This window comes from Triturus cristatus, chromosome 3_1 (assembly GCF_964204655.1).
Source record: "Triturus cristatus chromosome 3_1, aTriCri1.1, whole genome shotgun sequence".
Classification (NCBI taxonomy): Eukaryota; Metazoa; Chordata; class Amphibia; order Caudata; family Salamandridae; genus Triturus; species Triturus cristatus.
The window spans coordinates 660,243,352-660,387,530 of record NC_140583.1 but is presented as its reverse complement, the minus strand read 5'-3'; the positions used below and the strand labels follow the sequence as shown (position 1 = coordinate 660,387,530).

The 144,179-nt window shown below is 47.4% G+C and overlaps 1 long non-coding RNA gene across 1 annotated transcript; it reads right to left on the bottom strand.

Annotated features, from left to right (window-relative positions):
- Nucleotides 1–39,843: 39,843 nt before the first annotated feature.
- LOC146860763 (uncharacterized) lies at nucleotides 39,844–116,979 on the bottom strand. Its single transcript, XR_014979200.1, has 4 exons — nucleotides 116,753–116,979; nucleotides 109,640–109,827; nucleotides 109,443–109,552; nucleotides 39,844–40,322 (listed from the first exon to the last, which is right to left on the bottom strand). It is a non-coding gene; the product is annotated as an uncharacterized LOC146860763 (long non-coding RNA).
- Nucleotides 116,980–144,179: the final 27,200 nt, after the last annotated feature.

The following is a 144,179-nucleotide window of genomic DNA, read 5'->3' as shown; positions in this document are numbered from 1 at the left end:
GGCTGCACACACCCAGCGCGACCTGGACGAAAATAATTTTTTTAAAAAATGCTTTTTTTAGGCCTCCCCTGCGCAGGCCTGGGGGGTGAGGGTGTTTTGTAATGTTTCTCTTACTTTTATCCCTCTCCCTCGGTCTGAGGCACAAGATGGCTGCCAACACGTCCTGGTTTGAAGTGTTGGCAGCCAATCAGAGGCAAGCTCGTGCTCTGGAGGGCTCAGCCAATCAGATCTCACAATTCTCAAATATGGATATCTGTAAATCTTTAAATAGCTCAAAAACTACTGAACGGAATGACACCATTTAAGAAAAAAGCGTGCTTTCTGTACCATGGTATTCAACCCTCTGTGCTCATCGTATTCCACCCTCTGCACCACCCTATTCCACCATCTGCATCCATTCTATTCCACTCTTTGCACCATCCTTTTCCACCCTCTGCGCGAATGGTATTCCACCCTCTGCACCATGATCTGCATCCATTCTATTCCACTCTCTGCACCCATCTTATGCCACCCTCAGCACCCATCATACTCCACCATTTGCATCTGTCATAGTCATTTTCCTGCACCCACCATACTTCCCCCTGGACCCTTCAACTCTGCCCTCTTCACCCATCCTACCTCACTTTGCGCACCCATTATATTTCACCCTCTCCACCCATCATATTCAACCCTCCGCATCCATTATACTCCACCCTCTGCACCCATTGTACTCCACCATCTACACTCACCTTACTCCACCCCCTGCATCCATGATATTCCACCATCTATACTCATCATATTTCAACCTTTTTACTCACCACACGCTGCCTCTTGCACCCATGGAAACCCATTCTCAGCGTCCATTGCATTCCAACCTGTACACCCATCACATTCAAGGGAATCCATGCCAGTGATATAGATCCTGTTTATGTTTTCTTAATACCTAAGAGTGCTAGCTACTTCCTGGATGAAGTTTTTCTTTTTTCTATGTAGCATATTACACTTATATAGCTTTTATCTTAAACAGCTAATCATCATTGGTTTTAGGTGTATGTTAGTTGTTGTGTTAAATATCTGGATGCAACAACACAAAGCGCATAACGGAAACAAAATAACGGTTGGGTGGAACACTATGGGAATCACAGAAATGTAGTTTACATGGTCAAGCCACCCCCTTAATTAGATAGGGGGCGGCCCCTTTAAAAAAAAAACTCCCACACACACACACACACTTTTCATCCCACTTACAACCGTGGTCGGTCTGCACCCATTGTTCTTCAACAACTGTTGCTTTTAATCTTTACCTTCTGCATCCATCTTCGCCCTCTTCCTGGGCCCATTGTACCTCCTCCTCTGTGGCTGTCACTCTTCGCCCTCAGTGCTCATCTTCACAGATGTGCATGAGATCACGAGAGGCCCTCAGTAGCCGCCCCTCAGAGAGCCATATATACCAGGATGCTAATTTCGTCCCCTCTGTCGTGGTATGTGCACCTGCCTGGGCTTCCGATGTTGTTATGGTGCTAAGGGTACCCAACATGGTAGGTCAAAACCGCCTTGCCCCAGGGTTGTATCTGCTCCAGAGGGCACTGTCTGATTATGAGAGGGGCAGGGGCGTAGCTTGGTCAGTAAGATTGGAGGGGGTGCGACTTTCAGATTTTCCAAGAATCTCACTGGCACATAATGTTAAAATTAATTACACGACAAACAGGGCACATTAAAAGGCCTTAAAAGGCAGTGGAATGGGAGAGGAATAATGATTTGCAGGGGTACTAAGTATGAAAAAAACACATTAATGTGTGAAATAATATTTTTGAAGTCTTTCCAGAGAGAGGGAGATAGTGTTTGTGCCTTTTTATCTGTGTGTATATAAATTCCTGGTGAAATCCGACAGACACCTCGCCATATCCGGCTGAAAGCACATGCCCCCAACTATTTATCACTAAACTCATTTATTAAGGGGACGTAACACTTCAAACACCCCTCATGAAGCTACAGCCTCGGAGAGGGGTCAGAGCAGTCTTCAAAGGGACCCCTATGTGGACCATCACAAAGCCCCACCGAGGCCCTCTACAATTACCACTGCTCATGGGTGACAACCCTGTCTGGCGTGTCCCATAACGGCATTTCACTTACATTGATTGGGTATGGCATGCACATTAGTGATTGATCATTTTTAATATATTTGCCTTTACAGGAGAGGCCTGCCTATGTCACATCAAAGTGCACAGTCTGTTCACACAGCAATATGTGACATATTACACTAATCTTCTTTAACTCTGGTTGAGAGTGGCATAGCTGCCAAGGTTTCTGCAATAATGAGTGTCATTTCAACAAATATGAATGACACTTTATCACAAGCAAAACCAAACAATGAAGACAAAGGAAACATATAAATATCAGAAATTACTCCCATTTGGGCAACTAGAAACTCTAAGAAGATCTTATAACTGCTGCAAAGCACCAGAATTGAAAGGACACTTAGAAAGTGGGAATGAAGCAATTGACCTCTCTGGTGGAAAGGCTGAGCAGCCTGGACAATTCACATGACCTAGAGTGCCTGCTTCTAAGCACTACCATCAGACACAAACGAAAGACCAGAGACTGCAGCCCACCCATGTAGAGGAGAGGGAAATAAAAAGCGTGTGTGGGTATGGAGGGGAAGCTTGGATTCTTGTACCCCTTGATGACATGGGGTGGGGGGAATGAGAAAAAGAGGGCTGGCTGGCAAACTATGGAGTTTTGTGGCTGTTTCCAGTGACAGGTTAGATCTGCTTGTCTCCAGGCACTGGAGAGATTTGTGTGCTCTGAGATGTGTAGACAGATGAATGTGATCCCAGGCCCCCACGAGTCCGGATTCCTAGAAGTATAAAGCAACTCCGGGCTGTTTGAAGAGTTGAAGACAGTGATTTCTGCTGAGCACCTGCCACCGAGTGCTGCGAGCATTAAATGAAATGGGGCCATGAATGCGTTTAACTGCTTGCAAACCATGACCCTTCAGAACTCGATATTTTGCACTTTATAATACCAACATTTCCATTTTTGCACGGTAAACACTGAAGCTCCTTCACAGCCACACCCACAGTTGTGCCCCGCACCCTGCTCCTTTCGGCTCTCTTTACCCTTAAAGTGATCACAGCAGACAGTGGAGGTGTCTGGCAAGGCCGGGGGGGGCAGCTGGCGCGTGGTAGATCTGGGAGGATGGAGACAAGAGGGGCTACTTGGACAGAGGCATGCCTGAAAGGCCGATCGGCTGCGCTGTGACGAGGGGCCCTGAACGCTTGCATGCGACTGTGAAGGCGGGGTCCAGGTGAATACCGAAAGGGTCGCTGCCCCCCTGTGGACTACGGCTGTTGGCAGAGCAGAGGAGGACAGCAGGCGCGCTGAAGGACGAGGCTGCTCTAAAAAGGCACAGGCCTTAAAGGTGGTCTGTGCAGTAGTGGGCTGATGCTGGTGTTCCCTGGGCGCTGAAGTGAAGGCAAAGGAGCCTTGACCCACCCTGGTGCCACTGTGTCTGAGCATGAAGGTGACACCTAGGGGGCAGTAGAGGGGAGCGCTTCTGCATAGCCTGCAAGGGTGCAATGAGGTGGAGCAACCGGTGAGGGGTTGTTGGTGCCCTTGCCCCTTAAACCAGCAAGAAGGCATGTTTAAGTCTGGACATACAGGAGAAAAAAGTCCTTTGCTGTACACATTGTGAGTGCGGCCCGCGTTGGCGTTGTGTGCACAGCATGCAGATGTGGAACTTAGCATTTACATTACCCTGTAACCCCGCGGCAATGGGCAACTGAATGATTTATGCCCCTCACTTCCGGGCTAAGCCCCTAGTTGCAATTATTTTTTTGTTGCAGCGAGAGCATCTGCGTGTCTTTTACTGCCAGACTTGCATCTCATAAGCAAGGACTATTAGTACAAAGTGCGTGTTTACGCACAGCTTGTAGGTTTTCAAAACACATAAATAAAAGGCTTTGCCATTTACAGTGCCAATATCTCAAACTCTCGAAAATGAGACCTATTGCATTGCAAATGATTGTTTATTATCGTCACCTTCTCGCACTCTGGGGCTCTAGTAATTCCAATTTTCTTTGTCAGTTAAGGTCCTTTTGGTGAACATAACCTGGCTTAGTGTTTTGCGCATGCAGGAGAGCATTTCTTGCTGAATAATTTATTTGACCTCCTCACCATTTAGATTAGGGGTAGGTGCATCCGTGTCATCATACTTTACATCAGACATGATGTCAACCTTGTTAGGGCTTATGAGCTTTATAATACAGATAATACCTCCCTGTAGATTTACTACAACTTACTCCAGGTTTGTGTCACTTTTTTTATGCAAATCCAGTGCAAGGTGTTGTTTTGGGATTAACTTCCAGCGCAAATCCTGAATTGCTTTTTAAAGTATCCCAAAAGTAACATGAAGTAGCACTGTGCTCTATTTTACGCTACTTTGCATCAATGGGACATACCTGGGGTAGTACATGGACGTTCCCATGCAACCACCCAAAGATTGTGATGTTAATTCCTATCTACTGTCATTGGCAGATAGGGATTCGCGTAGAAAAATGACACGTAGGAGTTACTGTTCGGCACAAATACAAAGCTGAAAAGCGTTAAACCTTGTCAACGTATATGATTTTGTACTGGAGGGGTACCACTCCAGTACAAGACAGAAGGGTACCCATCCAGTACAAAGCCTATGCTTGGCATCACATATGCCAGCGCTAAGGGAAAGAGCAACAGTGTCATATCTCAGTAGAGATGGTACTCCTTTTCACACAATACAGCACAGAAAATTTTATTATACCGCTGTGTTGCATGAAAACATAATAAATCTGTCCATCTGTTTTTCCAGATGAAGCAGGCAATACGTATAATGCTTACACATTATGGGTGACATGTGGCTCTTAGACCTTGTGACCCTCATTGTCTTATGTAATATTTCATATGCACTGATTTAAACATTCATTCATTACCTCTGTATGATGTACTTGTGTGATGTAAAGCGCTCTGACACTTTGCATTGGTATGAGTAGTGAAGCAAAAGAAATTAAATAAATGTGAGCGAGGGGTTGAGGAGAGCTCAGGGCACCCTTGGTGGGTTGTAGCAAGGGATTTTGTGAAGAAAGATGTCACCGGAGCATGGGGGACGCTAAGAATGATTGTCACACTGAGCGCCACCAACGCTAAATCCGTCCCTGGTCAGGTCATGGCAGCCTGTTGCGGGAACCAAAAGTGGAAACCACCTTCCTGGACGGCCCTTCTCTCCTCAACCAGCATTCCCGTCATCACCTCAGAAGTTTCTTCTTTGATACTGAGATTGATACCAAGGAGGAGCTAGCCTCTTCGCCTCTGTTGGGGCCATTCACTATTTTTCTCATCACATCTTTCTGAAATCGTCCATATGCACATCCCATAGTGCATCTCCTTCCTCTTCAGCACAATTTATTCACTCTCTTCTGCATGAATTAACAGCGCCAGGTACACACCATAATGCCTCACAAAGGGGCCCTGCCCTCCTCGAAAAGAGTACAACCCGCATCTGCTGCAGTTTACGTACAAAAATCACTGACAATATAGCCAGGTACAGCAGAGTCCCCCTCCTCCCTTAACTCCCGCCCTTAAGGGTGGCCACAATTCCTGGTGCCCAAGCTGCTCACCGCCCATCTTCCCCCAAGGCAAACAACTTCACACATACCAATTTTGGATTAAGGGCGTAAACCCCAGCCATATTTATTACATAACAATAATCAAACATTAATATATTTACATTATATACACAATAAGCAGAAAGTCCGTTCCGTTACATTGATAGGTACAGTATGTCATTTGGCTAACCTTAACATGTTTCTAATACATAGCCATTCCTATCCTAAACTAATCATCCAATAACATAACATTATCTTTCTGCGTATCCCTATTTGAGCCTATGGCAAGGTCAATGACTGGCCCCAGATCCTGATCAAGCTATGTCCCAAACTCCTACCAGAGTCACCTTGCGCAGGGGGCCCTGTTCACTGGAAGGATACCTCACACCCCGGGCACCCCCTACACCCTGTGGACTATCTCCATAAGGGGCCCATGCAGTTATGCGCAGATTACTTGTCCCCTTGAGCGCGTGCGGGGAGGCCAACCAGCCTACCGGAAGCGTAACTCCTCTCCCCCACACCCTTTCAGCCTACCGGCTGTAACTACCCCTGGAATTCCATGAGAGACCATCTGTCCCCCCATCGGGCGTCCCCATTTTACAATGGCAACGCCCGCTAAGAACCGTAAAACTATGTTCACCAATCATGAACTTACCGCTGACCAAGGAATAGCATCTCTAAATAAAACAAATTTAACTCCTAAAATAAAAACCTGTTAATGACAAATATTATCAAACAAAAAAGATATAACAAAACATTCTTCAACAACTGCTGCTTATGGGGATGGTGGGTGGGTGAATTTGTTGGGACCTCCGACGAGGTCCGGTTGTGCAATCAGCTGGGGAGCGGCGAGGAAAGAGAATGTCCTGCCGCTCCACAGCCTTTTTAAATCCCCCAGCGCCGGCAGCCGGTTCTAACCAGCTTTGCCAGCATAGGGACGACGCGCGACCCGGAAGCAATTACTAACCCTTCCAGGTCGTGCACCACCCGCCAATCAGGGAAGGGCAAGGGAGGCGAGAGGTGCAGCGTCACTGCTGTGCTAGGCGCAGGCCCGCCTCCCTGCCGGCTGCAGGGCACCGGCGCAACCGCCATAAGTGTGTCATGTCCGAGTCCGTCCCCGCCTTTGGCAGGAGCTGTGCTTTGGTGAGATGCTATTCTCCTGTTCAGGCGCACAATACATTTGCAGAATCCCCTTATCGAGGAGGGTTGTGTCTAGTGAGGCTCAGTCCTCCTGAGCAAAGAACAGCCTGGATCCTCAGACTTATGGCACAACTGTCTTTCCCAAGAGCACTGAGGCATCCTTCATAGTACACACAATACAAGAGTAATATGCTGCAGAAAAATAAAAACCTACAGGAAAAAGCACATTCTTAAAAAAGTTAAGATCATGTAAAATGTGAAACTTGAACAAGGACTGTGACACTCCCATTAAGTGTCTTCTTGTTTTGTTATATATTGTTAATAAATCGGTCAGTGTTTTTCAGCCGTAAAGTTAAGGAAGTGGAGATTAAACCCGTTTAAAGCTCCAAATTTAAATTACTGGCGGGTCTGTGACCCGGGGGCAGCCGGCCTTCTTAAGCTCAGAGGAGGTCTGTGTTGTGCACAACTCCCGTTAGGCTGTTAGTCCTTAATTACAATTACAGTTGATGGGTGCACATGTGTCAAGGGTGGACATCACACTTGCGTCTCAGTCCCAGGTTTGGTTCCTGAGAAAATACCGGGCCTGGATCTGCCGGAACAGCATGAGTAGCACTCAAGTGAGAGCACTTTTATGATTGGTTGATTGCATCTCATTTAGCATCTAATTACGAACCAAATCGCTTATCAGCAGAGATACTGACTTCTGCTAGATCGAAGGTCATGGACTACATTTATAAGACATCACCTAACTTAAAGGACTCCAAATATCCTACTTCTTACCCCACCCCTGAGTGCAGAAAATCCTAGGGCATGGAGGGACATCCCTCCCAGGGCCCAACACAAGACTGCCCTGGGACCACATCACCATGCACACAGAGCCTACAAGGATGGGGCGCAGTGCTCACACCCTGTGTCTGGACGGGGCAGGCTGCATTGGCCTCCACCTCCTTGCCCATGCTCCTCGCCAACAGGGTCACTGTTTTATTCTTGTCATGGGCAAGAGCCAAGAAGACAGCCTACAGCTGCCAATGGGAGCACAAAGTAAAGATTGCTAGGTCCTGCATAGAGCCCATAACCCCCCAAATAAAACGAGTCTCTCTGTTGTCGATTCCGGTGAGTATTTCAAATTGTACCATTGGGGTAGCCGTCAAAGGCATGCCTGGCTGGATTGTACGGAGGAAGGAGGCAGCTTTGATTATTCATGTGTAAGGCCATCGGAAGGGGAAAAGGGTTGGGAAACTCCATATCTACGAATGCCGCAAACAGAATCAACAGGTTGCCGTGTACATGTGGGTTTGTGGACCGACCCTCAACTGCTGAGAATAGAATTGCTGGGCTCTAAATTCCCTTCTGAAGCTTAGGTGCAGTAGCGAATGGATCTGTTTGCTGTGTCCTTTCAGCAGGAGGTAAATATTCTCCTAGTTAACATCTATGACTTACTGTCCTTGAACTGCTCCTTCACAGTGTTTTGTCCATGTGCATCTCCCTTTGTCTACGCCAGCAGTGTTCAGTGCACTAGCAGTGGCGCTGGGGAGGAGGAGACTGAGCAGTGAGAACTGAGGATCCTCCTCACATGCACGTGCGGATCACTCCTATTACAGACACTAAGCTGATAAAGTCTCCTTATCAGGACCAGGCGGAAATCGACCTCCATTCCCCCACCCAACTGCGTTGCCTGACTACAATAAATAAACCCTGGGTGGCATAATAACAGATATACGGTATAAAAGTAACTAGCGCACACATGCGCCAACAGACCATAGCAGCATATTTTACATAAAACCAAACAAAATATACAATAAACACTTTTACACAATAAAAAAAGTCACGCACAAGGCCAGCAAAATAAAATACGACTACATTACAAAATAAAACCCATGTATTCTCATATCTGGTGAATGCGTTTTGTAGCCAAAGCGCTATCAGGCAAAAACAAACAAAAAGAACATTTATGCACTCAAGCAATGTGCGCGTCCCTGCTCATTTCTGTGGCAATACTCCATGAGAGTTAACTTGCAGGGAAAGGTGGGACATGCACCAAACATCAGCCAATAAGCACACTTTCATTTTTAAATGACACACAAAAGCAAATCAAAGCCTATCCTAAGCAAAGGAGGTGTCAGACCCCACAAAGTAGATACAACAGATCGCTTAACAGCGCAAGCGCTCTTTAGGCTCGACCTAAAAATGGCAAAAGCACAAAAACCTCCAAGGTGCCAGGTCTCAGGTTTAGGACAGTTCCTGCAGGGTTGAAGTTTGGGATAGAGATAAGATTAGGACTGGAGCAGAGGTGGAGCTGGTAGGACTGAAGCAGGGGTGCGCCTGTCAGGACTGGGGCTAAGGTTAAGCAGGCAGCTCTGGAGCAGAGCTGCAGCATGTATTGTTGGTGCAGAAGCTGAAGCAAGGCAGGAGCTGAAGAAGAGCAGGAGCTGTATTAGAGTAGGAACTGAAGCAGAGCAGAAGCTGAAGCAGAATAGGAAGGAAACTTCAACAGCAAGAGCAAGCCAGAGGAGGTGTGAAGCACTGGCACACTGATTAGAAGCTCCTTATATCCTGGTACAACAGGAAGGGGCTGGTCTCAGAAAGAAATGTACTGGAGTGGTGTTGATGGTTGGTGGCCATCTTGGAACGGAGTGCATGTTTGATGAACATCTTGAAGGAAGTCTAACTAAATGAGAGTTTAATTCTAGTTTCCTGCTTGCAGCTGTGCTTGTTGCTGGTCCAGAACCATACCAGTAAACCCACCTTTCAGAGCTCTGAGTTTTCTGGTATTGATGAGAATCATGGAATATAGGAACTGGGTGTAAGTAGATTGGATCAGATGGCAACCTGTATTGATTCTTTCCTACCAAGATATTGACACACAAATGGGCTTCCAGAAACACAAGAGATTACTGGGCAATAAACTGTGGTTTTGTTTCTGTCCCAGAGTTCGGGGGTTCAGGTCCTTTGGGGTTGGTCAGTAAACTTTGTAGGTGGTTGTTTACTTCTTACAGAGTTTCCCATAGATAGGCTATTGGTTTTTGAACTGGCCTCAGCTTCTGCATCCAACTCTGTGGAATCAGAAAGGGCATCAGAGAAATATTCAGATGGCAGCCTGTGTACAGTCCAATATTGAGCTTTTATCTGGTATTTTCACACAACCATTCTATCTACAGTGTAGTAAGATCCCGCTTTCCTTAGTCACCTTCAGTGCTCCTAAGTGAAATACTGGAAAAACACTTGTTGAAGGCTTTGCCTTCTGGGGTATCATGTTATGTAGTTGATTGTGATTAAGAGTGCTGTGAGCTGAAGTAGACCTCCTACTTTTAACTATCACAGCGGCTTAGCTCAACCTCTTTTTCTTTAGAATATCCAAGCGGGTACCAATAAACAGATGAATGCCTAGAGTGGTTATGACAGAAGGTGTAACTGACAATTATTGTCCTGAAGACGCAATTAATAAATGGATTGTTGCATACCAAGGCATTCCAACAATTACAGGAGTACTCGGCATGGTAATGACATCAAAAATAATTATTTTGTTGCAGTCAAGGTACACCTAAGGAATTTATTTGGATATTTATGAGACGGTGAAACCCCATCAGTGTATCTTCCACTCCCTGTCCTAAGCCTGTTATTTTCTGTCCATTAGTGGGAATGGACTGTTATTTCACCCATGCCCGACTGATATACATGCCAGAAGCTCCTGGGTCCAGAAGTGCTGGTACTTGCAGCTACTCCCCTTTATCTACTTGAGTAGACACATTAAGAAGAAATAGAGTAGCATCCCTAATTTTTCTTGAAGATGTCTTCTGAGAAAAGTTGTCTGGTCCTTACAACTCAAATGGTCTCTGTGGTTATTTGCTTGATACACAAAATGTTGGAGCATCCATAATGCCTTGCTGAAGATCAGAGTGCTTTTTCTGTAGAAGCCTCTGTATCTAAGCAAACAAACATGTCTTTAAATATTATCAAGAACGTGGTACGGAGATTATTCACCCTCGGGCTGGTTCAACTTGCTGGAGATCAGTGTCATGTCCTTTAGGTTAGTCCCAGCATGTACATACCGATTACATTAATTTTGTCCCATCCACACGACATAATGGTCTTACACAGGTGACCTTTCACCTAGTAGCTTACTTCTGTCGCTCCATCATCAGGCTCTAGGTACCATATCTTAATCCCTGTACCTGACGTACATAAACATGTCCCCAGGCACAGTAGATTTATTATGTACAAGGGGCACCACTTTATTTCATCCATGGCCAACAGCAAGCTGTGCATGATCATGTTTGTTTAGAAAAGGATTAACAGAGGATTAGCAAATGTTTTCAAAATATATTGTTTCTGGAAAAACCCTGGAGTGACCACTTTAGTATAAAAGACCCTCACTTCCCCTTAGACAGACAGAGGAGAATTCCTTCCGAGCTAGACTGAGACTCTGCAATCTGATCCTTCGACAGGCAGAGACCTGACATTCTTTGCGGGGTGCCATCCTCGACGCATAGACGGGGTCCTCATTCAGAACCATCAGGTGAGGGGTTAGTACTTCACCCGGGAATTCTTGGCTCCATTAGGTCCCATTAGGACCTATACTAGCACTTACACATACATGCTTCACCTACACATCTAGGCTAGGCATAGTTAGGTAGGCCATGCATCGTAGGAGCACTCCAATGCTATTGTTTTATATCATACGCTTATATCCATCTTATTAGCACTATGGTAGAAATGTATCTGCTATTTAAGATACTGGTACTAGCGATTACATTTGTCTGCTCCTGTCTTTTTATTGTCACAGCTAACATGTTTCATACTAGACTGATGCTTGACCAATAAATAATTATTGAAATTGTTCCAATCGTCATTCTATGTATTCTGAGAAAAAGCAAGCATGAGCGACTGAGTGAAAGATACCGTATTGTTTCCATGATACCTGAGGAATCAGGGTTGTCATGTTCAGTGGTTGCCAGAAACTACATACACCACTGTAGAATACAGTGGGGTGGTAGTGGCACCATGGAGCTAGCTGGTCTAACGGCTGACTCATCCTGTGGGGGTGTCCAGAGTCTGTGTGCACACCAAGCCCTCAGTTTAGGTCATCCAAAACGCACAGGTCCTGGTGGTCCTAGGAACTACACGACATCAGTTGGGACAGGTAGACATAATGTTAGCCCAGTGTAGAGCTGCCCTGGGAGCAGAAACGTTATGCCTATTGAAAGAGGACATGATTCATGAAAGTTCATGATTCCAGGCCATGGCTCTTCATCTGACAAAAAACAACCAAAGATGCTGTCTTATTTGTAAGTGACTTTGTTCTGCCTAATCCAATATGGCCACTTTTGTCATATGACGTGATCTAATTTCCTGTTTTTCTCTTTCTTTCGTATATAAAGGGAGCAGCAGTACATACAGCTGCATCACAATGCAGTCAAAGTATTTTTCGATGGGTTCAATGTCCTCTAGTAAGCCGAAAATACATATTCAGAGGATCTATGTGTAGATTTTATTGAAATGTAATTTTTATTTAATCATTTTTGTATCTTATTTTCCATAGAATATCCGACATGTTACCTGACATTCTGATCATTTCTTAAGGGCTGTACAAAGAAAGTGAGAGTAAACCAACATCTAAAAACACACTTATCTATATCTTATTTGAACCAAGACTACGTTGTATGATTTTTGACTAGTGAAACTGAACATATATCCTTCATAATGGATCATATAGTAGTACGGAACGAAAAAACTCTTATTTCACATCAGCCCTTTGCATAGTTCAGTAGTGAATACTATACAAATGATATTTCATTGACTAAAACGAGCCATATTACATACCTTTTAACAAGTAAAAAAAGATTCATAGGTCCCCCATTGTGAAACATATAGTCGTAAATGAAAAAATATTATCCATTAAATGCCATATGAATTCACTCTTCATTATTAACAAATGAGTGAAATTTCTGCCTTTTGTTCATTATAGTTATTAAGGAGCTAATTTAGGGAACAGAGTAAGGTATTTTCTCTGTCAGGGTGACAGAGAAATATACTCCATCGCACTGACAAGACACCTGTACTCAGTATTTAGGGCTGTCCGCTGGTCCTGCGAACAACTTTAGACTTGACAGGAATTCCCATAAAGGTGGGTCCTGTCACTGAATTAAAAGTTTGATGGACGGCTCCATCAAACATGATGGCAGCATGTCAAACTTTTGAAACAAAAACTAATGACCCCCCACACAATGGTGTTGAGGTCATTTAATGTTTATACTGCCCCTTACTGCCAGGTTTTTCGCAGCAGTAAGGCATAGTAAAAACTGGCCATTCCACCACCCACTTTAAATCAGATGGGCAGTCGAATGGCCAAACTTCTGACAGCCCTTATTCTGCCGAGCCATCGGAGGAGTACATCAGCAACGGATCGGGAGTAGGCTGCGTCGCGATATACTTAAAGTGCGCTTGACTGTATATCAGGTGGACTGGCCTTCAGTTTGGTGGCGAGGGTACACTGTCACCACTGCAACGGAGTACCCTCTCCTCCAAACTCGAAATTAGCCCCTATGATGTTTTATGGTGGGTTATTACAAAATCATCACAAAAGTATGTTCTTCCTTACCACTAAAGTAATCTTTCTTTTTTATATTTCGTGAGTTAATGTTCATAAGTTTTTATTTTTGTCCCATTTTGCACCCTAAAGTGTGAGTATCTTTTCAGGCCTGCCACTTTTCAGTGATGAATTGTGTTCATTAGTGTAGAAATGCTCTTTTTATCCTTTCTCTTATAATGTTCAGTTCTTCCTGGACTCAAGAGGCTTATTTCTACCTTCAGGCTTTTCCTCCAGCACTCTGACCCTTCTCTCAGGCACCTGCTGCGCACATGCTACTATAGCTACTGTAGCTACCGGAAGAGTACCCCTACAGCTGAATCTCTAGAAAGGGGGGAGTAAATATAAAGTGTGGTGGGGAAGGCTGCAGGAAACAAAGTCTTTTTGAGAAGAATCTTTTGGAGGGTATCGGTAGGTCATATTTTTTATACTTTTCCCAATATTGCTGTGCCCCTGTGTTGATGTTCAAGGCAGGGACAGATTATGTGGGAGGCATACATAACGTAACATTATAGACGGGTAAAAAGTGAATAATTTTGATGATTTTTACCTTGGAGTCTGAGTGACATCGTAGACAACTCAAGCTTCACTCTAGTGGTTCATTTGATGCTGCACAGAGCCCATTGCTGACAAACATCCCTGTTACACACTGTTACCCATCAGTCATTCTATCTGTTGTTTATTAGGTTAGTTATAGGCCATTACAACATATAGAAGTGAGGATTTTTTGTACATTGGTCACATTAAACCCAATTACTGAAATGTGCTTTTATATCTAACAGTCAAGGAACAGTAGGCACAATGAAGTTAAATGATTTGTGAAAGATCACACAATTTGCTCAAGTGGATATCACAAGATTTGAACCCAAGTTTCCTGGTTCCTCCATGAGCAATTATGCCTCTGATCAATCCCCCCTTCTCATTCCAGTTTAATAAATAACATCTACTGTTTGTATTTAATTGCTTCCAAGAGCTAAGCTAGTACACTATGTAGAACAGATGTGACTTTCCAAATGCACAAATAGGGGCATATTCTCAAGAATGTGTGATAACTACCGCAAAATTAGCTTAACGTAACTCTTCACATCGCAGTCTATCGCGGGAAAATAACGCTGTGTTAATGTGGTATTCCCAACACAGCGGTACCATGCGATAGTCCCACGATAACACGTCAAATGAACGCGTTAAAATCAACACGACGCCGCAACAACGCAAAACACAAACGCGAAAATAGTAGCGATGATGCCAATCGCGATACAAAAATCAGCGAAAACCAACCACAGACCTGCAATTCCCACATTTCATTTGGGAATATGCACTATAAAAGTAGAAAAAAACCATACAAACAAAATCGAAACAACAGCGAAGCACAATGGAGGCAGCCGGAGCAAGAACAGAGGACAACCAGAACCCCACAAGTCCCCCGGAGGACCAGCCTGGGACCTCAGGGTCAGGGAAGAGCAAGGACAAGAAGAGTAGGAAGAAGTGGTTCAGTCCGCAGGAAAACAGGGTCCTGATAACGGAGGTGGTGGAACACCATCAACTACTGTTCGTCACCTCCACTGTGTCACTGGCAACTAAAAATGGAATATGGCAGTCCATCGTGGACAAGGTGAATGCAGTCGGAGTACTGAAGAGGACAATGGAAGAGGTCGAGAGGCGCTGGAATGATGCGAAGCGCAAAACCAAGCAGAAACTCGCAAACAACCGGAAGGCAGCAATGCAGAATGGAGGTGGGAGTCCAGCGCCACAGGAGGAGCTGGACGAGATGGAGGAAGTGGTGTCCACAGTCATCAGTGGGGAGACGGTGGCAGGAGTTGGGGGACTGGACACTGCTCAACATGACTGGACACAACAGCAAGAGGATGAGTAACGACAAGGGAGAGTGGGGACGGGGGTAGATGGGCACAATGTCACACATGCACAATTAAGCATAGCACATCTGCGTACAAACCATGCCCCAGAACCCCAACTCCCACCAAGAGACCAATGCACCCACGTGTGCAACATCTCATCACTGTATAAGCACCTAAGCCAGAGGCACGCTGCATTTAAGGGATAAGGGGCAGCTAAATCAGAGCTGCAGGGGCGACTCCCCCAAAATGCGGCACACACACATTACATGCAGAGCACATCAACATTGACAACGATGTGGTACAAACCGCAACACGTCCACAACAGAACAGAGGACACAACTGTTGCCGCATGTGCGTAGAAACTGGCCAATCACATTTGGCATTGCAGGAAAATGTGAGTTGACAATGTACAAGTACAAACACACATCTGTGATGTTGTAGGAATGTCCACTGTCCCGCATCAAATAGGCAGCTCCCCCAAAACAGTCACAATGTACACTGTCATGCAGTCTGAATGTAAACATGTACAATGCGTCAACATACATGTGAACACAATGTTAAACTGCATCTCCCCTTCACATTGCAGGGGGAAATCCAACACCTCCTGCAGAGCAGGCCGAACCTCTCTTCTCTGATGAAGAAGAGGACCACCACACCTTCGGCTCCAACGCCCTCCAACAGCTCGTGGAGAGCCTCCGCAGCCCACTTACAAGAGCAGAGCAGCCGAGCTGCTACGAGGAGAAAACACCCCCTGCACAGAACACACAGCAGGCAGCACCCACCACCACGGCTGCCTCCCAGGACCCCCATGACGAACACATGGCCTTCCAACACCGTGTGTTGGGGTGCCAGGAGAAGCTGGCTGAACAGGTGCAGGTGGGGTTTAACCGCATGGCATCCAAACTAGATGCCATACGTGGGTGTCTAAGTCCCATCAGGGACCGCTCACCGCCCCTAACGGACACCCACAGTCCGCTCCATGCTCTCCAAGGAACCATGGCTGACATCGCTAGAGTCCTGACTTTGCGACAAGAATGACTGTCTAGTCAGAGTGCCTCCAGCGATCTCGCACAGGAGTTGGGACACATGCGGAGGATCATGGAGAACATGGAGCGGACGCAGGCAGAAAGAACGGCTGCCACGACTGCACACCAGCGAGAGGTAGCTGGGTCCTTCAATGCCCTAAAGACCCTCCTCATGGCATTGCTGCCACAAGGCCTGGTGCTGATGCATGCTGCTGCTACCACTCCATCCACATCTCCAGCCCCTGATGTGTCAGTGCCACACAGTGCGGCAGACATTCCACCTCTGGCACCTGAGGTGTCACTGCCACACAGTGCTGGAGACAGAACACCACCACCCACATGTGAGGCACATACAACAGCAGAGGACGAAGATGCGGATGAAACTGCCTTCGTGTTCAGAAGGACGCAGTAGCATTCATCTCCGCCATGTGGCCTGTTTCTGCTTGGTTCTGCCCTCTGCATCATCACCTTCCACGGTCCTCCGATGCACTCTGCGACACTCACCTTGGACCTCGACATGGGCTGCCATATGTAAGGTGGGGTTTGCATGGCCCAGTACTGCTCCAGCTGCAACACTCCACTGAATGTGCAATAAACATTCATATTCACACAGATGTGTCATGTCTATGATCTTTTAAGTGTGGAAGTATGGATGAATGTAGGTTCAGTGATTCCCCCTTACGTCCATGTTGCTCATGTTGTAGGACTTGGGTCACAAGGTGACACATTGCCAATTGCGGTCCGGGTGACTCCAACACTACTACGGAGACACACGCATTTGTTACTTCTTGTCCAGCCCAGGACGGAACCACGCCCATAGCCCCGGGGTCATTGTTCACAACCTTACGCTGGACTGGCATACGCCAGGACAGCCCACTCCACTTACGCTCACAGGGGGGGACAACAACGCTACATGTCCCAGGTCTTCCCTGTTGGGATCAGCGGATCACAGGTCTAGTTGTCAGCATGCCACAGCCACTCCCTCGTGTCTGGTTTACACCCGTACCACACACATCCAGCACAGGTGTCACAGGACATGTGACCCTGCTAATAAAATGGGCCTGGTGCACGTGCTGGATGCCATTTCCACTCTCTAACTGGGTGTCTCTGTGTGGTTATCATTTATGCATGAGGGTCTAGGGCCCTGCCACCTCACATTGCCCAGTCTCAGGGGTGACATGATGGCATCCGCACCACAAGACTCAATCATAAAGGGTCCCTGGCTAGAGGTGCACAGACTTGGTGGCACCGGATACACTGCGGCAGGCACATCGCCACGGGACGGTGTCTTGCAGTGCACTGAGGTAGGGGCACCTAAAGTCCTAATCGGGTGTGCAGCCTGCGATGATGCACCATCCTGGCAGTCTGGGCTGTTAAGGATTAGTGTGAGCCCTGCTGGACCGCAGTGTAGGCCTGAGCCAGCGGGCAGTGCGGGCCTCCATCCACGTGGCGTTGCCTCGTGGTTCACAGAGTTAGTGGCACCTCAAGAGCTGAGCGGGTGTGCAGCCTGTGATGATGCCGTGTGCATTGATATGGTCTCTGCCATTGCAAAATCAAGACCCAGAATCAAGTGTGTGACCTGGTGGCCCACGGCGCGGGGCTGCATGATGTGGAGGGTGCTATGGTCACGGGCCCCGGGCTTGGAACTCCCACCGGCATGTGGTGGGCCCTCTTGGAGACATGCCGGTGGCGGAAGGTGAGCAGTGAAGCCTGGTTGCGCAGAGGCGGGCAATCACCGCTGGGCGGCGGGAGGGGCTGGGGTGCCGCAGCCTATGTGTGCAGAGGCGGGCAAGCGATGATGGTGTGTGCAACTGTATGGACTCTGCCATTCATGTCCCTGGAAACTGTTTCATATAAGGGACCTGGGGGACTGTAATGTATACCGGCACGTAGTTGGAGACACACCGGTGGCAGCAGGTGAGCAGTGAGGCCTGGGTCCGCAGTGTTGGCACTCTCTCTCCCTCTCTCTCTTTCCCTCTCACTCTCTCTCTCTCTTTCTCTCTCTCTCTCTCTCTCTCTTTCTCTTTCCCTCTCTCCCTCTCTCCCTCTCTCTCTCTCTCTCTCTCTCGCTCTCTCTCTCTCTTTCTCTCTCCCTCTCCCTCTCTCTCTCTCTCCCTCTCTTTCTTTCTCTCTCCCTCTCTTTCTCTCTCCCTCTCTTTCTCTCTCCCTCTCTCAATCTCCCTCTCTCTTTCTCTCTCACTCTCTCCCTCTCTCTCTCTCACTCTCCTTCTCTCTTTATCTCAGTCGCTCTCTCTCTCTCTCTGTACTTTGATGAGCGCATGACACACCTTCTTATCTACATTTCTGTCTTGCAGGCTGTGACTTACAGAATCTCCTGAGAAGACCCGTCATGACTCTTTGGCTTTATTCTGTAATAAATGTAATATTTGGATATTATGAGATGAATGTATGATTTCCCTTTTTCTGACCACACATGTATGTTAGGTGTTATGATTGTGCGACTTCAGGCGAATTGTTTGCTTCATGATTGCGTAGAGTTGATGTGCAATATCTTTGTCCAAAGCGCGGGGGCCCGGGTAGGACCACAGGGGGAGCGGGAGGGGGGTTCCTGGGGATGGTGGCGGTGGGAGTTGTTGCCCTATTGGGGCTCCGGGCTGTATGACCAGTTGCTCCAGGGCATCTGTTGCTCTTCATGTGTGGCTATGGGCTGTGCATCCTTGTCTGGTGCCGGTTGTCGTCCGACTTACACCAGGTAAGAGCCGATATTAAAATCCTGCTGCTAACGTGCCTTATCGCATGTTTTGTGATCTTATCGCCGATCTGGCTGGTCGTTGAGAATGTTGTGGACTGATGTTGTTGCGGTTTTTTGCACGGGAACGCCTACTCTGCATATCATTAGCGTTAGTTGCCGGGGTCATCTGTGGCGATGTTTTTTGTGACTGCTATCGCAGGTAAATTGGTGATATGGGCTGTTAGCACCAGCTTGTGAATGGGGCAATACATTTATCTCGACTTTGACTGCGATAAAGTGCTGATAACTTGGCGATAGATCCTTGAGAATAAGCCCCATAGGGCCTTATTCACAAATGTAAACTTTCACTTTTGGTGTAAGTTTACTCTTTTCTTGTTGTACAAAATCTAGGAGTTAAGTGTAGTATTTTTATGACTGCATAGACTAACCTATCTTTTAATGTTACTGAGTTCTCCACAGTCATAAAGATGCTACACATAAAACTACACTTGTAGCTTGTTAACAGCAAAAAAAAAATAAACTTACACAAAAAGTGTAAGTTTACCTTTGTGAATAAGGCTCATCGTCTTAAAATTATTCTGATACTGTATCAGAAAGTTTTCTAGAAAAAGTTACTGTGATTTATTAGTTTAAGAGGGGCAAAGCAAAAAAAAAAAGATATTTGGAACATTTTCAGCATTCAACACAATAAATCGTTAAAAATGCATCTATGCTCTTCTCTGTAGTGCAAAACTTAAGAAAGTCAGATCATTCCTTTTTTTATAACAACATTGAAGCACAGGGAGATAGGACAATGGCCATGGCTCCTTGGGATATAAATTGCATGTTCTTTGAGCCTTGTGCTCTACCGTACATGCACTTTGAGTCTTAGGGTATACAAGACAATCGTGCTGTACCCACTGAATATGCAAGACACAACAACGTTCGGGAGTGGCTCCGACACACACACCTTGAACCTGGTAAATATGTGATACATGGGCATAAAAGACATCTGAAAGGCAGCTTTACTGTTTTAATTTGTAACACTGAACTTACAGCTTATATGTAGAACCTGTAAGTACATCCTGTGAGTTTTTTACTCTGTTTAATTGACTTTATTGGCGGCGCTGAGCCACTCATCTAATAATCTTGTTTGTTTACTTGGGAGAGACTAATGATTGCATGCCCATAAGGACTTAAATGTTGCCTATCCCACTTGACACCATCTCCCATAACATTTTAGAACAACGGCTTTGGGAGATAGGTGTCAGAGGAAACGCACTTAAATGGTTCAACATCTACCTATGTGAATGTGTAACAACTGTCCAGATAGGAAACGGCATTTCATGTGACAGACCGGTCGAGATGGGAGTTCTGCAGGGCTCTATTTTGACCCCAACGCTTTTTAATTTGTACATGACCCCACTGGCTAAGGTGATCAGAACCTACGGTTTTGATGTCATATCCTATGCTGATGACACTCAGATCCTGATCACCTTAGACCTGGACCCCACTGAAACCAAGCAGCGTTTCAAAAACTGTGGGGCATATTATCAAGACAGGTGATAAAATTATCGCTGCTTTAGTGGTAGAAAACTGCCGCAAAAACGGCGATAATGGGCTTGATAATATTCTCTATGGAATTCCAATTGAAGCCCATGTTAGATGTGAAGGACATCTAACCTGAGCTTCAATTGGAATTCCATAGAGCATATTATCAAGCTCATTATCGCTGTTTTAGCTGCATGTTTTTGCCACTAAAGCAGCGATCCTTTTATCGCCTGTCTTGATAATATGCCCCTGTATAACTCATGTTGGCAAGTGGATGAGGGCTAACCATCTCCAACTAAATGGTAGTAAGCCAGAGATCATGCTCTTTGGTAAGGCTACGGAACATTGGGCACATGATTCGTGGCCACCCAATCTAGGCCCTTGCCCAACCCCCAAGGAAATGGTTCGCAATCTTGGTTTTCACATGGACACTCAATTGTCCATGAAAAACCAAATAAACCATGTCATTGGCACCTGTTTTGGCGTAATGCACAGTCTGCGGAAGGTCTTTACATGGATCCCCATTGAGGCGTGGAAGCCATTAATACAGGGATTATTTATAAATAGAATGGACTATGGTAATGCCCTACTGCTCTCAATAAATGAAAACCTTTTAAATAGGCTCCAGGTCCTGCAGAACACCGCAGCCAGGCTAGTCCTTGACCTTCTGCAAAGATCTTCTTCTGCCTCCTGTTTAAAAACTCTCCACTGGCTTCCAGTGAAAAAGCGAATCCTTTTTAAAATTCTGTGCTTGATTCATAAGCATATGTATGGAAACGGTCCAGAATATTGGTCACAAAAGCTACGCTGGTATCAGCCACGCAGAATGCTCAGATCCAGCAATGAGGCATTGCTTACTGCCCTTAGAATCCATACTGCCAGGAAAGGGGGTCGATCTTTCTCCTTTCTGGCACCGGCATCCTGGAACAAAATGCCCTCACATCTGCGTAGCATTTCCGAACATAGCTGTTCCCGCAAGAAGTTGAAGACATGGCTTTTTGAAAACTAAGCCATCATCCCTTTTTCAGAGCCGTCTGCAAGCGCCATGAGACTCTTGGAAGTGATATGTGTGCGATAAAAATGTCCCTGACCTTGACATGACTTGACTTGGTAACAGAATATTGGGGTGAGACTATGGTATGCCATAAATATTGTGTCCTATATAGCTTTTACAAAGATACTTCCACATTGGTGTTGATAATAGAAAATCTACAACCAATAGGACAATATTGTTAAAATGTGTATTTATGTTGTCTCATAAAAAGTTTTTGTACACAATATTGTGACATGCCACTGTTGTGGTCTTTGGTTCCTGTGTACATTTTTCTCTATATTGTGAATGCCTTTTATAATGTTTTATAACTTTGAAACTGTTAAAACCTAAACATTTTCTAATTCTGTATCATCTCGCAGTCTTCTAATCTGTTGTTGTAAGCCAAACCTCCCTTTACCTGACTGTTTGGTTGAGAGAAAGTGTAAAAAATTCATGTTTCTGATTTTCAGCATTGTTCGTTCAAAACTTGGTCATTTCCTCTACTCTCCTTCTTGCAGGAACATATCCCTGCGAAGACCAGACCCACACAGGCGTTTTTATGGGTTCCATGAGTGGGGCCAGTGAGGGGATGGTTACAAGATAACTATCGATTTTTCAGTGGGGTTGGAGTGCCCACAGGCAATAAACAAAGAATAGTGCTTTTGGAAACTTTTTAAGACCGCTGAATGTGAAATGCTAGTTTTAGGTACTAGTCTTTTGGTTGCATATATCACATCACCTTTGGATTGTACAAAAACCTACAGAAAAGAATTCTGTAGGTGACACTGCATTCTCAGTACAAGCCGCCAAGCTCTGGAACTCCCCTCCAGCAGCATTAGAAACACCCAGAATAACACACACTTTCAAAGACACTTGAAAATATGGCAATTTCCTAGATAGCTGCTCCACCCGCATCTTGGCAAAAGAGCACAAAAAACATTTGTATTCTCAAGGGGAATCACACAACCCACAAATTTGCAAACAACTCAACCAGCAATCTACTTTCAATATGTAGGTAAGCTTAGAAGGGCTGGCCTATAGTTTTGCCTTGGCATTATATTGTTATGTACTTCCATATTTAACAGTCAAGGTCCACAATAATACCAAAATCTTAACAAGCAACAGTCAGCGACAAATTGTAACTTATACCTCTTTAATTCACATAAGATATATCTACCATGAGTGCTGTCCATCACCAGCACTGTACAGCCAAAAACACAGCCATCATCAAATGAACAGGCATGGAATAATTGATGAGTTCTCTCACACAATGCAGAATAATTTGGAGGACTTTAATTGTGTCCACCGCTGCAGGTCCCAAATTTATATTCAATCTGACCTCTTATTTACATCTCAGAAAGACACTCAGATACGGGAGGATAATGCAAATGCCCATCCAAACAGATCCCTCCACTTCTCTCTCCCTCCAACCATAATAATAATAATAATAATCCACATTTGTAAAGCACGAACAATCACCCGTAAGGGTTTCTAGGCGCTGGGGACCGTCAGGAAGATTAAGCGAGCTATTGCCCAGAGTCATATGGTGCTGGGCTAATCTGCCGCCGGCGATCGAACCGTGATCCCCAGATTCTGGCGTCAGTCGCCCTGGCCGCGGCGCCTCAACTCTTCCTTGCCATGACAGCTCAGGGAAACAAATATACACAAAATATCATACTGAACCACCCAGTGCAGGCACCAGTGAAGCAGATTATGTCATAAGAAATAAAATAAAGTAACGTGTAGGGTTTTTCAAAGCTACCCGCATATTAAAAAAACATAAAACTGTGTCTGTCTCTCACACTTCATCATCCAACACACTGCTACTCTCAGCGTCCCAGAACACGATAACCGCACCGTGGTGGTTGTCACACATGACATGGAAACACTTCCAACATAGGATCAAAACAAGGACAACATCCTTCCAACCACACACTCTACACAGTGTAGCGTGCTACCCATGTAGACAAGCACTTCAGCAACCCTCACAGGGGTACACATGAGCTTCCATCTTTAAAATGAAGAAAATCCAGTTTTATTCACAGCCACAGTAACTGTGCCACATTTGGTGGATATCTGCAAAATGTTGAAAAAGAGGCGTGCTTTTATCATTCAGAGTAGCAGGAAGTGCAGATTTGAGCTCTTAGAAAGCTCGCAGGCGCCTATCCTTCTCATGCGGCGTTCTCCGCCGTGTTTTGACAGGCCATTTTATTTCAAGCATTTCTGTGTGACAGTTCGAGGTGCCCTTTTGTTCAAATCCAGGGCACGGCTTATCAGCTTTCATTTATTGTTGAATTATTGAGTTCTTTGCCTGGCGCATTTCATGCGAAATAGTGAGATAAGTGAACTGAAAGGTGCAGATCTGGAGAAAGCTGTGCGCATGCGAGCGAGATGGATGGGGGAGAGAATGAGAAGCAGAGAGTGTGGAGGAGGATGAATGATAGAATGAGGAACAAGGAGCTACTCAGAAACCACAATGGGTAAATGGAAAGACAAAGAGAAGAAGGATTAAATGAAGACTAAAATTCCTGAGGGGGAGAGAAGGAGAAAGGGTGTTTATTCTCCGGTCAAGAGGCTAGGAGGTATCTTACTGGCTTTATGCACTAGTTTAATCACAAGAGCACCTACCAGAGCCTCATATTGTCCTCCTTGTGCCAGTCCTTACCCTATGAGGCATCTCTGCCTCTGACAGAGAGTTCATCACCCCCCCAGATAGGAGATCTGCGTTGCTCATGGGTTTTTTCTGTTCATTAGATAGACATAAAGCTTCCCGGTTAAACTCCTCAGTCTTGGCATGGTTGGCGTCAAAGATAATATTTCTTGTAGCAGACACATCGGCTTGGAGATTGGACAACTTGTCCTCTTTGGTAATATCTTTACTTAAGGTTTTTTTCTGGACCATTCGCTCTTTCATTTTGCTCAGGAAATCATACTTCCAGTTCTCTAGTCAGAGGGTGATTCACAAGTCCTGTCTGCCTTAGAAGTGAGTAGATCCTTGTCAATCTACTTGGAGCGTACTTGGGATTTCAGATCTTCCAATATACTATATGTTTCTTATGGTTCTGCGAACAAGGGAAAGAAGGTGGCAACTCAGTCCATAAGTAGTTGGGTTTGTAAGGCAATTCCCCAGTCATATAAATGCATAGGGAAACCAGTTCCTTCTAATATTAAGGATTCACCATTAGAGCAGTATGCACTTGATCTGTGTGGACTTCCCTGCGAGATATGTAGGGCGGCTGCTTGGTCATTCCATCGCACATTTGCAAGATTCTGTTCAGTGTAACTTTGCTTCTACTTATTTATATCATGAATGACTTAATTGGCGACAGCAATAATTATAATTTCCTCATTACTGAGTGTCGGAGGAAAATGTTACCGCTAGTTACATCCTCACAAGAGAAGGACTGGGACGAGGAGGACAAGATTAAGGAGCAATGTTTCAATTACCAGTAATCTTCATTACCCTGATTTGTAGTCCATCTCTTCTCAGTCCACATCCTTCCCTCCCTCCCCTGTTGCACCTCCAATAAGTTGGGCTTGGTGCATACAGGAGGAGGAGGTGGGGGTGTATATGTATCTAGTGAACATAAAAAACCACACACAAGCAACTTGGATCTCCAATCCCGGGGAGTGGTGTACTCTGTTGGAGACAGAGTCGCCTCACAAGATAAGGACTGGGACGAGGAGGACTACGAATTGGGGTATTGAAGATGACAGTAAGTAACTGAAACATGCACAATGGTAACAACAAGCATTGGGAAAGCTAATTTTTCTTTCCTTTGCAAGAGCTTTTGGCTTTGTCAATGTCTTTTATCCATGTTGTACAGCGTGCGGTTGCTGTGCAGCATGCCTGAAAATTCTGAAAAAAGTGCTATGATGTGGCCAGTGCTGATTGCGTCATAGCTACTTTTCCTGGTTGGAGGGTGGGGTAAGCAACACAATGTGGGAGGCGGTGGGAAGGAATGGGGTAAGCGAGACGAAGTGGGGGGTGCGGCAAGCAACACAACATTGGATGGGGACAGGGGGAAACCTCCATTACAAAGCTGTCATTACATCGCAATGCCTTTACAACGCAACTTTTAAAATGCAAGTGCCTTTACATTGCATGCCATTACAACGCATGCCATTAAAATGCATATCATTACAACGCATGCTATTACAACGCATGCCATTACAACGCATTATAAGGCAAGTAATGGGTTTTGGGGTAGTTGGGAATAGTAATTTTTACCCCTCCGCTATCCAACACTTTCCCTACTGTTCAACTCACTGCAGTGGGAATAGTAATATTTACCCCTACGCTATCCATCACTTTCCCTACTGTTGCACTCACTGGAGTGGGTAATTTTTACCCCTACGCTATCCAACACTTTCCCTACTGTTGCACTCACTGGAGTGGAAATAGTAATTTTTACCCCTACGCTATCCAACACTTCCCCTACTGTTGCACTCACTGGAGTGGGAACAGTAATTTTTACTCTGACCCTAGCCAACACTTTCCCCTACTGTTGCACTCACTGGAGATGGAATAGTAATTTTTACCCCTACGCTATCCAACACTACTACGCTACTGTTGCACTTAAAGCATTATGCATTGTTATGCTATGCGTTATAATGGTATGCGTTGTAATGGAATGCGTTCGATTGGTAGTTTTAAAAAATGCGTTGTAATGGTATGCGTTGTAAAATCATGCGACATAATGGTAATTGCGAAGTAAAAACCGAGTTGTAAAAGAATGCGTTGTAATTGTTTGCGTTGTAACGTCATATATTCAGGGACATGGCAAGTAGCATAATGCGTGAGGAAGTGAGGTACATGCGGCAAGCAACACAATGCAGGAAGGAGCCAGGAGGGTAGGGCAAACAGCACAACATAGAGGAAGGGGGCTAGCAGCATAACCCAGGAGGGGCAGGGTTAACACGGAATGTGGGAGGATGGCAGGAGGAGAGCAGGAGGGCAGGGCCAAGAAACGTGAGGGACAACAGGATGAGGGCGGGAGGGGGCAAGGAACACAATGGACAGAGGGTGAAGGAAAGGAGGGAGTAAGTAACAAGATGGGCAGCAAAATGACGGATAGTGGAAGGATGGTAGTAGGAACCAAACATTACGAAGGATAGTGGGAGAAGGAACCAAGATACATGCGCTCTTATGAAGTGCTTCCCCATTAATAAAACAGAAGCTCCGAAAGTGCAAGCAGTGAAAGGACATTGGGCACGGAAACAGTGCTTGGGCCATGCAAAGGGGAGGGCCAAACAAGGGGATGAAGTCAAGTCTGCACGCGCTTACCCAAAGAGGAGCAACCAAATGAGTGACAATGAGTGACAATGAGCTAACCAATGGTACGCAATGGGCTGGCTGTAAGCTCCCTCTAAGTGAGCAAAATGGCTTGCAAGGGATAGCGTATGCACTGCCTCAAGTGAGATCTAAAAATGGAAAGTTACAGAAGTCTGTGCATACTTCAGCACCCTTATTTAAAGTTTTTTTAGATAGTTGAAAAAAATCACCTGAAATTTGGAGAGTGGTTTTCAGTACATTTAACAGCATTTTTGTATTTTATTGAAAAGTGGCATTATTGCTGCAGAAAGTGTGGTAATATCACTTATGTGAATAGAAAATCTATGTCATTTAGCACAAGAAGAACTATTTCTAATTTGACACTTTTACACTGGGGAAAAAAGATCCAGGAAAACAATTTCTGAATGGTGTTGCCCATTTCAATTTCAATTGCCATAATCGAGAATTACAGCTTGAGCCCAATTTTTCCGGTTGTAAAGACACACAGAATTAGCCATTCAGCAGGTGGTAAATCTATGCCCAGGCTTGTGGTATGAGAGGGAGGTAATGGAGGGGGTGGCAGGAGGATGGGAGGGAATGGGAAGCTTTTCTCTTGCAGGGTGGAGCACAGTATACTCTCCTCGGTAAAATCAACTAATAATCATATAGACAGCTGCGGCCCATGCAGGTTAAAGCGGTTGGGGCGGTGGTGTTGGGTGGGGGGTTTTGACAGAATGAGCAAAAAATAAATAAATAATTAATTTTACCTTTGTTGTGTTGTCTGTCGGAATCCCCACCCACCCGGCCCCACCGCCCCACCGCTCTTAACTGCGCGGGCCGCAGCTGCGTATAGAGGAAAATGAATTTATAAACAATGCGTTCATTTCTTTCTGTCTAACTTTTAATGAGGGCCATGTTTTCAAGAAGGCTACACTTTAATGCACCCTTACTTTAACGGGGACCCTGAGATCCATTATGCCCATCCTCAAGAGCCGTTTATTTCCTTTTCAAACAAGAGTCACTGCCAGGTGGTGCAGGTTCTGCAGGTTCACCTGCAACCCCCCTTTTGTGCATGTGCTTTGGTAAACCCATCTATGCATGGGTCAACGAGGATTTCCTGATGTGCAGGGGCCATATACTCCAACCAGATGAGAGAATGGTCTTCTTTAAATCCGTGCGAGCTGGAGAGTCTGTTAGGATTCCGTAACTTGCATTACAGTAGAGGTTTCCTAACCTGTTCTGTAATAAGAAACTGCAGGGCGCCAAGAAATACGAGCAGAAGGCCATTTGTGTTAGGTTATACTTTTGTGTATGTATTCCCTGAGGTGTAAAACTACAGGGGCCTCATTTACAAGGCCATTGAGCCGCCTGTAAATCCCTTTTTTTGAGGTATCAGCGGCATAGTGCGCCTGCCCATATCTACATGGCTATATAGATTTGGGCCCCTTTCACACATTACTCTGCATGAAAGGGGCATTCCATGGGTGTTCCTGCGGGTGTTCCCACACAACATCCATGGAACCTGACACATTTCCAGCTATACAATCATTGATGGTATTTTCCTCTTTCTATGTGTGCTGCAGAATGCAGAACAATCAGAAAAAGGAAAAGTAGGAGAAGTAAAGGTATTTCTTCTCGTTGCACCTCCTTATGCCTCCCCTTGGGAGGTGTAGGAATATGACACATTTCCAGGTTTACAAAACTTTGTAAATCTATGAATGCATCAGGTTCCATGGATGTTGCATGGGAACCCCCAGAGCAACACCCATGGAACGCTCCTTTCACGCAGAGTTATGCGTGAAAGGGGGCCATATTTACAAGGCCACGAAAAGAGCAAGGCAGGGTGGCTTTATGTGGCCTTGTAAATATTGGCAGACACACTGCGCTGGATCACAAAAAAGTGACGCACTTGGGGTGCAATGGGCTTGTAAAAAGCCCCTTACTGTGCACAGATGACTTGATGAATCGCAGAAAGAAGGACAAGCATAGTGCAACACTAACAATATGCAACGCTGCCTACACCTAGACTTAGTGCTTGATTATGAGTTTGGTGGTCTGATGGACCATGAAAACCCACGGTGGTGGTACCGCAACTGCCGCACTGGAGGTTAGCTCACTGTCCTCCTTTTCATGGTGGTGAGCCCGCCTCGAAAAGGATGGCAGTGAGGAAACTAAAGGGGCCGTACAGCGACCCCTAGTGCTTGATGTACAGTGGTGCATGCAGGGGGGCACATGGTGTGCCCCCCTGCTTTTCTGCACCCCAGTTCCTGCATGTCATGGACTTTACTGTCCATGCCGTGCTGGAACGCACTGTGGCGGTCCCACGGCACTGCCTTTCTAAGGTTCTCCTATGAGCCTTTGAAAGGCAGCAACGTGGGCCGACTGCCGCAGGACAGCCCGTCTGATTGCAATTTATAATCCAGCAGGCGAGCAGCGGTGGAGTTTGGCCATGTGGGAGCGGGGTGGTGACTTGCCGCCCCGCTCCCACACCCCATACTCATAATCAGGCCTGAGTATGTGTGGATGGCCAAAAGTCATAAAAATGTGGAATTGCACGTTTTCAAAAGTAAAATCAAAGTTAACCTCGCCACTGAAACGTTGGGAACAATTTGTAACTTCACAGAGAATTAAAAGTAACAGGTTAACCATCATGATTCCAGGACTTATGCAGGACTTATGCATGGTCGCCAGAAGATCGTGACTATTGGCAGCGCAGGCCCGGCACATGGGGGATGGGAAGGCTGGTAGGAGAAGGGCGAAGACGGAGCTATTTCGGTACAGAATCACCTGTTTTGAATATTAGGATGTCGAAACATTGCATCTCCACCGATTTGAAAATATATGCTATATTATCAATAAGTATGCTTGACCCCATGCTGCGAAAGGAAACGGCAGTCTCACCCCTCTCCCCCGGTGCTGTTGTTTATCCCTGCACGGCCTCAGCATCTGCCAATCGCTGGAGGGGTGTCTGACTCCGTGGTGCTGTGTCACGCTTCTTTCAGCAATTCCTCACAGCAATGCTCAGAAAAGTGGGTCAACAGATAAATTACTCAGACACGCAGGGAGAGTTTTAGATTATGAAAGAAGGCTTCTGTGCAGCAGCAAACTCCCCCAACGTGGTACGCGTCACAGATGGAATTTACACCAATCCATCCTCCAACTGAGACTCAGCATGTGTGGAGAAATGGAAAGGGCTAGCATTCCATCAACGGGCAAGATGCATCAGACCCCCAAAGTGTCAACTTAGAAGCTAAAATATTTCCCCCGGACTGCCCATTATTCATGTAATGGCAGCCTCCATGACAGGTAACCAATCAATGGTGACCTAGGATAGGTGCAAAAACATACATAAAATGCATTTAATGTGACAAAACGACCTGAAAAGGCAAATGAAAAGTTTGGAATACCTTGAATAAAACGATTTAATGGAATTAATTGTGGCATAATTTTTGCGATGCAACAGCAGTGCTTCCGGTATGGGAGCGAAAACTCGTTCCCAAATTATTAGACCTAGGATAGGTCTCATTCTGTGCAAGCCAAGGGGCATATCAACAACAACTGGCGATAATTATCTCTAAGCGCACTTAGCGCTAGGATAATTATCGCCGGCTAGCGTGAATTTTTATCGCTGAGATAGCGTGCTATTAGCAACGCTTATCTCAATAGCGATAAAAATCCTCACGCTAACAGGCTAAAGTGAGATTATCGCTGGAAACCCAGCGATAATCTCACGTTACCTTGTTGATAGGGACAGGCAAACTTAGCCATGATATCCTCCTCCCATAGGATATCATGGCTAAGTCAGAAAAATACCAGACGTAAAAAAGCAGCGTTAACCGCGGTTAGCGCTGCTTTTTTTGTCTCTAACAGGGTTAGCGATATTCTTGATAATAGGAGAAATTTCGCTTAGCGACATTTCTCCTATTATTTTACTCTGGAACGCCCCCTTTGCATCTAATTAGAGTTGCAATTGGAAGCGTAGAGTAAAAGGGTGCTAACATGCGAATTTGCATGTTAGCACCCTGTTGTTAATAGGGTGCTAGTTTTATCTCTGCTTTTTTGGCTTTTAAAGCCAAAAAAGCAGAGAAAAAGCCCTTGTTGATATGCCCCTAAGTTACCTTGAGACAGGACATAGCTGTTGTGTGTTTTTCTATGGGTGGAGGCCACAGTAGCCCAGCAGCGCATACTCTTCCCAAGACGTTACTAGAATCTCTTTGGTTTTCCCATTCTGTGGCAAAGTCACATTAGGAGTCACAGTAGAATCCACGGCCAAGGGCGGAAGGGCATCGCCCCATGGCTCAGAGCCAGCGGCTAAAAAATGAAACGATATTTCAATATTGTTTTATTTTTAAGCCGCTGGCTCTGCCATCGTGTACAGGGAGGGGCGGGACCGAGGCATGGGAGGGGAAGGAGGAGCGCTAGGTGCACTCCCTAAGTGCTCATGTGTGTTTGGCCGGCCGTCTTAGGCTGACCAAAACTGACATGTGGACTTCTGTTTCTCCAGCCCGGCTGCATTGAGCAGCGGGGCTGGAGAAACCCCACAGATTCCTGCTCTGAGCAGGGCGTCTTTTTAGCCTGCTGAGGCTAATCCTGGCACTGCAGAGTAGCGCGGGGATTGTACAGGGATTCTGTGACGTAGCCACAGTATGTCTGCTGGGACAAGGAAGTCCCAACACCGAGGCACGAGGGGGAGGCAGCCGGCAACAGGTAAGCTTAACTTTTTAGTATTATTTTAAACACCCCCCCCCCCCCTTCTCCCCCTCCTGCGCACCCCCCGGTGTTTCCTCTACCCCGCTTCCTCTCCCCCAAGCCCCCTCCCCTCCTTGTTGTAAATGGCAGCCACCACTGTCCACGGCTGCTATGATCTTTACTCAGCACACTTTGCCTCCATTCTAACTTGCTGTGCACCTCGAATCACATTTATGTATGAAAACTCTTTTCAGTTATTTTGTCCTTGTGCATGAAAGATCCTTATCAAACATAAAATTGGTGGAGCTTTTCCATCAAGATAGTTATTTCTGATTTTGTTATTTTAAAATTGCAATTGTATCGCACACGCTCAACTTCTGCCTTCCATCTGTGGTGAAATTCCACTTGCAGCCTGGGCACTGACTGTGTGGTATTGTGTGGAATTTCAAAAGAAATAAACCAAGTTTGGCAACAAAAGAGGCCGTCACTAGGTCCGTAAATAAGAAAACATGTTTTATAGAATAATTACTGTTTATTTCTGTTGAGTTGTAGGCAGTGGCAAAGGCAGGTTTTGTTGCCAAAGGGAGAAGAAGATAAACTTGTTCCCTAAAGTGAGTATTACTCGCGACCCGCCCTGAACAGTCGTGTCATCACTGACATTATTTAGAATGTTGCAGTGATGTTATCAATTATGTCATAGAACATGTCCCTGCACAGAATGGTGCACCACCATGAATTAAAATATATTTAAATTATCTCCTTTTTAATTATTATTTTTGTGTGTGACCTGGTCCCACCTGAGCCACCCACAGCTTTCTTTTTGTTGCAGGCTGCAGGGTGCGCTCATGGACCCCTGCAACCCCTACCAACTCCCTGGCCAGCACCCATTGTGTGGTTGCTCGTGAGAGCCAGCCACTCTTCGGCTTTGGTTGGCACCCCAGCGCTCACCTAGGACACCCACATCTTTAAACGACATTGAGGGGCCCAGGAGGAGCCTCAAGGAAGAGGTGTGGCACCGCGGCCAGGGCAACTGACTCCGGAATCTGGGGATCACGGTTCGATCCCCGGCACCGGCGGCAGATTAGCCCAGCACCATGTGACTCTGGGCAATAGCTTGCTTAATCTTCCCGACGGACCCCAGCGCCTAGAGACCCTTACGGGTGATTGTTCGCGCTTTACAAATGTGGATTATTATTATTATTTTGGATTATTATTATGGGCTCTGCCAGCTTCCCAGACAGCACCCATTATGGGTGCTGGCAAGAGCCAGCCACTTCGTGCCCCATTGCCCACCTGGGGCACTCACATTTTTAAAATACGTAGAGGGCTGCATGGGGATCCACAAACACCCCGCAGTCCCTGCTGGCTCCCCAGCCAGCACCCATCCTGGCAGCTGCCAGAAGCCAGCAACAAATATGCTCCTGCCCTGTGGGAGCAGATTTTACTTCTGCTCCCGCAGCAGGAGCAAAAATGGTTGCCCTGCTCACATTGGCGGGCAGGGAAAGAAGGAAATACTTGCTTCTGGCCGGCAGGAGCATTATTGCTCCCACCAGAGATGGGAGCCTACAACAAGCCCCAAGGGATAGGGTCCCCTGGGGCCATACTATGACTCAGGCAGGGGGGGTCCCACGCCCACCTACCCCAAAAAATAAATTGGTTCTGGGTGATGGAGACCATGGGGCCTCCAGGAGGCCTGGGGAGATAAGCCACATTTCCTGCTCCATTAAAATTTGCATCAGCCCCAGGAGATGGGGTCCCGGTGGCGTAGAAATGGCTCTTGGAGGGGAGCTTAATTCCCCCTCCCCATAAAAGTTAAAGTGTGCCTCAGGGATGTTATGTTATGTTACTGGGTATTTGTAGAGCGCACGGCTACTCCCAGGAGTGTCCCGGCGCTAGGGCACAAAGGGCCAGAAAATGTGTGCCCTTCCCCTCTCCAAAACAATTACTTTCGCTGACCCCCCCCCCCCCTAGGCCCTGCCTGGGCTCTTGCCCACCTCAGAGGCTTAAAATAGAAAAGGGCGGGAGCCCGATATTTTTTGGGGGTTTTACCACAGGTCCGTGGTACTGTTATAAAAAAATTATGGGCCTTATTTATGAAGATCATACACTGCCTTTGGGTCACTTTTCAGTGACGCTGCAGCGGCGTAATCAATGCGCCATAGTGCACCCTATTTACAAAGTGACACATCTAGGCAGAGTTGCCACTTTGTAAATGCCTGCTCTACATTATACCTTGAACCTTGAACCTTCATTTCTCAAAAACTAATGAACAAACAGAGACCAAATCACAAAAAGCAGGCTTTGTTGACCAATATCAATAGACTTGGGCATAGACATCACCACACTTTGACATAGCGTGTCTTTTAAGGATTTAGCCTTACGGTTTGTCACCTGTATATGCCCTCAAATGCCCATGCAACAAATACTACATAGGCTGTACATTCTGTGTCCTTGACACTATCCCTTTGAGAGAGAGAGGTGGTAACAGAGTCCTTGAACTGAGACGGTTAGAGTCAAGGATGATGAGAGAATATCAGACAGTACAGCCTCTGGGGCATAACATTGACGAAGAACTCTCTGTTCACTTGGGTTAACTACAATGTAGGTGACCCTCTGATCTCTTTCGATGCACGGTTGATTATTAATGTTATTTTTGGTCGCCGTTTTTTCCTCATCTGTTGTTTGTATCTTTGTGATTTTTAACATCATAGTATATGAGTCAATTTGTGACATTGTTTTTTTTATGTGTATTTTTTCAGATCTATCACCTTGTGAGCATTGACCAATGAGTTGGAACAACCTAGACAAGAACAATGACCATCAGCGGCTCTTTTTATAATTAGATGCGGACACTATTCTAGTTTGCCATCAGTTATTTATGTTAAAATGACTCTTTTCTCGATTATAAAGATTCGTGTAAAAGGAACACCTGTTACTATTTGCCCACTGTGGCTAGATTTAGAATGTGATATTGGTATTTTCATCGTATCCTAATGGGCCCCTGCACACTAGTGCAAAACACTATTTAGCCAGTTAAACATTTTTCTGGACTAATACGCGTAAACGTCCCTGACGCTGCTGAAACGTTTAATCACTGTCAGTATGGTGCAACAAACATACGATCGAGGTATGGAGTCCTGAATGATTAGCGAGGTAAGCCAAAACACTTACACACACTTGTGTTTAAGATTATCACTGACATAAGAGATTGAGAACAATAAAGTTCTCTCAATGTAACATCGAGGACATAATACAAAAAATACGTAGACCCCCTATTTTTGTTCCGAATGTATTGAATGTGTTTAAATGTCTCCAACAATGTAATTTGTTTATACGATTGACACGCAATATGAGGTAATATTATGTTGTCAAAATGTATTTTTTTCACAATTGGTGAAGTCTGTTTTCACGTTCTTTGCACTGAAGTCACAGGTCACGTGACAGGTATTTAACGGTTTGTTTCACAATACCTCGGCACTCGTGAACAAGGAAACTGGTTTTCCGAAACGCGTAGAGTCGTGTTTGTTACCTGAAAAGAAAAATCTGCCTTAAAGCATTTGGGTGCCTTGAAGCATTGTTTTCCTGATGAGACTTACAATGGATTGTTGGATGGTTGGGTTTCACTAATCTGTCACGACCCGTCGTCGCTTTGCGGCTCGAGTTGAAGCAAACTTTTGTTTGGTGGATACATATATATATATTCCCTGAAAAAACCATAGGTTTCAGGCACGTTATAGTTAGAAATTAGCATTTAAAAAACCATAGAAATTTCACTCGTACAAAAACATAGAAATTCCGGCGTTATACTTAGTTCAGCTAACTATAACTCGCGCCCCCGCAATGCACTGCTGATGACGTCACATATTACATCATTCATGTGTATACATGTGAAAATGTGTTGGTCCACCTGTTTACCTCGGTGCCATGGAAAAAATTGGTGGAACTGACGTCAGCACGCCGACGAGGTCCTCTTATGGCTCCTATGACGTCATACGGTGTCGCGAGCATAGCCGTGCTATTATGACATCGTCATCGACGTGGGAGAGCTAGGAAAGAATTTCCGTGGAATGCTAGTGCAGGGGATATTCACCTAAGTGTTCAGGCTAGGCCTTTGGGATAAACTGTTCATGTTACCACTCCAGAAACCAAAACCAGTGATCCGAGGGCAGAGGCCCTGCAGATGGCACACGAGGTGGGGAGCCCAGTCTTGTGCACCGGCGGGACAGCGAAGTGACAAGCACCACTACCCACAGAAAAGGTATCGAGGGCACTGAATAACACAGGATCTTCTCTTTGTATCTGGCAGGACAACAAGGTTAAAATGCCCTAGTTCCAAAATGTAGAATTAGTGCTACAACGGTCTTAAAGAGGACCTGCGATGGATGCCGCTTCTGCCTTCCGTACACTGGAGGCGGCACATGGGTCACGCGGTACGGTCATACTGCTGTGGGACGCACACTCGTTGACCTCTCATGGCACTGCTCCACACTTTGGGTACAATGCTTTCCATTCGCAGTGTTTTCTGATGACGTGTCGCGCCGGCCCCGTCCAACAGCAGAACCCCTTTAGATCCAAACAGACTCTTCCACTCTCTCACCGGAAGTGAAACTAGGCCACGCGGACACTTTCACAATACAACAACCGGGAATGCACTTTTTGGTAAAAAAACCACATTCCTTCCTCCTAATTTATAAAAAAAAAGGACTCACTGAAGAACAGGGGCCAGCTTCGATCGGTGAACAGCCGTTACAACAAATTTTTTACTTCGCGATACCATTACAATGCATGCATTAGCACACATGCGTTGTACATCGCAAAGTCATTACTACGCATTTTTTTAGAATGCATGGTCATTTACCATGCATGCCTTTACAACGAATTTTGTTGTAAAGGTATGTATGGTAAATGACCATGAGTTCTAAAAAAATGTAGACGATCCACGTCGTTGTAAGGAAACACAGGCTGTTCCGTTTCCTCACAACGATGTGCACCACCCCTCAGAGACGACATAAAGCAGGAACCATGAGGAGAGAGGAACTACGAGGAGTGAGAGGTAAGGGGGATTGGGCTTGGGGTGGTGATTACTTTTCTAGGGTAAAGGGTAGTGCAGTGGTGTTTGAGTAGTGTAGGGGGTCGTGCTGAGGGTAGTGTTTTAGGGTGTAGGGTAGTGCAGTGGTGTTTGTGTGGTATAGGGGGTCATGCTGGTGGTAGTGTTTTAGGGTTTAGGGTAGTGCAGTGGTGTTTGTGTAGTGTAGGGGCTCATGCTTGGGGTAGATTTAGGGTTTAGGGTTGTGCAGTGGTGTTTGTGTAGTGTAGGAGGTCGTGCTGGGAGTAGTGTTTTGGGGTAGTGCAGTGGTGTTTGGGTAGTGTAGGGGGTCGTGCTGGGGTAGTGTTTTACGGTTTAGGGCAGTGCAGTGGTGTTTGGGCAGTGTAGGGGGTCTTGCTGGGGGTGGTGTTTCAGGGTTTAGGGCAGTGCAGTGGTGTTCGGGCAGTGTAGGGGGTCATGCTGGGACTAGTGTTTCAGGGTTTAGGGCAGTGGTGTTGGGGCAGTGTAGGGGGTCATGCTGGGGCTGGTGTTTCAGGGTTTAGTGCAGGGCAGTGGTGTTGGGGCAGTGTAGGGGTCATGCTGGGGCTGGTGTTTCAGGGTTTAGGGCAGTGCAGTGGTGTTGGGGCAGTGTAGGGGGTCGTGCGGGAGCTGGTGTTTCAGGGTTTAGGGCAGTGCAGTGGTGATGGGGCAGTGTAGGAAGTCGTGCGGGGGCTGGTGTTTCAGGGTTTAGGGCAGTGCAGTGGTTTTGGGGCAGTGTAGGGGGTCGTGTGGGGGCTGGTGTTTCAGGGTTTAGGGCAGTGCAGTGGTGTTGGGGCAGTGTAGGGGGTCGTGCGGGGGTTGGTGTTTCAGGGTTTAGGGCAGTGCAGTGGTGTTCGGGCAGTGTAGGGGGTCGTGTTGGGGTGGTGTTTCAGGGTTTAGGGCAGTGCAGTGGTGTTCGGGCAGTGTAGGGGGTTGTGCAGGGGGTGGTGTTTCAGGGTTTAGGGCAGTGCAGTGGTGTTCGGGCAGTGTAGGGGGCCGTGCTGGGGCTGGTGTTTCAGGGTTTAGGGCAGTGCAGTGGTGTTCGGTCAGTGCAGGGGGTCGTGCTGGGGCTGGTGTTTGAGTGTTTAGGACGGTGTAGTGGTGTTCGGGCAGTGTAGGGGGTCATGCTGGGGCTGGTGTTTCAGGGTTTAGGGCAGTGCAGTGGTGTTCGGGCAGTGATGGGGGTCGTGCTGGGGCTGGTGTTTCAGGGTTTAGGGCAGAGCAGTGGTGTTCGGGCAGTGTAGGGGGTCGTGCTGGGGCTGGTGTTTCAGGGTTTTGGGCAGAGCAGTGGTGTTTGGGCAGTGTAGAGGGTCGTGCTGGGGGTGGTGTTTCAGAGTTTAGGGCAGTGCAGTGGTGTTCGGGCAGTGTAGGGGGTCTTGCTGGGGTGGTGTGTCAGGGTTTAGGGCAGTGGTGTTCGGGCAGTGTAGGGGGTCTTCCCGGAGGTGATGTTTCAGGGGTTAGGTAGTGCAGTAGTGTTCGGGCAGTGTAGGGGGTCTTGCTGGGGGTAGTGTTTCATGGTTTAGGGCAGTGCAGTGGTGTTCGGTCAGTGTAGGGGGTCATGCTGGGGGTGGTGTTTCAGGGTTTAGGGCAGTGCAGTGGTGTTCGGGCAGTGTAGGAGGTCGTGCTGGGGGTAGTGTTTCAGGTTTTAGGACAGTACAGTGGTGTTCGGGCAGTGTAGGGGGTCATGCTGGGGGTGGTGTTTCAGGGTTTAGGGCAGTGCAGTGGTGTTCGGGCAGTGTAGGAGGTTGTGCTGGGGGTAGTGTTTCAGGTTTTAGGACAGTACAGTGGTGTTCGGGCAGTGTAGGGGATCGTGCTGGGGTGGTGTTTCAGGGTTTAGGGCAGTGCAGCGGTGTTCGGGCATTGGTGGGGGTCATGCTGGGGTAGTATTTCAGGGTTTAGGGCACTGCTGTGGTGTTCGGGCAGTGTAGGGAGTTGTGCTGGGGTAGTGTTTCAGGGTTTAGGGCAGTGCAGTGGTGTTCATGCAGTGTAGGGGGTCGTGCTGGCTGGTGTTTCAGGGTTTAGGGCAATGCAGTGGTGTTCGGGCAGTGTAGGGGGTCGTGCTGGGGTGGTGTTTCAGGGTTTAGGGCAGAGCAGTGGTGTTCGGGCAGTGTAGTGGGTCGTGCTGGGGTAGTGTTTCTGGGTTTACGGCAATGCAGTGGTGTTCGTGCAGTGTAGGGGCTCGTGCAGGGTAGTGTTTTAGGGTTTAGGGCAGTGCAGTTGTGTCTGTGTAGTGTGCAGCGCATGCGCTGCGTCGCTAGTCGAGACCTAAAAAGCATTGCACCAAGATGGCTGCCAACACTTCCTCTATTGAAGTGTTGACAGCCAATTAGAGTCAAGCTTGTGCGTGTGTAGTTAGGTCCCGCCCAGCTATATAAAGATTTTTTTCCTTTAATATCTCAAATACTACTGAACGGATTTACACCATTTTATAAAAAGGTCTCTTTATGATCCAACAGTTTCAGCTGTAACCGTGTCTGAAGTCTCCTATGGGAAATTGATTTTTTGACCTCTATTTTTTTAATTTCTCAGGAACTACTGAACGGATTTACACCATTTAAAAAAAAGGTCTCTTTCTGAGCCAAGGGCTACCTTTTTGCCAAATTTGGTGTAATTCAGTTCAGCAGTTCGGGCTGTAGTCGTGTCTAAAGTTTCCTATGGGAAATAACATGGAGAAAACGCGTTTTGGGACCCCCCTTTTTTCTCAGCCCCCGCTTGGTGAAGCACCCCGAAACTTTCAGGATAGGAGCTGACCGGAGCGGGACCAACGTTTTGAAAATTTCGCAAAGATTCGTCAACCGGCACCAAAGTTATTGGGAAAAGAAAAAACGCTTTTTGAATAGAAACAAGGTCCTAACTATACCTACTGGTGACTGCCAGTAGGTAGTATATATATATATATATATATATATATGTATATATATATGATAGCCAAAATCCTGGAACAATCCTTGATACGATCCAAAAGCAGGTACGGACCACAACGTGGAAAGAGATTCTTTATTTTACTGCAGATTTAAAAGTGCAAGTGCATGATTATATCAAGCGAGTGCCCAGCCTGACGCGTTTCGACTGCCGAACGGCAGTCTTGATCACATGACGCGCTTGACCAATCAGTGCATATATATAAGGTGACTAATCAAAGACAAGCACAGAATACCAACTCTATTGCGGTTCAAACATCAACATAGGACTGTGAGTTTGTACAAGTCAAATTTTCTTAGTGATTTCTGCATAAAATGTACATATATAGATATACTGGTTTAAATAAAAAAAATTCCTTATATATATTTTTTTCCTCTTTTTTTCTTTCTTTACTCATAATATTTTACATTTCATTTTGAATACTTCGTTACTAATTAATACTTATGTAAAACAAGAAGTCAATAAGAACCTAGTGTTCCTTTAAGGTAATTCACAACCAGAGATAGTCCAAATATGCAAAATCAGCTTATAGTATATCTCTAACTAGAAATTCTTGCACAGTGCTACTAGTTGAGATATGCTAACTACACTATATTGTATAAGAGTTAGCCAAATTGACATAACATATTACACATTTCCATTGAACCATTTGACGCAAATTGCGGTAATTCTGAAAATTGTGCAAAATAGTGCAAAAAAAGTGCTAACAATACAGTGCATAGTCATATATAACTTATACATATATAAACAATAAATTACATAGCAGCTTATAGTAGACGTCTTATATGGTTTTCAATGTTTCAATTATTTGTAGGTATGGTGTTCGTATATACACGTCCCAATCTCCAAAATTGTTCTGGTTTATAGCATCTAATGAGACAAAACATATTTTGTATGTGTTTTATAATGATATTAAAACAGACCTCAGATGTTATACTCCTACTGCATCTCATAATAGAAGTTGAGCCTTAATAAAACCCTATGTTTTAGCAGCCAAAGGATCAAAATTGCACATATTTGATAAAATAATATCTATGAAGTTAGTAAAATCCCAGAACTTAAAACCGGCAACATACTCCACTAAAACCAGATAAAACCTAGAAAAACCAGATAAAACCTAGCCAAAGTAGGGATAAAAAGCCAGCTTAAAAGCAACCTGAGACTTCACCAACATCAACATCCCCAACAATATTAGTTATAAAAAGTTGAGCAAATCATCATTGTTGTTAAGACCATTTGGCATTTTGGTGTTGAGTAACATAATATATTCCGATTCCACTTGTCTCAATCTTTTTTCTCTGTTATCTCCTCTGATGTTTTTGGGTATTGTGCTAATAACATAATAGTTGAGGTAGTTGAGGTTATTATTGTGTACTAATTTCAGATGTCGCGCTACAGGATAGGTGGGATCTGAATTCACCACCGCTCTAAGATGTTGTAAAATCCTGTTAAAAACTTGCAGTTTAATGCTGCCAACGTATAATAACTGGCAAGTGCACTCTAAAACATAAATTGCATATTCAGTTCTGCAAGTATAGTGTCCTTTTATTTTAACTGGATTGGGGCTGAAAGCTGTAACATATTCAGATACATTTTTTCCCAAATTTACACGCGCGACAAGAACTACACTTAAAAAAACCTTGTCTAGCTGTTAGCCATGTATTGGAAGTGTTCACCTCAGGACTGTTTCTTACTAGAGCATCCCTCATTGAGGGCGCCCTTCTGAATGTTAGCAAAGAGAGTTCTGCCAAAATTTGTGACATAGTAATGTCTGACCGAATTATTGGCCAATTTTTGTATAAAATTTTGCGAATCTGTCTCTCCTGTTTACAGTAGTTGGTTATCAATCTGATGTTATCGATAGATTCAGAGATAATGGTGTCAGTATCAATGTTGCTCTGCCTTAATGGTTTATTGATCTCGTAAGTAATAAGCTGCTGGGCATCTATATCGATGCTATTAGCCTTGTCTCTGGCTATTTTCAAATCAGTGGCTGCATAACCCCTGTTCAAAGATCTTTCAAATGTTTCATTCTGGCATGTTTTAAGATCATCTTCATGGCTACAGATCTGTTTTATTCTGAGAAATTCCCCATAGGGGATACTACGAATAAGGTGGTGAGGATGTGAACTCTTTGCATGAAGCACAGAATTCCCAGCTGTTACTTTTCTGTGCAATTTAGTATGCATAGTATCTTCCCTTATGAAAATTTCAACATCCAAGAATTGTACTTTTGTATCACTTATGTCTGATGTAAATTTAAGATTCAATGTATTTTTGTTGATATCTTCTACAAAGTTATTGGCTGACTCAATGGTGCCCTTCCAAATTAAAAACCAAAGGAAATGATGGATGGAGTGTTGAACATTGCAAGCACTCACCCCCAGTCAACTGATCTGGGTTTAATCCATCACCGTTCTTTAGCCCACTCTGCCACCCCAGTTCAGACATGGCCATATGCAAATCCGTCTGACCCTGTGCCTCATGGGAACAGTCCAGCCCGAACTGCCAAGCCATGTCTTCCCTGGACCGGAAACAAGCTTCCTAGGACCGGTTTCTGGCATTTCAGCCGTCTTCAGCCAGGCTTGCTTGAATCCAGTGGCAAAGTGAGCAAGGGACTCATGTCTGAGCATACCCTGCCAACTTATGGCGAACAAAGCAAAAACCAAAGGAAATGATGGACGGAGTGTTGAACATTGCAAGCACTCACCCCCAGTCAACTGATCTGGGTTTAATCCATCACCGTTCTTTAGTCCACTCCGCCACCCCAGTTCAGACATGGCCATATGCAAATCAGTCTGACCCTGTGCCTCTGGGGGTGAGTGCTTGCAATGTTCAAATGTAAACATGCCCTGTGGCCGTTTTTTAAGTTGGGAGATTAAGTACCCTTGTATCCTGAGGATCCCTAGGGGCAAAATAGCCCACTAGGTACGTCCAGTAAGCGCCATTGCAGAGAGGTGTAAAAAGGGGCACGGCCTGCACCACCTCTCTGCAACGCAGAACAGTGGCACTTACTGGAAGCACCTGGTGGGCTAGTTGGCCCCCAGGGTCCCTCAGAATTGAAAGGGAATTATTTCCCCAACTTAAAACGCGCCACAGGGTGTGTTTGCTCACGTCACCTCAGGCCCCGTCCCCTCCCTTCACCACTGTGTAAACGCGCCCTGTGGCCGTTCTAAGTTGAGAGATTAAGTCCCCTTGAATCCTAAGGGTCCCTAGGGTCAAACTAACCCACTAGGTACCTCCAGTAAGCGCCACAGAGCTGCGTTGGATAGAGGTGTAAAAAGGGGCGTGGCCTCAGAACACCTGTCTGCAACGCAGCTCCCTGGCGCACACTGGAGATACCTGTTGGGCTAGTTGGCCCTCAGGGACCCTCAGTATTGAAGGGGAATTAATTCCCCAACTTACAACTGGCCAGGGGGCGCGTTTGCAGAGTTCTGCAAGGAAGGGGCGTGGCCTCCAGCGCGATGCCGGTCTTTTATTTATTTTATTTTTTTAAGAAGGAGGGCTGTGTGGCCCCCCTTCTTTTTCTAATTTACTGGCCCTGGGGACCCCATCCCCCAGGGCCTGCACCCTAAATGTTTTGTGCTTTTTGGTTGAAAACAATAAATTTGGCCCTCCCAAGGCCTTAATCGGCCCCGGGGACCCCAACCCCCGGGTCATGGCCTTTTTTTAATTTAAATTCTTTAGGAGGGGGCTGCGTTGCCCCCCTCCTCAGGCCACTTATGGCTCCGGGGACCCATCCCCCGGGGCCGGCCTTTGTCTTTTAATATTTTAAATATATATATATTTATAGAAACACCTAGGACATGCTGGACAAACCGTATGTACCTATCACCATGACAATTTGCGTGATATTCATTAAAAGGCGACTATGCATAGAATGAATCCACATGGAATGTATTTACACCGCTAGTGAAGCTCTGACGTGTCTGACGCCCTACTGTGCCTAATCCCGGCGCCCCCACCGGTGGGTACTCTCCAAGTAGACACCCTTGTCGTTTATTTATACAAACATGGGTAGCTATTGACGGGCACATTTAATATACACGCACACCAAGCCATTCAAAGGGGATTCGACAAAATTTCGACCAAACTATGCAAGAAACCCCCCTCACGGTTAATAAAAAACACATCCACCGCCGGATGTGTAATACTTTTTATTTTACTCTCTGGAAAGGAGACGAACCTCACTTGAGAGTCACAGCGTGCTCCTGGCTGAGCCCAATGCTGTGTTACACCCACCAGTGCCCGCCGATTGCCTCCCACCTCTGTGTTGTATTCCACCAGCTAGTGCGTATGCTATGACACTCTCTAGCCCATGTGCACTGTAACACCACCCCATGAATATGTCATGCAACACTTGCCTTCGCACGGGTTATATTGCACCATCTAACGTGCCTTCCTCGATGTGTATGTTATAACGCACAGCGCTATGCCATACATATTACAATCTGGGACCCATATCTTTGTCACAGTGCATATGCAACGTTACACTCCCCAGCACATATTTTATATTACAACTTTAGAGACTAGTTATGTTACACAACACTGCCCTGTGCATATTACACTCCAAGGCGCATATCGCATAGCACACGCTAGTGCCTGTGCCATCTCGCGCTGTGCAATGAATCTGTCATTGCGCACAATGTATTGCATATTAGATTTCACGCCCCGGTTCATCCTATATCACACTTTTTGGTGCATAGTTTATACCATATACTACATCTAGTTTTCATTTTCAATCGTGCTCTCAGGACTATGTTCTATATCACACTGCGTCCACCTACCCTTTTCACGGGCATTACATTTTGCGATGGGGGTGGAGGGTCAGGGGGTGTTTCTGCCAAGTGAGCCCGGAGTCACAGTCACAAACGTCCTCTTCTTCCTGAATAAAAGTGAGATTATGCTGCGTACTTGTTCATATTTTAAGTAGTTCGCACAGACACACATTTTAAAAACAATAAACTTCCTAATACCCACCTTCTCTGAACAGTTAGCTTGCTGCCCCATCCACTTCCTCCCTATCCTCTGTTGTCTGAATCCATGGACTAGCCTCCTCCCTCCTGCCATGCATGGTCTGATGTGCTGCCACTGCCCTCCATTTAGCATGATGTACCAGTCCACTCCTCCTGCCCTCCATTGCCCAATTCTATGGCCCATCATTGACCTCCTGCTTAGCCTCTGTGCTTAGCTTGCTGCCCCTATTCTCCTTCCCCCTGCCCTCCGATGTCTTTGTGCATGCCCCTGCTCCATCCTTTTTGCCCACTATGTTCCATGGACCTGCCACTCCTATCTACTCTGAGTGTTCTGTTGAGCTGCCACTCCCCTCCCACCTGCCTAGCATTGTCAGATGACTGTAACCTATCCCTGCCACCTCCACCCTGCCTGTCCACATGCCATGCCCCTATCCCCTTCCTCCCGTCCTCCATGGTCCATTTTACTGCCACACCCTTCTGCCCTCCCTGATCTGTTGTGCTGCAACTGCTCCTCCTGCCTGCCCCGCGCGGTCTGTTGTGAGGTCCCTTCCCCTGAACTCTCTTGTCTGTGCTCAGGTCCTGACCTTCCCTTCTATCCTCCATGGTCCTTTGTGCATGCCCCTGCACCCTCCTTCTTGCCCACCATAGCCATTGTGCTGCCAGTAACCCTCCCGCTTGCCATGCATGGTCTTCTGTGCTGCCATGGCCCCTCCCACCTTCACTGTGTGGTCAGCTAGCTGCCCCTGACCCCCTCCCACCTTCCCTCCATGGTCTGTGTGTATGCCACCATAGTCTCATTGTTGCTCTCCATGGTGTGTCTTGTTTCTAGTGCCCATCCTGCCTGACCTCCATGGTCATCTTGCTGCTCCTGCCCTGCCACCTTGCCCCCAGCCCTCTGTTTCCATGTGCAGACCCCCTATTCCCTCCCTCCTGGCTTGTCTGTTCCATTGTAATGCCCCTGATCCGTCCCTCCTGCCCTTTATGGTCTGTTATGCTGCAGCTTTCTCTCCTGTCTGTCCATTATGGTCAGCTAGCTACCATTGCCTCTTTCCCCGTCTGTTCTCTGTTGTCCATGTGCATGGTCCTGTCCCTTCCCTATTGCTTGCTATGGATTGTTGTGCTGCACTCCCGTCCCGCATGCGCTGTGTGGTGTATTGTGCTGCTGCAAACCCCGATGCTCGCTCTGTAGGGTCAGTTTGGTGCACCTCTCCATGTCCCTCCTGTCCTCTGTTATCCAAGTCCATGTCCCTACCCCAATTCCTCCTGCCTACCATGATTCAATGTACCATACTTGCGAACATTTTGAGCTTGGTAAGAGGGAGATTTTGAAAAAAAACTGGGGTATTGATTTTCCCCTTTGAGTTACATTGAAAAAGAGGAGATTGTAGACAGGAGACAGATCAAATAAAGCCCATTTGAGCTTAAAAACATTGGATGTTATTTAGAACACTCTGGGAAGCTGCCGTAGAACACAAAGGAATCAACTGACAGTCTCTGCCCTTGTTGAATGTACATGTTTTACTGAGAATGTCAGACTTCATTCTCACATGACTGAGAAAGATAATGTGAATTTACAGAAAATATGCTCTCAGTTAGCTTATAGAGCACCTTCCAAACCTCTGTGGGAAAAGCATGAGAAAAAATAGTTTTCTCTCAAACATGATTCATGATATCACAGCAGAAGGCTTTTTCACATAGTTAAAATCACCTTAGAATACACCACAATTCCTAAAATGAGTATGGTACCATCAACAATATATTATATATATTATCTACTGGCGGTCGCCAGTAGATAGTTATAGTTAGGACCGAGTTCCCATAGGAAATCTGAAAATTCTATTTTGAATAACTTTGGCGCCGGTTGACTTTTCTTCCTGAAATTTTCCAAACTAATGGGGCGCTCCGCTCAGCTCCTACCCTGAAAGTCTCGGGGTGATTCGTCAAGCGGGGGCTGAGAAAAAAGGGGGGTCCCAAAACGCGTTTTCCCCATGCATTTTCCCATAGGACCTTTAGTCGAAGGTACAGCCCGAACGGCTGAACAGAATTACTTGAAATTTGGCAAAGAGGTAGTCCTCAGGTCAGGCATGTGCCTTTAGCTTAAATGGTGTAAATCCGTTCAGTAGTTCCTGAGAAGATCAAAAGTAAAATAACATATATATCTGGGCGGAGCCTAACCACACATCTCATCGTGAGATCTGATTGGCTGTCAGCACTTCATCCAAGAAGTGTTGGCAGCCATCTTGGGACCAATATACATGATAGCACCTCATTAAAAAGCATTCCAGTTAATAGAAGGTTTTAAGACTTTAGTTACATTATAAATCATTTGTTGATGGTACCATACTCATTTTGGGAATTGTGGTGTGTTCTAAGGTGATTTTACCATGTGAAAAAGCCTTCTGCTGTGATATCATGAATCATGTTTGAGAGAAAACTATTTTCTCATGCTTTTCCCACAGAGGTTTGGAAGGTGATCTATAAGCTAACTGAGAGCATATTTTCTGTAAATTCACATTATCTTTCTCAGTCATGTGAGAATGAAGTCTGACATTCTCAGTAAAACATGTACATCCAACAAGGTCAGTTGATTCCTTTGTGTTCTACTGCAGCTTCCCAGAGTGTTCTAAAGAACAACTAGAGCGCTAACAGTCCTACGTATGACAAACTTGGTTGGGTTAAAGTGGTAATTCTTAAAACATTTCATTTAAAAAGGAACAAAATGAGGGGGTTCATTTTGCCATAGAAAGTATGATTAGTGCTGCAGAAAGAAAAATTAGGGCACATTTTGAGTGACTTCTCAAATCCTCTTCTATTTCATAAAAAAATTCTGACATGCAGACTGAAACATGCACTTTCAATACCAGCAGCAGACTTCCCTGGTGAGCAGTAGCTTTACTACAGTGATCTAATAAGCAACTAGAGTGCTAACATTCTGAATTTATGGCAAATTTGTGACACATCTGAATGCCTTCTTGATGGAATCAAAGTAAAAAACTGAAAGTATTTCCTACTGAGGAGACTGTAGTAAATGAGGAAATTAGGAAACATCATAACAAATAAGTCTCCCAAAATGGCCACCAGAGACAAAAGAGCCCAAATGTAGCCCAAATATCACCCAGATGTAGCCCAAGTATAGCCCAATGACAGAATGTCCCAGAGTGTTCTAACGAACAACTAGAGCGCTAACAGTCTTACTTATGACAAAAGTATGGCACACCTGAAGCCATCTTGAATGGAATAAAGTGGTAACACTTAAAACATTTAATTTACAAAGGAACAAAATGAGGGGGTTCATTTTGCCATAGAAATTATGATTAGTTCTGCAGAAAGAAAAATTAGGGCACATTGTTACTTCTCAAATCCTCTTCTATTTCATAAACAAATTCTGACATGCAGACTGAAACATGCACTTTGAATACCAGCAGCAGACTTCCCTGGTGAGCAGTAGTTTTACTACAATGATCTAATGAGCAACTAGAGTGCTAACATTCAGAATTTATGGCAAGTGTGTGACACATCTGAATGCCTTCTTGATGGAACCAAAATAAAAAACTGAAAGTATTACCACTGAGGAGACTGCAGTAAATGAGGAAAATAAATTAGGAAACTTCATAACAAATAAATCTCCCAAGATGGCCACCAGAGACAAAAGAGCCCAAATGTAGCCCAAATATCACCCAGATGTAGCCCAAGTATAGCCTAATGACAGAATGTCCCAGGGTGTTATTAAGAACAACTAGAGCGCTTACTGTCTTACTTATGACAAAAGTATGGCACACCTGAAGCCACCTTGATTGGAATAAACTGGTAACACTTAAAACCTTTAATTTAAAAAGGAACACAATGAGGGGGTTCATTTTGCCATAGAAATTATGATTAGTGCTGAAGAAAGAAAAATTAGGGCACATTTTGAGTGACCTCTCAAATCCTCTTCTATTTCATTAAAAAATTCTGATATGCAGACTGAAACATGCACTTTTAATACCAGCAGCAGACTTCCGTGGTGAGCAGTAGCTTTACTACAGTGATCTAATGAGCAACTAGAGTGCTAACATTCAGAATTTATGGCAAATGTGTGACATATCTGAATACCTTCTTGATGGAATCAAAGTAAAAAACTGAAAGCATTTCCTACTGAGGAGACTGCAGTAAATGAGGAAATTAGGAAACTTCATAACAAATAAATCTCCCAAGATGGCCACCAGACACAAAAGAGCTTAAATGCAGCACAAATATCACCCAGATGTAGCCCACATGTAGCCCAATGACAGAAGTGTGCAAAACACTTATATTTTGTGTATTTGCAGTTTTATATGGTGCAGACTTGTCAGGTATTGGAATGCTTTACATGAGCATTGGTTACATCACACAAGATCAAATTCATTTTGGTTGTAGACATGGGGAGATTAAGTGATTTGACCACAATCACAGAATGTTGAGCTGAAGCAGAAACTCCAACCTGGTTCCCCAGTTGCAAAGTCTGCAGCTCTGGAAGTAACACCACATCCCCTCGCCAAGGTGCAACATTTAATCAATTGGTCAAGTGGATAAAAATACATAAAGATTACAAATAATTTAAAAGTTCTTTGTCGCTATTTGAAAATTCAGAAAATATGTCCTCATTTTAGTTTTTTAGAGCACTAACCATAATTTTGATGCAAATAAGACCCTCTCATATATGTAATTTCTAAAGGAAATACTCTAGGTATTACAGTTTTGATTACATCAAGATGACGTCAGGCGTTCCACACTTTTGTGATAAATATAGAATGTTAGCAATCTAGTTGTTCATTGGGATACTGTTGAGAGGCAGAGGCCAGGGGCACTGACTCTGAAAATTGAAGGCAGGTAGGAGAGTGCAGAGGCAACAATTTGACCACACTGGGCAGGCAGAAAGGGCAGTGGCAGCACAACAGACTATGGAGGGCAGTGGAAAGGGGGGCAGGGGCAACAAACCAACAATACAGGACTGGCAAGAGAGGCTGTGGCAATACAATAGACCATTGTGGGCAGAAGGAAGAGGCAGTGGTAGTACAACCATACATGCCAACAGACCCGTTTCAGCCAGGAAACGTCCAATGTTTTTAAGCTCAAATGGGCTTTATTTGATCTGTCTCCTGTCTACAATCTCCTCTTTTTCAATGTAACTCAAAGGGGAAAATCAATACCCCAGTTCTTTTTCAAAATCTCCCTCTTACCAAGTTCAAAATGTTCGCAAGTATGGTACATTGAATCATGGTAGGCAGGAGGAATTGGGGTAGGGACATGGACTCGGATAACAGAGGACAGGATGACATGGAGAGGTGCACCAAACTGACCCTACAGGGCAGGCATCAGGGTTTGCAGCAGCACAATACACCACACAGCGCATGCGGGACGGGAGTGCAGCACAACAATCTATAGAAAGCAATAGGGAGGGGACAGGACCATGCACATGGACAACAGAGAACAGATGGGAAAGAGGCAATGGTAGCTAGCTGACCATAATGGACAGACAGGAGAGAAAGCTGCAGCATAACAGACCCTAAAGGGCAGGAGGGACGGATCAGGGGCATTACAATGGAACAGACAAGCCAGGAGGGAGGGAATAGGGGGTCTGCACATGGAAACAGAGGGCTGGGGGCAAGGTGGCAGGGCAGGAGCAGCAAGATGACCATGGAGGTCAGGCAGGATAGGCACTAGAAACAAGACACACCATGGAGAGCAACAATGAGACTATGGTGGCAAACACACAGACCATGGAGGGAAGGTGGGAGGGGGTCAGGGGCAGCTAGCTGACCACACAGGGAAGGTGGGAGGGGCCATGGTAGCACAGAAGACCATGCATGGCAAGCGGGAGGGTTAGTGGCAGCACAATGGCTATGATGGGCAAGAAGGAGGGTGCAGGGGCATGCACAAAGGACCATGGAGGATAGAAGGGAGGGTCAGGACGGGCACAGACAAGAGAGTTCAGGGGAAGGGGCCTCACAACAGACCGCGTGGGGCAGGCAGGAGGAGCAGTTGCAGCACAACAGATCAGGGAGGGCAGAAGGGTGTGGCAGTAAAATGGACCATGGAGGACAGGAGGAAGGGGATAGGGGCATGGCATGTGGACAGGCAGGGTGGAGGTGGCAGGGACAGGTTAAAGTCATCTGACAATGCTAGGCAGGTGGGAGGGGAGTGGCAGCTCAACAGAACACTCAGAGTAGATAGGAGTGGCAGGTCCATGGAACATAGTGGGCAAAAAGGATGGAGCAGGGGCATGCACAAAGACATAGGAGGGCAGGGGGAAGGAGAATAGGGGCAGCAAGCTAAGCACAGAGGCTAAGCAGGAGGTCAATGATGGGCCATAGAATTGGGCAATGGAGGGCAGGAGGAGTGGACTGGTACATCATGCTAAATGGAGGGCAGTGGCAGCACATCAGACCATGCATGGCAGGAGGGAGGAGGCTAGTCCATGGATTCAGACAACAGAGGATAGGGAGGAGGTGGATGGGGCAGCAAGCTAACTGTTCAGAGAAGGTGGGTATTAGGAACTTTATTGTTTTTAAAATGTGTGTCTATGCGAACTACTTAAAATATGAACAAGTATGCAGCATAATCTCACTTTTATTCAGGAAGAAGAGGACGTTTGTGACTGTGACTCCGGGCTCACTTGGCAGAATCACCCCCTGACCCTCCACCCCCATCGCAAAATGTAATGCCGTTGAAAAGGGTAGGTGGACGCAGAGTTATATAGAACATAGTCCTGAGAGCACGATTGAGAATGAAAACTAGATGTAGTATATGGTATAAACTATGCACCAAAAAGTGTGATATAGGATGAACCGGGGCGTGAAATATAATATGCAATACATTGTGCGCAATGACAGATTCATTGGAGAGCGCGAGATAGCACAGGCACTAGCGTGTGCTATGCGATATGCGCCTTGGAGTGTAATATGCACAGGGCAGTGTTGTGTAACATAACTAGTCTCTAAAGTTGTAATATAAAATATGTGCTGGGGGGTGTAACGTTGCATATGCACTGTGACAAAGATATGGATCCCAGATTGTAATATGTATGACATAGCGCTGTGCGTTATAACATACACATTGAGGAAGGCACGTTAGATGCGGCAATATAACCCGTGCGAAGGCAAGTGTGGCATGACATATTCACGGGGTGGTGTTACAGTGCACATGGGCTAGAGAGTGTCATAGCATACGCACTAGCTGGTGGAATACAACACAGAGGTGTGAGGCAATCGGCGGGCACTGGTGGTTGTAACACAGCATTGGGCTCAGCCAGGAGCACGCTGTGACTCTCAAGTGAGGTTCGTCTCCTTTCCAGAGAGTAAAATAAAAAGTATTACACATCCGGCGGTGGATGTGTTTTTTATTAACCGTGAGGGGGGTTTCTTGCATAGTTTGGTCGAATTTTTGTCGAATCCCCTTTGAATGGCTTGGTGTGCGTGTATATTAAATGTGCCTGTCAATAGCTACCCATGTTTGTATAAATAAACGACAAGGGTGTCTACTTGGAGAGTACCCACCGGCGGGGGCGCCGGGATTAGGCACAGTAGGGCGTCAGACACGTCAGAGCTTCACTAGCGGTGTAAATACATTCCATGTGGATTCATTCTATGCATAGTCGCCTTTTAATGAATATCACGCAAATCGTCATGGTGATAGGTACATATGGTTTGTCCAGCATGTCCTAGGTGTTTCTATAAATATATATATTTTTAAAATAATAAAAAACAAAGGCCGGCCCCGGGGGATGGGTTCCCCGGAGCCATAAGTGGCCTGAGGAGGGGGGCAACGCAGCCCCCTCCTAAAGAATTTAAATAAAAAAAAGGCCATGACCCGGGGGTTGGGGTCCCCGGGGCCGATTAAGGCCTTGGGATGGCCAAATTTATTTTTTTCAACAAAAAAAATTAGTGCGGGCCCTGGGGGATGGGGTCCCCAGGGCCAGTAAATTAGAAAAAGAAGGGGGGCCACACAGCCCTCCTTCTTAAAAAAATAAAATAAATAAAAGACCGGCATCGCGCTGGAGGCCACGCCCCCTCCTTGCAGCACTCTGCAAACGCGCCCCCTGGCCAGTTGTAAGTTGGGGAATTAATTCCCCTTCAATACTGAGGGTCCCTGAGGGCCAACTAGCCCAACAGGTATCTCCAGTGTGCGCCAGGGAGCTGCGTTGCAGACAGGTGTTCTGAGGCCACGCCCCTTTTTACACCTCTATGCAACGCAGCTCTGTGGCACTTACTGGAGTTACCTAGGGGCATGTCAACAAGGGCTTTATCTCTGCTTTTTTGGCTTTAAAAGCCAAAAAAGGAGAGATAAAACTAGCGCCCTATCAACAACAGGGTGCTAACATGCTAATTTGCATGTTAGCACCCTTTTACTCTACACTTCCCCTTGCATCTCTAATGAGATGCAAAGGGGGCGTTTAAGAGTAAAATAATAGGAGAAATGTCGCTAAGCGACATTTCTCCTATTATCAAGAATGTCGCTAACCCTGTTAGAGACAAAAAAAGCAGCGCTAACCGCGGTTAACGCTGCTTTTTTACGTCTGGTATTTTTCTGACTTAGCCATGATATCCTATGGAAGGAGGATATCATGGCTAAGTTTGCCTGTCCCTATCAACAAGGTAACGTGAGATTTTCGCTGGGCTTCCAGCGATAATCTCACGTTAGCCTGTTAGCGTGATGATTTTTATCGCTATTGAGATAAGCGTTGCTAATAGCACGCTATCTCAGCGATAAAAATTCACGCTAGCCGGCGATAATTATCCTAGCGCTAAGTGCGCTTAGAGATAATTATCGCCGGTTGTTGTTGATATGCCCCCTAGTGGGCTAGTTTGACCCTAGGGACCCTTAGGATTCAAGGGGACTTAATCTCTCAACTTAGAACGGCCACAGGGCGCGTTTACACAGTGGTGAAGGGAGGGGACGGGGCCTGAGGTGACGTGTGCAAACACGCCCTGTGGCATGTTTTAAGTTGGGGAAATAATTCCCTTTCAATCCTTAGGGACCCTGGGGGCCAACTAGCCCACCAGGTGCTTCCAGTAAGTGCCACTGCTCTGCGTTGCAGAGAGGTGGTGCAGGCCGTGCCCCTTTTTACACCTCTCTGCAATGGCACTTACTGGACGTACCTAGTGGGCTATTTTGCCCCTAGGGATCCTCAGGATTCAAGGGGACTTAATCTCCCAACTTAAAAAACGGCCACAGGGCATGTTTACACAGTGGGGAAGGAAGGGGACGGGGCCTGAGGTGACGTGTGCAAACACGCCCTATGGCGCGTTTTAAGTTGGGGAAATAATTCCCCTTCAATCCTGAGGGCCCCTGGGGGTTCACTAGCCCACCAGGTGCTTCCAGTAAGCGCCACTGAGCTGCGTTGCAGAGAGGTGGTCCAGGCCGTGCCACTTTTTACACCTCTCTGAAACGCAGCTCTGTGGCGCATACTGGAGGTACCTAGTGGGCTAGTTGGACCCTAGGGACCCTCAGGATTCAAATTAACTTAATCTCCCAACTAAAAACGGCCACAGGGCGTGTTTACACAGTGGTGAAGGGAGGGGACGGGGCCTGAGTTAACGTGTGCAAACAAGCCCTGTGGCGCGTTTTAAGTTGGGGAAATAATTCCCCTTCAATCCTGAGGGCCCCTGGGGGCTAACTAGCCCACCAGGTGCTTCCAGTATGCGCCACTGAGCTGCGTTGCAGAGATGTGGTCCAGGCCGTGCCACTTTTTACACCTCTCTGCAATGCAGCTCTGTGGCGCATACTGGAGGTACCTAGTGGGCTAGTTGGACCCTAGGGACCCTCAGGATTCAAATGAACTTAATCTCCCAACTAAAAACGGCCACAGGGCAGGTTTACACAGTGGTGAAGGGAGGGGACGGGGCCTGAGTTAACGTGTGCAAACAAGCCCTGTCGCGCGTTTTAAGTTGGGGAAATAATTCCCCTTCAATCCTGAGGGACCCTGGGGGCCAACTAGCCCACCAGGTGCTTTCAGTAAGCACCACTCCGCTGCGTTGCAGAGAGGTGGTCTAGGCCGTGCCCCTTTTTACATCTCTCTGCAACACAGCTCTGTGGCGCTTACTGGAGGTACCTAGTGGTCTAGTTGGACCCTAGGGACCCTCAGGATTCAAGGGGACTTAATCTCCCAACTTAAAACGGCCATAGGGCGTGTTTACACAGTGGGGAAGTGAGGGGACAGGGCCTGAGGTGACGTGTGCAAACACGCCCTGTGGCGCGTTTTAAGAGGTAGTTTTAATCCCCTGCCCTATTATATACTAGGGGCTTACAGAGGAGGTCATGCTGATCACAGGGGGACCCCAACGCATAGTGTTCCCTAGTGTATGTAGGTGTTTTCACTGTATTCTGAGTGTCTTTTAACATAGCACTGGCTCTAGGACTGGTTAGTCAGACTCAGTTACCACCAGTATCCGACTGAAAAAGTTGAGGGTACAGGATGATTTTGCAACAAGGCTTCTTTCTGCTCTTCTGTTTGTTCTTTCTGCATGTTATCCTTCTTCCTGCACTTTTCTTCGTCTTTGAGGACTTCTGTTGCTTCTTTCTGCATTTCTTTTTTTCTTTCTGTGCGTTTTTTCTTCTTTCTTCACATGTCCTATCTCTGTAGGCATAGTTAGAAATTAGCATTTAAAAAACCTTTGAAATTCACTGAAAAAACCATAGGTTTCAGGCACGTTATAGTTAGGAATTAGCATTTAAAAAACCTTAGAAATTCACTGAAAAAACCATAGGTTTCAGGGGCGTTATAGTTAGCTGGACTTTTCACTCGTACAAAACCATTGAAATTACCCCGTTATAGTTAGTTCAGCTAACTATAACTCGCGCGCCCGCAATGCACTGCTGATGACGTCACATATTACATCACTCATGACATGGTCAGTGACATCACTCATGACATCACTGATGACATCTCAAATGACATCACTAATGACATCACTGATGACATCATCCTTGTGATAGAGTGGCAGGCCTCCTCTTCCCCTAATATAACCTTTGATACACACATTCAAAAATAGAAACTACAATGTTCAAAACAATGGACATACCAATACCAGTTACAACAACCTATTCAGTAATTCTAAGATCCACATACACAGCCACTCATTCACCAACAGTCCTATACAGTCACTCATACATGTACTCACTCATCATATGTACTCACACACCTATACATCCTGTTACACAACACCACTCATCCATAGAGTTACTCACACACATAGTCACTCATGCTAATAAAGAATCAAACATCCATTTACTTGCATATACAGTTATACACACACCACCACACTTACTTCTACAGAAACTTACACATACTTAGTATTTTAAACAATCACTTATAGAAACACATACTTATTCATACAGGAACTCTTTCAATCTCTCACTCTCACATATACTCACTTATATACACCAATAGTCACATATACTAGTTTAAAACATATGTAGTTACTCATAAAGACACTATTGAGACAGTCTATCACTCACTAACACACCCATGCACACACTCATCCACCCATACAGTCCTGCACACATGCTGTCTTCAACACATACAAACAGTGAGTCACTCATTCATGCACCTATGCACTACGTAATACCCCCCACCGAACCATACAGACACTCAGACACTCATACTGATACTCAAAAAACCAACTAATAACCTATATAGACACTCATGTAGCTACTCACCAACCCATGCAGCCACTTATACACAAAGTGAGAGACTGATACAGATATTTACACATTTAAACATTACTCACTAAGCCATGTATTCACTAAGATACACTTAATCAGTCAGTTATACAATCAATTTTTCAAAAACAAATCATCCATTTAGACACTTATATACCCATTTATTCTTCCATCGACCTTGAGATATACATATATAAAACATATGTAATTTTCAGAAAAACACACATTCACTGGATGATGTCATCAGTGATGTCATTTGAGATGTCATCAGTGATGTCATCAGTGATGTCACTGACCATGTCATGAGTGATGTAATATGTGACGTCATCAGCAGTGCATTGCGGGCGCGCGAGTTATAGTTAGCTGAACTAACTATAACGGGGGAATTTCAATGGTTTTGTACGAGTGAAAAGTCCAGCTAACTATAACGCCCCTGAAACCTATGGTTTTTTCAGTGAATTTCTAAGGTTTTTTAAATGATAATTCCTAACTATAACGTGCCTGAAACCTATGGTTTTTTCAGTGAATATATATATATATATGTATATTACTTATGCCTACATACCCTACCGGGGTAAAGGTCATCAACCAGAACTCTTGAGCAGTCCCTGTCCTTGGCTTTTCTTTGAATTTGACTACAGATCAAACCCATCTCCTTGCAGGCAGGCAGTGTTTCTTGGCCTTCCTCTATTCCTTTTTCCTTGAGAGTTCCAGATGAGGGCTTGCCTGGTGGTTTTTGATGCAAGATTGTGGTCTATCTAGCCCCAGCGTCTTTTCATGATTTCTTCATGAGCAGAGAGTTAGAACGTCTGCAGCCATAGGTCGTTGTTGCAGATGGTGTTTGGCCAGCAGATGTGGAGGATTTTCTTCAGACAGGTGTTGATGAAGGTCTGAACTTTGTTGGTAGTCACAGTTGTCCTCCAAGTTTCTGCTCCATACTGAAGGACTGATTTTACGTTGGTGTTAAAAAGCCTGATCTTGGTTTACCATGTTAGGTCCTTGGAGGCAGCCTTTGCTTTGATGATTCATGCTTTGACATTGGTATCTGTGCTGCCCTGCTTGTCTATGACACTGTCCAGGTAGGTGAAAGCCTCAAACTCTTCCAGTGCAACGCCTGCAAGTGTGACTGCAGTTGTGCTGGCCATTTTAGCCTTCAGGTTCTTCATTTTTCCCCTGTGGATGTTGAGACCAACTTGTGCTGATGTAGCTGTCATCTTGTCGGTCTTCTCTTGCATCTGCAGATGGGTATGGGAGAGTAGGGCTAGGTCGTCTGCAAAGTCCAGATTGTCGAGCTACGTCCAAGGTGTCCACTGGCTCCCTTACTGTCTCTTTGCTGTGGATGTCTTCATGATCCAGTTTATGGCCAGCAGGAAGAGAAAAGACAAGAGCAAACAAACCTGCCGCCCCGTTCCTCACTTCTAAGGATTCTGTGAGTTGTATGGAAAGGACTATTTGCAGGTCAATCTCTCATAAGATTTCCTGATGATTCTTATGAGTTTATCTGGTGGTAAAGGAGTTTCCAAAGGGTCTCCCTGTCCATGGTGTTGAATGCCTTCTCATAGTTGATGACGTTGACATAGAGGGGGGAGTTCCATTCCATCGACTGCTCAATGATGATGCGCAGTATTTCAATCTCTGCAGGATCTATCTTTGCTGAAGCCAGCTTGCTGGTCTTGCAAATGAGCGTTAACTTCATTCTGTTCAGGATGACTCTGTTGAACACTTTGCCAAGGGTTGATTAAAGAGTTATCCTTCTGTAGTTTACACAGTTACTCAGGTCCCCTTTCTTGGGGATTTTGATCAGATATCCCTCCTTCCAGTCTTTCTGCACCTTTTTCGATTCCCAGATCCTTTCAAACAAGGGGTAGAGCATGTTTACTGATGTTTCAATGTCTGCCTTCAGTGCCTCTGCAGGAATGTTGCCAGGTCCTGCTGCCTTCCCATTTCTCAGATGTTTGATGCCTTGCCATATTTCTTCCATGGTTAGTCTGCTGCACTCCATTGCCAAGTCCTTTTCAGCTGACTGTATGACTGGTGGAGACCGCAGCACGGGTTGGGTCAGCAGTTCTTCAAAGTGCTCCACCCATCTCAATTGTTGGCCTTCGTTGCCCATGATTGTCTTCCCACCTTTGTCTCCTGGATATGCATTACTCAGATGTGATAAGGCTGAGGGGTGTGGTAGAGGCTTATCAATTATTTTCCAGGACATTTTCCAATGTAGCTCTGTTTAGTAGGACAACTTGTGGCATTTCTGAGATCCTGGCAGAGCAACGCCACATCCAGGTGCACCTCTACAATCTTGGTTTCTACAGCTGTTTGCGAGGTTTGAATGGCCTGGAGGATCTTGCCGATGCCGATGAGGAGCTACCTGCTCCATCTCCAGCATTCCTCGGGTGACCATTCGCAGGCCTCCTAGTGAGCGAATTGTTCTATTCGAGTCTGGGAGGTTGCTGGGTGATTAGCCTTGTCTTTACTCATGGCAACAGTGCAGTGATTCCATAGGGTATTGCTGATGGTAGAGGTATGGCCCGCTTACAATGGCCACTTGGCAGCATGAGCAGCCGATCCTGTCATGAAGGAGGGAAGCTTCAGTGACCCATAAAGAGGTGTCTAGAGGCAGTGAATCAGGCACTCGCCATGGTCCGCCAGGGCAACGTGAATTACACCTAGCAAGATCACCTACAATGCAGGGTGGAAATGCGGCCAAAAGAGAACGCAGTCCATTGTATCTCAGCTAGTCGCACCATAGAGGGTATGGTGAGAGGCATAAAAGTGAGCAATGGACGGTGAAAGTTAGCAAGTCTATGGTCTCCAAATACAGCAGGGGGGCTTACACATCTCTTTGAGGCCAGCCGTGCACGGCAGCACCCACATCAGGTTCATATTCCAGCGAAGATGGAGCAGCCGTGCGGCCCCAACAACAAGGAGAAACAAGTCTGGCAGTCCACTTCAGAGCACTCAACCCAGACACACAAGGACAAACACAATGACGCAGTTGGTGGCACTACTCCATCGCTTCCCTCCCCATCCCGACATCCCGACACAGGCCGTCGCACTCAGTAGGTCCCTCGCTGGTTAGCATTATCCAAGCAACTCAAAATTACTGGGGGGGAGACCATCCAACACTTGCAGCCCTCAGGTCCCAGGCAGTCCAGGAATCAGGTCCTGTGGCAGCTCCCAACCAGGCCTCCACTCCCTGGAGAATGTGGGGGCTTCCACATCTAGATCAGGGATATGCTTCCAGGCCTCAGGCCCTCCCAGGTTAGACTTCAGGCCAGTTTGCTCCTTTCATCATGGTCACTATACCTGGAACCAGCTGTACTCCATCCCTACAACTCTGCGTGCATTGCCCCCCCCCCGGTCAGTGGCGCTGCACAGTCCAAAGCTCGGGGGGGTCTCCTCTGGTCAGGGCCGAGTCGTGAGTGCCCACGTTTCGGTAGAAAGTGGAGCAGGGGGCACCAACCTAGAACAGGCCCAGGGCACAGGAGTACCGGTCCACAAGCGGCCACAGGACCCGCCCGCCCACTCTCTCAGCATCTCCCCAGCACAAGACATCGAGAGGGGTCCCTAGAAACAGCAGCAACAACTGTCCACCTCCTACAATACAGAAATAGCTTCTCCCGTGTCTGAGGTCCCTCACACCGGTTAGCCCTCCCCACAGGTCACACAGACTCCTGGGTTTAGGACATGGGGAGTTGGTCCGTAAATGGCAGCAGGCCCACTTGTTAACCTCCTAGGTGGGTCAACTGGGGGACATTTCACAAACAGTGGCAGCAGCTGCCCACCTCCTCTGCTATGCGGATGGCTTCCTTTACATCAAAGGCCTCCCATGCCTGGTGGCCTCTCCCATTTGGCCCTCGCGGCCTCGCAGCATCGCAGCTGAAAAGATGGCATCATGGAGCGCCTTGTCATCTTGAGACATGTCTGCAACTTCGTCTCACCATGGGGGTCACTGGGATTGCGGGAGAGATCTCAATGGCAAATGCTTTCACAGATTATTGCCGGATGGAAGGGGATCATCTGGAGCTCAGTTAAAGCTTAGCCATGTTGGCTGTCCAAGCCATGCCCTCTTTTTTTTCTTTCTTTTTCAAGTGTAACCCCCTCAACCTTGCATAAGATGGTGAGGCTATAGGACACTCACTAACCTCCCTATTGGTCAAGGATTGTGTATTTAATTTGAGAGGCCTCATCCGGGGGCAATTGCAAAAATACTACCACAACCTTCTGCAAGGTAAGGCCATCATTAGTGAACAGCTCCACTTGTCCTTGGGCAAGTCAGATGTATATGCTTGTAATGCCCAGCCTTACCCCAGCAATTTATGGTATAACTCTTTTTATTGGTTTTGAACAAAGTACAGCATTGAAGGCTTACAGCCATGCATCGCAGGTTGCCGGCCTTGGAAACACTGGTCTTAGAGCTTAACACAGCTGAATGCCAACAAGCCGGAAGCAGGCAGTGTAGGCTATGGGCTACATCAGGCTACCCAATCAGAGGTTAGTTTTGTATACTAGAACACCTAGAGCCTTGTCTCGTGCTGCTTCTAGGACATGACACCAGGTAGGTGAATTCTAATTCGGCAACGGGCCATGTAGGAAAGCAAAATAGGGAAAAGAAAAGGCAAACAGTATCCCCAACCATTCCCCTCCGCACCGTAGGTTAGGCCTGTATCTAAGCTTTGCACGGCCTATGAGGTTGGCCTGTATCAGTGAGACGCAAAATCTGTAGAAGCTTCGGGCAGGTAACTTCCCTGAACTCCTTACTAAGGATGGATATAAAGGGAGCCCAAAGATCCTGAAAAGCCTTCACCTTTCCGTCTGCCAGCAGCGACAATCGTTCCATTCCCAGCACCGCCCAGAGCCGTCTGAGCCAAGCAGAGTGGTCAGGTACCTTCTCAGAGCCCCAGTGGGTCAGTATCTCAAGGTGCGCGGCGTTCAGCGCTATCGCTATCTGTCTCCCTCCAATGGAGCGCGAGGGAAAGGTCAGGAGGTTGGGAAGGCCCAACAGGGTGTAGGCAGGGATGCTTGGGATATCCGTGTCAAAGGCGTCATTTTCATTTATGTCCTGTAATATGAGGTCCCAGTATCTCACTAACTTGGGGCAGTGACAAAGAAGATGTACTAAGGAGCCAGTTTGCCCGCAGCCCTGCGAGCGCTAAGCCGATTGTGCCTTGTTCCAGGGATTGAGTCGAGCTGGCGTTAGGTACCAGTATGCGGCCACCTTATACGCTGCTTCTGTACCCAAGTTGTCGTGAGCTGTGTGGTGTGCTCTGTAAAAAAATATCCTACCACTCCTTCCTGGTAAGGCGCCTGCCCAGTGTCTCTTCCCATCCTAACTGTCCCTTGGATTTCATGAGTGAGGTGTCCGAGAAGAGGAACAAATAGAGTTCTGAGATGAGGCATTTGTAATTTCTCTCAATGATGAGTCGCTTCTCAAAAAGTGTTAGCTGCCACCAGGCCTCTGGTCGTACCTCAGGAGAGGTTGCCCAATTGCCCACCTGTTGATACATATAACAGTCCGAAGTGGGAAGTGCATAGTCCACCTGAAGTTGCTCAAAAGGGATAGTACCCTCTAGGTTGAAGAGAGAGCCCACCCTTTTATAACCCTTCTCTTGCCACCGCTGAAGCTCTGATCCACAACCCGGCGGAAAATCCGGATTGTCAATCAGCGGAGTCATCGGGGAGGGATAGGTGGTAAACCCGCATAGGATCGCTGCTGCGTCCCAAACCTTAAGAGTGGCCGCCGTGACCGGTGAGGAGTATAGACCCCATGCCCTGTGTTTGCGCGGTAGCCAAAGATCCCGCCAGATGTTATTACCAGCTATCGCTTGGTCCATAAACATCCAATGCTTCTCCGAAAGTGGACGGTTCCACTCCAGGATGAACCGTAGTTGAGAGGCTTGGAAGTATTGCAATACTACTCGGACTCCCATCCCCCCTTCATCTTCGTGATTAGCGATGCGCTGAGATGCGGTTGTTTCCCCCCCGAATGAAGCGGTTTATAGTGCGCTGGAGGCTTCGCAATGTGTTCAAAGGGGGAGTTAGAGGAATAGTTTGAAAGATATAGAGTATGCGTGGCTTTATCATCATCTTGACTGCTGCAATCCGGCCAGCCCATAAGAAACACCCGAGGGTGACCAAATGCTTAGCACCTTGTTAGTCTGTTCCAGGAGTGGGATATAGTTGGCTGCTAGGGTTTTGGCGGGGTGTACGCCAGGAGAATTCCTTAGTACGGTATCTGATCACTAGCCCAGGAGAAGGGGAATTGTTTTACTAGGGTGTCCTCCGTGGCAGGAGAAGTGGACAAATTTAGAATTTATGATTTCTGGAAATTGACCTTAAAGCACGAAGCTTCACTAAAGCAGGAGACCTCGCCTACTAGTGCCGCTAAGGAAGTCGCCGGGTTCGTCAGAGACAGGATCACATAGTTGGCGTACTATCCCCAAAAACTAAACCAGCGGAGCGTCTCCATTAAAAATGGCCAATGGACCCTATCGAAGACCTTCTCCGGGTCAACTGACAACAAGAGGGCCTCTCGGTTAGAACGGGCTATAAGATCCATAAGATGGATGAGACGCTTCGTGTTCTCCCCGGCCTGTCTTGTTGGGATAAACCCGGCTTGGTGCGGGTCGATAAGGCCCGCCATGTACGGACAGATGCGTGCGGCCAAGATACCAGTAAACATCTTTGCATCCACGTTAAGCAAAGAAATCGACTGATAAGATGCGCAGTCCTGGGGATCCTTTGTTGGTTTAAGGGTAACCGATATTGAGACTTCTGTAAAAGAGTCAGGCAATACCCCACTGTCAATAAACGAATTAAAGAGCCACTTCAGTATGGGGGCGAGGATCTGACAGAATTTCCTATAGAATAGAGGGGTGAAGATGGGTAATTGCTGCAATCACTTTCTCTATTTGAATAGGGCGATCTATGTGGGCGGCCACATCTTCCAATAACACGGTCAGCTGCACGCCTTGGAAGTAGGCCGGTATGTCTCTGCTAGGGGAGTCCCCCTCTGAGTAAAGCTTGGAGTAGAATACACAAAAAGCCTCTGCTATCTCTGGGTCTGTGTGGACTAGCGTCCCAGATGGTGCTTTCACTGCCGAAATCGACCCTGAGACCTCTCTTTGCCTTAGTTTATGGGCGAACATTTGGCCCAAGCGATTGCCACTAAGAATGAATTAGTGACATAGGCGAAGCAACGTGTATTCGGCCCTATCAAGGTCTAGCCTACGAAGAATGAGCTGTTTCCGCTCCAAGTCTTGACACACCCAGGGGGCACCGCTGCGTTTGTGGATGGATTCCAGTTCTGCTACACCCACCTCTATCTCTGTCCTAGGCTCCTTTTTTTTTAGCTTATTATCATGTGCCGAGATGACTATCAGCTCCCCCGTGTAACCAACATTATTGGTGAGATAATCTCTAAGGGTTTCCAGGATGGCCTTTGTTATCTGGTCGGAGTGCAGCAGCGCGTCTTGTAGGCGCCAGCGTGACCGACGGGGTTAGGCGGCACCCAAGTTCAGCGATAGCATAATTAGGGCATGGTCACAGAGAGAGCGCGGGTCTATTGTGGTATCGACCAGGCATCCCACCAAGGCGTCCGAGACCAGAAAGTGGTCAATTTGGGCATAAGTCTTATGAGCTACTGAGTAGTATGTGTAATCCCTGGCAGAAGGGTGTGCCTGACTCCATACATCGTTGAGTGTAATATTTGCAAGCCAATGCTGTCCTGCTTGTGAGAGTGTCCCTGTTTGAGCCGTGCGTTATCCAGATTGGGCCAAGTCTGTATTCATCACTAAGTTTAGGACTCCCCCGATCACCACCCCATGGTCGGGTGTAGCTGGTGCCAGCTCAAGGTAGGTTAGAAGGAAGCGCTCCTGTTGCTCATTCGGCACATATATGGACACTACTGTGAACTGTGTGCAACCCCATTGTATCCTAAGCCCTAGGGCCCTGCCCTTGTGCTCGGTAATAGTCTCGATCACCTTTCCGTGGAAACTTTGGGCAAGTAGGACAGCTACCCCATTCTTCTTAGATAAGTCTGAGGACCAGTATTATCTGGGAAGTTGGAAAGTGGGTTATTGGTAGGGGCAAATGTAGGTCTGCCACTGGTAATAAGGCCACTAACACATGTCAGGACTCAGCATAGGTCTTAGAAAATTATTCCTATGCTCAACCCTTGGTAAAGTGGCTGTGAGCAGACAGGCTTAACTTCAAAGACAGGTATGTAAAGCATTTAAAAACACCAATTCAGTAAATAATTAAGACACAACACATAATAAAAATCCAAATCAATTTATAAAAATAGGACATATTTTTATCTTTAAAATGACACCAAAACAACAAAAATCCAATGTAGGGAAACAGAGATATGAATTTTTGAAGATTTAATAAAATATAGCACTTAGAAGATTATTACACCATATTGTGATACCTGCTCGCGATAGACCATGCCAAACTCAAAGTTTCAGGCCGGGCGCGATGGAGCCCTGAGCGGCTACAACTCGCGGCAGGTCCCGGTCTCAGTTTCTACCTTCACACTTAGAAACCTTTCTGGAGCTATTCTTCCCGAGGACTTTCAAAGCTCCCAGCCAGTCCGGATCCGGTGAGGGTTTGCCGGCTTGACTTGTGACGAGGTCCCAGTCAACTTTCCTGGAGCGGACTTAGAAAATTTCTCAAGATCGCTTCAGCAGGGCAACCCAGGAATCCAGGCCGGCACGTGATGGAAGGCAGGCGGCTTGGCTCTCGCGGTTGCTCCCGGTCACCTTTTCTACGAGCGTACTTAGAAACTTTTCTGGAGCTTTTTCTCACGGGGTCTCTCGATGCTCCTCATGTAGCCGGATCCAGTGAGGGTACGCCGGCTTCAGTTTTCTTCTAGTCCCGGTCAAAGTCTGGAAGTTGGACCCATGGAGCTTTTAGCGGGACGAACCTGGTTGGCTTGTCTGGCTCGCGTTTGAAGGCAGATGGCCTGGCTGGCCAGGTTGAGTCGGTCCCTTTATGGAGCTTTTTTTCAAAGTTGCTCCAAAGTTCTACAAACTTCTTGAACTTCTTCCTGAAGTTCCTCAAGGGGTCCCAAAGTTTTTCAAACGTATTCCAAGGGTCTGGAAGCTCCAAGATGGTCCTTGAAAGTAGAGGACATCAGTTCCCACAATCAACTGGTACAAAACCCTTACAAATCCACTGATGGTTCTCCAAGGTGTAGATTTAGTTGGTGATGTTCCAGATGAGCCCTTTCAACCTGTAGCTTTCAGGGATACAACGCACTACACTTACAACGCAATTTTTACAACGCAACATCCACTACAACGCATTCCATTACATCGCATGACACTACAACGCATGTTTAAAAACTACCTTTACAACGCATTCCATTATATCGCATACTACCTTTACAACGCATACCATTACAACGCATAATATTACACTACACTATCCAACACTTACCCTACTGTTGCACCCCCTGGAGTTAGAATAGTAATTTTTACCCCTATACTATCCAACACTTACCCTACTGTTGCACCCTCTGGAGTTAGAATAGTAATTTTTACCCCTATACTATCCAACACTTACCCTACTGTTGCACGCCCTGGAGTTAGAATAGTAATTTTTACCCCTATACTATCCAACATTTACCCTACTGTTGCACCCCCTGGAGTTAGAATAGTCATTTTTACCCCTATACTATCCAACATTTACCCTACTGTTGCACCCCCTGGAGTTAGAATAGTAATTTTTACCCCTATACTATCCAACATTTACCCTACTGTTGCACCCCCTGGAGTTAGAATAGTAGTTTTTACCCCTATACTATCCAACATTTACCCTACTGTTGCACCCCCTGGAGTTAGAATAGTAATTTTTACCCCTATACTATCCAACACTTACCCTACTGTTGCACCCCCTGGAGTTAGAATAGTAATTTTTACCCCTATACTATCCAACACTTACCCTACTATTGCACCCCCTGGAGTTAGAATAGTAATTTTTACCCCTATACTATCCAACACTTACCCTACTGTTGCACCCCCTGGAGTAAGAATAGTAATTTTTACCCCTATACTATCCAACACTTATCCTACTGTTGCACCCCCTGGAGTTAGAATAGTAATTTTTACCCCTATACTATCCAATACTTACCTTAAATGCAATGTAATATTATGCGTTGTAATTGTATGCGTTGTAAAGGTGGTATGCGATGTAATGGAATGCGTTGTAAAGGTAGTTTTTAAAAATGCGTTGTAGTGTCATGCGATGTAATGGAATGCGTTGTAGTGGATGTTGCGTTGTAAAAATTGCGTTGTAAGTGCATGCCTTGTAAAAGTATGCGTTGTAACGTCATACATCCAGTTTCAGATGGTGCCGTTTTCAGAGGTCAGGCTTTAGAAATCTTTGCACAGCAAAACTTCTCAGCTTGGCAATGTCTTGCTTCAGTAAGTTCCAAGCAGCAGATCTGGAGATCTCTGCCCCTCTTAGATACTTATTCCTAGTTCTCTGGGTCAAGCAGGAGGTCACTTCTGACCAATGAGAGCAGGGTAACTCCTCCAATATATGACCACATCCTGTAGAGTGTGGCATTACTTTGTCTCAGAGTGCATCAAATCTTCCAAATCCATAATGGCTGATTTTCCAGCAAGGAGGTAAGAGCTGGCTAAACACACCCCTAGGATGGCTAATTTACTTAGACTCTCCCCCCTGCATCTGCTCATACCTTCCTTAATCCTACCATCTGCCTAAGGTGGGAAGTTCAGAGCTGTAAATGACACTGGTCTCTACTCTACTCTTTGAAGAACATAGTTTACGACTCCTTCCCCTGGCCTGGCATTCCTATGGAACAGCACACTGCCCTGCCAGCAGAGCTGCTTAACCCCAGGGGCTCTTTATCACCTCTTCAAGGCAGCCTGGCTAATCCACTTACCTCTGACCAATCAGGGCAGACCACTGGAAGGCTGAATTTGGACTTACAAACAAGAAAGTCTTATAACTTCTTGTATGTAGACTTTAGGAGAAATTAAACAATATGATATTGTCTGATTTATTAATACTATTCTGGGAAGTCTTTGAATGGCATTTCTAGCCCTCTCCTATCAAGAGTTATTAATCAATAACTTCCTACCATGTTAACCTATGTAACAGGGGATTTGCAATGGGAAAAATGACTTGGGCCATTTTTCCAGCACCAGGACTTACAAAAACATATTTTATAAGTACATGTCTTATATCTACAGGAATCCCACCCCATGTGCAACTAGGGGAGACTTTAGGGGTTCTGAATCTGAAGAAATATTGCAGATTCTCCCTCCACAGTGCTGCTAGCATCAAAGTCGAATTTGAGCAGCACTTTACCACAATGTGGGGAGTGAAATGTGAATTTCACTTTACCCAGGCATATAAAAATACCTTTTATGAAGGTGTACCTTCTAAATACCTGATCCCCCACCCCTGGGATACCTATGGGATACTCTGGGGGTCCCTAATATGCCAAAACATTGTAGGATATCCATTTTTAAGTGCCCCAAACACAAAAGTCTAGTTTGGGCACAATTTACCTTTTAAAAGCAGTCATGGCACCCAGGGCTGTTTTTAAACTGACCTCAGGCTTCAGCAGTGCACACATGTAAGTGCAGAAAAAAGTTGCTGGCCTCTAAACTGCCATGCCCCAGGGTACTGGGGACTTCTAGGTAGTTTTAATCACCCTGACCTATTATATACTAGGGGCCTATAGGGGAGGTCATGCCAATCACAGGGGTACCCCACCAAACCATTGTGTACCCTAGTGTATGTAGGTGTTTTAACTGTATTCTAATGTGTCTCTTTCAGCATAGCACTGGCCCTGGACCTGGTTGGGTAGAGTCCAGGGTCAGTCAAAATCAGTTACCACCAGTACCATTCAGCAAAAAGTTGGGGGGGTGCCCAGGGCACAGGATGACTTTGCAACAGTGTGCTATTTGCTAGCCAATGCTCTCCTGCATGTGAGAGTGTCCCGGTTTGAGTCGTACGTTGCCCAGATTGGTCAAAGTCTGTACTTATCACTAAGTTCAGGTCTCCCCCGATCACCACCCCCTGGTTGGGTGTAGCCAGTGCCAGCTCAAGGTACGTTAGAAGGAAGCGCTCCCGTTGCTCATTCGGCGCATATATGGACAATACTGTGAACTGTGTACAACCCCATTGTATCCTAAACCCTAGGGCTCTGCCCTTGTGCTCGGTAATAGTCTCGATCACCTTTCCGTGGAAACTATGGGCAAGTAGGATAGCTACCCCATTCTTCTTAGATAAGTTTGATTACCAGTATTGTCTGGGAAATTTCAGGGAGCGCATGCGATGGGTATCCCTTGCCAGCAGATGAGTTTCCTGCTATAAGCAGATGCCCCTCCCCCCATTGTGTTCTAAATAGGATAGTATCGCTTTGCGCTTGACTTGATTGTTAAGGCCTCGGACATTAAGGCTCACTATGCAAATGTTATGCATCATAGAGTCGGAATCCATATTCCCGCACTATATCCTAGAAGCTCACGCTGCCGCTGCCATTCCCAGCCAACAAGTCCTATTGAGAAGTTTTCAGGTGGTGTACTAAACAGCGATGCCCTGTATTGGTGCGGAGGGTGAGAAGAGAGAGAAGACAGAAAGACCCCTTTAGAAACCTTAGCGTAAACGTTAAACAAAGAAAAAGATGACAACTGGGTGTCTGAGTCCATTCATTCCGATGAATCATTATGGGGCTTATCTGGCCAAGATGGAACAGTGCTTGAAAAACCCTTTACCACAAGAACAGAACATACAAAACATGACAGTAACTTACGAGGTCTTTGAGTGTCCTGGTTTGCCTGGTACCTTTGCCACACGCCGCCATCTCTCAGTTCTGGCGCGTCGCCCTCCTGCTTCATCCTGTGTAGGGGACCCCCCGTCATCCTCTGGCAGATTGACTAGTGTCTTGGCTTCTTGCAATGAGCAAATTTGACGGAGCTTGCCATCCCACTTAAAGATTAAATGGAAGGGGTGTCCCCAGGAGCACAATATGTCTTTGGAGTGTAGGAAGGTTGTGATTGCCCTGAATTCCCTTAGTTTTTGCAGGGTAGACGCAGCTAAATCCTGGAATAGGAGGGGCCAGAATGAGCGAAATTCTAAAGAGTGCTTGTCTTGTGCTGTCCGTAGAATACGTTCTTTTAATTGAAAATCATGGACACACGTTAGGATGTCCGGGGGTGGGCCGGCTGCAGGTCTCCTGGGCCCCACGCAGTGTGTCCGGTCCAACTTGATCCGCTCCTCCGGAGGGGCTCCCAGGATGAATGAAAAGAGTTCTTCCACGAAGGCTTCTATGTCCTGCCCTTCTGCTCCCTGAGGGACCGCTCGAATCCTTATGTTGTTCCGTCGGGAACGATTCTCGAGATCCTCTGCGTGGGACTGAAGATCCAGCTGCTGATCTTGGAGGCGGAGTACCTCCTGCTGAAGCTGGTCGATCTCTTCATCCCTCATTGAGGCCTGCGTCTCCAGCATGTCCACTCTGTCCTGGAACGCGTCTATGTCTTTCCGTAGTTCCCAGAGTTCTAGGTATACCTCCTTCTTCATGGCGAGGAATTCCCCTGTCAGGGAGGCGAAAAGGGATTCAAGAAAGGTGCGGGAACTGGGCCTTCAGCATCACCTTGCTCCTGGTCAACTGAGTGTCCACTTTAGGTCGGGGGTGCCTCGACCCCTCCAGCACTGTTCTTAAGGAGTAGGTCCTTGACTGAACGTTCTTTCTTGGCTTTGCTGGTCGCCATGGCTAAGAGCCCCTCTATTCCTCCTATGACCAATGTCCTTTCTGTGTAGGGAAGAGAGCAGCATTTGTATGGCACGAGGCCAAGAACAACCGGGCGTCTACAAGTGGGCCTCGTTCTTCACGTGGACTGGCGGCTCCTGCTCTCGCCCCCCCTGGCCTCGGGCGATGCGTCGCTACACCGTCCACCTCCGCACTCCACCTGTATAGGCCAGCGTGGTCTCTGGGCCTGTGCATGCAGTTCGTCCCCTCAACGTATTCGTCATGCTCTCTTATAGGGGGCAATAATCTCAGGCTACGCCTCCAGCACACCCGGGTTCTCCTGATTGTTTTACAGCTATGGATCGTGGTGCGCACCTGAGGCCTTTTGGGGCCCGTTACTCCCTTCACCCTTCTCTGGGTGAAGGGAGTAACGGCGTCGTGGCCTTCGCTGCAGTCGCAAGCCCACGAGGTCCCAGCTCTCCTGGACTGCTGATCCTCAGGCCGTCCCCTCACTCAGGGTGTTCGGGGCAGACTATGGTGTTCTGGGGCTCTTCGCTGCCCCTAGTGTCTTGGATGCTTCTCGTGGCAACTGCCAGCAACTTTGGGCCCCCAAGTCCCAATCCCAACTCCGCCGCTGCTCACTGTTCAACAATGGGGGGAAATTGCAAAGCTGCAGCTTAGCTCAGCCCTCTCCTACAGTCAGGGAGGGGGCCCGACCATTGCCACATCCACTTCAGCCCTGCCGCCGACAGTCTCAGTCGCTCTTGGGTCTCACCAGCGGGGGGCCGCGGTATTCCGTTAGGACCGTTCTGCCTCTTCTGAGCTCCGGCCTCGGTATTTTCACCAGGCCCGCGGAGCTCTGCCGAGGCACCTTCACCGCGGCCCAATGTGACCGCCTGCAGTCTTCGGCAGCCCGAGGCCACGAGCTCTCACTGGTTCCTGCCGACTGCTACACGCTCTCCTCTGTAGCGCGGTGCGGCCGTGGGTCGCAGTTACTGTGGCTACGCGCAGTAAAGGACACTCGCACACCAGTATACTGTTCTGGGCTGGAAGACTTCGTGCGGTCCCGCCCACGTTTATTTATCCCCTCGGGACGAGCCCACCCCGAGGGATGTAGGGATGCATGTATGGTGCAACATTGTCCAGGAGAGTCCGGGTGGCTCTCTACATCCCTCCTTTCTTTCAGTTCAAACTCCACGTTCACCCCATCACGGGGAGGGGTATACAAAGTCTGCCAGTCTTTGACTTGGGATCGGGTTAGGACAGAGGCCAGGCCTCTGGCTCCGGGTGTATGATGCTGGGGAGCTGGGCGGGGGAGTGGTCGGTGACATCCTCTCGAACGGATCCGGACAAGTGGGTCTTTGACAGTCCTCGCCACCCTGGGGTGACCGCTGGCCGGACACCGGAGGAGACAGCACTCCGCCGGGAGACGTCGAGGCACCCCAATCCGGAGGAGGGCATCAGGATTGGGGCCCTTCCCCATTTGTGCCCACTTCCACAACCGCCTTGAAGCTCGACACGTTCCTTGTAACGACCTGTTGGCCTCATCTGGCTGTAACCATAGTCCCTTGAACCGCCGTTACCATCCACACCTCGGGCTCATAGGGGGTCCAGAATTTCCATCCAGGGTGCCGATCTTTGATGACTACTCGGTCCCCGACTCGAACCTGTGGCTCTTGGGCTCTTTGAGACTTGCTCGCCTTCTGCTTCGTGCCTTCTCGCCTCGCTTGGATGGCCGCTCCGTCTCTCTCAGCTGGGGCCCACCCTGGATCGGACGGGATGATGTCCCGCGGGGCCCGTTTGAACAGGATGTGGGCCGGGGCACACTTGGTTGTGCTATGGGGAGTTTGGCGGTACACTCCGAGAAACTGGTCCAGGGCTGCCTCCGGGTCTTCTCCATTCTCCACGGCAATCCGCAGCGCTCGATTAAGCGTCCTCATCAATCGCTCAACCTCCCCGTTTGCCTGGGGCCACAGGGGAGTTATCTTCCGGTGTCGGATCGCTACATTTGCCAGGTATTCCTGAAATTCCCGCCCCTGGAAGGGGGGCCCGTTGTCCGACTTGACTTCTTCTGGCAGCCCCATCGTCACGAACACTCGGTCTAAGGCCCGCTTGACAGAGGGAAATGCAGTTGACGCTATTACCTCGACGACCGGGAACTTTGAGAAGGAACCGACGACGACCATCATGTGTCGGCCGTCCGGGAAACTTCCGAAATCCATGCTGAGCTACATCCAAGGTGTCTTGCACGCTGCCTCGGTGATCACAGGAGCAGGGTCCGGGTCCCCTCCGGTGATAGTGCAGGCGTGACATCGCTGAACCATCTCGTCTGCTTTCGAGTCCATGGCTGGGAACCAGACCTTGACGCATAGCCGGGCTTTAGTCTTGGCCATTCCCTGGTGACCCACATGCGCCAGCGCAAGAATTCTGTCCTGGAGGCTTTCAGGGACCACAATGAGGCGACCCCTTAGGATTACTCCTTCTTCTCCCACGCTGAGCTCACTCCGGACATTCCACAGTTGCTGTCGAGCATGGCTGACCTCTGGTCGCAGGGCTCGGGCCCCATCCATGATGCGGGCTGTGCCGGGCTCTGGACATCCGTTGCTGTTCAGAGCCCTGCGGACGAGAGTGAGGGTGGGGTCTTCCCAAGTGGCTTGACCGATCTCCTCCAGCGTCATGGCCTTGGGGCATGCACCCTGCGTGATCATGCTGACAAACGCCTCAGTGCGACATGTGTCTTCCGGTGTGTCGGACAGTGTGTTTGGCCCCGGGTGATGGGACAGATAGTCTGCGGGGTTGTGAGCCCCTGGCCGATAGATTACCTTAAAGTTGTATGCCTGAAGCTGTACAGCCCACCGTTCAATCCTCGGTGGCGCTGGCCTTGACAGCCTGGTGAACAGTGGGATCAGCGGCTTGTGATCCGTTACAACAGTGAAGTCTTGTCCGCAAAGATATAGATGGAAATGCTGGCAGGCCCATTTGATAGCCAGCGTTTCCCTTTCGATCTGGGCATACCTCGTTTCAGTGTCAGTGAGGGCCTTGCTTGCGTACGCGACTGGCTTCGTGACTATGCTCCTGCAGGAGGACAGCCCCTAGGCCCACCGGGCTGGCATCCACCACCAACTCCTTTCTCCTTCGAGGGTGAAAGAATGCCATGATCGTTTTGTCGAGGAGCCCCTCTTTGATTTCTCGAAACGCCTTGTTGGCTTCCGGTGTCCATTCCCATGGGTGATCGTGGCGCGTGAGAGCGCGTAGAGGCTCTGACATGGCGACCAAGTTAGGGATGAAACGCCCGCAGTGGGTGGCCATCCCAAGGAAGCTCCTCACTTCAGTAGGACTGCGAGGCGTGTGGGTGGCTCTGATGGCCTCGGCCTTCTTCGGGTCTACCAGAAGCCCTTCCCGAGTGAAGGTGTGTCCAAAGAAGTCCATGCTGTCTTGGTAGAAAGAGCATTTTGCTTTATGCAGTGTCAACCCACATTCTGCCAGTCCCTTGAGCGTGGCCCAGAGGTGAGAGTGATGTTCCTCTAGTGTGTTAGAGAAGACCAGGATATCGTCGCTGAGGTTGATCACCCCTTGCAGCCCGGACAGGATCTCACGGATCGCATTTTGGAAGACCTCCGCCGCTGAAGAGACTCCGAAGCTTAGCCTCTTATACCTCCGGAGGCCGACATGAGTCGAGAATGTGGTAATGTACCGGCTGCTCGGGTCTAGCTCCAGCTGGTGATAGCCGGCATTTAGGTCTAGCTTCGAGAACCATTTCGCCCCGTTGAGGTCCGCCACGATGTCGTCCATCGTAGTGGTGATATGCCGCTCCCTCTTCACTGCTGTGTTGGGCAGCCGCATATCCACACAGAGTGTGATGGCCCCCGGTTGCTTTGGCTTGGGTGCCACGACCAGCGGGGACACCCAGGGGCTGGGGCCAGACACCTTCTCAATAACGTCCAGCTCTTCGAGCTTTCGCAGCTCCTCTTCCACTTGAGGGCGTAGATTAAACGGCACCCTCCGGTGCCTGAGGGCTACCGGCCGTACAGACTGGTCTATGTGCAGCTTGAATCTCTTGCCCTTGAGATTCCCCAGGCCGGTGAAGAGTGTAGGGAACTCTTTGAGTATGTCTTCGGCGTGGGACTCGTGAATCTGGTTTGCAAAGAACACTAGACCCAGGTCTTCCGCCGTATGACAGCTGAGCAGAGTCCCTTTCTTGCCTTCCGTGACATGAAACTGTGTCTGAGTGGAGTACTCCCCACTGGCGATAGTGACGCTGATGATGCCACGGAGGGAAAGAGGATCCGTCCCTCCATATGTATATATGCGCGCCCTGGATGGCGTCAGGGGGGTCACGGTGACAGCCGGTCATATTGATTAGAGTCCATCACATTGACCGAGGCCCCAGTGTCTATGAGGGCTTGTATCTTCGTGTCTCCCACCGAGACTGAACACATGGGCGGCAGCCTTCGCCGGGAGCCTGTCCAGGTGACGTATGATACCACAAAGACCTCGTCGTCCTCGTCTTCATATATTGGGGGCCGCAGCTGTGGCTGGCGGTCCTGGTTCGGCAGCGGATCTTCATGCGAGATCTGGTGCACTTGCTGTGGCCTGAACCTGGGTCTCGACGACGGCTGTCGGAATCGCCCGCCCCAGCACACTCGGGCATAGTGATTCATCCTTTCACAGCGGGAGCACGCCTTCCCTTTCGCCCCACAGACGGCCGTTGCTGGGTGGTCATCCCCTGGTGTGGGTTTCGGTGCTTGGCGGGGTGTAGCGGGACGTCGCTGTATCACCTCCACCTTTTCTTCCTTAATGGGTGTGCTCTTGAACCCCGACCCCGTAGCCACGGGGGCGTGTAGGGTCGCCTCCATTTCTCCCGCCCGGGCATCCGACAACTCATGGGAAAGGGCAAGCACGAGGATCTCATCCAGCGAGATTCCTGGCTGCCGGAGGATCAGCTTGCGTAGGAGCTTGGAGCGACAGCCTAGGATGATCTGGTCCCTTATCTCCACTCTTTGGTCCACGAAGGGGCACGTGCTGGCCAGCTGGCGCAGCCGCACGTAGAACATGTCGACGGATTCCGTGTCGGTCTGCAACGCCCTCTGGAAATTAAACTTCTCGAAATCAGGGTTGAGCTGTGGGTCAAAATGTGCATTCAGCGCAGCAACCGCTGCGCCATAATCATCGTCGTTCCCTGTGTTGGGAAGCTTGTCAAATAAGTCGTAGATTTCGGCCCCGCCATAGTAAATGAGTAGTGACCGCTTAACTGTCCCATCGGTCTCCCGGGTCCCTTTAAAATAGTGGTTTAATCGCCCTACCCAGGATTTCCACCTTGACGCAGCTGTGGCCGGATCCAAGGTTTCACTAAACGGTGGCAGCGGTGCTACTGCGGTGTGGGAGACCACTGGTTTGCGGCGGTGGATTGTTGCCGGCGCCTTGATTGGACCCACCCGCTTGCGGTGCGCCTGCACCTGCCGCAGTCACCGTGGACATCGTGCAGCTGTACTGGGCGTGGCTATGATGTTACCACCGCGTGGTCGGCTCGGGGTAGTCTTTTCCCCATCTGGTTGGGTGGCCTTGCCACTGCTTGTTGTAATGGTCCCTTGCTTGGAAGTAATATTGCCCACACTTGGCTGGTTTTGCCAATGCTTGTTGATGTTTGCTCCTTTTTTTTTCTCTGCCCACACTTTTCTTGGCTTTGCCAATGCTTGTTGCTATCCACCTGTTTTTCTTTAAATGGTGCTTTATTGTCCACTCTCCCCCTCACTTGTGGGTCTATCAGCCTTCTTATGGCCCAAATGTGCCTCACTCGGTGCGAGCGAGCAACCAGGCAGGCAGGATCCGGACAGCTCTCTCAAGGCCCCCTCCTGGAGATCGGCCGAGTCAGCCGGGAGCCAGCGCGAGGAGAGGCACCCACGTGGACCCCAGCGCTGGGGGGCAGGAAGCAGACGAGGGCACGGGGGCATCCGGGCAGCCACTCACCCCTCAGATGGCGCGCAGCGCCACAGGCCACAGATTCTTCACCGGCAGCATACGGGTGGGCTCCGCGAACTCCATGCAGCACCAGGTGAGCTCCAGGGGCAGCGGCGATGCGGGTGGGCTCCGCACGCTCCGCGCGAGCCGGGCTTGCCGATGAGCACACGAGGGCGCAACCGGCCTCGTCGCCAGTGTAGCGCGGTGCGGCCGTGGGTCGCAGTTACTGTCGCTACGCGCAGTAAAGGACACTCGCACACCAGTATACTGTTCTGGGCTGGAAGACCACGTGCGGTCCCGCCCACGTTTATTTATTCCCTCGGGACGAGCCCGCCCCGAGGGGTGTAGGGATGCATGTATGGTGCAACATTGTCCAGGAGAGTCCGGGTGGCTCTCTACATCCTCTAGCCACACGGCCCGCAGGCTCAATCTTCCTGGCTCGGACTGCCACAGGCGAGGTCGCGGGGTGTCAGAAATATTTCTGCACAGCCCCAAGCCGGCTATGTGGTGCTGTTGATCCGGGGCACAGGTGAAGGACCAGAGCGGGAAGCAGGCACGTCCTACTCGGCAGCCATCTTGGCCACGCCCCCTGCCCCAGCAATTTAGACAATCCGCGTCATCTGCACTATTTCTTATTTTAGATCTCTCCCAATGTTCAGGAACATAGGGAGCGAATTTAAAAAAAATGCACCAGAGGAATGTGCAAGAGAAAGGGGGTGTTGAACTACTGCATCAATCCCCAGACTTAAAGTTTTTTTGTTAACCCCTTCGCTGCTGCGGACATTCCGCTGCAGCGCTGGGGGGGGCAGGGGGGCAGCGCGGTGGGCCTGTGCTCATGACGGAGCCGCTCCGTCATGAGCCACAGTTGAGCTGTGCTCATGACGGAACGGTTCCGTCATGACTCCGCCCATTTGCGTTGTCGCCCCGCACAGGCGGGGAAACAGCGCCGCGCAGGCGGAGCGGCCGCCGACAGGATTGTCATGACGGAACCGTTCCGTCATGAGCACACGCCAACCGTGGCTCATGACGGAACGGTTCCGTCATGAGCAGGGAAGGGGTTAAATAAATTCTGATGTGCATGAACATCAGGAAAGGTTTTTTAACGTGTTGGTGAACGGTAAATGGATGGTAAATGAATGGTGAATTAAATATGAGTAAATGTTGAATGGTTGGAGATGAATATTGAATGGGTATTGAATGAATAGAAATAGCTCGATGGATCAAAACTTTCTATGTGAATGGGTGATGAATGATAAAATGGATTGTGTATAAATGCTGAAAGTATGATGAATAGAGCGTGAATTCTTAATAAATGGTGAATGCCCAGAGGATGCTCAATGGTAAGGAATGGATAGAGAATGCGGTGACGTACTGCAAAATGATAGGTTCCCCTGTAGAATGTAAATAGGGACTCATAAGCCTCCCATAACGCCCAATTGTTCATTGACCCAGGGCTGAATGGGGCCCCATTGAAGAGTTGGGGACCCTATTGAAGAGTTGGGGGCCCACTGGAGGGTTGGGGGGGGGGGGCCTGCGATGCATTGTCCTGCGTTATGCCCCGGACTGAGAATGATGAATGAAGAGTGAATGGCCAATGAATCATTAAGTGGTGGGTGTTGAAAGTAGAGTTGTGGGTGGTTACATTTGAATGTATAGTGCTTGAATGGCGAATGGAATGGCGTGGCACTCCTAACCACTGGAATGCTTGCCTTTGGTCCCTACCTAATGGCCAACGCCCACCCCATCCACGGTGGTGAAAACCCAGGGTATTTAAATTCGCTCCCCCAGATCTCAGCTGTTGTCTCTCGCTGCCATCATCACCGGCATGGATTCCTTCGCGTCCCCCCCTCTCTGGGCGGAAGAGGGTAAATGACGCGCGGTGTCTGCCTTCATGGCAGCACCCCTCCACTACTGCAATGCCGCTGTCAAGAGTTAACTAAATTCCTGATTCAGCGCCAGGGTGTCCTCGGATTGATAGTACCTTTTATAAATGTACAGAACAAAACAATGTCTACAATTCATTCAGAGGTTTGCTGTTTGCCTGAAGCCCCTCCTTTGGCAGCTTGATTGGCTTCTGATTCAGGGCGTGTGTTTTTTAAAGCCCTCTTGTGCCCCATTAGACTTTCCCTCCTTGGACTGAGTGGGGGTGGACGCTAGCTTCCTTCCTGTTCTTGCGGCCATAAAACCTGGATGGACATACGTGTGCTCAGCAAAAGCCAGTCAATGTGAAATGACATGCAGAGAGAATGGACGTTGTATGCCGGACGAATGAATGGTGAATGGCTATTCGATTGAGTATTGTGAATAGTTTATGAATGTTATCACGTCATTAGCATTTGTATAGCGTGTTTTGCCATCTGCATGGCTCTAAGCAGTTTCGGGGGCTGAGGCCCGTTCCAATCGGTTCTGGGATGTTCAATAACAGACGGATGGAGAATAGACGAGGCGAGGATGGATGGATGCAGCGACTGTCGGGTGAATATCACCATCTGCCAAATAGCATCACCCTTCGAGGTGACATATGGTCTCTGTCAGACTCTGGAGACAGTTTACAGATCCCCGCCTCGCAGAGGGGCCGATGCAATCGAAGAAGGAAGGGGAAATGTAAGCCTAATGAAGCCCCCGTGCTCCTGCATACTGGAGTCTCTGGAAATAGTCAGCCTTGAAGCCGTCTCCGATGAATCATGGGAGCAGCAACTGACGGAGGCGAGGAGCATCTCTCAAACGAGCACCGAGCGGAGCCGCCGAAGGAAAGCACCGGCCGCAGCCCGGACTGCAACACACAGGGCGTGCTGTGGGGCTTACACGCAGGGCGTGCTGTGGGGCTTACACACAGGCATGCTGTCCGGCTTACACACAGGGCGTGCTGTGGGACTTACACACAGGGCGGGCTGCGGGGCTTACACACAGGGCATGCTGTGCGGCTTACACACAGGGCGTGCTGTGGGGCTTACACGCAGGGCGTGCTGTGGGGCTTACACACAAGGGGGCATGCTGTGCGGCTTACACACAGGGCATGCTGTGCAGCTTTCACACAGGGCGTGCTGTGGGGCTTACACACGCAGGGCGGGCTGCGAGGCTTACACACAGGGCATGCTGTGCGGCTTACACACCGGGCATGCTGTGGGGCTTACACACAGGGCGTGCTGTGGGGATTACAAACAGGGCGTGCTGTGGGTTTTACACAGAGCTTGCTGTAGGCCATACACACAGGGTGGGCTGTGGGGCTTACACGCAGGGCGTGCTGTGGGGCTTACACACAGGGCATGCTGTCCGGCTTACACACAGGGCGTGCTGTGGGACTTACACACAGGGCGGGCTGCGGGGCTTACACACAGGGGGGCATGCTGTGCGGCTTACACACAGGGCATGCAGTGCGGCTTACACACAGGGCGGGCTGCGGGGCTTACACACGCAGGGCGTGCTGCGGGGCTTACACACAGGGCATGCTGTGCGGCTTACACACAGGGCGTGCTGTGGGGCTTACACGCAGGGCGTGCTGTGGGGCTTACACACAGGGGGGCATGCTGTGCGTGTTACACACAGGGCATGCTGTGCAGCTTTCACACAGGGCGTGCTGTGGGGCTTACACACGCAGGGCGGGCTGCGAGGCTTACACACAGGGCATGCTGTGGGGCTTACACACAGGGCGTGCTGTGCGGCTTACACACAGGGCGTGCTGTGGGGCTTACACGCAGGATGTGCTGTGGGGCTTACACACAGGGGGCATGCTGTGCGGCTTACACACAGGGCATGCTGTGGGGCTTACACACACGCAGGGCGAGCTGCGGGGCTTACACACGCAGGGCGTGCTGCGGGGCTTACACACAGGGCATGCTGTGCGGCTTACACACAGGGCGTGCTGTGGGGCTTACACGCAGGATGTGCTGTGGGGCTTACACACAGGGGGCATGCTGTGCGGCTTACACACAGGGCATGCTGTGGGGCTTACACACACGCAGGGCGAGCTGCGGGGCTTACACACGCAGGGCGTGCTGCGGGGCTTACACACAGGGCATGCTGTGCGGCTTACACACAGGGCGTGCTGTGGGGCTTACACGCAGGGCTTGCTGTGGGGCTTACACACAGGGGGGCATGATGTGAGGCTTACACACAGGGCATGCTGTGCAGCTTACACACAGGGCGTGCTGTGGGGCTTACACATGAAGGGCGGGCTGCGGGGCTTGCACGCAGGGCGTGCTGTGGGGCTTACACGCAGGGCGTGCTGTGGGGCTTACACACAAGGGGCCATGCTGTGCAGCTTACACACAGGGCGTGCTGCGGGGCTTACACACAGGGCATGCTGTGTGGCTTACACACAGGGCGTGCTGTGGGGCTTACACGCAGGGCGTGCTGTGGGGCTTACACACAGGGAGGGCATGCTGTGCCGCTTACACACAGGGCATGCTGTGCAGCTTTCACACAGGGCGTGCTGTGGGGCTTACACACGCAGAGCGGGCTGCGAGGCTTACACACAGGGCATGCTGTGCGGCTTACACACCGGGCATGCTTTGGGGCTTACACACAGGGCGTGCTGTGGGGATTACAAACAGTGCGTGCTGTGGGTTTTACACAGAGCTTGCTGTAGGGCATACACACAGGGAGTGCTGTGGGGCTTACACGCAGGGCGTGCTGTGGGGCTTACACACAGGGCATGCTGTGCGGCTTACACACAGGGAGTGCTGTGGGGCTTACACATGCAGTGCGGGCTGCGGGGCTTACACACAGGGCATGCTGTGCGGCTTACACACAGGGTGTGCTGTGGGGCTTACACATGAAGGGCGGGCTGCGGGGCTTGCACGCAGGGCGTGCTGTGGGGCTTACACGCAGGGCGTGCTGTGGGGCTTACACACAAGGGGCCATGCTGTGCAGCTTACACACAGGGCGTGCTGCGGGGCTTACACACAGGGCATGCTGTGTGGCTTACACACAGGGCGTGCTGTGGGGCTTACACGCAGGGTGTGCTGTGGGGCTTACACACAGGGGGGGCATGCTGTGCAGCTTACACACAGGGCATGCTGTGCAGCTTTCACACAGGGCGTGCTGTGGGGCTTACACACGCAGAGCGGGCTGCGAGGCTTACACACAGGGCATGCTGTGCGGCTTACACACCGGGCATGCTGTGGGGCTTACACACAGGGCGTGCTGTGGGGATTACAAACAGGGCGTGCTGTGGGTTTTACACAGAGCTTGCTGTAGGGCATACACACAGGGAGTGCTGTGGGGCTTACACGCAGGGCGTGCTGTGGGGCTTACACACAGGGAATGCTGTGCGGCTTACACACAGGGAGTGCTGTGGGGCTTACACATGCAGTGCGGGCTGCGGGGCTTACACACAGGGCATGCTGTGCGGCTTACACACAGGGTGTGCTGTGAGGCTTACACGCAGGGCGTGCTGTGGGCTTACACACAGGGGGGCATGCTGTGCGGCTTACACACAGGGCATGCTGTGCGGCTTACACACAGGGCGGGCTGCCGGGCTTACACACGCAGGGCGTGCTGCGGGGCTTACACACAGGGCATGCTGTGCGGCTTACACACAGGGCGTGCTGTGGGGCTTACACGCAGGGCGTGCTGTGGGGCTTACACACAGGGGGGGCATGCTGTGCGTGTTACACACAGGGCATGCTGTGCAGCTTTCACACAGGGCGTGCTGTGGGGCTTACACACGCAGGGCGGGCTTTGAGGCTTACACACAGTGCATGCTGTGGGGCTTACACACAGGGTGTGCTGTACAGCTTACACACAGGGCGTGCTGTGGGGCTTACACGCAGGATGTGCTGTGAGGAAATATGAATTTTGTGATCAGTTATGTCCCCTATCGTAGACCCCAACGGCTCCATGTACATGCTATAAGTACATGTATGTTCCCTCCTGCTCCAGTTTTGAAGACGCAAATATATGTGCGTCCACCGTCAACATGTCCTCTTTCAGATCCACCATGAATGGGTCAGATATTCCTTTTCTTTGTATGAAAGGCCACCGACTTTATGTGGTTCACTTTCCACATTTTACAGATTCAGGCGAGTAGGCCCGAATTCTGTCATCAAGCCTTTTCCTGTCTTCTCTCTCTGAAAGCTCCAGTCTGAGCCTGCATCTGTGACCATGAACTTTGTCTTACTCCCTGCGCGGCTAACGGTGCCTGATCCAGCCCGCCGCCTGCCAAAAACTGTATTTCACCTTCAAGATTATCTCCTCCGCCCCTCATCCGATGCATTCCTGTCTAGCAGTTTAGGTAAACATTCCTCCAGCTACCGTGCAAAGGGGCCAGGCCTCGCTGTCCTCATGCAAGTAATTCATAGCCCTGTTACCATGGAATATTCCTACCCCCTCGCATCTAGTGTAGACACTTAGACGCTTGTACACGCACTAACAGTCAGTATAGTCAGTATAGAATAAGATTCTATCCTAAGAGACCTCTCTTTTTGGATAACACAGTTCTTCAAACATAGGATATTAGATATGATTTGGGATTAGGTTGACATAACCCCAGACTTCTGTCTCCACATGTAGAGCTAAATGTCAAGTCCCCTTCTCCCTCTAGTTGCACGTCAATCACACGTCATGCGGCTGCGCACGCATCTCTGCCAAATATTTCTGCTGACATTGCAGGATTCTCTTATGGATCCACCCACTTGTGACATCATGTATAATGACGTTTTCTAGTTACGCCTATTCTAGTTACGCATGCATATTATATTTTGTCTTATCAGTTGATACGCCTACTACATCTCTTTCACTGTAAATGCCTTTTCTATAAAAATGATTACCTGTCAATAATATATGCCCTTCCTTCCTGAACTTTCGTGGTGATGGAATAGAACGCCTACAATTCGAATTGTATTCCTTTGTATAGGAATAAAGCCTTTTTAAAACCTCTAATACCACGGATTCTGCCTCTCATTTTACTGAGTTATACTTAATAGACTTTACCGCATAAAAAATAGTACCGGTAACGAAATATTTACCACATAAATTGGCGCCCGAACAGGGACACTTTCTCATCTCACGCGCCGGCGGTGCGTTGCAGGCCCGGTCTCCTGCCACAGCTGAACGGACAAAAACGCGTATCTGCAGGATTTCCTGTATCTCCCTCCGGCCAAGCGGGGACGACTGAGGCTGCGATCAACACCCAGACGAGGCGGTGAGAAGTGCGAAGTATCCCGACCAGAGCCTAGCTGAGAGAGCAAGATCCGAGGTATACAGAGACCCGCCAGGTTCCGAAGTTCCGAAGTTCCGAGTCCAGTCGAGTCGAGTCCAGTCCGGTCCAGTTTCGATTCCGTTCCGAGGCCTTCCGTTCCGAGCTACCCGGTGAGTACCATTACCGGGGAGGCATTTAACGTGCACATAGTCTGTTCCGGTCAAGACGGGTTTGGGTACACAAATCCGGTCTGCACTGTTTTAGCAGTGTATCTGTACTGTTTAGCAGTATATATAGTATGTTTTGCATATAAATAAATATAAATAAGTATTATCTAGTGTCAGTATTATGTCAGTAACTAGTTTTCTATTAGTTATCATTGTTCGTAAAATTGTTAAGTGTTAAATGTTTTGAAATACGTTCTATATACTGTTGTGTGAATGACTGTTCATTATTGTGTTTTTATAAAGTGTGTTCTAGTAATAAGGTCTAAAAATGCCGCTCTTTTCGAAACTAAGACATATCAAAACTAGAAAAGGTGTACTCGAAGAAGCTGTTCCCATCCCACCTAGGGACACTCCAGGGTACTTTATGTATCATAAGCATGGCCTAGATGCCGTATTATTTCTTGATTTATGGGTGGACTACACCAAAGAATTACCAGAGAGTCAGAGATGGCCCGCAACGGGGACCTGGGATGCAGATTGCATCATGAGAGTGGAAGAAGAATTATGGAAAAAGAAAGCCAGACAGTCACAGAAAGATGCCATTGAATTATGGCGTAAAGAATCATATAGACGTACAGAAAAAGCACTCAGACAGGAAGATAAGGGTAAGGAGAATTCAAATAAAGTCCGAGAAAATCTATTACTTGAGGAAGGTACCCGAGTAAAATCAGAACAAATAGACAGACAAAGAAACGCCCTTATGAATGGTATGTATCCACTTCTGGCCGAAGGGTTACCTAAGGCTACTCCGGAAATACCAAAAGACTTGCCACCTCCATTGTTTCCGATAAAAGCACATCCCAAGGGGCATCCTAGAACCGCAGAAGATGTTTTCCTTTCCTCTTATTTAGATGACACAGCTCCCGAGTATGCTAATACCGCACCACATAGACCGCTTGCCGATGATGCTCATCGCCAAGACTCTCCGTCTGTACCTCCACAACAACAAGCTTCGACACACATTCCGACAAGCACATCTGTTTCTACAGCTTTTCCCGCAACGACGGTTGCTGTCTCACCTTCAACAAATCCTTTCACGTCCAGCATCCTAGACTGTGCTACAGGAGGTACGACAGACATTTTTTCTACGCCACCCAGAGGGAATAAATTTTCCCTTAGAGAATTAGCACACCAACGTACGCCCAAACTAGCAACTCCCGACATGCTCAAGGAACTTCTAGTAGATTGTAGATATGATCCTGTGCCCGGTAAACGGGACGAAATGCTGCTGTCATCATTACGTATTCGACGAGCCGCAATATATTTAACGAAGCTACCAGGAATGGCTACACATTTAGAAAATATATATCATTTTGTCCAGTCAGGACGAGGTCCTGAAAGTGTTAGCAGAGCCATGGAGTACCAGAAAGCGGAGGTACAGGGACAACTGTTACGTTTCCTTATAAACTGTGTAATCAGAAATCAAGACCGGCCTGGGGTAAATCCGGAAGAAATGCAAAAACTTGTCACTTGGGGCCAGAATATATCAGAAGGGAGACATGATAAACAGTTATGTATAGTAGCTATGTACCGAAAGATCCGCAAAGAAATAGAACGAATACACGAAGAAAGATTAGAAGTAGACGCCACTGACCTAAACAGAGAGGGGGGGGAGCAAGAATCAGACCAATTAGATACAATAGCTTATGTAGGTAAAGGAAGACCCTATAATAATACCAGAGGTTTTAACGACCCAATACGTCCAATACGTCCAGAATGTAATAGACATCTTCCAAACCCTATGCTAAATACAAAATCCCCTGAACACTTATTCCAAGCCGCCGATAAATTACTCCGAGATCGAAGGGGGTACCACGTGCTCGATTCCATGGACGAACAAGAATTAGCCAGGTCAGCAGTACAATGGGCTGACAGTCCCGGCGAATACAATGACGATGTACTTGCACACACGTTTCTGAATCTAGACCCATATGAACAGCGTTTAGCTAGTATATACATGATTCAACACCTCCTTATATTATATAAAGGCCAACACTCCGATCCAGGACCCTTACCTGACATATTGACAGAACTGCTCACGAATATATGGAGAGGGTCAGGCACTGATTTGATTAAGGAAATTCTAGAATCCCGAAACCAATATTTAAATTTCGTATGCCCAGAACACGTTCCAGTTCCCATCATGGGAAGAAAAATGTATCACATAGATAGACAGAATCCGTTACGCGAAGTACACCCAATTAGAGGTGCCGGTGATAATTTTACACGAGTGTTTGTATACACGCCTATAACTAAACTGGAATTATTAGAAATGAAGAAAGTAGTAGGGGTGGGCGGAATTTGCGGAATTAACCTTCGCAAATTATCGCGAGAATGTTTAAAATTATCGCAAACAAGCAGAAATATCGCAAAGATGCGGAAGTTTTTTTCCGGCATGTTCGCGAGATTTTCTGCATGGTTGCGGGTCGCCAACTTACCCATGTGGTTGCTTGCGGGCGCGGCCATCTTGTTTTGAGTTGTTCTCGCGGTGCATGATCGCGAGAAGAAAGACGTGATCGCGCGACGCATGACGTCACTGCGGGCGCGAACTGTCGCGAGACAGCGCAAATGGCTAAAAACAATACAACATCTCATGGAGAACGCGACCGGATCAAGAAAACTTGTCGGCGAACGCAGGGATTCAGGTAAGGCGATCGCGCGCGCGCGAGAATGTATCATTTTACAGCGCGAGCAAGAAACAAATTATCGCCAAGCTGCGGAAACCGGAATTTTTGACATTTTCGCGCTCTCCGCGGAACGCAAAAATGTCAAATTATCGCAATTTCCGCGAACGGAACGAAATTTTTGCCCAGGCCTAGAAAGTAGTACCCAGCCATGACAAGGACCCAGCAGGTTTCCACCGTGAGATAAAAGACATGTTACTCATGGGAGAGTATACCTACCCCGATATTATGAAAATATTAAAGGTCCTATTACCCGCCGGTGTTTATGAGAAACTCAAAGAAAAAGAATGGGAGGTGGGAGACCAAAAGATAGATTGGACAGCATTAGAAAACGAAGAAAAGGCCCGAGCTGCAGGAGCAGGGCTTGGGGAAAAGACTACAGCACTAGCAGGACTACTAATACAGGTACTGCCACGTTTATTAACTACGAAAAAGGAAGACTGGGGTGCAATCTCAGCCTGTAAACAAAAATCAGATGAAGACACTAGTGATTTCTATTCCCGATTTGAAAAATGTTTTAGTATAAATAGTGGCATAAAAGCCAGTAGTGAGTCATATCCACATCTGTTTGTGACAAAATTAGTTGAAAATTCTCTGCTACCAGTCAAGAATAGAGTATTGAAATTCGAAAGTACCTGGCAAGGTAATACCCCATCACAGATGCTACAGATGTTACAATATCACCACAATAGAATTAGAGAAGAACAAGAACACGAACAAAGACGTATGAAAGATACGAAAATGAAAATGCTTGTTGCACAATCAGTTCCAGCCGATAGTCATCAAAAGGGTGATTCCGCAAGTCCTGCGAAAGGGACATGCAACTACTGTAAACAACCAGGTCATTATATACACGATTGTCCAGTCCTGAAACATAATATTGCCACAGGTAGAACACATGAGAGACCACGTCCACCTAGACAGGATCAGAATCAACAACAAATCCCTCAGAATGCACAACCTAGGTTAGCTCCGCAACAACTAGCTCCGCAACAGGCAGCTCCACAACAGATCGTAGCGCCACCACAAGTGCAGCCTACTGCTGCAACTCAAGCAACAACACAACAAATGTATCAGTATGCACAAACAGATTATCCCGATTATCAGCGATACTCATGAGATAGCCTAGAGAGGGAAGTTGGCTTACCCCTTATAGAGGTTCCTGTAGACCAAGAGGGACCTTATGTACATAGTGAACTATTAGGGGAAGACAGAAAGTTTTTACTTGATACAGGGGCAAGCAGAACAACTATAAGACGCAGTGAAGTTCCAGGGGCACCCCTCTCAGGCTCACAGAATATTTCCCTTGGATTCTCAGGAAAACCTATAATTAATGATGTAACACAACCTCTTCCACTTACAGTCGGTCCATTAACACGTACTACAGATTTATTGCTTACCAAATCATGTCCAGAAAACTTGTTAGGTATAAAAACATTGAAAGCTCTAGGAGCCATAATATGTTGCTCTCCGGAAGGAGTACGACTATTTTTACGTGACTTTAAAGGTCACTACGTATCCAGAGACATGGATCACCGACTGCAGAATTTACCTACACATTTATGGGCACAAGGCCCCACTGATGTTGGTTGCATGAACATTACACCATATCGAGTCACACTAAAGACAGGAGTGGTACTACCACGAATGCAACAATACAAGTTACCTCCAGATGCTGTAGTGGCTTTACTGCAAATCATTGACGAGCTTATTGCCCAAGGAGTGGTTGTCGAGACCGACTCCAATGTATGTAATTCCCCGATAATTCCGATTCTTAAAAGAACGGATCCAAAAGCACCACCAGTATATCGATTGGTTATTGATCTGCGCGAATTAAATAAATGCATTGTACCACAATACCCTGTGGTCCCAGATATCTCCTCATTACTCACAGCTATTGACTCAGAAGCAACGTTTTTCACTGTAATTGATCTCAAGAATGCTTTCTTTAGTGTCCCAATTGATCCGGAAAGTCAATATCTTTTCGGTTTTAGTTTAAATGGACGAAGTTTTAAATTCACACGCGCACCTCAAGGATTTACAGAAAGCCCCAGCATCTATAGCCAAGCACTGAAACGAGAACTTGACAGTATCCACATGCCAGTTAACACTGCCTTGCTTCAATATGTCGATGATCTGCTGATCACCGCCCGAAGCGAACCTGAATGTGAAAAAGCGTCACTGACGGTTTTAAAATTTCTGGCCGACAAGGGGCACAAGGTGTCCCCTTCTAAGCTGCAATTCTGTGTCCAGCGAGTTGTTTATCTTGGGCACTCGCTGTCCAAGGAGGGAAGGCAGCTTACACCCGATCGCATCCAGTTAATCGCCAACATGCCACCACCCAAGACACAAAAGGAGGTGCGGGCTTTTATAGGCCTCACTTCATACTGTAGGCAGTGGATCCCTCAATATGCATTTCTAGCAAAACCACTCATCCAGTTGACAACACAGGAGGCAGCCACGTCGACTGTCCTCCCTTGGACTCCAGAACATACACATGCCTTCGAAAGCTTAAAGAAAGCTTTATGTCAAGCACCTGTCCTAGCAACACCATGTTACAGTAAACAGTTTACACTCTTTGTTACAGAACGCGAAGGTACTGCTTTGTCAGTACTCACTCAGGAACAAGCAGGATCACACAAACCATGTGCTTATTTCTCTAGTACATTAGATCCAGTAGCTCAGGCTCTTCCAGCGTGCCTGAAATCAGTGGCAGCAACAGCTTTAGCAATCAGACAAAGCGATGCTATAGTGTTAGGACATCAATTGACAGTACAAGTACCACACGCAGTAGAGGTTCTCTTGAACCGCACACAAACACAACACTTGACTATAGCAAGACTCACCGGTTACGAATTAACATTGTTTCAGCCACACATAGAAATCAGACGTTGTAATACGTTAAATCCTGCCACACTGTTACCAGTAGGCGGAACAGATCCATTGGCACATGATTGTGTCGAAGTCATTACTATCACGACGAAACCCAGACAAGACTTGACAGACATCCCTTTGTCAGATCCAGACTTGACATTATATGTAGATGGGTCATGTATGAGAACAAGTACAGGAGAGTTAGTGGCCGCTTACGCAGTCACAACAGACACTGAAGTCATTGAAACAAATTGTATTAACACTTTGTCAGCTCAAGCAGCAGAGCTCATCGCTCTGACACAAGCCTGTATTCAAGCCACAAATAAAAAAGTCAACATATACACAGATTCACGTTATGCATTCGGAGTCGTCCATGACTTCGGCGTACTGTGGCGAGAGAGAGGTTATTTAACTTCTCACGGTGCCCACATCCAACACGGACCCCTCATTCAAGCCCTATTAGACGCCATTCATTTACCTACTGCAATATCGATTATGAAATGCAAAGCCCACACAAAAGTTACCGATATCATTTCTCAGGGTAATGACCTAGCTGACAGAACAGCTAAACAGACTGCTCAGAATCAGACTCACACAACTGACATGACAAAGACAATAGTCCTGACACCAACACATTGCATGACAGTTAAGGATCCCGCCCTTGATATAATTGACATACAGACACATGCTACACCAGAAGAAATAAAGAAATGGACTGAATTAGGAGGGATCCAAACAGATCAAGGATGGATGACGAAGGAAAAATCTATATGGTTTCTTCCCGACTCAATGGTCCAAGTCATCATTAACACAATACATAGTCCAGCGCACCTAGGAGAAAAAGCTATGCTAGACAGCATTCAACACATTTGGTTCAACAAACACTTGCGAGCCGCAGCTAAACAAAAAGTCCGTACCTGTATGATATGTTGTCAGTTTAATCCAGGTAAAAGCATCCCCGTAGAACAGGGTGGATTCCAAACTCCCGATCATGCTTTTGAAGTCCTCCAGATGGATTATATCCAGATGGAACGATGTCGAGGATTCAAATATGTTCTCGTAGTTGTCTGTGCTCTTTCCCGTTGGACAGAAGCATACCCGGTTTCAGATTACACTGCCCCGACTACTGCCAAACAGTTAGTTCGAGAATTCTTCCCACGGTACGGTTTACCACGTGTTGTCTACTCAGATAACGGCCAGCCGTTCTCATCCGAATTAATGAAACACGTTTCCCTTCTATTAGGATACCAATGGAAATTCCACTGTGTCCGACATCCCGAGGCGGCAGGTCTCGTGGAACGCCATAATCAAACTCTGAAAATTAGATTGTCCAAAATATGTAGAGAGAAAGGAGTCGATTGGATAGTAGCCTTACCAGTTGCGCTCTTTTACATGAGAATGGTAGCACATTCTCGAACAGGGCTATCTCCGTATGAGGTGATCTTCGGTAGACCACCAAATATGTGGGGGACGCCTATACCTCGTAAAATAACTGACGTTGACTGTAATATGCTGACAGATTACCTGGCTTCCTTGATGTCTGCACTACAATCTTGTCGTTCACAGGTATCCGCAGCTTTTCCCGACAATACTGAGGTGAAGCCCCATGACGTGGTTCCTGGTGACCTGGTTTTGGTCAGGAATTTCGACCGGAAGACCCAACTGGATCCTAGGTGGAAGTCACCGAAGTTGGTTCTACTTACCACAAGGACAGCTGTGAAAATCGAGGGAAGGAAAGGGTGGTTGCACTCGAGTCATATCAAGAAATTTTATGGACTACCATCCAGCATAGATACTCCACCCTGTATTCCCTCACAGACAGATTCAAAGCTCCCTTTGGCTGAATTAACAAAACAAGAACTGTATAAACTAAAATTGAGGTCCAGTAAGTCAGACAATTTGATTGTTTAAGTCCTCTCCAAGGTGAATCGGTTGAATTTGTCTCTGACATGTATCCTCTGGACCGGAATAGAGAAAGAAATAATCAAATGCTGCTCAAGAAGCATGCGTATTGTAAATCATTTCGTAGTCACTGCACAGTAACATTATTAATTTTGTTTTTTCTAAGTCTTCTGATCATCATTGTCAGCATCCTATTGCACATGTATTACCCTATTCCTAAGCGTGCTTATAATATAACTGCAGAACATTCTTTTAGTGAATTACCTCCACATGAATTGTCCTATAGATTTGCGCTGCGCAACAACACATTCATTAGTATGCTACATCATTCCCATCAAACCAGCAATGCCACAAATTGTTGGATATGTGGCCGACTCCCTCCTTATCAGAACTATAAGGGAGTTTTGCCCCTCTTTCCCTATCCGTTCACACACAATGGCTCCTGTGGAGCATGGTTTAGTTTGATTAATTCCCTAGATTCAAATTCCGCAGTTTATCAAGACAACTGGGTATGGGGAAACCTGAACTTAGTTTTGCTTAAAGTCTGCTACCCTAACAAGGAGGGACTTCCCAAAAGAACAGGAACTGATCTAGAAAATGAAGTATATGGATTAGGTAATTTTACACTTAACCTCATGATCTTGAACGTTGAATCTGAAGCTACACCAATCTTGCCCGCCATGTCAGTATTCCCAGTAAAAGGGGAATTATGTATAAGAAAGAATGGTTCCATACACATGGGCCATAGTAAATGCACCACTGTAATAAAATTCAGTGATAAAGGCAAGTCTACATTTAGAGCTTCCCGTCATTCCTACTTTATATGTGGCCAGACCGCATATATACGTCTACCTTTAGATTGGGATGGTACCTGTTACATAGCATTCCTTCTACCACCTGTTTTCCTAGCTCCTCCTGATTATCACAGAAATACCCATTTAGTACACAATAGACAGCAGAGAGATCTCCCAATTGTTGATTACACTGAAACAGCATGGGAAAAATACACAGATTTCAATAAAGGTTTCTTTCCCTATATAGGTACAGTCACTAATAGTAAGCTGATACGTAGACTAACCAGAACCCTTGAAGCAGTAGTGAACGAAACTATTTCCGCCTTAGGCAATTTAACAGAAGAGCAGTCTGCTATGCGGATTGTTGTGCTTCAAAATCGTCTTGTCCTTGACGTCATCCTGGCCGATAGGGGCGGAGCTTGTAGGGTCATCGGATCAAGTTGTTGCATTTTCATACCAGAAAATTCGCCGTCAGTATATAAAGCCATAACCCGCCTTCATAAGATTGTAAGCCAGATACACCAGAGTCCAGGCACCTGGACTTGGTCCGGTTGGTTCTGGGGCGTGTTGTCAGCCTGGGGATGGAGAATGCTCTCCTTCCTAGGTATTGGCTTTCTCATACTATTCAGTTGCTGCTTATGTCTACAATGTGGGCCAGCGATTTGTGGTCTGTGTGCCACCTCGTGTATCCCACATCCAAGTTTTCGTTCGAGATCCCGGAAGAAGAAAGAAGAGCAAATGATGCTATATGAACAGATCGATGGATTGATGAAGATCGATATCTCCTAAGGGTCCGAAGGGGACAAGGAGGGAATGAGGAAATATGAATTTTGTGATCAGTTATGTCCCCTATCGTAGACCCCAACGGCTCCATGTACATGCTATAAGTACATGTATGTTCCCTCCTGCTCCAGTTTTGAAGACGCAAATATATGTGCGTCCACCGTCAACATGTCCTCTTTCAGATCCACCATGAATGGGTCAGATATTCCTTTTCTTTGTATGAAAGGCCACCGACTTTATGTGGTTCACTTTCCACATTTTACAGATTCAGGCGAGTAGGCCCGAATTCTGTCATCAAGCCTTTTCCTGTCTTCTCTCTCTGAAAGCTCCAGTCTGAGCCTGCATCTGTGACCATGAACTTTGTCTTACTCCCTGCGCGGCTAACGGTGCCTGATCCAGCCCGTCGCCTGCCAAAAACTGTATTTCACCTTCAAGATTATCTCCTCCGCCCCTCATCCGATGCATTCCTGTCTAGCAGTTTAGGTAAACATTCCTCCAGCTACCGTGCAAAGGGGCCAGGCCTCGCTGTCCTCATGCAAGTAATTCATAGCCCTGTTACCATGGAATATTCCTACCCCCTCGCATCTAGTGTAGACACTTAGACGCTTGTACACGCACTAACAGTCAGTATAGTCAGTATAGAATAAGATTCTATCCTAAGAGACCTCTCTTTTTGGATAACACAGTTCTTCAAACATAGGATATTAGATATGATTTGGGATTAGGTTGACATAACCCCAGACTTCTGTCTCCACATGTAGAGCTAAATGTCAAGTCCCCTTCTCCCTCTAGTTGCACGTCAATCACACGTCATGCGGCTGCGCACGCATCTCTGCCAAATATTTCTGCTGACATTGCAGGATTCTCTTATGGATCCACCCACTTGTGACATCATGTATAATGACGTTTTCTAGTTACGCCTATTCTAGTTACGCATGCATATTATATTTTGTCTTATCAGTTGATACGCCTACTACATCTGTTTCACTGTAAATGCCTTTTCTATAAAAATGATTACCTGTCAATAATATATGCCCTTCCTTCCTGAACTTTCGTGGTGATGGAATAGAACGCCTACAATTCGAATTGTATTCCTTTGTATAGGAATAAAGCCTTTTTAAAACCTCTAATACCACGGATTCTGCCTCTCATTTTACTGAGTTATTCTTAATAGACTTTACCGCATAAAAAATAGTACCGGTAACAAAATATTTACCACAGCTGTGGGGCTTACACACAGGGGGCATGCTGTGCAGCTTACACACAGGGCATGCTGCTGCAGGGCTTACACACGCAGGGTGTGCTGCGGGGCTTACACACAGGGCATGCTGTGCGGCTTACACACAGGGCGTGCTGTGGGGCTTACACGCAGGGCTTGCTGTGGGGCTTACACACAGGGGGGCATGATGTGAGGCTTACACACAGGGCATGCTGTGCAGCTTACACACAGGGCGTGCTGTGGGGCTTACACATGCAGGGCGGGCTGCGGGGCTTGCACGCAGGGCGTGCTGTGGGGCTTACACGCAGGGTGAGCTGTGGGGCTTACACGCAGGGTGTGCTGTGGGGCTAGCACACAGGGCGTGCTGTGGGGCTTACACGCAGGGCGTGCTGTGGGGCTTACACACAGGGGGGCATGCTGTGCGGCTTACACACAAGGCGTGCTGTGGGGCTTACACACGCAGGGCGGGCTGCGTGGCTTACACACGCAGGGCGTGCTGCGGGGCTTACACACAGGGCATGCTATGTGGCTTACACACAGGGCGTGCTCTGGGGCTTACAGGCAGGGCGTGCTGTGGGGCTTACACACGGGGGGCATGCTGTGCGGCTTACACACAGGGCATGCTGTGCAGCTTACACACAGGGCATGCTGTGGGGCTTACACATGCAGGGTGGGCTGTGGGGCTTGCAGGCAGGGCGTGCTGTGGGGCTTACATGCAGGGTGTGCTGTGGGGCTTACACGCAGGGTGTGCTGTGGGGCTAGCACACAGGGCTTGCTTTGGAGCTTACACACAGGAAGTGCTGTGGGGCTTACACACAGGGTGTGCTGTACACACAGGTCTGCTGTGGGACTTACACGCAGGGCATGCTGTGGGGTTTACACGCAGGGCATGCTGTGGGGCTTATACGCAGGGCGCGCTGTGCGGCTCCCACACAGGGCGTGCTGTGGGGCTTCCACACAGGGCATGCTGTGGGGCTTACACACAGGGGGGCATGCTGTGCTGCTTACACACAGGGCGTGCTGCGGGGCTTACACACAAGGCGTGCTGTGGGGCTTACACATGGCGTGCTGTGGGGATTACAAACAGGGCGTCCTGTGGGTTTTACACAGAGCTTGCTGTAGGGCATACACACAGGGTGTGCTGTGGGGCTTACACGCAGGGCGTGCTGTGGGGCTTACACACAGGGCATGCTGTGCGGCTTACACACAGGGAGTGCTGTGGGGCTTACACATGCAGTGCGGGCTGCAGGGCTGTACTGCTCGATTTTTCCGGTCTTATTGTGTTGAAGGGTGATTTAGGTGACTTCAGTCTCTTTCCATTCAAGTCTAAGGGTTAGAGTAGTGTATAGAGCCTATTTATTAGGCACTTCGACATGATCCTGTGTTCTTCCCCATAGATCAGGGTTTGCATACATATCCTAGGGGATAGATTCGTTAGCATTAGGGGTAATCTGTTCTGTAGTGAGGGTATTTCATGGAGCCGTGCTGAATTCAGGCCTGGTAGGCCTTAAACGGGAGAGACTCCATCTTTCCTCCTGCTCTGGCAGCTTGGGATGTTTCTAGGTCATAGGCAGTGTTTTAGTTAGGAGGTGTTATTCGCTTGGAGAGAACCGGTTCAGGCCGGCCCTTATCGAAGGATTGTATTTTTCTTCATGCCGAAGACACTACATCAGGCCGGCCGGCTGGGAACGTGTCCTTGGCACGGGGAGGTACAAGAATTTGGTGGGCGGCAGGTTACGGGCTGGAATTTTCCATGAGGAAATGCACATCTATATTAGTAAAAGTTTGAGGCAGATACTGGCACTTGCTTCTAGTCCATAGGCGGCACCTGGCCGTTGGTAGTAAAGCTGCTACTTATTCCAGGGAAGACAGATGACAAACTTGGAGGTGGAGAAAAGCCGAGAAATAGATATTCCAAAGAGAAGAGAGTAGCCGATGAGGAAGAGGTCCCAGTGACTCGGAGAGGGAGACGGGAGTAAACCCGTGATTGCGGAGGTGTGACTTCCAGGCGAAGCCGAGGCGCAGACGAGAAGGGAACCTAGATGACCATTGAGTGCAGGCTACATACGACCAAGGTGATGTCAACCCCTTACTATTAGAGTGTACAACTTAATCTTTCACTTTTCTTTGCAGGTTATGTGATATGTATTATGTTCCGTGAGTGTGCATGTAATAACTAAATAAAGTATTCAGTTTGTAGTAAAGCAATATGTGCTACGTGTTCTTGTGTAAGAGGGTAACCTATTCTTCTAGTCAGCTGTGACTTGACATGAACAGATGTTAATCCTGATCAGGTAGGTGGTAACTGAATAAGGGAGAAAGGAGCCCCTCGAACTGGGGAACAAGTTGTGCTCAACTAGCTGTCTTTGTGTGATCTGATATATAGTAACACTGATTCCCTTGTTGTATGTCGTGGTAATTATAGGATGAACTCGTGCTAAGGCTGCCGTCTGGGCAGGAAGTCCTGGGTCCGTTTGGGACCGCGAGGCTGTGGCTGCCGTCTGGGCAGGAAGTCCTGGGTCCGTTTGGGACCGGGAGGCTGTGGCTGCCGTCTGGGCAGGAAGTCCTGGGTCCGTTTGGGACCGCGAGGCTGTGGCTGCCGTCTGGGCAGGAAGTCCTGGGTCCGTTTGGGACCGCGAGGCTGTGGCTGCCGTCTGGGCAGGAAGTCCTGGGTCCGTTTGGGACCGCGAGGCTGTGGCTGCCGTCTGGGCAGGAAGTCCTGGGTCCGTTTGGGACCGCGAGGCTGTGACTGCCGTCTGGGCAGGAAGTCCTGGGTCCGTTTGGGACCGCGAGGCTGTGGCTGCCGTCTGGGCAGGAAGTCCTGGGTCCGTTTGGGACCGCGAGGCTGTGACTTGTAGGTCTTGGTATATATAGTAGGAATTCCCTGTCCTTAGGTGGTACATATATGTGGTTATTTAGGTGTAAATAGGCCCTAGGGAGGGGGTAACGTTCTGGTTTGGGTTAGAGAGGCTCTGCTGAGCGGGTTCTATCTGATCCGAAAACCCAAGCAGAACATTTGGCGTCACGAACCGTTTACCAAACCTGTGTGCGTTGTGGTTGTCTTGTGTTTGCTTTCGGCGCGTGCGTGGTTTTGTTTGCATTTTATTTTTGTATATTTCTGTGTATAGTTTTTATTTTTCTTCCTTCTTTTCTTTTTCTTCTTTTCTTCTTTTTCCTTTTTCACGATGTTTTCTAGAAGGTCTAAATCTACTTTTAAGTTGCCCGTTGATATTCCCGGATGGGATTCAACGCCTTATGAAGCCTTGGCCCGTGAGTGGGCTGATTCTACTGGTTTGAGTGAGAATTGGAATTCTTCTTTGGAGCTGGCAGAGCCGGCTAATGTGATTGCTTGTTTGCAGAAGGCACCCGTATCGAAGGGTGAGGAGATTCCCATTTTGGGGCGCAGAGGTTGGATTCTTTTGTCTGCATACAGGATTCTGCATGAGAGATTGTTGAAGTTACAGATATCTCGTAAAGATGTGGAAGCGCACTTTGTTGAGATTCAGAATTCTCATACTTTGTTGCGGTGTCAAAATAAGTTGCTTGCTGATAAACTTGAGACTTACCAAACTATTGCCGAACGGGCGGCTGTGCGAATTGCTCGTTATAAATACAAGAACACGCGCGGTCGGGTTTCGACGCGAAAGGTGCGTCTGGTCGTGGCGACAGCCGGGCTGGATTGGAATCCTGATGAATGGGATGGTAAAATCTGGAACTCGACTGATTCTTGTTCCTCGGGTGAGGAGTCTGCCAAGCGCGAGTCTTCTCGCTCCCGCCATGATTGTAAGTCTGCTTCTCGCACCTTTGATGGTGCACCCCGTGATTACGCTCGTTCTTCGAGTGGGATCAATGCTTCTTACACTGATTGTCCCTCTACGAGTACTGATCGGGCTCCTTGTGATGCTCGTCCCGCGGTTTCTGCGCATCCAGTTTTCCGTCGGAAGTTGCAGCAGTCTCCCAATGCTCCGCAGGGTATTTCTTTGGACTGTTTAGAAGACTTTACTCAGCAGGAAATTAGTGATATTTTGCAGGTGAGCTGGTGAGTCCTTGCTCACATGGATGGTGCGCCTTTATGAACTGGGCGCTGCTGGTATTATGTTGGATACTGGCGATTGTTTAAAGTTCTGTTCCTTGAGTTTGGATTCTACTGTGCAGGATCATTTTCGTAACTATAATGGTGTTGGTCAGATTTCTTTACTCCAATTGGCGACTGAGGGTTGTAATCAAAAATATCATACTGAATCTGACTGGCCTGTGAATGACAAGCCGTGGTATACTTTGCGTGATGCTGCTCAACGTCTCAAAGAGGAGGTGATGAAAACGGCAATTTTTCTGGGTACTGCTGACAGGTTGCTTGATGGTTCATTGACATCTTCTGTGCGGAACCGTATCATTCGATCTTCCCCTGTTGCCTATAAGCAGGTCATGATGACTTTATTGATTAATCAGACTGGTAACGTGTTATCTACGGTTTTGGAATCGGTGCGCCAACTCGGTGAGTTGGGTGAGTGGTTTAAACCTGAACGTCAGTCCCGGCCTGACACTCGTACTCCTGGTGAAAATAAACTTACTAGACGTGATATTTTTTCTGGTCTTCTGGCTGATGGTGTGCGGAGGGAGGACATTGATGGTGAGACTACCGCTCGTTTGTGGGAGTTGTTTCGCAAACGTGGCTTGGATCGAAAGGAGGGTGCCCGGCGTGTTCGGACCACTGAGTGTGATCGTGGTGGTTCTGACGGTAGCGGTGATGACGACCGCCGTGGGCGCTCTGTTCGTCGTGATGATCGACGTTCTGCACGTGATGTGTCCCCCCGTCGAGAGAGAGACAGGGAGAGAGAGGGGGAAAGAGAAAGGGGGAGAACTGACTATGTTTACAGCAGACGTAGAGATGATAGGGATCAATCCCCTGAGTTGAGGAGGAGAGAGGATCGTCACAGTTTGGTCGATCGTAACCCGCAGTACAATGCAGAAGATACGAATCCGTTCCGTACTGGGAATGGATATGAACAGGAGGTACCGATACCTAAGAAGCGTGAGAGTCTTTATCCTGATTTATCCTGGTATACAGAATGCAGTAAGAATGATTAGGAAAGAGGTCAAGCTCCGGTACACAGATGGGCTCACAGAGATAATAGACCCTATGTAGATATTGACATTTATTGGAGACATCGTAATATCCAAAGGGCCCGAGCATTGGTAGATACAGGAGCGGAGGCCACTCTTATTCGTGGAAAATCGAAGAAGTTTACAGGTCAGCCTTTTACTATTACCGGATTAGGTGGAAAAGAAACCCCTGCAGTTCAAACTTTGCTTGAAATGAGAATAGGTAGAATTCCTAGAAAAGAGTATTCTGTACTAGTAGTGCCACTTCTAGAATTCATAATTGGGATTGATATTTTGAGAGGAATGACTTTGCATCTAGATGACGGGTGTTACCAATTTGGAACAACGCATTATATATCGTCCAGACCTATACGGGTTGGTCGTTTAAGAATGCCCCCCATACAAGTTCCCCATGCGACAAAAGTGGTTTGTCAGAAGCAGTATCGTATTCCAGGTGGTCATGAGGAGATTAGTACCACTATTCAGGAGTTAGTGGATGCAGGAGTCATAACCCCAGTTACTTCTGCTTGGAATAATCCTGTTTGGCCGGTGCGTAAGAGTGATAACTCTTGGCGCATGACCGTTGATTATCGAGAATTGAACAAGCACACACCCTCTTTGACTGTTGCAGTACCGGATGTTATTACACTAATTGAGAGAATCCAAAAGCATCCAGGTACATGGTACGCGTCCATTGATATTGCTAATGCTTTCTTTTCAATTCCGATTGCCCCAGAGTGTCAGGAACAATTCAGTTTTACGTGGAACGGGCGTCAGATGACGTTTAGAAGTCTTCCCCAGGGCTATGTGCATAGTCCTACGATATGTCACCGGCTGGTGGCAGAGCATTTGGCTGAGGTACCGGTTCATCCCCAAATTCAGATATGTCATTATATTGATGATGTTTTGATCCAAGGCGAAACACAAGAGGAAGTTCAGACCCAATTAGACAGAGTCATTGAGTGCCTGCGTGAGAAAGGTTGGGAAATCAACCCAGATAAATTGCAAGGTCCGTCCCAGGCTGTAAAATTTTGGGGTATTAATTGGCATGAAGGGCACCGTGAAGTGATCCCTCAGGTTAAACAGAAGATTCTTGATTTTGCAGTTCCTAGAAATAGGAAAGAAGCCCAGAGCTTCATTGGTCTGTTTGGCTTTTGGCGCCAGCATATTCCTCATTTGAGTCAAATATTGGCCCCCTTGTACCGGGTCACGCGTAAAAAGAATGCATTTGAATGGGATAAACCACAGCAAGATGCGTTTAGTCTGGCAAAAGAGGCAATTCAACATGCTCTGGATTTATGGCCTGTACATGATGGTGACGTGGATTTGAATGTGTCTGTACAGGGCCTTTATGCAAATTGGAGTTTGTGGCAGAAACAAGGCAGGAGTAAAGTACCGTTAGGTTTTTGGACCAAAAAGTTACCTGATGCTGGTGAGCGTTACACACCCTTTGAGAAACAGTTACTTGCTTGTTATTGGGCTCTGGTGGATACCGAGCAATTGACTTTGGAACATGATATAGTTCTGCGTCCGGAAATTCCTATCATGCAGTGGGTTCTGAGTTCGCCGAAAACTCACCGAATTGGACACGCTCAAGAGGCGAGTGTGATTAAATGGAAATGGTACATACAAGACAGGGCACGTGTGGGCCCGAAAGGAGTTGCTTCTTTACATGAGCAGGTGGCGCGAGCGCCATCGACTGAGACTGAGAGTGAATGTTCCGTACCTTTAGCACAGGAGTCTCCTGTCAAGTGGGGTAAGCCTTTTGATGATTTGTCCGCAGCGGAAAGAAACCATGTTTGGTTCACTGATGGTTCAGCGAGGTTTATAGGGATGACACGGCACTGGAAGGCGGTGTCCTATAATCCGATCACACAGAAATTGTTGAGCACAACTGGTGAAGGTAAAAGCAGCCAATTTGCCGAGCTTTACGCTGTTTACCAAGTTTTGAAACAAGAGTTACCTGGTACATGTCATATTTTCACTGATTCTTGGTCTACTGCCAATGGACTGGCTGTTTGGTTGCCAACTTGGCATTCCCATAATTGGAAGTTACATTCCAAAGAATTATGGGGAAAAGAGTTATGGCAAGAAATTTGGGAGATGCTCCCACAGAGTACTGTTACAATCTTCCATGTGGACGCTCACACCCCGATAGATTCTCTTGACAAATTTTTTCATAACATTGCAGATGAGAAGTCTAAAATTGCTGAGGCAGTGGTGGACAGGCAAGATTCTGATATTGCGGGATTGGCGAAATGGGCACACCAGAAGGCAGGACATTTTGGAGAGAAGGCCACTAGCTGGTGGGCTGCTGATCGAGGAATTTATATTCCCTTAGATTTAATCAAAAATGTTATTTTACACTGCCCCGTTTGTCAGCATATCAGACGGCGTAAGGTGCCCCAAATTGTTAAAGGTCATTTACATCGCGGCAAACTGCCCGCTCAAATTTGGCAGATCGATTACATTGGTCCACTTCCCATGAGTAGGAATTGTCAATATGTTTGCACTATTGTTGATACATACAGTGGCCTGCTGGTAGCCCTTCCCTGTAAGCAAGCTACCCAATTGAATACCATTAAAACATTAGAATTAATTATGATGTACTATGGTGTGCCATTCCAAATTCAATCTGATAATGCATCCCATTTTCGTGGAAGATTGGTACAGGAATTCTGTGCGGAAAACAATATTGAATGGATATTCCATATTCCCTACTACCCACAGGCCTCGGGCCTGGTGGAGAGATTGAATGGCCTGCTAAAGGACCAGCTGCGTAAGTTAACGGATGACAAGTATAAAAATTGGCGAGACTTTTTGCCCCAAGCACTATTGATTTTGAATAATCGTCCTTTTTTAAATGCTGAATCTCCACTTATGCGTTTGTTTCCCCCGAATGTTGAGGCTATGCCTAATGAAATCAGAGAAACTGTGATGTATTGGGAAATTACTCCCGGAGCTTTGGCTCCATGTAGAGCGACCCCAGGGTCGGCAGGTTTAGACTTGCATGCTATGGATGACATTGTTATAAAAAGTAGAGATCGAGTCATCATAGAGACAGGTGTTGGTGTTCAGATACCACCTGGAAATTTCGGATTGATCGCCCCTAGATCGGGGCTGGCTGTAAAAGGCATTCAGGTGCTTGGAGGAATTATCGACAGTGATTATCAGGGAGAGATTAAGGTGCTCCTGCTGAATAGCAGTGAGGTTGACTTACTGATACATCGCACTGACCGAGTGGCTCAATTACTCATAATGCCTGTTTTCAGTGGTGTATTAATGAAAGGCACTGCTCCAACGTTGCTAACTGTACGTGGCCAGAAAGGTTTTGGCTCCACGGATAATCCTGGGACCAGAGTTTGGGTGCAGTCGCCTAAGAATCCCCCTGAACAAGCAGAGGTCATTGCCACCGGTCAGGACAATACCATTTTGGTTATGAGACCAGGGAAAGATAGCTGGGAAGCGGTCCCGGCTGATAAATGTTATTTACGAGAATGATTAATGCCTGTATTTGGTTCTCTTTCAGATCATTCTTTGGATTGTTGCTGCAGGATGTGTCGGAGCCGGACTGTTTTCGGACTGGTACGACGAGAAAGGAGGGATCCTATCAACCCGGGATGAACTGGGAACCCGAGTGTTGCGTTCCTTCGCTGCATGGGATCCATCATCGAACTTTTGGACCGCACTAGCTAAGAGGGTGACTGACGCCCCTCACTTCTGTTTGACACCGATGAGATCTGTACATGATATTCTGGCGACCTGTCTGGTTGCTGTCCCCGCCTCATTGGAAACTTTAACTCATATTTTTAATGTCTCGAAGGCCCGTCCCAATATTCTCCTGGGTGATTTTGCTACCCATGTATATTGCCCCCTATGTATTGAATTGCCGAACGAGCAAACCCCCATCCAGTCCCAAATACTTACTTATAATATCACACAAGGTGATTTGTGCTTCTTTCTTACGTGTAATCCTAGTGCGATCTCTGAATGTCTGCGCCTAAAACTAAAAGGCGCCACTTCGTTTACAGCTCACGAACGGACTTTGTGCTTTCAAAGGACACCGACCACATGTGTTTCAGTTCAGAACAATATGACTTGTAATAGTTTGGTAGTTACCCCCAGTCACTATCGCACAATGTTACTACCTGCCGGATGGCTTTTCTCATGTGGTAATACTTCCTGGCCATTTGTCCCTGCAAACATTTCCGGAGGCCCTTGTGCCATTACGAGACTCAGTTTGTTGATGTTCGCATCACATCCGAATGCCAACTCCCGTGTGCTTCGAGATACTGTAATGTTACAGGAGGATTGTGACCCATCTTTGCATTTATATTCCAAGTCTGAATACCTTAGCTTAGCTGTTTCAATTATTGGTGTTCCTGCTTTGGCGGTTTATAATGCCAAATCTATTGGGAAAATGGCCTGCTGGATGGTGAAATCTATTAATCATACTTCTACAATTTTGTCTGATATGCTATTAGACGCCCAGGGTGAACGTAGGGCCATTTTGCAAAATAGAGCAGCCATTGATTATCTTTTGCTTAAACATGGACATGATTGCTCGGACTTCGAAGGTCTCTGTTGTTTTAACTTGTCTGACCATACACAATCCATTCGTGCTCACATCGACAAGTTGCGTGACTTAACAGAAGAAGTTAGAAAACACATTGACCAGGGCTGGTTTGACTGGCTCTTTAATTGGTTACCTGATATACACATGCTACGCCAAATATTAGGTGGTATTTTGATTGCTGTTGCTGTTTTGATTTCTATCTGTTGCTTTATTCAGTGTATTCCTTCATTATTTCAATTCTGCACACTTGGTACTAGACATAGATCAGTTAGCTTTGTTTCATATTATTCTTCCACAGATGTTAGCTCCATTTAATGAATGTATAATAGACTGAAGTCAAGGGTGAAATGTACTGCTCGATTTTTCCGGTCTTATTGTGTTGAAGGGTGATTTAGGTGACTTCAGTCTCTTTCCATTCAAGTCTAAGGGTTAGAGTAGTGTATAGAGCCTATTTATTAGGCACTTCGACATGATCCTGTGTTCTTCCCCATAGATCAGGGTTTGCATACATATCCTAGGGGATAGATTCGTTAGCATTAGGGGTAATCTGTTCTGTAGTGAGGGTATTTCATGGAGCCGTGCTGAATTCAGGCCTGGTAGGCCTTAAACGGGAGAGACTCCATCTTTCCTCCTGCTCTGGCAGCTTGGGATGTTTCTAGGTCATAGGCAGTGTTTTAGTTAGGAGGTGTTATTCGCTTGGAGAGAACCGGTTCAGACCGGCCCTTATCGAAGGATTGTATTTTTCTTCATGCCGAAGACACTACATCAGGCCGGCCGGCTGGGAACGTGTCCTTGGCACGGGGAGGTACAAGAATTTGGTGGGCGGCAGGTTACGGGCTGGAATTTTCCATGAGGAAATGCACATCTATATTAGTAAAAGTTTGAGGCAGATACTGGCACTTGCTTCTAGTCCATAGGCGGCACCTGGCCGTTGGTAGTAAAGCTGCTACTTATTCCAGGGAAGACAGATGACAAACTTGGAGGTGGAGAAAAGCCGAGAAATAGATATTCCAAAGAGAAGAGAGTAGCCGATGAGGAAGAGGTCCCAGTGACTCGGAGAGGGAGACGGGAGTAAACCCGTGATTGCGGAGGTGTGACTTCCAGGCGAAGCCGAGGCGCAGACGAGAAGGGAACCTAGATGACCATTGAGTGCAGGCTACATACGACCAAGGTGATGTCAACCCCTTACTATTAGAGTGTACAACTTAATCTTTCACTTTTCTTTGCAGGTTATGTGATATGTATTATGTTCCGTGAGTGTGCATGTAATAACTAAATAAAGTATTCAGTTTGTAGTAAAGCAATATGTGCTACGTGTTCTTGTGTAAGAGGGTAACCTATTCTTCTAGTCAGCTGTGACTTGACATGAACAGATGTTAATCCTGATCAGGTAGGTGGTAACTGAATAAGGGAGAAAGGAGCCCCTCGAACTGGGGAACAAGTTGTGCTCAACTAGCTGTCTTTGTGTGATCTGATATATAGTAACACTGATTCCCTTGTTGTATGTCGTGGTAATTATAGGATGAACTCGTGCTAAGGCTGCCGTCTGGGCAGGAAGTCCTGGGTCCGTTTGGGACCGCGAGGCTGTGGCTGCCGTCTGGGCAGGAAGTCCTGGGTCCGTTTGGGACCGCGAGGCTGTGGCTGCCGTCTGGGCAGGAAGTCCTGGGTCCGTTTGGGACCGCGAGGCTGTGACTGCCGTCTGGGCAGGAAGTCCTGGGTCCGTTTGGGACCGCGAGGCTGTGGCTGCCGTCTGGGCAGGAAGTCCTGGGTCCGTTTGGGACCGCGAGGCTGTGACTTGTAGGTCTTGGTATATATAGTAGGAATTCCCTGTCCTTAGGTGGTACATATATGTGGTTATTTAGGTGTAAATAGGCCCTAGGGAGGGGGTAACGTTCTGGTTTGGGTTAGAGAGGCTCTGCTGAGCGGGTTCTATCTGATCCGCAAACCCAAGCAGAACAAGGGCTTACACACAGGGCATGCTGTGCGGCTTACACACAGGGTGTGCTGTGAGGCTTACACGCAGGACGTGCTGTGGGGCTTACACACAGGGGGCATGCTGTGCGGCTTACACACAGGGCATGCAGTGTGGCTTATACACAAGGCGGGCTGCGGGGCTTCCACACGCAGGGCGTGCTGTGGGGCTTACACACAGGGCATGCTGTGCGGCTTACACACAGGGCGTGCTGTGGGGCTTACACGCAGGGCGTGCTGTGGGGCTTACACATAGGGGGGGCATGCTGTGCGTGTTACACACAGGGCATGCTGTGCAGCTTTCACACAGGGCGTGCTGTGGGGCTTACACACGCAGGGCGGGCTGCGAGGCTTACACACAGGGCATGCTGTGGGGCTTACACACAGGGCGTGCTGTGCGGCTTACACACAGGGCGTGCTGTGGGGCTTACACACAGGGGGCATGCTGTGTGGCTTACACACAGGGCATGCTGTGGGGCTTACACACACGCAGGGCGAGCTGCGGGGCTTACACACGCAGGGCGTGCTGCGGGGCTTACACACAGGGCATGCTGTGTGGCTTACACACGGGGGGGCATGATGTGAGGCTTACACACAGGGCATGCTGTGCAGCTTACACACAGGGCGTGCTGTGCGGCTTACACACAAGGCGGGCTGCGGGGCTTCCACACGCAGGGCGTGCTGTGGGGCTTACACACAGGGCATGCTGTGCGGCTTACACACAGGGCGTGCTGTGGGGCTTACACGCAGGGCGTGCTGTGGGGCTTACACATAGGGGGGCATGCTGTGCGTGTTACACACAGGGCATGCTGTGCAGCTTTCACACAGGGCGTGCTGTGGGGCTTACACACGCAGGGCGGGCTGCGAGGCTTACACACAGGGCATGCTGTGGGGCTTACACACAGGGCGTGCTGTGCGGCTTACACACAGGGCGTGCTGTGGGGCTTACACACAGGGGGCATGCTGTGCGGCTTACACACAGGGCATGCTGTGGGGCTTACACACACGCAGGGCGAGCTGCGGGGCTTACACACGCAGGGCGTGCTGCGGGGCTTACACACAGGGCATGCTGTGTGGCTTACACACGGGGGGGCATGATGTGAGGCTTACACACAGGGCATGCTGTGCAGCTTACACACAGGGCGTGCTGTGGGGCTTACACATGCAGGGCGGGCTGCAGGGCTTGCATGCAGGGTGTGCTGTGGGGCTTACATGCAGAGCGTGCTGTGGGGCTTACACACAAGGGGGCATGCTGTGCGGCTTACACACAGGGAGTGCTGCGGGGCTTACACACAGGGCATGCTGTGTGGCTTACACACAGGGCGTGCTGTGGGGCTTACACGCAGGGCGTGCTGTGGGGCTTACACACAGGGAGGGCATGCTGTGCGGCTTACACACAGGGCATGCTGTTCAGCATTCGCACAGGGCGTGCTGTGGGGCTTACACACGCAGGGCGGGCTGCGAGGCTTACACACAGGGCATGCTGTGCGGCTTACACACCAGGCATGCTGTTGGGCTTACACACAGGGCGTGCTGTGGGGATTACAAACAGGGTGTGCTGTGGGTTTTACACAGAGCTTGCTGTAGGGCATACACACAGGGAGTGCTGTGGGGCTTACACGCAGGGTGTGCTGTGGGGCTCACACACAGGGCATGCTGTGCGGCTTACACACAGGGAGTGCTGTGGGGCTTACACATGCAGTGCGGGCTGCGGGGCTTACACACAGGGCATGCTGTGCGGCTTACACACAGGGTGTGCTGTGAGGCTTACACGCAGGGCGTGCTGTGGGGCTTACACACAGGGGGGCATGCTGTGCGGCTTACACACAGGGCGGGCTGCGGGGCTTACACACGCAGGGCGTGCTGCGGGGCTTACACACAGGGCATGCTGTGCGGCTTACACACAGGGTGTGCTGTGGGGCTTACACGCAGGGTGTGCTGTGGGGCTTACACACAGGGGGGCATGCTGTGTGTGTTACACACAGGGCATGCTGTGCAGCTTTCACACAGGGCGTGCTGTGGGGCTTACACATGCAGGGCGGGCTGCGAGGCTTACACACAGGGCATGCTGTGGGGCTTACACACAGGGCGTGCTGTGCGGCTTACACACAGGGCGTGCTGTGGGGCTTACACGCAGGACGTGCTGTGGGGCTTACACACAGGGGGCATGCTGTGCGGCTTACACACAGGGCATGCTGTGGGGCTTACACACATGCAGGGCGGGCTGCAGGGCTTACACACGCAGGGCGTGCTGCGGGGCTTACACACCGGGCATGCTGTGCGGCTTACACACAGGGCGTGCTGTGGGGCTTACACGCAGGGCTTCCTGTGGGGCTTACACACAGGGGGGCATGATGTGAGGCTTACACACAGGGCATGCTGTGCAGCTTACACACAGGGCGTGGTGTGGGGCTTACACATGCAGGGCGGGCTGCGGGGCTTGCACGCAGGGCATGCTGTGGGGCTTACACGCAGGGTGTGCTGTGGGGCTTACACGCAGGGTGTGCTGTGGGGCTAGCACACAGGGCGTGCTGTGGGGCTTACACGCAGGGTGTGCTGTGGGGCTTACACACAGAGGGGCATGCTGTGCGGCTTACACACAGGGCGTGCTGTGGGCGTTACACACGCAGGGCGGGCTGCGGCGCTTACACACGCAGGGCGTGCTGCGGGGCTTACACACAGGGCATGCTATGCGGCTTACACACAGGGCGTGCTCTGGGGCTTACAGGCAGGGCGTGCTGTGGGGCTTACACACAGGGGGGGCATGCTGTGCGGCTTACACACAGGGCATGCTGTGCAGCTTACACACAGGGCATGCTGTGGGGCTTACACATGCAGGGTGGGCTGTGGGGCTTGCACGCAGGGTGTGCTGTGGGGCTTACACGCAGGGTGTGCTGTGGGGCTTACACGCAGGGTGTGCTGTGGGGCTAGCACATAGGGCTTGCTGTGGAACTTACACACAGGAAGTGCTGTGGGGCTTACACACAGGGTGTGCTGTACACACAGGCCTGCTGTGGGACTTACATGCAGGGCATGCTGTGGGGTTTACACGCAGGGCATGCTGTGGGGCTTATACGCAGGGCGCGCTGTGCGGCTCCCACACAGGGCGTGCTGCGGGGCTTACACACAAGGCGGGCTGTGGGGCTTACACATGGCGTGCTGTGGGACTTACACATAGGGTGTGCTGTGGGGCTTACACACAGGGTATGCTGTGGGGCTTACACACAGGGCGTGCAGAGGGGCTTACACACAGGACATGCTGTGGGGATTACACACAGGGTGTGCTGCGGGGCTTACACACAGGGCGTGCAGTGGGGCTAACACACAAGATGTGCTATGGGGCTTACACACAGGGCGTGCTGCAGGGCTTACACACAAGGCGTGCTGCGGGGTTTACACATGGCGTGCTGTGGGGCTTACACATAGAGCGTGCTGTGGGGCTTACACGCAGGGTATGCTGTGGGGCTTACACACAGGGCGTGCTGTGAGTCTTACACACAGGGTATGCTGTGGGGCTTTCACACAGGGCGTGCAGTGGGACTTACACACATGGTGTGCTGCGGGCCTTACACACAGGGCATGCTGTGGGGCTTACACACGGCGTGCTGTGGGGCTTACACATAGGGCGTGCTGTGGGGTTTACACACAGGGTGTGCTGCGGGGCTTACACACAGGGCGTTCTGTGGGGCTTACACACAGGGCGTGCTCTGCGGCTTAGACACCGGGCATGCTGTGGGGCTTACACAAAGGGCGTGCTGTGGGGATTACAAACAGGGCGTGCTGTGGGTTTTACACAGAGCTTGCTGTGGGGCTTACACACAGGGCGTGCTGTGGGGCTTGCACACAGGGCGTGCTGTAGGGCATACACACAGGGCATGCTGTGGGGCTTACACACAGGGCGTGCTGTGCGGCTTACACACCGGGCATGCTGTGGGGCCCATTTTAAAGATATTCTGCGTCACAACAAATCCAATTCCAAATATAGAGAAGTATGAAAAATTTGAAAATCTAGGTCAAGTCTTCCTTCACTGAAGACAATTTGCTGAGCTTTTGACACCTCCTTTGGGAGGAATGACCAACGAACAGTCTAGTTAAAACTAACGGCTGTGCTGGGTTTGTATCTATTCCATCTAGAGCATGCAGTGTATTTGCTGTGTTTACATTTGCCGATAACACCGTGCAGGTGTTCATTGCTTGTTATTTTACATATAAACATAACACCGTACAATTGTTTCTAAATTGTTATTCTACACACGCACATAACACCGTACGGTTGTTTCTTACCTGTTATTCTATATATACTCATAACACCTTGCAGTTGTTGATTATTTGTTTTTTTTCACCTGCACATAACACCGTACGGTTGTTTCTTACCTGGTATTTTCCTGTGGTATCTGTTTTTCCTTCTCCGCCTCATCCGTTACCGTACGTTCTTCCTGTTGGGTCTTCCGTCTGCCTCCCCCGTCACTGTACTTGGGTGCCTCCTGTAAAATATGTTCATTTCCGCCACGAATGAAAGTTGGAGTGCTGACGACACGTTTGGTGAAGGCTCGTGTATGGAATAAACTTACCTCAGCTTGAACTCTTTGTTGGAAGCTCTTAATTTAGCAACAGGAGCCAGGTAGGTAGATAAACGAGACCGTAGGAAGAAGCAATAGCAAAGTAAGTACATAAACCGTCTTAATTCCCCAGAAAAGATACGGCTGCACAGTCACTGTTTTCAACCTCTTTATCTGTTATTGTGTTCAGCCATTCGTTCCTGCAATGCAAACAGAAATAACAATATAAACCATGAAGTGCAACAAAGCAAATAATCTCTACATGAAGAATACTGCACCAGTGACTGAAGAAGGGCACAAAATAGCAGATTACTATCTCTCACAGGTAAATTCTAACTTAAACATATTTCGAACAAAAATGTAGGGATAGAACTGTGCTTAATACATTTATCAAAATGCAATAAAAGAGAAGGCACATAGTTTGACAGCAACCAGCAGTGTACCAGACGTTCTGACATTGGACCCTAGATTTGAAAACTATAGTGGAGCCAGTCGCGGGACAATAAGTAGCGGAAACACACCAATCAACTTTCCGCCAAATTCTTTTTTCAGCTGAAACTTAAGGGGATGGACTGTAACGCCTCACCCCCCACCCCCCGAGCAATCGCCAGTGGCTGATATTAATTCAAGCATTCCTTCAATCTCTGTGTGCTGTTTTTCTATTGTCGAAATAAACACTTAGGGCCTGATTACGATGGTGGTTGGACGAGTGTCTGACTGCCATCGCCACGGGAATGGAACCGGCCAACATGTAGTCGGCAGTTCCACCTGCCAAATTACAATGCGACTGCCGTGTAGGCGGTCAGTAAAATGCCTTTTTCCATTGCAACCCGGAAAAGCACCACAGCACAAGCTGCAATGGAAAAAGGCATTTTGCAAATATCCATGCACCGTGTGCCAAACACCATGTGGTGGAGCATGAATGTTTGGGGGGGCACCACATGTGCCCCCAGCACATAGCGCAGGCCCACAAGGGACGTGGGCCCTGCTAGGAGCCCCAAAGTCCATTTCCGTCTGCCTTACATGGCAGTCGGAACACTGTGTAAAGGCAGAGGGAAAGGGACGTCACAATCCCTACAGCGGTGCCTCTGCAGGAACCGCCCCCATGGGACTATAGTCCAACTGATGCCCCGACGGGCTCCTTGAGCCTGTTGGAGGTGTCAATTGGTCCCTTAGACCGCTGCGCTCCAACTGATGGCATCATAATGGGGCAGTCGGACAGCTATCCTAGCTGTTGGACAAACCGCCACTAACAGCCTGTCAGCGGCAGTGCACTCGACATCCTAATCGGGCCCTTACTGTCATTGCATTGGATGGATCCAAACAGCGGGGTATAACTCGGTAGAAAAGCCCTAAGATTCCATGCAAAGTCTCCGGACCTGGCTTTGTGTAGAATCCTAACACCAAATACCACATGCTCAAACAATGGGCAAAACAGAAATTTGTAAGATTTTTCCATGCGTAACACATATAATATCAGCACAATATGAATGCATTCGTTGTCGTCTATATGAGGAGATTTTTTCTCAAAGGTGTGCCTCGAGCACAATATTCAAGCAAGTCACTGATTGATCGCCTTCGTGCAGTGGCACAACACTGAATAGCATTTAGTGTCACACGAAGCATGGCTGATGACCAGGAGTGCAACCAGACCTGACCTTCGTGGGGGTGGGAGGTACGAAGAGATCAGCCAATGGAGACGGGGCTGCCACGTCATGCGGCAGACCTATCCTTAGAGTCAATAAAAGAAAATAGTGATAAATTGTGCATTTTAAGCCATACCGCTCAAACCTGATACAATTACAACAGACATGTTTTAGTGGGTTTGACAATGTTCCCAGGCTACTGACAGATCTTTAAAATAAGAGAAATGAGTGATTTGACAACTCAAAAGTAGCATATACAAATTTCAATCGAAAGCACTTCAAAACCAGTTTTTGCAAACCTGTTTCAAGGCGAGAACCGTCTTTGAAGAGTCCTACTGTGAATTGGCAGTGAGCTTGTGAAATATTTTGAATTCCATCTTCAGAAAGTCACCCCTGCCCGACTGTTGCCAGAAGGTACACTTTCAGTCAGCTCATCAGGACATTTGAGGCCGCACAGATGTACGGGTCAGAGAATAGTGAGCTGAGTGTGTTAATGTACCTGATTTTGGAATGTGTGACTGGCAGGTGACAGGGTTGAATGCTAATGTTTCTTCCTTTCGTCCTGAGCTTGAATAAGTCAGTGCCAATAAATTGGTAATATTACCACCTGTTATATACTCTGTCAGGAATCTGTGTAATCTTACATCAGAATAAAATAGTTGTTGTTAGCACCTCACATTGAGCAGTTCTCTTATGAGTTGACTGAGCTTCATCCATGCAGGTAACTGTCAGGCCTGAAGAATGGGCAAAAAGGGTCGTTTTCTTGAAATAAATTTGCTATGAATTGTATTCTACCATGCAAAAAGACGCAAATATTCCTTCAAGCTCCATAACACATAGAATGTGAGGCTTGTCTTGCAAAGAGGTCACTCCAACATAAACATAAATTGTGCCTCTTAACAGCATATGTCATAATGACAATAACCATGCTTTCAATCCTGTTCTGAAACCACAACACTTAAAGTGCTTAATCCAGTAAAATATCAATGTTATTTCATATCCTGTAGGGGCAATGTGCATTATAAAATGCAACATGCTTTACCAATTCCTCCAAATTTACATGGAGAACACATTCTCTAGAATGGTTGTTCCTAAATGTGTATACTAATTATGGCAACAGCCTGGCATGGATAGAGAAAGGGGAAACCTTGAAGGGGACACAAGAGAGATACCAGACAACATGGTCACCAGTTTGTCATTGTAACACTATAACACGTAGTGCACAAAGCAGTCTTTTCATTGGGCAATCTTTTTGCATTAGTAACCTATTACACCCAATTCCTTATTTAAATAGAAAATGTTCTTGCTCTTCTGGGCCTGTACAGCCAAGAGTGCTATTTTACTGATAATGGAGTAATATTCATATTTGAGTCTCTTGATCTCTGCCATTAGAACAAGGTCCATGGAATGTCTATACAGTAATGTATTTTATTTCATTGTCTTATCAAGGTAAAGCAAAGAAAATTTGATGTCCTCATTCCTTTTAGCCTTTTGGCTGGTGCAGAAGCCTCTAGTAGCACTTTTCAAAGCATCTCATGAGACCACTGGAGAAGAAACCGATTCAATGTTTTCCTTTAAGAATTGTGAGATTTCTTTGGCCAGCCATAGTCTGTCCTCTTTAGATTCTAGGAGATGTGTTCATGCACCAAGCGCCTCTCTCAGGGAGCAAAATTTAAAAGCGATGGTAATGGCAATATATTTGTAGACTAAGATGGGTTCTATTGGGGAGTCTAAAGAGTCCTGAGAGAGAACAGCGCTAATCGGTATATAATCGATCCTAGACAAAGAGTTATAAGGAGTGGAGAAGAATGTGAAGTCAGATCCTGCAGGGTTTTTTGCAGGTACCAAATATCTAATAGTTTATGGGTTCTGCATATATTTAGCATGACTTTATGTGCTTTAGGAGGTCGCTATCAAAATGTTGATTATCTTTCAAGAATTACACCCATGGGTAAGTTGAAATCCCTACCTAAACACAAAACCATTGGAGTTATCTGAGGGAGGGAAGTAGAGGCTACAGAGTTTTCAGGCGGAGCTGGCCTCCAAACCTATCAAATACACACACAATAGAAGCTACCCTGAAATAATGGGTAGTTACATAATGTAACACTATACCTTCAAAGCACTTAATGCTGGGCATGTCAAAAAATATTAGGACTGTCCTCACACACCACCAGGTGTCATGCTTCATCATAGGCAGTCCTCGCTCTCTAAAAACCTGGGGGCAGATTTACAAGCCCCTTGCATCACTTTTGCACTGTCGTTGTGTCACCTTTGTGACACTTCGGCGGCGTAAAAGTTGCGGCCCATTTACAATGTGACACATCTAGGGAGATGCGACACATTGTAAAGCCCTGCGTGACATTATACCTGCGTCAGGAATAATGTATGCAGGGTAGGCGTTCCCACCCAGTAAAGCATCGTAAAAGTGACGCAGTGAAATCTACAAGATTTCACTGCGTGACTTTTAGGACGCCACTGCATCAAAGCCTTACGCCTGCTTGAAGCAGGCGTAAGGAGTGACGCAGTGTATTGGGAATGGGCCGCAACACGCATTGCTGGAGTTGCGCCGTGCTTGCGACACAACTCCAGCAATGCGTGACTTTTCCGTCAACAGATGCGTCAGAATTTCTGACGCATCTGTCAATCCTTGCGCCATGGTGCGCCGTATTGTAAATACGGCGCATCCATGGTGACGCAAGGGTTTTGCATGGTGGCACAGGGAATGTGACGCATCTCTACAGATGCGTCGCTTTCTTGTAAATCTGCCCCTAGTTTGATAGAGAGCTGGCCTACACCTGGAGACAGGGAGGCACTTCTAATAATAATTGCTCCACGTTTGCAGTGGCACGTGATTTCACACTCACATGCAATTTTGCAGATGCATGGTGTGTATGATGTTTCCTATCGCTTATCTGCCAATAAATACATCTAATTGAATAAGAAAATGTATGTTTATTTTGCAGGTATATAAGAACACCAGTTTTAGTTAGAGGATGACACAGATCACCCTAACATAGTGTCAATATCTGAAACCAATCTGATAAGATAGGAGCCTGAATCCCATCCTGATGAATGCCGTAGACTCACTTGAGCCAACTGCAGAAACATGTTGACAACAAGAGTGGTGATGGGGTAATAGCTCCCCCAATTCCCACAGTCTAGTTCAGGGGACTCCAACCTTTTGTGTAGTGAGAGCTACTTCTGGTCAGTGAAAATCGTCGTGAGCTACTAACCGCCAACCAACTCGCGCATTTTTCCGAGAGACCTCCCAGGCCCAGTTTCATTGACGTTAAGCCTAGTTTCTTCAGAGCCAATACCGTGGTTTGAACACAATACTTGACTAGGCAGCAGGTTGTGTGCCAGTGCCGGGAAAGGAATGCGTCATATAATGTGAAATACTGCGCATTCCTGCCCTTTACCTTAGCGCAGCAAGGTGGCTTGCTGCCCTATGTGAAAGTTTGCTAAATATGCCCCCCCAGAATAAGGTACTATAGTGCTAAACAGCATCATGAGAACTGTCACAGGACTCATGACGTATGCATGCAGGATCTCGCCATTCACTCTTTAGTGTTGTATTTCCAGTCCACAATACACAAGCATCAGTCTTCTCCCACACATGCACAGCCAGCATAAAATGTCCACTCTCACCAGGACTGGACTGGACTGGATATAGCTCGTCTTAAAAAGAATCACCACATAGAATTCATTGCCTCTGCTTGACTCAATGGGATTTCCTGAGCTGTCGTCTTGCGCAGCCTTTTATATTTTTAAAAACAATTAAAATAATGTTCAGTGTTGGAAAACAAGATCTGCTGCTTAATATTGAGCAACTGACCATCTAGTTTTCTCCTTGAGTCTGACACTGTTGAGGATTGATTGTCCGGCTTCGTGAGAAGTAAAAACAAAATATGCAGGTATATTAGTGGCATGGTGGGGCGGGAGCTGTTGAGGCTGGAATGTAACCCCAAGGTGATGGAATTGGGTCAAACTACTAAAGAAAACTGTACTGACTGTTTTAACATTTCATATATTTGCTCTTTAAAATGCCAGAAAAAGTGATTCGCTCAGAATCAAGTATTTATGATGAAATTACCCCAGGTTTAAATTCGCAAAGAGGTCAGCAATTGAGCCACTCCACATGTCACTTCCGCACATATAACACACTTGACTACAACTACACTACATCCACTCCTGCTGGGTAACTGCATAAAAACACGTATAAATAAAACAAAGGATTTTGTGGATATTTCTGTGCTGCACTTTGGTTTGTTCACTAGTGTAAGTCAAACACCCAGCAGAATATAAGACGGACATTTGTGGGTTACAACTGTTGATCTCAGCAAGGCACATAGAGCGTGTTTATGTGGAGAAAAACACTTCCTTTTCTGTTTTTGTTACCAGCTACCAGCATGTTTCAGTACTTGCTTTTACCATTTATGTTTGCACCCACTTTACTGTCCTCAAAAGATGCCACGCCGAGTTGGCCCTACCAACCTTCAAACCAGTTTCTAAAAGACAAGCCCTTCCTGACAATTCTCGTCCTCTGATTTTCCCAATCGGTAGGTAGCCCATTTGCTGTAGGGAGAGCCAAGCTGACCCAGCCACCACCTCCCCGTCAGGTCCATGCCACTCCCAAGCCATGCTCCTCTCTATGAGCTCTTGAATCAAACACTTGACTTGACAGACCTCTGTGCTCTGCTCGAATGAATTCACCGCGCATCTGAGAGGAAAGGGTGGGCAACCTTTGTTAGTTAGAGTCCCTAAATAAGAGTTCGTACTTCAGCATTACCAAAGCTGATTGTGAGTTGTCACTCCTACCCCCTCCCCACACACGCTCCCTGACCCGATAATAACTTTTGTAATTCACTTCTTACTTACATTTGTTTTGGTGTTAATTGTAACCCGGCACTAAATTTTACTCCAAGCCGCTATATTTATTATTAGCTGTTTTATTCGAATTTAGTAACATCTTTCATTTCTCCTGGCCTAACATGTCCGTTTGAAAGCAATCACTTCACCAATATGCATTCTAAATCAGGCCTGCTCGAAATGAAGGAGGGGTTGATGGCCGAGGTTGGAGGGGGGTCAGGGGGAGTTAAAGTGGAGGTAGTTCATGAAGAATTGATTTAATTTACACAGAAATTCAACTTTCGCTGTTAAAAGTGCATCACAGTTCGTTTTCTTTCATCCTGTTCCCAGTTTACAGCCAGGCTCAGGAGATAACAATACCGGAATAGAGGGCTAAATAACTGCTGTCCCCAGGGAGATAGAGGGGAGGGGAAGCCGGAGGAAGTAGCAGAATACGAAGTGGAAAGCGCTGAGAATGGGGCCATCACAGATCATTAACGGCTTTTTGTGAAAAAACGGCTGCAGCTGCATATTCGAACGCATTGTGCTTTTTGTGTGCCGTCCAATGTAATTATTAAATTAAACTAGACTTCAGAATTGTTCTGGGTGTGCTCCCACCCCAGCTTACCTGCTGCTCTGGTGAAGGAAAGGTGGCAGGCTGTACAGCTGAAAGGGCAGATGGCGCGGGTCCCGGCAGTTCTGTACAGCTTGCATGACCGGCAAACAGCTGCTCTGCACTGCCACACCTAATGCAGCTCCGCACTCGTGACTCATACAATGAGCGCGGTGCCCGTGAGGAAAAGGCAGGGGGCACATAGACACCTGGTCACGAGGTACAAGAAGACGCTGATCTGCGATGGAAGGAGAGGCACGTCATCCTCTTCGGCCCGGCCTGCCCCGCCCCAGCTAAGCTCAAACCAATCTGAGCAGCTGGTTTGGGTGAAGGCGGGCAACAGACCTGCAAACAGCCTAAAAAGCCCAAACAACACTAAAGGGCTACTAAATTCAGCCACAAGCTTCACGAGCTACTCACAGGGTCTCGGCGAGCTACCGGTAGCTCGCGATCGACCGGTTGGAGACCCCTGGTCTAGTTTTTAACAGCAAGTAATACCCTACGATTAAATGTAATTTGGGGTAATACATTGGTTTTTAAATCACGATCGCACGGGCCCCCACTTGCATTATTAGAAGTTCCTACCTGTCTTCAGGCGTAGGCCCGCTCTCTCTCAAACCAGGGGGCAGATTTACATGCCCCTTGCGACACTTTTACGCCGCCGTTGCGTCACTTTTGTGACGCAGCGGCAGCGTAAACCATGCGCCACGTTGCGACTTATTTACAACGTGACGCATCTAGGCAGATGCGTCACGTTGTAAAGCCCTGCGCCACATGAAACCTGCGTCAGGTTTCATGTGGGCATTCTGTTGCAGGGTGGGCGTTCCCTCACAGGAAAGCCCCATAAAACTGACGCAGTGAAATCTACAAGATTTCACTGAGTCCATTTTACGACGCTGCTGCGTCAAATCCTTACGCCTGCTTGAAGCAGGCGTAAGAACTGAGGCACCACGTTAAGTATGGGCGGCCCCTGTGCATTGCAGGAGTTGCGCTGCACTTGCGACGCGACTCCAGCAATGCGCCACCCATACACCACAAGATGCGTCAGGCATCTTCCCCTCCTTGCACCATGGTGCACTGCATTGTAAATGCAACGCATCTGTGGTGGCGCAAGGGGGGGATTACGTGACTCATCCGTTCTGGCGCATCCCTGCTGAGATGCGCCAGAAGTTGTAAATCTGCCCCCAGGTTTTTAGAGATCAAGGACTGCCTGTGATGAAGCATGACACCTGGTGGTGAGTGAGGACAGTCCTTAACATTTTTTGAGATGCCCAGTACTCAACCCATTTAGTGCTATCTTGGGATACCGTTGCATTATGCAAGTGATCATTATTTCAGGGTAGCTTCTATTGTGTGTGCATAATGTGAAGTCCCCCCAGAAGAATATGTTCTGATTGTGGTAAGGAGATAAGCGCTGAGTTATTAGTATGCCAAAACTGGGGATCGTCGCTATTGGGGCCATATATATGAATGGCATATGATTATATCTCCTTTGAGACTGGTGCATTAATCGAGAATGTTCCTACATTGTACTGGGTGGTTTAAGCCTTTAACCCTGAGGGGCCGATTCCGATCTCGCTCGGAAGGGCTCTGAACGTGATCCGGCCGGAAAAAGTACGAGCCGTACACGTGTTTACCGACCGACTCATACAGCTGTACAAGCGAACAAGCACGATGCGAGAAACGCAAAATCGCCAACCGACTTGTTTCTGGGTCTGAACCGCTCCGTACATCTCGTCCGTAGGCAAACCGTGCCGTGCAAAGGAGGCGCTTTCCGTCCGTGCCAGTACGATGCATGACTCGGGCAGCTGGATCGAGTCGGACCCTCCGACACATAAACGCACGGGGTAGTGGACTTCGGGGGTCCGCGCAAGACCCCCCTTCACCCGTAGCCTTACGAATCGGTCACAGGGGGAGACCCAGGGTCCCCCCTACACATGCATGTACGGTGCAGATGGCACCAACGCGTACACGTACACACTACAGGGACGCCCTTGTTCGCAACACACCCAACCCGTCAATGGCAGCCCGTGTACGCGTCATACGACCGGCTCCCATTGACTTCTATGGGAGTCCGAGCGACACGAGTCCATCAGCATACGGCTGTATCGTACTCGATCGGACTCCAGGGGTACGGCTCGGTCGGAAAACCCTCCGGATCCGACTCGGACGGAGGGCTTTCCCAACGAGATCGGCTCCTGAGAGATACAACTTTCAGATCAGGAATCTTTGAAGAGAGTTGCAGATCATTACCTAAAATGCAATGCAAATGCCCTGACAAAATGGCTTTTAAAGTGATATCATCTGGATTGGAGAGGGTGTATCTCATGAAGTAGGGAGTAAGGTAAGGAGATTAAAAAAGAAGGAGAAGAGAAATAAAGAAAAAAAGAAATCAAAAACCTCTCTCCAAAAAGAGAGAAAAAATCCACAAGGACAAAGTAAGAGGCTGTGGGACCATTCGTTTGACAGATGGAGTGCAGGAGAACTCACCACACCGGAAACATAATGAGCAAAAAAGTCCTTAAAATACCATAAAGCTGCCAACCAGAAATTCAAATGATCGGGAGAAACTGTTGAGACGCAACTCCTGACCGAGTGATAAAGATACAAGCCTGGGAAAAACAATATGTATGTCCATGAAAGAACACAGATTATAATAACAAGGCAAAGGTAGGAGCCCATTTGTTTAAAACCATAAAAAAACATAATAAGTTACATGAATATGAATAGATAGCATCTGAACAAATGGTTCATAGGGAAAGGGCGACAATCAATGAACGTAAAAGAGAAAACATCCTGTAATGAAACAAAAACATAAAAATCATAACACTTTTACAACAATACCAAGAAAAACAAACATATAAATAACCCAGCTTCCCCCAACCCCACTTCTTTTATAATTGAAATTTAAGTAAAAGTCGAAGTTAAGGTAATTAACTATAAGACATTTGTGAGGTATATCGATTATACAATATAAAATGACCATTGTCTGGCCGGAAATCACCTATTGACTGCACATTACAATAAAGGATATACAGATTTGAACATATTAAAAAAAGATAGAAAGGGGTACCATCACGAGTCATAGGTAGTAGGGCCACAATACCAGTATGTAAACGGATAGGACCACCTGAATGCACAAAAGGCACAGCAGATACAACCTTGCAGCAGTCAAGTTGGGGGAAAATTCGAAGAACCTGAAGCACCATCCTCGTCCATTTGAGACTCAGCCGTATTGTCCAAGAAGGCCGCAAGATCCACAGGTTCATCAAAGATTCATGTTTTATCTTTGAAAACGATCATAGGGGGTCATTATGATGGCGGAGGGACCGCCACCGCCGGCCCAGCAGTGACAGTCCCTCTGCCATCTGACTCCCATTTCCCCCCACCACATTGAGATGGCGGGGGGAATCGCTTTGTGACCACGGCTGTCACAAAGACCGCCCTCCTCGCTTCCGCCACATGCAATCGTCACGATTGCCTGGCGGAGCGGTCAGCATGGGTAAAATGGCGGTGGAACCTAGCAGGCACCACCCGCCAGATTACAATGCTGGCGTCAGCCAGTCTTTCCATGGCGGTGGAACTGTCATGGAAAGGCTGGCAGAGGCTGGGTTTGGGGGCCCGTTGCGGGACCTCTCTGTGTGGGGGAAGGGTGTATGTGCACTCTGGGGTCCCCATGGTACCCCCCACATTTCCATGCACAAGGTGCCTGCCACATTGTGCATGGAAATGCACTACGTGGCATTTTGGCATTGCGAATGGTGCTGCAGCCAGCAATGATTAGAGCCCTGGATGCGCTCGTCATAGTGGCGGGCACATCATAATTAACTCAGAAGGATCACCGCCTTACCGGTGGCCGGTCCCAGCACCGCAATGATGGCGAGCAGACATCGTAATGAGCCCCTTGAATCTTTTTTTTAATAGTCTTTTTATGATTTTTACAACAATTAGAATCACATACATTTTCCATTTAGCATTGCGAATAGTTGTACATTGTGTCATTGCAATAATTGAGGTGACAATGGATACAATCATAGTATGTCTATACCTCGTTCAGCCCTTGAATCTTGAGGGACCAGCAAAGCATTGTTGGAGGGCTCCATGAACTTTCTTGAACTCCTACCAGCGACTGACAACCTAACAAGCTCCACCAAGCAATTAAGATCCAGACAAACACAGATCAGATCACATCAGTGAGTAGTAACAGTCTTGATACCTCATCATTTGAACATGCATAACAAGCATACCAGTAAAAGGGCATTTACAGCCAGAGAGATCTATTCAAGGAGCATGGAAATTCTGATGGTAAGACCATTAGTCACATATTGAAGAAACAACAAAAATCTGCCAGACTGCTCATTATAGAAATACCCTACTAATAATATGCAAGTGCAGAGAGGGATTGACACAAGCATTCAGAGGGTGGGTCATGGCCCAAGCCCAGCTTCAGTAGCTGAGATTGTGCTAAAGAACTGGCTCAACCTGGGTACAGGGTGCTTCTGGGCAAAAAAAGCGGTAGATGCCCAGAAACTATGAAATCAATTGGGGGGTTGGAGGGTGTTGCAGAAAGAATTCCCTGACTGACCCGTCCAAGTGTTATCAAAATACGCTGGGTCCCGGGTCCTCAGTACAGCTCTCCGAGTCAGCAAACAGAGACTCAATCGGGCTGCGCCATCTTGGGAGCCCCCGTCTTCTCATCGATGCTCCCGTCAGCTGGGGAGATCACACTGCAGGCCTCTGGGGCTCCATCAGACACCCCGTGAGGCACCAGGAGCCCCCCTCACCACAGATCATGGTAGTAGCTACACAGAGCTCGTGAAACAGCCGCCATCATGCACAGTGCTCAATCCACGCCTCCAAGTTTCTAACCTTTAAGATTAGAAATTACCTTAAAGGTTGATTTAGGATTAACCCTGACTCTGAACTGAAGAGTACTGCAGGTGCCCCGGGTTCTGTGTGTGCCACTACCACCCAATGATTTTGCCGTAGGTTCATTTTTTATGACATTCAGGCCCAAACAGTTGAATCACATGCAACATATCTTCAGTGCTTTCAAATTTGCAACATTTGTTCTCTCCTACTTTGGATCATTTGACTATGGAGACCATTTGGAGCTGTAACTAGATTATTTTTTAACTGTTCCTGGCGCAGTATCCCGGTCATCAACTGTCACTGTCCCTGTGGCCCCATTAACTTCGCACTGTTGTTTTATTCAATATTTTTATTAATTTTATAAGCAGATACATTAGCATTTCTGTTACAAGGTTAGCCAAACGTAGTTTGTCGAGCAGTGTTTACAGGCACTTTGAAATATATGTTTAGCTAATCCCCTCTGACTTGACTTGCTGGAAAATTAGGCAAAGGATGATAGAAAGAAAGAAGCAGGACAGAAAGAGGTGAGAGGATAATACAAGAGAGGTTCTGTAATAATGAGACTAATTGGACTTATAGCCGCGTGAAAAAGCTGTCACCCCACTGGTTAGCTTGTAGCAAGATTGGTAGCCATGTCAGCTCCCCCCCCTCCCCCGAAGACGCATAGGGCCATGGTAGTAGCGCACCGTCTCGCTCGCCCCACCGCCCACGAGGGGGGGGGGGGGTGAGGGAACCGGGATGGTTTCATGGGGGTTCGTAAGAGTCTAGGTACGTGTCGAGTGACTTCCTCATCCCCCTGATTGCTGGCCTCCAGGGTGAGTTCTGTAGTGCAATGTTATCCGCGCCTCTGAGGTGCGTAACCCAGTTGACCCAGCCTTTGTATGAGGTCTTAGTTGTGTCCTTTCAATTGGCCAGGACCATTTTTACCGCCACAGTCAGCAGCAGGTCTAGTAGGTCTTTGTCATGCTCTGATCTTAGTTCTGAGGTCTTGAATGCGGTGGCGATTAAGGAAAATTCAGCTGTTAGCATGCATCCCAGTGCTCTATTTATGAAACCAAAGATTTTCTCCCAGAACGTTTTGAGTGTTGGGCAATAGTAGATAAAATGTGCTAGGTCCCCCTTTTCCTTGCTACAGTTCCAGCATAGATAATTTTCCCTGAGGCCTAGTACTGTTTTTTGACCATTAAAATCGCTCCTTAAGATCACAAAAAAAACAAAAAGACTCTGTGGCTGTGATTCCCAGTTTGTTTCTGGAACTTGATAGCATTTTTTCTGATTTATAACATCAAACCCACTTAGTGATGCCACTTACAACTAGAGCACTGAGAATCTGTGGCAAAGAGCAGGAACACCACATCACCCTTGATAGCCTGTAGCAGGAAACATCCTTTATTAAAAAGCTGGAATCACGCTGTGCCTTTACAAGGCCGGCAATAGAACAAATGCTTAGTTACAGCGCATTTGTTTAGCACGCAAGTTGTTACAACGCCTGCAGCATTCTAGCTGGCAACCTTATTCCAATGACTGTAGTCATATTAGAAATCCATAGTAAAATATCTGAGACTCAAGAGTATTAATACTCAAAGACATCAACGGCTGGTAGGGTTGCCATCGGTTCACTATAGAATATCGACCCCCCCCAAATATTCCCATACACAAATATCGAGTTATAAATATCGATGTCAAAAATATCGACATCTTATATTTATAATGGTAAGTACAAAAATATCAATGTAAAAAATATAGTTGTACAAAATATTGATTATATATATGTATAAAAAATAATATGAAATATATTAGATAATAAAATTAACGTAAAAAATAAGATTTAATATACTTTTTAACAAATATAACAACTACATTTAATTATAAAAATATAACAATACGTATATAAAATGTTATATATATATTTACTTTAAAACAATTAATAAACTATTAATTTTAATTTATTTTACAATTGTATGTATGAAACTTTACAAATAAATATATATATACATACACCCATAACATAAAATCTAATTAAAAAAACATTATATTATGAATTAAACATTAAACTACTTAAAAGTTTTTAAACTTAAATTTTCCACTTCAGTGAGTGCAACAGTAGGTAAAGTGTTGGATAGCGGAGGGGAAATAATTACTATTCCCACTCCAGTGAGTGCAACAGTAGGGAAAGTGTTGGAGAGCGGAGGGGTAAAAATTACTATTCCTTCTCCAGTGAGTGCAACAGTAGGGAAAGTGTTGGATAGGGGATGGGTAAAAAATGACTATTCCCACTCCAGTTAGTGCAACAGGAAGAAAACTATTGGCTAGAAGAGAAATAAAAATGACTATTCCCACTCCAGTGAGTGCAAAAGTAGGGAAAGTGTTGGCTCGCGGAGGGTTAAAAATGACTATTCCCACTCCAGTGAGTGCAACAGTAGGGAAAGTGTTGGATAGGGGATGGGTAAAAAATGACTATTCCCACTCCAGTTAGTGCAACAGGAAGAAAACTATTGGCTAGCAGAGAAATAAAAATGACTATTCCCACTCCAGTGAGTGCAAAAGTAGGGAAAGTGTTGGCTCGCGGAGGGTTAAAAATGACTATTCCCACTCCAGTGAGTGCAACAGTAGGGAAAGTGTTGGATAGCGGAGGGGTAAAAATAACTATTCCCACTCCAGTGAGTGCAACAGTAAGGAAAGTGTTGGATAGCAGAGGTATAAAAATGACTATTCCCACTCCAGTTAGTGCAACAGTAGGGAAAGTGTTGGATAGCGGAGAGGTAAAAATTATTATTTCCACTCCACTGCGTGCAACAGTAGGGAAAGTGTTGGATAGCGGAGGGGTAGAAAATTCTATTCCCACTCCAGTTAGTGCAGCACTAGGAAAAGTGTTGGATAGTGGAGGGGTAAAAAAATACTATTCACACTCCAGTTAGTGCAACATTAGGGAAAGTGTTTGATAGCAGAGGGGTAAAAATTAATATTTCCACTCCAGTGAGTTCAAAATTAAAAACAAACAAAATATACCCAACACAAAATATTTAAAATAAAACAAATGAACAGTATTTTCAAATATTACAAAAATCTGAAAAATAGGAACATATTATAATGTTAAATGGATATGACAAATACCAAGAAATATATTAAATACATTTAAAATAATTTACAAACAAAACTACTATTTTAATTAGAAATTATGTATAAACTAAAACATTATTACATAAATGTAATCTTACTTTATTTCCTACCCTATAACACCGCACAATTCACAACACAAATCTAATTTTTTATAAAATGTACCTCCATAATTAACTATCAATTTAAGAAATTGTATTAATTAAAAAACAAATTAGAACAGATATAAATTCATTTACTCCCCAAACGTTAACCCTATAAAACCAAAACTCACACACAAAAAAATAAACAATTACCCTAATTATTTATCAATCGATGAATTAATATTAATGATGAACTAATCAACAAATTATTGATTAATTAAACATAAACTACTTTCCACCCTCTGCCCCTATAAACCCCACAACCTACAGTTAAAAATCATTACACAATTTCCAAAGTAATTTTAAAATAATAAATTAACATCAATTAGCAACTACTTAATAATTAATTAAAAATAAATTACGTTCCACTCTTTCCCACTATAAACCCCACAACTCACGTCTAAAATTAATTACACAATTGCCATATTTAAATTTTAATTAATTAATTAGCATTATTTAACAAATAATTATTAATTAATTAAAAATAAATTTCTTCCCACCCTTTACCCCTATAAACCCCACAACCCGCTCCTAAAAAAACCATGATTACCATAATTAATAACTAATTAATTAATTAATATTAATTAACAACCAGTTAATAATTAATTCATAATAAATTACTTCCCACAATTAACACTATAAAATTTAAATTAAATAAATGTTACTAAGTAAAAAGTAATCATTAATTTATTATAATTAAATTACTTCCCACCCTATTCTCCTATAAACTCACAACCCACTACGGAACGAAAAAAACGCTAAATTTATTTAAAATAAAATTGATAACTACTAAAAATGTAACATATATTAAAAAACAATACTTATACAAAAAATAGATCACATAGATTTAAAATACATACTAAAATACATAACCCTGATTATTGTTGTTCTTTGCTGCCTTCACGACTCACATACCTACGGCTATCAGAGGAGGGCGGGACTGCGAGGACTAGCCTCACCCGCGGCCGGAGCAACATCGCCGCAGCTGGGTCCTCTTCCAAAGCCTCTCCCCCTGACCGACGCTGCGACGCGCGGCCCCCGCTGCGCGGGCGCCGCTCGGAGTATAAAACTCTCATTCAGCTGTACCTCGTGGGCCCTGATTATTGTTGTTCTTTGCTGCCTTCACGACTCACATACCTACGGCTATCAGAGGAGGGCGGGACTGCGAGTACCAGCCTCACCCGCAGACGGAGCAACATCTCCGCAGCTGGGTCCTCTTCCAAAGCCTCTCCCCCTGACCGACGCTGCGACTCGCGGCCCCCGCTGCGCGGGCGCCGCTCGGAGTATAAAACTCTCATTCAGCTGTACCTCGTGGGCCCTGATTATTGTTGTTCTTTGCTGCCTTCACGACTCACATACCTACGGCTATCAGAGGAGGGCGGGACTGCGAGGACCAGCCTCACCCGCGGTCGGAGCAACATCGCCGCAGCTGGGTCCTCTTCCAAGCCCCTCCCCCTCTAGTCCTTTTTTACACATATACCGCCCTTTCCAATCGCGCTAGCGGAACGCGCGCGGAACGGAGCCCGGGGCGAAGACCGGGCAAAGAGCGGGCCGTTTGTTGCCGTTCGTGGTTGGACGTGGACGGGACGGGCCACCCCTCTAAGACTGTTTGTTGTTTGCGTACAACGGACACTTAAGACCGCTATTCACGAACTGGGCCGGTAATTGACTATTTTTATTATTCTGCCTTTTAACCCCTTCAGCGCTGCGCGGATTCCCGCGCCACGCTGAAGGTTCGTTGCGCGGGCGGGCTCATGACGGAACGGTTCCGTCATGAGCACAGCCCAACCGACGCTCATGACGGAACCGTTCCGTCATGAGCGTCGAAGGGGTTATTTGTTCAGTTTTACAAGTTACGGCAGGCATTTTGAATAGTTTGTTTATCCTGGGTTGTAGTACATCGATAAAGGCTATATTTCCCTCCTATACTACGAAGATGACATCACTAAGATCTGGCAGAAAGTTTGTTCAGGGCACCACCGGGGGTTGTGTTACAGGGACCCTTGATAATTTTATCACCAGAGCAACACGGGTCCTCAAACACGAAATCACACTAACTGAAAAACGTCTGTCCCTTGAATTATCGGCCAAAAGATCATCTCTTGGCAATATTATGGCAGCCACTTCCCCAGTCAGTAGGCAATTTCCATCGGCTTCTGATTTATTACCTAATAAGACGTCTGGGACGTCGATCATCCCACCACCTAGCCCATTGGATGGCACTCCTGACACTCTTGACACCCCTACTATTTATGAAGCCTGTGGCTTCTCCTCAGACCGTAGTGTTACTTCCCTTCTGCTCCCCCCTGATCAATCCTGTACTGCCATCCCGTCTCCGGTTAGCAAGTCCCAGCATAATAAAGGGCCAAGAAAGCGTGTGGGAGCACCTCTTAGGGGTAAACGTCCCAAAGTCCCAAAAAAATCTAATCGTGCTAAACCATGTCTTGATCCCCCTTTGCATTCAACACACAGCCCCCCCTCCACTGCAGGGTGACAGCTCCCCCCCCAATCCTCAGTCATTCCGCCTAATACTAGTCCTCCTCAGCTTTGCTCTCTTGAACTCCTGGAACAGTCTCTCAAATCTCTTCTTTTACCCTTATACGAGAGAGTTAAGCAACTCTCTATTCATTTAGGGAAATTAGAGACTATGGTGCTAACTAATACATCTTTATTGGAGAAATCAATAGCGCCTCCCGTCGCTCCCAACATTTTATCCACCCGGTCCACCACTATTACAACCGGGCCACTTCTCAATAATCCCACTCCTTTGATTAGTGCCCCTTCCCTTCTATCTGCCCAAAATGAACAAGCTATGGCAGTTTCCCACCCCTCTGTAAGCGCTGTCCCGTCTTCCCAATTAGATAGTAATCAGAGTAATCATGTAATTAGACAGCTCCAGGCAGAGGGTGCGGGCTCATTCTCTCAACTCCCCCATATCAATCTTCCCCGTGAGTCCAAGCCCTACACAGTTGTACTGGTTGGTGTCCCAAGGCTCCCCGTGGACAAGTCTGAGTCGCACGATGGGCTGAAGAATAAAGTGACCCACTGGTTGAACTGCAATAGGCCTTTGCCTCCCAGAACATGTGCTGAAATATTAATGGTACGTAGGGTGAGTTGGTTGGGCTCCGGGGTAAGGAAAGTTGAGGGCGATTGTGTACTTATTAATTTCCGAGATCCCAGGGCAGTGAGCCATATTTGCTCTCTTCCAAATCTTTTGAGTGCCACTGGTATCCAGACGGTTGACTTGTCCTATTTTTACCCCTGCATCTCCAGTGATACTTTGTGCCCCCTGTCTACTGGTTGGGAAAGGGTCTCTAGGGGACTTTGCCGCCCGCCCACTCCGGACTTTCATCTTCCCCTGCAGAACCATTATGCTCCCTTGAATTCCTTGGAGGGGATTGATTGACTGCCATTAATTCAGACGAATTCGGGGATCGCGAGTTTGTTCTCTGCGAACCCCGCCCATTTTACTAGTCCAGGGCTGGGTAGCTGGGGCGGGACTGCGGGGCCACATCGGGGTTTGGGTGCTTTTCACCCTAACATTGTATGTGTTGATTCAAATGTGTCTCACAATAACTCCGCCCTCCCAGTCTTGGACGGTCAGAACCCTATCCCGGCTATAAACCCAGTGACTCGCATTCTGTCCCTTCCCGAGATAACCCGCACTCCTGTCCCGCCTATTGACAGCCCTTCTATACCTCACTTTGACTCCTGCTCTCTAGAGCTAGCATGTGGAGAAGCTGATACTATCGCGGTTCGAGGCCCACTTCATGCTCCACAGCTGGCTGGTTCGCCCTGTTCTTCCCTCCTGAAAATGGCTTCTTGGAACATTGCGGGATTACGTAGTAAAATTGTAATGGAGGAATGGTCCGCCTGGGCATCTACCCATGATATTCTGGTTTTCCAGGAAACGTGGGCGGTGGACCCTATTTTCTTTTCTGGCTTTGTCAATTTTTATAAAGCGGCTATTGGTGGGGCAAGGGGCCGTCCTTCTGGCGGTCTCTGCATTTGGGTCAGACAAAGTTTAAAGTATAATGTCACTGAGGTAAAAATCGATAGCCCTGACATAATGATCATTTTGTTACAACTCAAACATGAATCAGACATATTGATCATCAATGTATATAACAGGGGAATCCCAGGAGGTAAAGGTTCTAACACTTTTTGGCAACTAGATGGGTTCTTGGAAACTGTCAATCCATGCACTAATGTGGTAATAGTGGGGGATTTCAATTGCTGCTTTGAGCCCTTGCTCTTTGCATGGGATTCTTTAACAATGGAAGTGGATGCAACGATGAATATCCCCCCCCTCGACCTTCCGCCCATCAAGAAGTGGTCTGAATCAGCTATCCAGTGGATGTCTCTGTGTATGGAGCGAGGCTTTAGGGCAGCGAACGGCCGTACCCCATCGGATAAGTCTGGTAAGGTCACTTTTTCTGATGGCCGACGCAGTAGTCGAATCGACTACGCCTTGATCAAAGTCGAGTTCTGGCCTACATTAAGTGACATGGTGATCCAGGACATGCCCGAGAGTGACCACAACCCCCTAGTTTTAAATTTTTTGTTCTGCATTGACCGCATAAACAATCCCTCTGAGATTGTCACAGCCGACGCCCTACTAACTAATAATACACGGAGAGTGCGCTGGGAAAAGGTAGCTCTGGACAGCGCCACACTAACAACGATTAGTTCGAAAGTTTCGTGTGCGGTAGCAGACCTCCAGACACTTCAGAGTAGAGAGGATGATGTTGGTGAGTCCTCACTCATCCATGACACCCTATTTCAAGACCTTAAGTCTCTGTTCACTAAACCCTGTACGGCCAAGAGACCTCATACTCCCAAGACCAACTCATGGTATAACAAAGCCTGTCGCGAGTCTTACAGCAAATTGAAGTTCGCCATTAAATCTAAAAACCCGGCGACTATCAGACTTGCAAGGAAAAATTATAGCTTAGTCAAAACCAAGGCTAAAAAAGCATGGGATAATGATCATTGGAATGATCTCTTGGATGCGAGTTATCATAAAAATCTGACCCTGTTCTGGCATATTGTAAAATGGGGCAATACTTTATGTTTGCAGACCCCTACCAACCACGTACCCCCCGATACTTGGGTCTCTCACTTCGAACGGCAGTTTTCGGATTTGACTTCGAATGAGGTGACTGTTCCCACATTATCTCAGATCACGCACCCCCTATCGAATCTCAAATTTGACTGCAAAGAAGTAGAGTTGGCCTTATCTAGGGTTCCAAGCGGAAAGGCTCCGGGTATAGACTGCGTCCCCGCAGACCTGTTCAAATCAGACCGTGCAAATTGGGTACCCTACATCGCTCTTCTGGCCACTGCAATAGCTAAGGGGGCCGGCATCCCCGAATCATGGAGGGGCGCGGAGATCTTGCCGATCTTCAAGAAGGGCGATCGTTCTTCACCGGGGAACTATCGCCCAATCAGCTTAATTGACTCTGTTCAAAAAATTATAGCAAGGATGATCCTGGCTAGAATAGAGTCATGGATAGAACTGGAGAATATTATCTCGCCCCTCCAGGCTGGTTTCAGACCCTGTACCAGTACCATCGATCAGGCGTTTAAGTTTCAATTGATCATCTGGAAAACAGTATATGTCTGCGGTGGTACTTTGTATGCCGCCTTTGTAGATCTTGGGTCGGCATTCGACCTGGTTAACAGGTCCAAACTTTGGGCGGTTCTAGCAGACTTAGGGATGCCCGCCGATCTTCTGCACATTGTAATCCGGCTGCACGAAGAAAATTTTTCCATAGTTCGTTGGGGAAAGCAAGGTCAGGTCACCGACAGATTTAACGTTAATAGGGGTGTCAGGCAAGGGTGCGTCCTTGCACCAACTCTGTTTTTGTTATTTATTAACAGTGTTGTGAAGTACTTTTTATCTACTCCTACAGACGCCCCTTCGTTGGGAGGTATAAAAATCCCACTCCTTATGTTTCCCGATGACACCTTGCTTTTATCACAGACCATGTCCGGCTTACAGACGGCTTTGAACGTTTTCTCCAACTTTTGTTCTGATTTCGACCTGTCGGTGAACGTAGCAAAAACGAAGTATATGGTTTTCAACAAAGGGAAAGGCACGAAAGGTCAAGTATCTATGAATGATGACATACTTGAACGTACTCAAGTGATGACCTACTTGGGGATTGTTCTTGAAAACAAATTGAGTTGGAAGCCACAAATTGATGTCCTCTCACTCAAATTTGCCCAACTTTCGGGGTGTCTAGTCAAAGAACACAAACAATCCCAGACGAAAACAATACGTCCTGTTATTAAAATTTATAATGCAAGGATCAATTCAGCAATCCTTTATGGTGCTGAACTCTGGGGTTTTTCTGACCTTTCCCCACTGGTTAAAGCTCAACATAAATTTTTAAGGCTACTAACGGGCCTCCCTAGCTCGACACCTGTGAAACCGCTTATGCTGGATCTTGGCTGTCATTCTTTTGATGACATTGCCAGGTTCAAACCACTGTCCTTTTGGAGGAGATTATGGACAGTTCCGGAACTAGAGCCCTACGCCAAGGCTTTCCTGGACGTCCGTTCCATCCTGGGCGCAGGAAATATCTTGGGGTTTAAGCAAGTCAGTTTACATCTAGAATCCATGGGCCTGGGAGCTCTCTGGACTGATCCAGTTTCCAACTCCTTCCCCCCCAAAAAAGTCTTTAAAAGTCTTTATTGGACTATGGTTTGCCAAAAACATCAAACCCGAGTTCCAGCAGAGTCCCTGTCAGGCAGGTTTCTTGTGCAGAAAAACGCCCCGTGTCTTGAAGCTTATTGGGATATCATTACAAAGCCCAGCGACAGGAAGCTTTACCACCAACTGAGGGTTGGTACCCTACCCACCAATTCTTTCACTAAAAATTGGAAGGGCGCGACTGGTGATTCCTGCCGCTGGTGGTTAGATTGTGCTGAAACTGTGGGCCATATATTTTTTGTTTGTCCAGCATACGCCGCCCCCCGGGCCAAATGGCTCAAACCCATTTGTCAAACCCTGGGTACCAGACAGGGGCTTGAGGCCCTTAACATCTTAAGATTCAACACGGGAGAATGTATTGTAGTAGCAGTTGCTAAATTCTTGGGGTGGGTTTGGTTTATCAGAAACAGGAGGCAATAGCCAGTTGACCCGTGCTTATCTAAGTTTTTACTTTCTTTGTGTTCTGCATGCATTTTTATCCTTCACATGTACAAAACGCTTATTTTGTAAATGTCTTTTTATGATAAATATGATCGATAATAAAGACTAATAAAATGAAATGAAAATGAAATGAACATAACACTAATTAAAAAATCGATATTTTAAACAACTATATTTTTCCAACAATATTAATGACTTCGATATTTTTAAAACTGATATTTCTTACCTTGAAGTCGATATACTTGAGCACGATATTCTTGCTGTCGATATTTTTGTGTCACAGTATTTCCAACTCGGAATTGTGTAAGTCGATATTTCCAACTCGATATTCTGTCTGCATACCGTTGCCATCTGCCTGTGTAGTGTCAGTTTGCCCTTCTGGATGTCCCCTGCTGCCCAAATGCAGCCTGGCAGCTCTAGTACCCAGTCAGTAAGTACAGGGAGTGGAGGGTAATTGAATATGGGGCACGAACATGCCAGCAAGGCCAAGGTGTTTTACATACTGAGGCAGTGCCTAAATGGGCATGACTAGGGTGGTGCCTTAAACAGCAGGAGAATGTTAATGCCGGCATGTACACGCTGCTGTACTTAGGGGGCTGGAAACTGCCTTGAAAAAAATCTGCTTTGTAGGATGATGGTGTATAACATACTGAGGAGCAAGCACATGTACATCAGCAAATGCAAAAACACAAGCATGAGAATTCAACAGAGCACTACGAGATGTATGTGCCTGGTCCCAATAACAATTACAAACTAATGGGGTACTCCCAGAAAACGTCAAAGGACCTGGGAACAATGCAGTAAGTACAGCAATTGGTCCTGAGTACCTTTTTAAAACACCCAAAGAGGCAAAAGACTCAAAAGAGTCATCAGAAAAACTTTACACGAAAAGAGGAAGAGAGCACTCTTAAAGAATATACCAGAGAGAAAGGCAAAAACAACTGAATTTTGAAGACAATTTTTTTTTTATATATAATCCTTATTAAATAGGCATAATCAATACATTCCAACAGAGTGGGGCATACACTTGCAGTGCTATGCATATTGTGCACCTACTCGCCATATGCCTATGGACTTTATTAAGGGGTCATTAAGGGGTCCCCAGGGGTCGCATTTGCGACCCCTGGCTTACCCCTTACGGCCCAAGGCACTGCCCTTGCACAAAAAAAGATCGCAAAGGCACCGCCAGAAGTGTTAAAACGGAGCTTTCATGAGCTTTTTGTAAAATGATGTTTAACCTGCAGCGAACACTAACAAGTGACTGCCAGCAGTGAACCAGCACTGCACATAAATCAAATGCTACTTTTTGTGACAAACTTGCAACTTAATTTGTTGTTGCTGATTGAGAGAGCCTGAGTAAAAGGGCGTATTGATGTCTCCAGGCATGCCAGGGAAAGCAAACATACCGCAGAGAGGACAGAGAAAAGAGGAGAAAAGAAAGGTCGTGGAAGCAGCAGAGAGACCAGAAAAGCGGTAGAAGACCCAACAGATGGGTGAGACACAGAGGAAAAGGTTAGTGTGTCTTTGGGTGTAAGTATGAGAGAGAGAGCTATAGAGAGAAAGAAAAAATAATAAAAAGCAGAGAGAGATGGACGGATGAAGCGATATATGTTGGAGAGAAAAGCAGGTGTGAGAGGGAGAGACAAGAGAAGTTTAAGATAGGCAAAAAAGGGACCGCTTACAGACCGCTGGAAAGACAAAAATGTAACAGGCTTAAAAATGAGAAAGGAACAATGGAGAAATAGAGGCGAGACAGGTGTGAGAACAGGGAGAACAAGCATTGGCATAGCCAATAGGTCTCGCCTTTGGGACCTTATAAGTGTTTAGCCATGCAACAGTTGCATAACTAAATACTTATAAGGTCCCAAAAGCGACACCTATTGGCTGTGCAAAGCGGCCCTGCGGCCGCGAAAGTGAAAGTGTTCGCTGTAAAGCGCGGCGCGCGCGCCCGCGCACATGCACTGTAGCTCTAGGCTGGCCTGGTAGCACTTTTTGGAGCCCTCTCAATAAGTCTCGCCAGACCAGCGCATGCGCTGGGTCAGGCGAGCCCTAAAAAGAGACAGTCAAGAATAGACACAGCAGAGTGGGTGACAGGTAAAAAAAGAGGCATCTAAGAGATAGGTGAGAGAGACAGAAACGGAGAGTAGGAGACAGGTGTTAGAAAGGTGATAAAGCATGGGGCGAGAGATCTCAGAGAGAAACAGAAAGAGTGAGTACAAGTGAGAGAGAGGGAGTAATAAAGAGACAGAGGGGAAGAAACAACTGAGAGGTCAGGGAATGTACATGTGACAAATAAGTTATAAAGAGACTGATGAGAGGTTTGTAGGGGAGATCATCTAGAGAAAAGTGATACAGAGGTAAAAGGCAGCTGAAAGAGAGAGGTGGGTAAAGAGAAAGGTGAAAGGTGGATTATTTAGAGAGAGGGGTGAGAAAGATGAGTGAGAGAGTGAGACAGATGTCTGAGACAGACTAGAGAAATAATAAGACGTTAGGTGAGAGACACAGGTAAAAAGAGATATCTGATAGGGAGGGGAGAGACAGGTAGGAAATACTTTAGAAGATAGTTTAAGGGGAAAAAGAGAAACTGATGCAGTCACTTAGAGAGAGGGAGACAGGTGAGAGAGTGAGGGTTGATAAAGAGACAGCAGCTTAGATAAAAATAGCCTACTGGGGTAAGGAGGATTGATAGGTAAGATATGGATGACAGAAACTGCAAGAGAGAGTAGACAGGTGAGAGCAGAGAGAAAAATGGAGCACGTTGAAAGAGAGCTGAGAGGGAAAGACATATGAGTGCATTGATAAGGAAGTAAATAGATGAGGAAAAAATATCTGCACAAAAGGGTGAGACAGATTAGAAGAATATGATAAAGACACAGGGCCTTATTTATGAAAAGTGTTGCATCTCTGGGAGGAAACAGCGATGCATCCCTTTTCAGTGTGCCATCCTTGCGACATCATGGATGCGCTGTGTTTACGGTACGGCGCTCCATGTCACCAGGATTTACAGATACGTCAGGAATCCTTAATCATCTGTGGGTGCAAAAACGGCCCATTGCTGGAGTGTCTCTGGAAAACAGACGCAACTCCAGCAATGTAATTTCACAGTAGGCAAGACCCATGTGAAAAGGCCTGCGTCACCCCTTACACCTGCTTCAAGCAGGCGTAAGGATTTGATGCAGTGACGCCATAGAAGTGACACAGTGAAATCTCATAGATTTCACTGCGCCACTTCTACACAGCTTTTCTGTGTTGGAACTCCCACCCTGCATACATTATACCAGTCACAGGTATAATGCAGCGCAGGGGTTAACAAAGTGACACATCTGCCTAGATGCTTCACTTTGTAAATATGGCATAGTGTGGCACATTTTTTACGCCACCTCAGCTTCACAAAAAGTGATGTAACAGCGACAATCAGTGACGAGGGAGAAGGAAACAGAGAGAAAGGTGAGAAAAAGGAAAAAGTGGTGATAGAAGGATTACAAAGATAGCTGAAAGAGAGACAATGTGAAAGACAGGTTTGTTAATGAGAGATGTTAGAAAGAGACAACTAAGAGAGGTTAGGGCAGCTGGGAGATAGAGAACTGATATACTGACAGGCAAATATTTGACAGGCAGGTACGAAAGAGTTGGCTGAGGAAATGAGACAGATGGGAGACTTGTGAGAAAAGGATAATAAAGCGATAGAAAAGGAAGAAAAAGGCAACTGAGCTAGAGGGAGAGATAGGTGAAATAAAGAGGTGGCAAAGGCACAACAATATGTAAGAGCCAGCTGAGGGAAAGAGGGCTGATAAAGATAGAACAATGCAGATACATTTGAGAAAGAGCCCCATTTTCATAGATGGGAGAAAGATGAGGTATGGAGAAAGATGATAAAGAGTCAGCTGAGCAAGAAATATGTAGAAAGGGAGGCGGGTGACGCAGTTACAGGTGGTAATGAAAAAGGAGAGAAGAAAGAGGACTAATTAGACAAGACAGACAGGAGATAAGATAAAAATGTCAGGAGAAAGGAAGGGGGTGGGAGAACAAAGTGGGATGAGAAAAACCACAAAGGGACAAAAAAAAACGAAAATGTGCTGTGCAGGTCTGGAGAGAAAGACACACAAGGTGGTTGACAAGGGAGGAAAGATAGATTTGAGAAATGAGGTGCCTGAAAGAAATCGAGACCCACAAAACTTGACACAAAAGTGTGCTCATAATCTGACAGAGTAGTGCAGTTGCACCTTCCTCTGTTATGAGATGAGGGGCATGTATTCTGCACAACTTTACGAAGCCAAAGACAGGGTGCCTGTCTATTCCAATGTGCACCTTGTCTGAGTGTGCCCAGTGCTACAATAAGCACAGCTAGTGAAAAGAATTGGAGGAATTTATTTTCCCCATTGCCTAACTATGAAACAGAGGCAATTTTAGGCAGGAGATAGCTAAAATAAAGCCTTCATTGGCTTTAAAAACCTTCTGCCTAAATCAGGTCTGCTAGTATGTATGAATCAGGCACTGGCGTGAACTTAGAGCCTGCATCTGCACTGTAAAGTGTGCAGCAGTAAAAGGCGGAACAAAGGTTTCAAACTGCAGCTCCATGTTTCACTGTTTGCGGCCTGCCTGGCCTGCCTGTACATGGTGCACCTGGGACTCCCAGGAACCTTCCATATCCTCTAGAGCACTAGCTATACGATATCATACTTGGCACCATTTGGGGCAAGCTGAAGGGCAAAGGTTTTCCCTCATTTGAATGGGGCATGCCACCAATGGAATGAGGGATAGCCCTCTTGACATTGGACAAGAATGGAATGCACACCTAAGCTAGGGGCATTAAACAAGGGGTTCTTCATGCATCTGCAGCCCCTTCTATATAACACAAGTGTCTGGTTGAACGGAATGTTATAGGAGATTGATGGCTCAATTTTCTGTGATAAAACAACTGAATATCCCTTGCCAGTTTGACAAAATATGTTGTTTGGGTTGTAACATTTTCTTAAAGTTTAAAAAAAATGTAATACAATTAAACAGTCTAGGTTTGGATGAGCAGTGTAGGTATGCAGGCCTTGTTTCTGCATATCTGTAGGTAGGGACGGACTGGGAACCGAAACCAGCCCTGGCAAACAACTTGACCAGCACCCCCCTCCAGGGGGCAGGGGGTACGGCCGAGCTGTTTGCTAGGGCCGGTTTCAGCCGATTTTGTTATAGGGGGCCGATATTTCCGACCGCCAGTAACAAAAACGGCCCCCAGGGGCCCAAAACCGGCCCCCTCCCTGGCGGCCCACCGGGGAAACGCCCAGTGCCCGCTACGGCCAGTCCGGCCCTGTCTGTAGGGTACCAGGCCTCCATTTGAATCTGGACTCTGTCTTTTGCCACGGCTTCCTTCCAGTCAGGGATTAGTCGGCCCCTTGTGGGGTCGTCACTAACTAGATGCCTGTTCACTGCCACATACACAATGGGCCCCACTGAATATGCGAACTGCACTCGGTTTTCGGTAATTCATATTTCTTTCTTTATCTATTTCATCCCCAAGTGGCCATTTTACTTGGGGGGTTTTCAGAGCTTTATTGGATCATTTTCAGTCATGTTTAAACTCCCGTAGACTGCAAGTACCTCTGATGTAGAGCCAATAAGACCAAGCAAAGTGTTAATCATGTGGTCTGTGCTACAAAATCTGTTGAACTTTGCATCTGACCTCCTGTTGCCGCTCTGGAGGTGATCTATATGCCTCTAGTTGAAATATAGATGGTAACTAAAGTAGAGATGTATCTGCTTTTGTAACTGATGTTTGTTTTTATCGGACTTGCGCTGATTGTTTGGTTTGTAACTGCAGTGTAGTCACTTCTAATTATGTTTTCAGAGTAAAATGTCATGTAACATCACTTCCTGGGATGACAGTGGGTAACGGTTCATATGATATTAATTACGATGATGTAATTGAGGGTCAAAAGGCAAGTGATGTCGCTTCCGCTACCCCTGGGATTTTGGTGAATCGACTTCCATGCATACGCCTTTCTTTTTGTTTGAAACACACAAGCTGCGTTGGCAGCCGGCTTGCCTTGCTTTACCCTGGCCCACTGCCCACCAAAGCCCATGAATGCAGGCAAGGTGAGGCACTGAGGTGCCTTCCCTGCATGATCACCAATGAAATATTCTCAGCCATGAACCCGTTCCCAGCATGACCGAAACGAAGGTACCAGTCTGGCATGAGACAGGCAAAACAAGTACTCATTCAGCAGGTTTGTCCAGAGCTAAAGAGGCCATCCAGTGAATGGTTTCATAACAGATATCAAAACCTCTGCTTACTTAATGAAGCGAGCAAACATTCTGGAATGCCTTTTGGTGATTGTGAGAGATGCAGGATTGGGCAAAGAGGGCCGGTTATCCCTCGCCACTAGGTGGCCCCATTAGGACGAGTTAAACTCGGGCCTCGAGTACATGGCACTTCCTCTAGGGAGGATTGTGACTGAAGGGGGGCAAGGATTGTACTGTTTCCTTTCCCCTTGCACAGCACATATTAAGGTGTGCATGTTTTCTGGAAACTGAATGTAAATCAGTTGAGTTAGACTTCGCTGGAAAAGAGATCGGCTTCCAAAGCTTTTGAAAATGTAAACAGATTGGATTCAGCATGCCCGAGCACACACGTTGACAGCCGTGACAACGAAGAAAGACCCGCCACCAGTCCCAGCATGCCCAGTCATGCTTCACCTTGGGCATTTCTAGGAGCTGTAATCTTACTTTGTGAAGAAATAGAGAGATTGAAAAAGGATCTCGGCCTCCCCAGGATGCCAATAGAAAAAGGTAAAGGAAATGGACAGGAGAAAACCCGTTAACCCAGTTTAGACCTGGGTGGAAATGTTTACAAAATAACAATGTCTCAGCCGGGAATCATTAAGTAAGACAAGTGAAGAAACAATGAAATGTTGACGAGAAGGTAATGAGTGAGACCACAAAGGTTTGGAGAGGAAAATAGGGTCTTATTTTAGAATGAAAGTAGTTATATCAGCACTACATTACACTATATGCAAACGTGACCCAGTAGTACAATGTGAGACAAGTGAACGGCAAGCGACGTGACAAAAAAGTGAGATAACAGCGGGAGGAGCACAGAAACAATCTGATTATGGTCACGAAAACAGTCAGTAAGCAATTGCCAAAAAGATTTCAGCTGTTTAAGGACACCACAATAGCGCCCACAATTGCGATGAATGGTCGATGGCGTTTCAACCTGAATGATTCCAGGTCATCATCAGGACCGGGTTACATGGAGAGCGAGAGTGCTGCCGAAGCAGCAAGGTACCCGCATGAATGGAGCCAATTGACTCAATGGGAGAGCTTCTTAGGACGGTTGCGTATAATTAGAAATGTCCTCATGCAGCAAGATGCTTTTATTTAAAAGGGAGGCCAGAGGTCATAAATCGACGTCTTACGGGGATGGGACATTCACGGCATGAAACCAAGCTTGAATGTGGGTAAACGAGAAACTGGATACCAGCTGATTAGTGAAATCCAGGAAGGTGAATGCAAGATTGCAGGTTCCGTGGTGGAAGAAAATGAAATTAATCCGGGGGTCGGAAACCCAGCAAGCGTCTGGTGCCGAACGGCGTGTACATCCAGCCGTGTGCCATGGAAAAGGTCGCGGTCTAAGGTAGTGGTGAGGATTAAACCAAGAAGATTGCCTGAAGTAATGGAGGGCTTTCTGAAGAAATATAGAGATTGAAGAAGGATCCTGGTCTCTCCAGGATGCCAATAGTAAAAGGCATGACACGAATATGATCTAGCTGACAGTCTTTCATGCCGTTTCACAGTAGCAACCTGAGACCAAATTGCTGAATGTCTCGAGCTACATAATTTATTATGTTATTTCTCTAAACGATTTTTGTGAAACGTTCAAATAATTAATTAAAAAACAGATCGAGATAACACCTTTCTTGTTTACACTGATACATGTAACAAAGTAACACAAAAATTGGACATAATCAACGGAATGAGTTCCACGCGACAACGAATACACAAATAAAACAAAAATTTAAATAGTCAACCCTTGAATGTTATTTAAATCTGCCAATGAACTCAGAGTAGGGTTGCTTCGTGAATTTGACTGGTTGAATATTTGAGTTTTATCTCGATCTGTTTTTGAATTAATTATTTGAACATTTCACAAACATCGTTTAAAGAAATAACATGATAATAATAATCCACATGTGTAAAGCGCGAACAATCACCCGTAAGGGTCTCTAGGCGCTGGGGGCCGTCGGGAAGATTAAGCGAGCTATTGCCCAGAGTCACATGGTGCTGGGCTAATCTGCCGCCAGCAATCGAACCGTGATCCCCAGATTCTGGAGTCAGTCGCCCTGGCCGCGGCGCCACACCTCTTCCCGCGCCCAAATTATGTAGATCAAGACATTCAGCAGTGTGGTCTCAGGTTGCTAATGTGAAAGGGCATGAAAGACTGTCCACTACATCATATTTGTATCATGTATACTGCTGGCCCAGTCTAGCTGTGCGTTCCAGGGCCAACCCCTTTGTGTACAAATAGTAAAAGGCAAGCACTGGTTGGGGATGAATCACTTCATCTTAGTCCACTTGTACTTCTGGCTGCAGAGTTTTTCTTTTGAAGCAGCTGAAGATTTCGTGTAGCATGATGGGAATGCTCGCAGTAGACTTCATTGCAATAGTCAAAACGAGCAGAAATTAAAGTTTTCCAATTTTGGACTTTGCACAAAAAAGAAAAGAAAGGTCAAATCCACTTCTGAGCAAGAATTTCAAGAATATAAGAAGGTGTAGTGTTTGGGATGTTACACGCCCCTAATAAATATATTATTTACTAAATATTTGGGTACAGGAGCTTTTAGTCGGATATAGTAAGGTGCCTGTTGGATTTCACCTGGAATTTTTCAATACTCACTCTGACAAAAACACAACTCTCGCCTCTGTTTTCAAGGTCTTTAAACATGGTGATTTTACAAAATACTGTGCTTTAAGTACCCCTCACAATCCGCACTCCTTTTCCTTCCACTGGCTCTTAAGCCCCCCTCATGCGCTGCTTCTCATATAATGATTAACACAGTGGTGTAACGAAAGTTGAGAGGGGGGCCTGCAAAGTATATGAAGGGCCCCCTCCAGACTCACTCAAGACCTCTCAGGCCAGGGTACTGTGCTGATATACCAGTGCGATTGTCAGAAAACCTGGATCTCACACCACCCCAGTTTTACTGAGCAAACTACGCCTCTGAATATGAGAAGAAACGATTGCACTCTTCTGATGAGAATAAATCAGTTGGGAGTCAGATCTTACCCCTAGATTTTTACGCACTGTACCGGCTTTGAACCAGGAGACTGAGACCAAAAGAGACGCTTTAAAAACAGGTGTGACCGTAAGGGAGACGGTATTTCAGTATTATCACCATTCAGTGTTAATTGATCTAAACACAGTCTGCTCTCAACCCTTTCAAGACACTCATAAAGTAGCAGCAATATACTCCAAGGTTGCCTGAAATTTTCAGCACACTTTGGTGCCAATTCCGATCCGGTAAAAAAATTCCCCGTCCGACTCGTATCCGGATTTTTTTCCGTCCGAATCGTCAAAGTAGCGTACAAACTGCCAAGTACGATTCGAACGGAAAAAAGTCCATACGAATCGCATTGGGAAGATTTCCCCACACGTCCTCGGGTCGGGAAAAGTCACCGACACGTCCCCGGGCGAGAAACCCACCGTGCGGAAAAATAAAGTCCGACTGCGCAAGTACGATCCCTCCCGTCCTCCCCATTTCACAACCGTACGCAAAAAACACCGTCCGAACCGAACTCCCATAGCAACCATGGAGACATGTGCCCGCATACGCGCCGAACACCCCACCACCCCCCGCCCGCGTATGTACGCCCCGAACCCCCACCCGTGTATGTACGCACCAAACACCCACCCGTGTATGTACGCCCCCGAACCCCCCCCAGCCGTGTATGTACGCACCGAACCACCAGCCGTGTATGTACGCCCCCGAACCCCCCCCAGCCGTGTATGTACGCACCGAACCACCAGCCGTGTATGTACGCACCTAACACCCACCCCAGCCGTGTATGTACGCACCGAACCACCAGCCGTGTATGTACGCACCAAACACCCACCCGTGTATGTACGCCCCCGAACCCCCCCCCAGCCGTGTATGTACGCACCGAACCACCAGCCGTGTATGTACGCCCCCGAACCCCCCCCCAGCCGTGTATGTACGCACCGAACCACCAGCCGTGTATGTACGCACCAAACCCCCACCCCAGCCGTGTATGTACGCACCGAACCACCAGCCGTGTATGTACGCACCAAACACCCACCCGTGTATGTACGCCCCCGAACCCCCCCCAGCCGTGTATGTACGCACCGAACCACCAGCCGTGTATGTACGCACCAAACACCCACCCGTGTATGTACGCCCCCGAACCCCCCCCCAGCCGTGTATGTACGCACCGAACCACCAGCCGTGTATGTACGCACCTAACACCCACCCCAGCCGTGTATGTACGCACCGAACCACCAGCCGTGTATGTACGCACCAAACACCCACCCGTGTATGTACGCCCCCGAACCCCCCCCCAGCCGTGTATGTACGCACCGAACCACCAGCCGTGTATGTACGCCCCCGAACCCCCCCCAGCCGTGTATGTACGGACCGAACCACCAGCCGTGTATGTACGCACCAAACACCCACCCGTGTATGTACGCCCCCGAACCCCCCCCAGCCGTGTATGTACGCACCGAACCACCAGCCGTGTATGTACGCACCAAACACCCACCCGTGTATGTACGCCCCCGAACCCCCCCCCAGCCGTGTATGTACGCACCGAACCACCAGCCGTGTATGTACGCACCAAACCCCCACCCCAGCCGTGTATGTACGCACCGAACCACCAGCCGTGTATGTACGCACCAAACACCCACCCGTGTATGTACGCCCCCGAATCCCCCCCCCAGCCGTGTATGTACGCACCGAACCACCAGCCGTGTATGTACGCCCCCGAACCCCCCCCCAGCCGTGTATGTACGCACCGAACCACCAGCCGTGTATGTACGCACCAAACCCCCACCCCAGCCGTGTATGTACGCACCGAACCACCAGCCGTGTATGTACGCACCAAACACCCACCCGTGTATGTACGCCCCCGAACCCCCCCCAGCCGTGTATGTACGCACCGAACCACCAGCCGTGTATGTACGCACCAAACCCCCACCCCAGCCGTGTATGTACGCACCGAACCACCAGCCGTGTATGTACGCACCAAACCCCCACCCCAGCCGTGTATTTACGCACCTAACCACCACCCCACCAGGGAATGTACGGACCGCACCCCCACCAGTGCATGTACGGACCGTACTGACGCCAAAAAAACACGTACTGAACCCGGACAAACCATATTTACACAAGGAGAGTCAAGTAGAGTTTCCCCACACCACCAAACAGGCCCAACAACCCCACAAACATCACATACACTCACCTGCAACTGCCAAACTGCCAAACAGAGGCCCAAAACTCAATCACTCCTCATAACACACCCACACAAATTTCAAACACAGCCACACCCACAAATGGACCAATAAAAATGGACCACACACACAAACCATGAGCCTTTGCAACAGACCCACTGCTGCCAGAGCCCACAGACGACCCACACCACCATACTTGAACCTCACACTTGCATACCTTCACACAACCACCTACACAAACACCCCCTCATCACATTCACACACACACCTCCACTACCACACCCACACACCCACAGCCATCCACACCCACACCCCCACAACCACACCCCACGCCATGTCCACCACCAAGAATCCAAAGTTCACAAAGGAGGAGCTGGAGATCCTTGTCGACGAAATCCTCAGAGTCGAGCCACAGCTCTTTGGGACATTGGTCAGACAGACCAGCATATCCGAAAAAACCGCCATGTGGCAGAGGATCGTCGATTCTGTGAATGCTGTTGGGACAACCAGAAGGACCAGGCACGAGTGCCAATCCAGGTGGTACGATCTGCGGAGGACGGTCAAGAGGAAGATGACTGACAATCACAACCAGGGGAACATCACTGGAGGAGGGCCGCCCCCCAGACCGGTACAATACCATCCCTGGGAGGAGAAGGTGATGTCCACGCTGGCGGTGGAGGGACTACACGGACTGCCAGG